The sequence below is a fragment of the Dermochelys coriacea genome, chromosome 7 (genome assembly GCF_009764565.3).
Source record: "Dermochelys coriacea isolate rDerCor1 chromosome 7, rDerCor1.pri.v4, whole genome shotgun sequence".
Lineage (NCBI taxonomy): Eukaryota > Metazoa > Chordata > Testudines > Dermochelyidae > Dermochelys > Dermochelys coriacea.
In genome coordinates, this window is record NC_050074.1 from 75,054,648 (window position 1) to 75,198,826 (window position 144,179).

Consider the following 144,179-nt stretch of genomic DNA (forward strand, 5'->3'; position numbering starts at 1 on the left):
GCGGCAGGTATAATAAGCTGGGGGAGGCTCTGTCTCCCCCGATCTGCCACGGCCGCAGCCGCCAGACCTTGGGTTGCAGGGTTTGGCAGTGAAGGTTTTGCTTTATTATGCCCCATGCAGGTTCCAGGGCAGCTGAGGAGGGACCTATGGCCTTCTCCTCTGCCCTGGAACCTGCATGGGGCATATCAAAAGCATCTTCTAACAGACACTTTTCCCCTGGGCGGGTTGGGTACGAGGAAGGGGAGGCTTGGCACACCTTTGACCTCCTCCAGGTGCAGGATGAGGGGGAGGGAGGCTCAGGGCTTCAGCCAGCCTGAGGCTCCTCCAGCCGAGGTGGGGGGTGCTCCAGGCTGCAGCTGGCCCATGGCTCCTCCAGGCAGGTGTATGTGTGTAGGGGGATGGGGGGCTCAGGCCTTGGGCCAGCCAGGGCTCCTGCAGCCAAGAGGGCTCTCTGGACATGGGGGGCAGGGGGTCTCAGGACTCCGGCTGTAGGGAGGACCTGGGCAGAAGGGGTGGAGCCAGGGGCTCCACCCGCCACCCCTGGGGGCTGGCCTGAACCGCTCACCTCCGTCCTGTCACCCCATCTCTCTGCGCATGTGGCTGGCCCATGCCCTGCCCCCTCTCCCCTCCCTATGTGGGGGGCTGTCCCAAGCCACTGGCCTGAGCCCTGCTTCTTGTCTGAGCCCTGCACAGGGCTGGGGTCGCTGCTCACCCAAATCCTGCCTGCACCTCATGTGGCTGGGGTCGCTGCTCACCCATACGCTACCTGCACCCCATGTGGCTGGCATTGCTACTCACCGGAGTTCTGTTCTTTCCCCTACCCCACCCTGCGGGGCTGGCATTTCACCCCACTATGGGTGCATGCCCCACTTTTTTGGCAAAAGTGGACATGTGTCCCGTTTGTCCCATCTGCTCTTGCCTTGGTAAGAGCAAATACCTATTTTTGCCAAAAAAAAGTCAGGAAGGCTGGGACTGGGCTTAAAAAAAAAAAGAGAGAGACTGAACCAACCAAAACGTATGGTCACTCTTTGCATTGGCATGTAAGCCAATGCCAACAAATTTCTAGTGACCTGGGGTTGGGGGGTTGGTTGCTAAATTATTTTAAACAGAACTCTGAAATCAACTGTAATCAACTCTAACTCTGCAATTATTTAACCTTTGTACAGTGCTTTGGGATCTGTCAATGAATAGCACTGTCACTCATTATTTACTGAATTTTAAACCTGTAAATTCAGATTTAGACATTATCTGTGACTCCACAACCAAAGCATTAATACCAAGAGGAAGGGCTGTTAATGAACTATTGTGGATTCCTTTCCATTCAGGGGTTGATATGCAGCAATTGGCAACACTGACAGAGATTGAGTTGTGAGCACTGGTCCTGTTGTAAAATTCATTGCTCTGGCATTCTAGTAAGAAGTCTGATTAGATTCTCAAAAAGAAAAGGAGTACTTGTGGCACCTTAGAGACTAACAAATTTATTTGAGCATAAGCTTTCATGAGCTACAGCTCACTTCATCGGATGCATTCAGTGGTAAATACAGTGAGGAGATTTATATACATAGAGAACATGAAACAATGGGTGTTACCACTGAATGCACCTGATGAAGTGAGCTGTAGCTCGCGAAAGCTTATGTCACATAAATTTGTTAGTCTCTAAGGTGCCACAAGTACTCCTTTTCTTTTTGAGAATACAGACTAATGTGGCTGCTACTCTGAAACCTGTGGTTAGGTTCTGTTATCTGATCACTAGTTCCCCTGGCAGAGAAGAATGGTCTGTGATTAGGTGATGATGTGCTTACAGGCACGAAAGGTTCTGTTTCTAACCTTCATTTGCACTTCTGTACATCTGTAAGCAGTTCTCTTCGTTTTTAACTTTCATTTATTTGGGGTGATTCTTTTCTATCACTGTAAACTTCCCTTGAATCTTCTTATCACTTATTGCAATTCAAATGTATCAATATAACTCTCTTCACCTGTGAGAAAAATACCAAAGTAGCTTCTACATTTTTAGTGGGATACCTAAAAGAACAGTATTAAAATGAAGTAAAGTTCACTGTAAAAAGATTGCCTGATATTATTTCCCATCAACCAAGAATGAGCTGTTCGTAAGTGTCTTGAAATCTAGATGTAAATTAAAAACATTTTTAAAGTGCTCTGTTTTCCCCCTTTTGTTAATCACCAATCACTCTCTCTAACTTACTGTACTTCATGGAAAGAGAAAGAGCCAGGTTATTTGGTAAATCATTATAGCTTCATTGACATTAGTGGATCGGATGAGGATTTGGCATCAGATCTAGAACAGCGTCATCTGCTGCTTCCTGGACTGAAAAACAAAACAAAACAAAACCCCAGCCCCAGGATATAATGACCAAAGATTCAGGCATTATTTTTTGAGTCGGCAACATGCAATTCAAAGAAATGCCCCATGTGTTTATTTCACACAGGTGGATACATATATCTATATACATGAATACCAGAGCTCTGCATGAATATGTTGTTAATAATATTTTTGAAAGCCATCCACTGCATATGCACAGTGTGAGGTTCTCAAACACAAACTTTGCTGTTTCGGAGACAAAGTTCTTCAAATATATCAAAGCTACTTGTCCTCTTTGAGGACCAAGTTCATGGTGAGTTTGAAGTTTTAAAAAAATCTATTTCTGAGTTATCTGAGTGCAAAATATAGTCCCTGAAGATTTTCGAAAAGGATGGAACGAATTGTAGGCTTGGGTAACTGAAAAATAGCTAAGAACAATGTTAAGAAACTTTGCAAGAAAGAAGTCTTTTGCGTTGGGAAAAAGAATGATAAAGTTCAGGTGACCAGATAAGAAAATCCATTAACTATGGTTGGTGCCATTGAGTTTAATGGGAGTTCTGCAAGATGTGTTTACAGATTGGGACCACTGTGTATTAAGTTACTATGTAACATGGGGTCACCAAAGCAATTAAAAGGAAAGAGTTCCAGATTTTTTTTTTTAAACAAAACAACATATTTTCCCCTTCCCTACTTGTCAGAAACAGCTAAGCATTTTTGGCTGATATTTTCAAATAAAACTTCCAGTTCAGGCAGAAACCCAACATGGAAGATTTCATCCCAAACAGTTAAAGTTTAGAAAAATTATAAGAAACTGAAAAAAAAGAGTCTCATAATGGGAAGTGTCTGGCAACTTTAACTATAGGTGCCAACCACACCTATAATCACGTTTAGTAACGTACTTCTGTATATATACTGTAAAATGCTTTGTACGGCCAGATTCTCATTTTCACTAAGATCCCCATACACCAGTCTGGCAGTGTAAAAGAGCCTTAACTTGGGTGTAAATATATGCCCTTAATATAAATAAGATTCAGGTTTTTAATGTTTATATTTCATTAAAAGTTTAGATGTATTCTAGAGACCACTGTATTCAGAATTATGCCAACAAGCTGTCTACCCCCCTACCTAAACTACCAAACTAGTCCCCTGTACCGTGACTGGCAACCATAACTAAAGAAAAGCATCCTACTTTCTCTTTTCTGAAATGTACTTTTCCCACTGGAGTCTCTATAGCATAATGGCACCAAATCACTCCCGCCTGACAACAAGGAAAGGTCATTCCCCAGTGGAAATAAAAGCCAGTCATTACTGTCAGATATGTACTCAAAAGTTACAAAGAATTCTCTGAAAGGGACCCAAGAGAAGGCAGTACTGTCCAAGACAGGGCAGGGGCACTACTTCCCAGTGTGTCTGCAATCCTAAATCTAGTGTGTGTCTGTTATGTTGCAGTGTAGGTGGGGTACTTGACAATAAAAGAAGACAAGGTACTATTATCTGCATGTTCAATCAGATTCACTCAGGGTTTTTGCTATCATTGAACTTTTATTGAATACACCACTTAATGTAGAGATTAATTTTTCAATAACTACATTTGGACACTGGAGGTGGGGGCTTAGAATAAAAAAGCTTGTCTATAATGTAATACTTGCACATTTTATCTTTCCCCTTAAGGGCTAGTTTGTCCTATCATAACTCAGGGTGAGAAGTGCTTTAGTCTTCAAATAGTACATATAAGTCTTTACTTACCAATTTTGTCAGTTATGCACCTTTTTACAGCACTAAATTCATGTAAGCAAATACAGTCTGCTTCTCTATGCACCGTGCCTATAAAATACACAGCTTGTCTATATTATTAAACCAAGTGATTTCATTTTCTCAAACCTCAGGAATTAAGTTTCAGTAACCCATACCAGATTTAGCTCTCTACTGGAGAGGCAGCTCAGCTGACTGTTTATTTAGTGTAGCCCTGCTACCAGGCATTATTAATTTTCCACTCTTAATAACCACTTCCCTAATATTAACATGAATTCACATTAACAGAATTAACACTACCTGTACATCTGTAATGTATTTGGCACCACTTAAGTTTTAAGTGCTGTTTGCATGTGTGGATTTAGTCTGATGGACAATATCAAAACCAAATCATGCAACAGATTAGGGATAGATCACACAGATAAGCCAGTAAGCACTGAAATCTCACTTAGCAGCTGCAGAAGTCACCCTGGACTTCGCATCTCAGTTCTGAAAGGCAAAGAAAGCTAGAAGAGAGTTTATTACACTAGCAATTTCGTGTATTTCTGCAATTCACACATGTCTTCATTCCTTACTAGAAAAAAGAAAAAGACACCTGTGAAAAATGTGGGAAATATCTGTATTATTTTTATAACAATGATGTATACCTCTGCTTAGTTGATTATTGTCAAGTGGCTGGCTCTATGGAATACTAAGGGTTAATTTCTGCTGGAGCTCTCCACACATTCATAATCAAGAACAGTAGCTCACCTGTAGTCAAACAGGCAATGCAGGTGTTAATTCCTTTGAGGTGTACCTCCACCAGGGAAGGATCAGGAGTCTCAGAGAGGGGGAGATCACAACATGTAACCCTAGGGGTGCTATAGACAGGAACTGAGAACAAAGGACTTGAGAACTGTTGGAAGGGCAGCCCTTAGACACAGAGGTAGGGTCTGCAAAAGAAGCAGACTATAACTTGGTCCCCAGAGAGTTAGGGATACCAGAGCTAAATTGGGTTTATCTAAATCTTGAAGAAAATTCTTTGGTAAGACATAATGCATCCGATGAAGTGAGCTGTAGCTCACGAAAGCTTATGCTCTAATAAATTTGTTAGTCTCTAAGGTGCCACAAGTACTCCTTTTCTTTTTGGTAAGACAATGTGTGTAGACCTAATGGGAATCTCTACACAGCCAGTGGCAACAAGCTAAAAATAGCTGTGTAGACAGTGTTTTTTAATGACAATTCAGACTGGAGTTTGGGCTCTGAAGCCCAGGAAGGGGAGTGGGAGCTCCAGTCCAAGCCACAATATCTACATAGCTAATTTTAGCTAATTTTACCTTGGGCTTGGAGACTCTCTGCCACCAGCTGTCTAGATATACCTTTTATTGTTTTTACCCTTTTCTCTCAGATTTCTATGTTCCTATGGATAGATATATGATATTTTGTTTTGAAGAGAGACTATTCTGTGTCACTGTTCACAGCTGTTCATTGTTCATTCTATTCACAGCTCCCAGAGGGAAGTCCATAGCAGAAACCAAATCCAGTTGAATCTGCTGAGGTAACATGGTTGGTAAGCGGGGTTCTGAAACAGGGAAACATGAAGGAGAAGGGCCTGTCATTTGGATGGCTGCCCATGGGGGGACTGAGAGAGAGGTCAGAAGTACCTTGGAACTGTGATAGCAATGAAGACAGTGGCATTTATTTTATAAATAGTCTCATTAGATCTAGATGAAAAACCAGTAAATATATTCTATATATAAAGGTAGAAATTTCTGTGGATAAATGTGGATATTTAATCATCAAAAAATTCAACTAGTTCTAAAGCTGGTCAAAACCCAAACACAACACAAAAAAACAAACTTAACAGAAATTTCAGAAAATGTTGACCAGATTTATTGGCTATCAGCTATGGAAATCAATTACAACAGAGAAATAGAGAGCTCAATATGTAATGACAAGCAAGTTGTTTCTCAAATATCTCCTTTCATTCAGTTGCTTAATTTGCTTCCTAGTGGTTGTTTGTGTCACGATTGCCGGCCAGACATCAGCAACAGGACATCTCACACTAAAAACATGAGCATCAACTCTTTGATCTTTATTAAGTTCATTAGATGGCATTAAGGTCATGTGGCAGACTCACGGAGGCCCCAATTCAGCAGTTAATGATAGGTTAAGAAAGTACTGAAAGTTAAGCATACGCTTAATAGCATTTTTGAATTTGGGCTTAACCTATTATATAGACCAGCCCATGGGGGGGAACAAAGACTCACATGGCGGTAATGTGGGATACATATGTTTTAACACTTGCCACATGCTATGCACTTAATCTAAGCAAGATTTCACATGGCATTTAACACAAACAATAAAAATGAATATTTAGCAAATATGAGAACTCGTTTATTCTGCGTTTGAATGAACAGGCTGAAGCATTCTTGGCTCCATTCAATTCCTCAGTAACAAAAAAAGAAACCAAACAAAAAAGGGTGTCTGAAACTATCTATGATCCTCAAACTAAGAGGATCTAAGACAGTGTAGAGTCCTTAAAACGGATCATCTGTTGTTTAAACCATTATAAAAGATGTAGAGGAAGTCTTGTCCACGGGAAGGTAGAATGGATTATTCTAGCCCATGCTCTACGAACATATGTTTTGCAATACGCCTGTTGCCCTGAGAGCATTCCATGTGAATGCTCAACCAAGTTAAATCTTCTCACATTTCTCCAAATTTATTATGGGAAATTCAGAGTATTAGCAGGATTTCTGTTTGCAGATCCTGGGAAATAGCTAAAGAACTGCATCTGTCCCATTATTGTCTTCATTGCCAACAGCTACTTTCCCCAAGATTTGTCAATAACTGTGTCCAGTGCTGTTCACCAACTGAAGACACACAAACAAAAAATAGTGTTCTTGGGATATTTCCATGAAAATACATTTCAAAAAGTCTGCTGATTTCTAATGACAGGTATGTAGACTTTAGGCCAGAAATACTATATTGTTGTACCGATGCCTTTTTTCTAATATGCAATCTACAATGAAATTTAACACACTTGTACTGCCCATGTTTTTTATGCAGAATGGAGGAGAGCAGAAATACATGCACCCCCAAAGCCCCAATAATGAAACATTAAATAATTCTCATCCTTAAATACTCAAAAACTAGGAAAAAATAAAAATTTAAGTTCCCACAGCAATGTTAATTTATCCACATCAAAACGTTTAAACTATCTGGAATACTCAAAAAGAAAAGGAGTACTTGTGGCACCTTAGAGACTAACAAATTTATTTGAGCATAAGCTTTTGTGAGCTACAGCTCACTTCATCGGATGCATTCAATGGAAAGTACAGTGGGGAGATTTATATACACAGAGAACATGAAACAATGTATGTTATCATACACGCTGTAAGGAGAGTGATCGCTTAAGATGAGCTATTACCAGCAGGGAGGGGGGAGGGAGAGGAAGAAAACCTTTTGTAGTGATAATCAAGGTGGGCCATTTCCAGCAGTTGACAAGAACATTTGAGGAACAGTGGGGGGGTGGGAAATAACATGGGGAAATAGTTTTACTTTGTGTAATGACCTATCCACTCCCAGTGTCTATTCAAGCCTAAGTTAATTGTATCCAGTTTGCAAATTAATTCCAATTCAGCAGTCTCTCATTGGAGTCTGTTTTTGGAGTTTTTTTTTGTTGAAGAATAGCCACTCTGAGGTCTATAATCGAGTGACCAAAGAGATTGAAGTGTTCTCCGACTGGTTTTTGAATGTTATAATTTTTGACGTCTGATTTGTGTCCATTCATTCTTTTATGTAGAGACTGTCCAGTTTGACCAATGTACATGGCAGAGGGGCATTGCTGTCACATGATGGCATATATCACATTGGTAGATGCACAGGTGAACGAGCCTCTGATAGTGTGGCTGATGTGATTAGGCCCTATGATGATGTCCCCTGAATAGATATGTGGGTAGAGTTGGCAACGGGCTTTGTTCAAGGATAGGTTCCTGGGTTAGTCGTTCTGTTGTGTGGTGCGTGGTTGCTGATAAGTATTTGCTTCAGGTTGGGGGGCTGTCTGTAAGCAAGGACTGGCCTGTCTCCCAAGATCTGTGAGTGATGGGTCGTCCTTCAGGATAGCTTGTAGATCCTTGATGATGCATTGGAGAGGTTTTAGTTGGGGGCTGAAGGTGATGGCTAGTGGCATTCTGTTATTTTCTTTGTTGGGCCTGTCCTGTAGTAGGTGACTTCTGAGTACTCTTCTGGCTCTGTCAGATTGGCTCATGTGGTTATTTGAATAATGGTTATGAGTGCATAATCAAATAAAAGACCCTTGGAATGTGAGATCAAGAGTGGGATTTTCAAAAGTGCTCTGTGTTGACCTAAGTCTACTCCTATAGCAGTCAATATTTTAACCAGAGCAGAGTTAGGTCAACATAGAATGCTTTTTAAATCTCACCCATAACGTTCACACATACTTAAAAGTTCCTTGTCGCTTCCAGAAGGCCCTAACTGTGCTAGTGATAGATCCTATATACAGATAAATGCTGTTCTTTGGAGCAAGGAACTTGTGTTATCTACATTCTGGAAAGCATGCAAATTTATGACACTATATATAACTTGTTCACTGACACATGAAAATGGGTAGCCACAATTACCCAGCCACCCAGGCCATATTTATCACTGGGTACATACACAAAAAGGTGTAGTAAGAGCCAATGTACAGCACTGGGTTAAAGACCAAACTGTATCTGATTTGAAATTGTGTAGACAAAGCCTATCCTGAGCAGTGTTCATTACATATATTTGAAATATCCCACTCAGCTTATTTCATTAAAAATTTAAGCTTCACAATGAATACATTCTTCATTGAGCACTATCTGCATGAATCAGAAGAGGAAGAACAATGTGGAGAACGAGACAGAAGATTCAGTCAGGTGAGCAGAGATGGCAGTCAAGTTGTTAATTAATTATTTTATTATTATTATTTATAATGTTTATAGTGTCTAGGGATCAGCTGAATATGGAACCCCAATGTGCTAGGCACTAAAAAGCAAGGAGTAAGAGACAGAGCCTCCCCTGATGAGCTTACAATCTAAATAGACAAAAGAAACAAAGAGCAGGGGAAAAGCACAGAACACACATGCAGAGTGGTGGTGCCAAATGTCATCCTAAAGCCATTTTTAAATAGATTTGTTGGCTTGCTTTTTGTTTAATATTTTGGGTGAGGTTCTGTTGGGAGAGGATTAGCTAAATGGAAAGACCAAGGATAGGAGAGGATATAGAAGGGAGGAGGGGGTGGGGAGGACAAGGCAAGGGAGGAAGGAGAAGGGTATGAAGGGCAAATTGAGTAAGGATGTGCTGAAGATAATGTGAATGAGGGGGTTGGAGCAAATAGCCAATCAGGATTGGTGAGAGAACTCCCAGTGTGAAAACTATGGTAAGCATCTGATGACGTCCTGCTGAGGTGGTTTCTGTGACTGGTCTGCTGGCTTGAGAGTTTCTCTGGCTTGGCAGGCAGGCCTCTTTCTCCCAAGTCATGGGGGAACATTTCTTTTACCCCCTGAGTGGGGCACCATCTGCACAGTTCTGGGTCCATGAGGCCTGGTTGGAATGACTGGTTCTAGCTGAACCCAATCTTCACCCTTCCCCACTGAATGCTGCATTACCTTCTGAAGAGTTTTCTGTGCATGAGGGAAGGTATTGCAGGAAAGGAGCACTAAGATATAGACAAGGTGGCCCTGCACAAACCCTTGAAAGGGAGGGCATGGAGTATGAACTGGATACAGAAACAAACAGGAAGATATTTGCCAGAATATTCACAGAAAATATGAGAAAAGGGGATACAAAGCTACTGAAAGTGTCTTGTGCATAACCACTAAAATGCTTATACAAGACATTTTCTACTACATTCTCCCAGTTTTTATACTAACCAACCCCACTGCTGAGCTTTCCTCTTCACTCCTATGTATTTTTCCTACATCATTAATTCACCTAGAAAATCCTTACAAAAATGTGAGAGTATTCTACTGTCATGGTCCCAAAAATATCAGCTGAGGGAGACATACTGCAGTGTTACAGACTATTGTTGTAAGATCCCTTATAAAACAGACACTAGGGTAACTGACCAGGGCTTGGTTTTGAGCTCTGAGGTATTCCTTTCACTAAGGTGCTCTGTAACACACAGAAACTAGAGTTATAAACCATTTAGATATTTCATGGTAAATATTACTGAAAACCAGTTAACTAACGCTGTGCATTCTCGATAACCCCTGTCAAACTGATATAATTAAGGCACTGGGATGGATCCCAAGCCCTTGACAGATCAGTATGAGCTGCATCAGTGAAAAACTTCTGGTCCATGCCCAAAGCTAAGTCATTATGTGCTAAAGAAGAAGCTGCTGCAATACCAGGGTTTTTTTTTTCAATGCCAAACTGTAGTGGGGATATTATACCATGAATGTTTCAATGGTTTAGGAGCTGTCTCTCAACTGTACATGGCAATAAACCTGAAACAATGGGCAATAAAGTGAAAGGCATATAATTGCTCGGGTTTTAGGGGGAAGTGGAATTAGTTTTGCACATGTCCAAATTGCTCATATTTTGCCAAGTCTCAAAGACAACCTGGAAAACAAACAAGTTGCTTGTTTATGCCAAAGAAAAAGAAGAGAAAGAAAAGAGAGAGAATCAGCTTCACCACAAATACCGTCACTCCCCAAAGTATCAAAATCAAAGTAGAGAATCATGTTGTTTTTGTTACATTGAAGACATGGCCATACATGCCATCATCAAGGTGACAAGATGCAGACTTAAATATCCTCTCGCCTGGCTTGAGAACATTTGCTTGTACTACCCCAAAATCAGGGCCTGATCCTTGTATGATGCTTAGAACTCGCTTTTCCTATGTATTCCCATATACAAAGAACAGCCATGTAACGTACTTTCAATCTAAATGCCCGCTACTACTAGGTGAAAGAAACCAACAGGAAAGAACAAATATTGGGTCTGATTTTCCACTGCCCTGCAGTGTATTCATTTACACTTGTGTAAAGTAGGCGTAAAATGCTATCATTTTTTATTCAAAAGAGTTTTAGGTCCAGAAGTACAATGCAGGTCCAAAGTCTCCAGGAGAACAAAATGTATTATTTCCTCTATACAAGCTGCAGCAATTCTGAGAACAAAATGGCTGCTGTATTTACACATGAGAAGAGTTCTGGAAAAGGTAACAATTCAGTAAAGAGAAAAAAAAAAGACAATGGAAGCTGTACGAGAAATGTATATTTGTTCCCGTCTCAAAAAAAAAATGAAAATGGAAAATTTTGTTTTCATCAACATTTTTCTTCAAAAGTATTCAGGTTGAAAAGAAAACAAAATAAAAAATACTGGAATTTTTTGGTTTAAAGTTTTTGGGGGTTTTGCCAACTGAAAATACAAAACAATAACAGTTTCAGATGAGGACAGGGGGTCAAGCCCCCGACTCCAATACAGTTTTATGGAAATTTTGATTTTGACAAATGTAATTTGTAGTTGAAAAAATATTACAGAATTTTCTTTGACCAGCTCTACACTCACTACAGCAAGGAAGTCAACAGAAGTTAAGGTCACTCCGCACTTCATAGAAGGTGTTCAGCACATATGGTAATCTGGCCCTTGGCTATTGCTTTTTTGAACCATTAATTTCAACATCAGAGCAACTGGAGCTTGCATCATTCTTTATTCTCCAGAAAAACCTAAATTAGCTTTAAAAAGAGTTTGCTTGTAAAAATATTAGCTTTTGTATCCCAATTAAAATGGCAAAAAATACACAACAATTTCAGAAGAAAATATTTCCCAAAAGATTGTGATATATCTTTAAAATGATATTTATACAGTACAGGGGGATTAAATTACTATTCAGGAGACTGATGGAGGTGATTGTCTAATAAAGGTGGAGCAGAACTGTACTCATTAGTGTACATATGGGGATATATTGGGCAAGTTATGATACAACATCAGGTTGCCTGTAATTATGGCCTCATACAGGTTTCACTATTTATACACACTAAAAAAACAAAACAAAAAACTTGATCCTAAAGCAGCAGGAAGCACTAAACTATTTGTGGAGGGTGTTACCAATAAAAGACTTTGGTATCTTAGGTACAGGCCCATATTTTACATCCAGTTAAAACTGTAAGTGAATTAAGCAAAATGGCAACAGTTTTCTTTTTTCATATGGGGCCATATTGAAATCACCATAGTCTTGCTGATGGTCCTATTGAAATTCTTCAAATCAGCTGGAGATCGACAACTATGATTAGACCCTTGTTTTGTGCATATTTTTTTCTCTCATAGACTAGGGGCTTGAGCCTATGCCGATTGAAGTGAATGGAAAAATACTAGCTGTGGGCATTGGGTCTGGCCTTATGTGAAGAGTGATCCTAGAGCAGGCTGAAGAGTGCAAATAGTGAAAAGAAATGTTCATGAACATGCAGTCCAATTTTAAGGCAAACTCAGCTCAACATGATTGCAAACGTTTGTATTCATTTTTCTGAGCATCTGTGTGAACAAGGGCTTTGCCTGCTTGTGTGGCTATCCCAGCTTCTCACTAGGGGCTTGGGAGGAAGGATGGCAGCAGGTAGGGAGAGAGTGAGGGAAGAAAAGGAAGTGATTTTCCAAAAGAGAAAAACAAAATCAAAGATAAAATTGTTTGATTGGGAGCAGCATCGAGGAGGAGAGGAGGCCAGGGTTCTGCACCACTAGCAGAACGTTCTCTTGCTCAGAGATGTTTTGGTATGTCCAAAGAGCATGGAGCAAAGTGACTGCATGGGGCCCAGATAATAGGTTGCAGCAATTATTGCCCAGAGACACACTCCCTGTCTTTCTACAGCGCAGGGTCACATGACCCTATGGTCAGATGGTTGCTTTTTGTGTGTGTGTTCATGTGGAAAGGCTGAGAATAATTAGCCCTTCGGGCAACTGGTACTTCGACAGGTGGAAAGCACCAATGAGTGAGGAACGGAGTGTCACAAGAGTAGGTGGTAGAAGAGTCCTTGATGCATTTGATTGCCAAATGGAAGATGCTATGCACAGTTGGGAGCTGCTGTTGCCAAGTAGGGTTGCACACTGGGCTGCAGAGAGCAAGCATCTGATGGGAAAGAATTGGGAAGAGCTGCAGGAGGAACAGCAGGAAGGAGGGGGAGAAGGGGAGCTTCTTGCAGATTCTGGAGGAGGGCTAGAAGCTTTTGTGTCAGCAGCAGCAAGAGATCACTATGCATCCTAAATTTGATGGCATATCTGGACATCTTGGGAGCTAGGCTTGCTTCTTCTACTGTCCTGACTGCTCCACCTACTGCTGGGGTGGATCATTTTTCTTTTAGTGTCTTCGTGTGGTATGACTTCAGACCTGACATAAGCTGAAAGTCCTGCTGAAGTGAACTCCAGTGTGTTTTGGATAAGAACATTTCAGTTTCACAGGGGCTAGATTAGGAAGGTGCATTTTGTATGTTATCTCATAATAGTGTGGGTCTAGAAGCATGAATCCATGTAGAGATTATCTTATTCCAATGAACCTACCCACTTCCAGGTCTGCTATTTAGAAAGAATGTTAATTATTAATGCCTTGTTTTCAAGTCCAGGTCTGATGCATGAATGTAGGTAGGTAGTTATTATAATCACTCAGAAGATAGTTGTGATTCAAGACACAGCTCTGCAAACCAACACACCATAGCCTCAATTGTCTCTCTTTTAATATATTTCTTTGAGGTTATAATATGTCCAATTTAACTTCCCCAAAGTTGCACAGATAAGAAATAGCACTCCTCTCCTAACTGCATTTAGTAACCATGGTAACTAAATCCAATGTGCAATGAACTCAAGTTCTGTTCTAAAAGGAGGAGAGTATCAATGAAGTTAAGAATCAAGATGTAAATAATTATAAGGTTAAAAACAAAACAAAAAGCTGAACCAAGACAGAGCATTTCCAGGATTTAATATATAATACAAGGCAATACATTATGTATTTATCTGTTATGCTTGTATGCAATATCTCCCACTATAGTCTCAGAACACTTTACAGTTTTAAATGCTAAATAAAATAAGCAGCAAGCAAATATTTCTTGAAACAAAAAGACCAGAATAGATTTATTGTTTCCCCTCACCAGCCCCCATGGTATATAATTACAAGAAGTTCCAGATCCAATAATTTCTAAATGACATTTAGAGAAACAAGATAATAAACAGATGCAAGCCTGGAGGACTTCATAAATCTGATGTTCAAAAGTTATGTGCTCAGTTCCCTGATTTGCAATTGCCAAGTTCTGCTGGGAAGTAAGACAAGATCTGCATAATGGACAAGCTGCAATCCAGCATCCTGCCCTAATAAACCTTTTAGTTATTTCCTATATGCCGAGCACTTCTGCCATCACATCAAAGTTTCCTTATTGAGTGGAAGCAATGATTCTTGACAGAGACATAGAATCATAGAATATCAGGGTTGGAAGGGACCTCAGGAGATCATCTAGTCCAACCCCCTGCTCAAAGCAGGACCAATCCCCAATTTTTGCCCCAGATCCCTAAATGGCCCCCTCAAGGATTGAACTCACAACCCTGGGTTTAGCAAGCCATTGCTCAAACCACTGAGCTATCCCTCCCCCCATGTTTAGGGGGTCAGCACATTACTATGTTCCCTTTGTACTACAGACTGGAAGTAATGCTCTCGAACACACCTAGTTGACAATTATATTGGTTCTGACAGGCTGGTCACTGTTTCTGCCTTCTTCAGTCCAAACGTACTAGTCCATTACTGTCAAGGCTGAATCCCCACTCTGGCACTTCGAGTGCAGAAGGTGAAGGCCCACAAGGATTTTAAAAATTAATACTTGCCACTCCAGGCTTGTATTACGCTCCCAAGGTTACAGCTTTTCTCTGACCTTGGCTTGGTAAACGCTGCCAGCACCCAAATGCAAAAAAAACCCTTTGAACCCAGGAAGGAGCACTTGGGAATTCCTCCCTGTGGGGTACACTCAAGCCCTTTCACCCCCCTCCAGGAAAGAGCTGAGAAAAGAAAATAAAGGAAATTAGCTGTTGCCACCAGCTAATTAAACAACATATACACAAACCTCTTAGGGACACAAAAATCCAATCCTGTTCTTGCCAAAGGTAAAATTTATTAAAAACAAAAAGAAAGGAAATACATTTGGAGCTCAGGCTTTTTGCTAGATCTTAAAAGAAGCAATTACAAATATTAAGCATCAAGATAGTTTTCTTAATTTTCAGTTTAAAGGTTACAAGCAAAACAAAAGCATCTGGGGTTAGCACAGAGGAGATCCACAAGCCAAAATAAAAAAAAAAACCTAATTGCATCTATTTAAACATGCCCTGTCCAATAATTTCCTCTAGATGTGGAAAACGAATTTTTATACCTGGTTCAAGCCTTACACAGCATTCCTGCTTATAGCATTGCTTCTCCTTCTCCAGAGAACAACAGACAAAGGGAAAGTTTCTTTCCCATTTTAAAAAGTTCTAGCCTTCCCATTGACTCTTTTGGTCAGGTGCCCACTCCTTTTCTTTCACCTGTGGGCTTGTTAACCCTTTACAGGTAAAGCAAGTAGAGAACAGCTACAAAGAGGGATTTTACAGCTAACTGGCTGGCTTAGTGTCCATCCAAGGGACAGTCCCCTCTCTCCCCCCCCACCCCACATACTCCCACACTTCATTTATCACAATTACCGAGTCCAGAATTCTATCTCCAAATAACCCTTGGCATGAAAAGGCAAGACAGGACCAAGAGATTTCCCCAAGTCCCCACAATAAAGGAGTGGCTCAGACTGAATTAGAAGCCAAGACCTTCCTGTTTTCTAGTAATGTGATGTAACCAATAAGACACCATACATAACCCTAAAGCTTTTAACATGTTGCATGCATTAATTAGCAGTAATACTCTGAATATTACTCTTATTGTCCCATTGGTGTTTATGATGCTTTAAAACCATATAAGAAGACAAAGTGTTTGTCCTGTGGAGCTTACACAATAAATTACATTACGTTTATCTTTCCATTTATCTTTTTAAAACAGGTTTCTTTTTATTGTCAGTATGATTGAAAAAAGTTCTGTACTGAAGCTAAGAATCAGTTAACGTAGTATGGCTGCATTCCAGCCACAAATTAATACCCCCCCCCCATATTTTAGATTGCTTACAGTGATGTTTTAAAGAAATAACCAGCAAGCTACCTTCATTCCTTCAATGGTATGTACCAATGTAAGTGTTGGAGGGATATAAAGGGTTGAAGAACAACAAATACATTATCTTCATTTACATTAATACCTGTTTGCCTCAGAGTCACAGGGGGCTGTCAAGAAATAGCTTGCTTTGGTATGCAAACTGAACAAATATTGGTCTCTAAGTGACGTTTCCCCCACTATACACCCCTCAGGGCTGCATTCAATGCACTGAAAATATCATTCAAACCTCAGGTTTGGAGAATCTGGGTGATACATGCAGAGCTAGTAAAAAGCAAAGCCTGGAGCATATTTCATGTTTTTCTCCATGATCTTTCTAAACTTCTCCATCAGAAAAATAAAAAACAAAATCCAGCTCTATTTCAGCAGCCCTAGTACCTCTGATTACTGCCAAAAACTTTTCCTGTCTGCGGTTAAAAATATAAATGACCTTTCCCTTCCTTTCTTTTCCTCTCCCTACAAGCTACAATCAGAACCAAAACCTGCTCTTAGTGAAAGCCAAATAACGTCTCGTTGTCTGTTCCTTCCAAAACTTCAGAAAACAAGAACGTTTGTTATTTTTAGTTCCTTCAACCCCACTTTCCTGTTTGAGTCAATGCAGGCAATATTTTCCCTTTGAAAAATGAGGACTTTAAAATATATATTTTAAAGGGTATTTATTTACACAAAACAGTTAGCTGTTCATCCATGGAGAACTGAGTTCAAACATAGTTAATGGATGGAATTGAAAACGTTTGGAAGTTTTTGTATGGTTAAGCACCCAAAGTTGAGATGTGTATCTGAGCCTCTCATCTCTGCATGTTCTATTTCATCTTTGCTTCTTTCTGTGACCTCTGGCAGGCCTCTCCAAGCCCCCACCTCTCCACATCTGCAGAGGTGGCCAACAGTAGGTGGTGTAGACAAGAACCTCTTGTGTACCCTGACACAAGGAGGTCTTATAGGAGGTGAGAACACTACCTTACAGAAGCAACGCACTACGCAATACAGTCTAAGAGAAAATGAATGAAAAGTAATCCTAAGAGTACATATAAAATGAAATGTGTTGCAAATCTGATGTCTAGGTATATGATGAGGATCAAGGAGAAAAAGGAGAGAATTGGGAGTCCTGGACAAGGAGAAGAGTCCTGTGGGAGAGCACATCAACCTACTGGAGCTCTAAGGGGAAGAGGAAGCTGCAGGAGAGCATGGTGGCCTTAACTGAAGGGAGGATCACATCACATTGGAGCTGAGTATGGAGGATATCCCTTTGTATCTGGGTCTCCCCTTCCCAATTGGAAAACATTCAGCTTCCTCCATATCCCACTGTTCCTATATCCAAAGGCAGGCCTTTTGCAGAGAATGGAATTTGTATAGGGGAATGATGTGAACTGGGAACAGGTCAGGGAGACTGTTTTGCTTTTCACATGAGATCCAGTCCAGTATAGCCTTTAAGCCTGTGCTTAACTTTAAGCACATGAGTAGTCCCACTAAAGTCAATGGGATTACTCAGGTGATTTAAGTTATGCACATCCATAAGTGTCTTGCCAGATAAGGACTACAGTCTCTGCAGTTTGCTAAAGATGATTGTATGTTGAATATCAGCATAAAGCTCATTCCTTCTAAAAAGTGTTGTACTGCCAGCATTATTGCTATGTACTGCATGAAGTTATCCAGAGAAGGGTTAGTACTTACAAAATAAACCAGTCATACAATGAAAATTATATAACTGGATCCAAACAAACTAGTATTACAATTAAGACACACATTTTCCTAAATGCTTACCCACTGTGCTAAATAACTGCAAAACATACATCCTAGAAAGGGCTGCATTGTGCTAACAAGTTCAACTTTCATCTCACTTCTTTGTTAGTTAAAAGATTAACCAATAGCTATAAAAACTGTAATACTTTGGAAAACCACTCACAAACTAGTCCTAGGGTCCAGGGTTCTCTAAACCCACTTTTACCCTCCTAACAGCATAGTCTTATCATTAAAAATAAACTGATTAATTATAAAAGACTCTCCTCTTCCTTTGCCCTCCCACTTTCTATTTGCAGAATCACACAGTGATCCTTGGTTAATCAATTGATACATTAAGTAGCTATAGAAATTTGCAGAGTTTTCAATATTTTCTGCTTCCTGATGGACCAGAAATGCAACAAAATAAGCATCTCATGCTGTATTTCAGCATTTGGTCTAGATATTACTTAGTCCTGCTGTGAGTGCAGGGTACTGGAATAGATGACCTCTTGACGTCCCTTCCAGTCATATGAGTCTATGATTTTCTTGTTGTAAGAGACTGAGGAAATGGAGACATAGGAAAAACAAGTTCTGGTTGAGTTATGAGCAAAGACTAGAGGTGTTTAATGGCTTATTCACTCCAAATAATGGCCTGATTTTTTTCTCACTTGCTTTGGGTGTAATACTGGTGAAGTGTGAGAACAGAAACCAGCCCAATATTATGGAAGAATTCTTCATTTTAGTAGAGTGATAATTTGAAGAGGAGTGAGGAAAAAGCACTAATCATGTTTAGAAATCCCACATGGCATTGGCAATACATTGCTGCCATCCAGCTAAATTGGGTGACCCAGAACGGAATAATAAAATTTGAGACTCCTATGCAACTCTTTGGGGATACTTAAGGTAACAGAACTCAACATTCAGTATATCCCAGATTGACTTGACGTGTTGTCACAGCAATTTGAATTGATAATAGGTATGAAGTCCAAACAAAACTTGGTATCTTGGGACTACCAGGAAAGTGGTGATGCAGTCAGAACAGCTTCATTCAACACTCCCTACACCTCACATTAAATTAGTTCCCATCCATTACCTTTTGTTTTGTAGGTCTAATAGTTTGTAAGAAAGTTCAGCAAAGAGGAGGGGAGTTCCTTAAAGGTAACCAGTGCGCTGGAACAGTTCTAAAATAGTACTGTCAGAAGAGCGTTAGCTGTTCTAATGCAGATTCACAGCATACTTGTGCTTCAGTCTCCCCTTATGGCTAGCATCCTGTGCCCCTGTAAATCTCAACATCTTGCTTATCCATTTATTACTTTCCTTCTCTTTTTGTTTTGTTTTGTTTCATGGGTACAATACAGAGCTCAGGGGAAAAAAGAAGATGTAAGATGTGAAACCATTGTCCTTGAGACCTCAATGAAAAGCAAAACTAAAGTAAACTGAACACTCCTTTATGGCCTAAATCTGCCATCTCTTGTTGAGTGGTACTTTCTCCCATGCATGAAGGTGGCAGAATTAGGCCTTCTAATGAACAAATATTTCAAAGTTCATGAGCAGACTGTTCTTCTCTCATTCTTCATCACAGGTCTTAATATGCCCATTTTTCTTGTGAGTACAAGCAAGGATAGAAAGAATTAAAAGTCAAGCCACCTATAGTAGCTAATGGGAGAATAATTACTGTAAGTCAGAAAACCCACGAAGCTAAAGAATTGTAATGAAGCAATCTTTGGGTAATTCTAAGGACAAGGAAGCACTCCCCCAATGGGACCTGAATTAAAGTTGCTCAAAATCAGAGTTAATAACTGTCACTGGAGAGAGAAGAGAATTGCTATTGGCTCTTTTCACTGAATGTTTCTCAAGTTTCCAGACACAGTGGCTGCTAAATGCTTACCGTGCCTGCAGCTGCACTTATCCTTTTCTCTCTTCCACTTCTTGCTCCAAGCCCTGCTCCAGCCCCAGCCTTCCCCTCCATTCTGATTGCTGACTCCTTGCTCTGACTCTTGGCTACCTCCTTGACTCCAGCTTATCCTTCAGCTTAGACTTTGATTTCTGACTCTGATTCTGACCTTTGGCATGGCCCTGTTGATTCTGATTTTGGCTTCTCCCTTGTACTGGTGCCTGATCCCTGGATCTCTGCTTCTCATTACCTGAATTGTCACCACAACCATCAGGCAAGGTCCCACTCCACTCACTAGATAGACCACGAATGCCTCAACAGCTTACATATCCCAAGGGTCTTTTGTAAGATTTTTCTCCTAAGTGTCTGAAATCGTGAGAGTTTTTATCCCTTTAAATTGTGTTTCCTTATGCCAATCTTTATACGAGTCAGTGATAAGAGTTCTATAAGCCTAACACAGCAGTAAAATAAGCGATTTGAAATTCCTGTTCTCAGTGGAAATTTTTATTTCTTTTTATTATATCTGAAAACAGAGAAAGTGCACAGAAGAAAAGTGTTGGGCTGTGTGTGACGGGTTTGGTCACAGAGACCCCCCTGGGACTGTCACCTGATGTGCTGAAACTACCTCTGAGTCCGTTTTCCCTGCCAGCCTGGGACTCCAAAACCCTGTCTTGTTGAGCCAGACACCGTAGTCTGCTGCGAGACAGATCCAGGGTCAGAATCACACCCCCAAAGCTGCAGACTTAACTGAAAACAGCTTAGCAAGTACTCTTGTCTCCAGCACCGAGACATGCAGTTTCCAATGGGATCCAAACCCCAAATAAATCTGTTTTACTCTGTATAAATCTGTATAAATTGTCCCCCCTCTATAACACTGATAGAGAGATATGCATAGCTGTTTGCTCCCCCAGGTATTAATCACTTACTCTGGGTTCATTAAGATTTGATTAAGTATAAAAAATAGGATTTAAGTGGTTTCAAGTAATAACAGAGAGAACAAAGTAAGTTACCAAGCAAAATAAAACAAAACACGCAAGGCTAAGCCTAATACATTAAGAAACTGATTCAGGTAATATCTCACCCTCAGAGATGTTCCAATAAGCTTCTTTCACAGACTAGACTCCTTCCTAATCTGGGCCCAATCCTTTCCCCGGTACAGTCCTTGTTAGTTCCACCTCAGGTGGTAACTCAGGGATTTCTCATGACTGGCAGCCCCCTTTGTTCTGTTCCACCCCCTTTTATAGGTTTGTCACAAGACGGGAATGTTGTATCTTTCTGGGTCCCCACCCCTCCTTCTAAATGGAAAAGCATCAGGTTTAAGATGGATTCCAGTACCAGGTGGCATGGTCCCACGTCCTGTGAGACCCCAAGCCTCCATTCTTCCCAGCCTGACTCACAAGACCACAGGAAGGCTTGCAAGTAAACAGAGCCTGACTAGGCTGTTTATTTGGAAGGAAAACTGGGGAAGTGTCAGAGAGACAAAGATCCACTGAGAAAGAGGATGGACCTAAAGCTTTGGATAAGTGGGTCTATATCAGGGGTGGGCAAACTTTTTGGCCTGAGGGCCACATATGGGTTCCAAAATTGTATGGAGGGCTGGTTAGGGGAGGCTGTGTCTCCCCAAACAGCCAGGCATGGCATGGCCTCTGCCTCCTATCTGACAACCCCCCCCACCCACTTCTTGCCCCCTGACAGCTCCCCTGGGACTCCTGCCCCTCCAACCCTCCTGCCCATCCCCTGACAGCTCCCCCAGGACTCCTACCCCATCCACCCCCCACCGCTCCCGTCTCCTGACCACCCCCGGATCCCCCACCCTGACTTCTCTCTGCCACCCCATCCACCCCCCCCATTCTTGACTTGTTACCCGGGACCTCTGCCCATCCAACCTCCCCTTCTCCCTGTCCCCTGATCGCCCCTGGAACCTCTGTCCCTGACTGCCCCCACCACCCCATCCAACCCCGCCCTCTTTCCTGATTGCCCCCCCAGGACCCCTGCCCCATCCAACCCCCATTCCCTGCCCTCTGTCTGCCCGACCCCTATCCACACCCCCGCACCCTGACCACCACCCCCAACTCCCCTGCATTCTATCAACCCCCCCGCCCATCTCCCTGACCGCGCTGCCTGGAGCACCAGTGACTGCCACAGCACCAGGTCAGGCCACAGCTCTGCAACTGCGCTGCCTGGCCCCCCAGAGCATTGCGCCGGTGGCACGGTGCGCTGAGGCTGCGAGGGAGGAGGGACAGTGGGGAAGGGGCCAGGGTGAGCCTCCCGGGACAGGAGCTCAGGGATCGGACAGGAGGGTCCCGCAGGCTGGATATGGCCCACGGGCCATAGTTTGTCCATCTCTGGTCTATATCCATAATCCCTGGCAATAGGGTTTCAAAACATCTGAAAGATTATTGGCATATGATAATACAAACAGACAAAAAAATCAAAGTCTGATGCATTAGAGTTTCTTTTTTGTCTAAGGCTACTTGGGATGACATGGTGAGAACTCTGACATAACCACTCTCAGATGCTGTCTAGCAGCATTATACTCATGGATGCCATACATTTCAAACACTATTAAAGAAATGGCCAGTGTTCCTTGTTTTAATTTTACTGGCCAAACCATTGTGTTAAATGAATAAGATTAAGGGCACAGGTGAAGAGTCAACAGAATGTGCAGAACTTGCAGCAGGTGGTATCAGACAGAACAGTCTAATTTCAACTATTATCACTGGTAATGTCCTAGTAAAGCTACAGCAGCACAGCTATGGAGCCAAAGATGTGCCACTTTAACATCCATAGAGTAGACAAGGCCTTACACACATACATAACTTCACTAACATGAGTAGTCTTATTGAGGTCAATGGTATTACTTGTTTGAGTAAAGGTAAACATCTGTGTAAGTCTTTGAAGGATATGGATTTCAGTGAACAAGTTCATGGGGTGGATATAATACAGGGCTATAAAATCACTAATGATGTGGAGAAAGTGAATAAGGAAGTGTTATTTATCCCTTCACATAACGTAAGAATTAGGGCTCACCCAAAGAAACTAACAGGCTGCAGATTTGAAACAAACATAAGAAAGTACTTTTTCACATAACGCACAGTCAACCTGTGGAACTCATTGCCATGGGATCTTGTGAGGCCAAAACTATAACTGGGATTAAGAAAGAATTAGATACATTCATGAAAGATAGATCCATGAGTGGCTATTAGCCAAGATGGTCAGGGATTCAACTCCATGCTCTGTATATCCCTAAACCTCTGACCGCCAGAAGCTGGGACTGAATGACAGGGGATGGATTACTAGGTAATTGCCCTATTCTGTTCATTTCCTCTGAAGCATCTGGCACTGAAATACAAGGTACTGGGCTAGATGGAGCTTTGGTTGGACCCAGTAGAGCCATTGTTATGCATATAAATGATATATATTTTTATGTATTTTCTTGTTATCCTCATTTTCTTCCACTTCCGTGCTGTTACTGCATTTAATTACATTTGCCCTATAGGTTCACAAGCCTGGCAAATTTAAAAGTTCATGCAACTACTTGAGCTGTTCCCAAGCTCATCCAACAAGAATGAGGAGCTAGCGTATTAGTTGATTGCACTAGTGCCAAATATGCCAGATATCAGACATCAGTGAGAACCTACATAACAGAAGCAGATACTTTAATGTTATGCAGTTAATCTGCTCTTATTTTATGTCTTATTTCCTTTTAATTAAAGTTGAGATGTGTGTGAGGTGCCATTCCTCAGGAATCACTCAGCAATCTCTTAGCTGAGCACTTCAGATGTTTTAAATACAGCCATTAATTTAGTAGATAAATAAAATAAGAAGGACATGGCAAAATGCGGGAATTGGCAGCATTGTGTCAGTTCCATTGCTTAGTTGAAGTATCCAGTTACTCTGCTGAGCACGGAACAGAAATTTTGCATCCTAAACCCTGCAGGTTTAATTTGTAGCCGCTCCCACTGTGCTGGGACTCAGATCTCAAGCTGCCAACAACACTTACAATACAACAAATTCAGGAACAGCAGCAGTCTGAATTGGTTTTCTTTCCCTCGCTACTGACTTTCCAGGGTATTTCTAAAGATTATGTCTTGAATTAAACCGATAGACTCGCATTTTATTAACATTATTCTTGTTTAAAATTCTGTCTTGTGGTTTACACAGCAATTACACAAAAGCAAAGCCCTGTAACACAAGCTAAACAAGTTCTTTTGTTCCATTATGCCTGGCTCCTGAATATTGGTTTCCAGGAACATGCTAAGGATTTCTGATATTTTATTTTCCTTGTTAACAGGACACTAACTTATTTTGTTCCTTTAGTTTCTTTTCTCTTCATTACTTGCAAGCTTCTATTAGAAGCGGAGACATTTTATTTTATTTTGATTTGATTGTATCTTTTTGGCAAACATTGATTTCTTCCCCCACACCCTCTTCTTTGTTTTCCAAAGGAGCTGAAATTAACCTTGCTTCTTTGGTCTAACAACAGGTTCGCTTTATATATAGTATCTTCTCATGCCAAGACCTGTTTATTTGTGCACAAGAATAACTGATGCTGGCAGCAATGCTCTAAGAATTTTGTTACCATAGCTTACAGTTGGAGAATCCTCAGAGACTACAAACCATTTGGTAGATCCCACAAAAATAGGAATTTGGGTTAATATCTATCTATCTATCTATCTATCTATCTATCTATCTATCTATCTATCTATCTATCTATCTATATTTTTTTCCTGGCAAAAATAAGTGGTGATTGCAAATCCTTTGTTAGGAGGGAAAACAATCTGGGAAAACATCTCCTTTAACATTGTAACATTTTAAAATAACACATTTTCTTTATGTAATGAAGATACAATTACACCTCGATGAGCACAACATACAGCAGAAATCACAAACCCAAAGCACTAATTTAAAGCATAAGAGGGTTGCTGTAACAGATTAATGAACAAATCATGTAACAGGAAGTTCAATCATTTTTTTTCCATCCTCAAAAGGATTTTGGAAGAAGGAATATATTCAAGTTGTATCTCAAACATGGTTTGCACTAATGACTGGAACACATTGTGAATTACTGAATTCTGCAAATTAGCAAGTAAGTGAAGATATACAATCATTATTTTTAAAGGCTAATTGATCCCCAAATGTACTTTGTTCATAGCTTTTGAAACTGATGTGTAGTTTTAATGATTCATAATCATGATATATTGGCAAATGTACCAAGGTGCATTTTGTAGAAATATCAAGTCACATGGTCTCACTAGAGCATTGTCTGTCCTAGTGATCCTTTGCTTAACAAAGTGTGGTTGAGGGAGCTCCTTCTGTAGTGTCACTGGTCTTCTGAGTGAGTGTCAGAAAATGAAGCTTTCCATTTTCAAAGTGAGGGTGGTAAAATGTGACTGGGGGAAGCTCACACAACTTCTGCCTGAGGAATGCCTGTGGTGTAGATGAATACATGACTGCAGCGTCAAGTTCCTTTCACTATCATTAAAATTGACTTAGGCCAATATGTTCCCCTTTGTAATAAAAATGTATGGGTAGGGCCATGACCCACATAAGCCTACTACCAAAGGACTTAACCATGTCTTAGAAGCCTGGGCTTGCACTGGAGCAGAGTGGAGAGCCAAGGGAGGCAGAATCCTGCCAAGGTGGGTGTGTCCCCTTTTCTACCCCTTCAAGGGCTGCAGTTTATTCCCTGTGTGTCTAGCTATCTCTACTGTGCACAGAGGAGGAGGAAGGTGGGGCATGGCATTGCCTTCTCTCTCCTGCCTTTTGTGAGTGCTCAGAGGGCACAGTTACTGCACTACAGGAAGAACAGGGACTGAACCTGAGCCAGCTGCTAAACAGTGGCAAGGAAGGCTTGATTAGAACACACAAGTGGATGAAAGACAAATGCAGGGATGTATTTAAGCAATTTCGCCCACTGGTAAAAACTTGCTTCATGATCCCAAAAATTGGTCAGACCTACAGCATCCTGAAAACACAGATTGATGCACATCAACTAGATGGAGGGAGGGTGAGGCAACAATAGTAGCAAGATGGCTGCCAGGTGCTTGGGGAGGCTTTAAGCTGAGATGACGGAGGTGTGGGAGCCAATCAGCTGCCCTATTTCCCCTTTGGCTGTTCAGTGGCAGACAGATAAGCTGTCCTCTCGGGCACACTCCCACATGCCCTTTGAGGCAGTAGGAGGGGCTGGGTTCTAGTAAGTCTGAGCACAAGCTCTCTATTCTCCTCCCAAGAATTGGCTATCCTCCAGTCAAACCTTCCCCCTCCTTCATCCCCACCAGTGAGATGGGAAAGGACTTTCTTATGCCTTCTTTTTCTCCTCCTGCCCGTTTGTGGAGCAGTGGAGTAAAATCTGACCCACAATGAGCTGTTCAGTGTAACACATATATCAATCACCATCCAGCCATAAGGAAAATGTGAATCATAAGTGACAATGAAGATGGCTAGAAAAAACCCGTTGAAGAAATGAGATGTTGCGCTGGGGAAGAGGTGGTGCTCAGCACTAATGTATACATAGCAGCACCATTAGTGAGGGGGAAATGGAATATGGAAACGTGCAACCAATTACTCCAAGACCTGTGTAGTACAAGATACAGGTGTCCGCTCTATTTAGACATCCACTGAAACAATTCAGTTTTGCAATATTGATGTGTGGATTTATGCCCCTAACAAGTTAGTGCTGCACAGAGCACTTTCACTAAAGTCCAGAACTAGCAAGCTTAATCCATTTCCCACTGAATTACTAAAAATAGTGTATTCTCCAAATTACTCATGTTTAGGTCAGAATTGTCACTTTTTCCTTAACAGCAAGTTTTGATTTTGAAAATGACTATTTTTACTAGCGAAGAAAAAAGCCCAACATTATTGGATCCAGTCATCAGAAGCAATTTTAAGCCCATTTCATCGGCCATGACTATCTCCAATACTTGAAGGAGCAGCAGCATTTGTCTCACTTATAGCATGTAAGTATTTAACTGCAATCTCCGTAAGGACTCACAAACTGGCTTTAGAGTTCTTAACAGCATAGAGACTGTACTACCTAAGATTTTTAAATGACTTTCCTAATGCTAGATTTGATCTCTGCCTTGAACACAAATTGGATCACATTGTGCTTAAGTGATTTAGAAATTGGGTTGGTCTGGCTGAGAGTGCTACAATGTATTGAACTAGTTTTGTCCTTGCTTAACTCCTTAAAAGCTCGATCCCACTCCCAAGTGCTGCTAGATTAAATCAACATTAAGATGTACTAGGGATATTTGGGGGGCTATCCCATACCCGAGAAAATTTCAGCGCCCAGGATCCTGTTCAAGACATTCACCATCATTTTTCCCAGACAGAAATTCTTACTGTTAATTCTAGTGACACTGCCGGTACCACACTTACATATTCCTCTCTTTCTTTTACAGCCTTTTAACTATTTGTAATCTAGTATTACTTCCCCTCTTTAGGGCCTGATCCAGAAAGTTTCTTAACACTCTGGCAAGGCATTTAAGCACATATGGCTAGTCCCATTGATTGGTGCGAGGGGCATAAAATTCAATGGAATTTCTCACATGCTTAAATTTAGGCAACCATTGAAGTGCTTTTCTGCATCAGTGCCAGAATGCTTAGTGCCTTGTAGGAGAGAACTTAAGTCAATTTTTAATCAAGTTATATATATGCTAAACTCTTCTAATCTTCCCTCATCAGTCAGTCCTTCAAATCCCTTGATCATATTTTGTCTTCTCCCTCTAGTTTGTTAATATCTTTCTGGTAGCAGCTGAATGTAATATTCCAGGACACTTCTACCTTCCCTTGTGTGAGAGTGTTTTCATTAGGTGGCCCCAAAGTTCATTGTTTTTTGTGGCTGTCCGGAAATCTCAAAATGAGACTTAACTTGGAAGCATGCCAGCTGGCACTTCTGGGGGAAAATAATCTGAATGGGGAAGAAACCTGGGAAGCTATAATACTGAAAGAGATGAAGAGGTGATAGAAGGCAGTAAACTAGATATCAGTTTGCAATTTGATATCACAGCAGAAAAAAAAAAAGACCAATGTAGTTTGGAGCTAGCATAGGCTGAGATGTCTCTTCATATGTATGTCATGTATCTGTCTGAAAGGGGCAATTCATTTTAGAAAGGGAGCAGAAATACCATGCCTATAGGAGGCTCAGGGAGACAAAGATATTGCTTAGTTTATTCTCAGATTATGTAGCCACTAATTATCAATGCTGCTTTATTTCTGTTGAGCTACTTATGCTTTACCACTTTTTGTGTCCCCTCACCACCTCCTTGTTAACATTTCCTCTTTTACAGAATCCTTTAGGAGTATATATGTTCCCAATTAAAGTTTTAATAAAACCAATTCAGTTGAGGAAACTGGGGCATGGAAAGAAGTACAAGAGATCTGGTAGAATTCTTCACTTCAAATAGGGAGGTTAACCCTTTCTACTGTTCAAGAATCACTTCCCAACTGACTGAGTTCTACAGACATAATCCCTGTTCATAACCATTTGACAGATAGTACAGACAAACAATTTTAAACCATATGCCATCATGTGCCAGCAATGCCCCTCTGCCATGTACATTGGTCAAACTGGACAGTCTCTACGTAAAAGAATAAATGGACACAAATCAGACGTCAAGAATTATAACATTCAAAAACCAGTCGGAGAACACTTCAATCTCTCTGGTCAGTCGATTACAGACCTAAGAGTGGCTATTCTTCAACAAAAAAACTTCAAAAACAGACTCCAATGAGAGACTGCTGAATTGGAATTAATTTGCAAACTGGATACAATTAACTTAGGCTTGAATAGACACTGGGAGTGGATAGGTCATTACACAAAGTAAAACTATTTCCCCATGTTATCCCCCCCCTATACACACACTGTTCCTCAAACGTTCTTGTCAACTGCTGGAAATAGCCTACCTTGCTTGTCACCATGAAAGGTTTTCCTTCTTCCCCCCCCCCCCCCCCCCCCCCCGCTGCTGGTGGTGATGGCTCATCTTAAGTGATCACTCTCCTTACAGTGTGTATGATAAAACCCATTGTTTCATGTTCTCTGTGTGTGTATATAAATCTCCCCACTGTATTTTCCACTGAATGCATCTGATGAAGTGAGTTGTAGCTCACAAAAGCTTATGCTCAAATAAATTTGTTAGACTCTAAGGTGCCACAAGTACTCCTTTTCTTTTTGTGAATACAGACTAACACGGCTGCTACTTTGAAATTTTAAACCTGTGGATTATTCAGAAGCTGTTCATTTTGCCTAACTATTCTTTATTCATGTCGTGTGATTGGTCCTCTAGATCACATAGCATTGTTTGTGCTCTCTGACTGTACAACTGAAACTTTCTAAATGAGAGACTGATTGACTGAGTCATGAGTAACATAACTAAAAGTCTTGTTCAGGCACAAATAAACTTTGTTCACCTGTTACTAGAGGGATTAATACGAACAGCCATTCCCCCAATATTTATGCAAATAAAAATCTGCTCACATGAATGTTCATAAACAACAAACATGGTTAAATTGAACTGTATTTGAAATTTGAACTCATGTTCATGAATGTATAAGGAATACTTGATCAGGCTTCCAGATCGCACAGATTAAGTTATAAAATATCAGAATGTGCAAAAGTTAAGGTTTAGAAAATAAATAGCATGCTACTTTGTTTTTCTGGCTACCTTCATTATATTGCTGATTTTCTAATAGTTTATTAAATTTAGTTAATTTTGTTCAAGCACTGTGAATTCTTTCTTTTTTAAATAATCAAGCCTGCTGGTTTTTCCAAGCTCTTCCAGCATGAGTCAGAAGCTAGTGTGTGCTGCTAACCTACTGTCCCATCACAGTCTCCAATACACTGGTTTTAAACATCAGTGACAAGAGTCATAACAGAAAGGGATACTTTGATGTAGTGTAGTTAATCTCTTGCTATTTTATGTCTTATTTTTCTTTTAATTATTGTTGCAGTGTGTGCAAGACACCACACCCCAGGATTCACTCAGCAATCTCCAAGTTGCAATAAACTCAAATGTGCAATAAACTCAACATTTCAGAAAGATCAAAACATCTTTTGCTAAAATTGCTATTTCAACTTTTTGTCTGAAAGTATGACAAAAACAAATTTCAAAATTGCTTAATTTTGAGTGGGACAGGGCATTCACACACACACACACACACACACACACAGAGATCACTTCATCCACTATCAAAATGGAGTCCTACTAGGAAGAAATATGGCAACAGTTCGGTGCAATAGTTTAGGACAGAAAATGAATACCATATTTCATGGCAATTGTTAAGGCTATATAACATAACTACCCATACTGGCTTTTCACCAAGATGTTGGGTCTTGCAAAAAGTATCAAGGTATGTTTGATTATCACAATTGAACAGGACCTCAATTTTACTTCTTATTTAAAAGATGGCACCTCCAGCAACAGCTGGGTTTGCTAACATGTGTTGGGGTATTAATAAAATACTGACACCTAAAGGATAAAGTCTTCTAGAGGAAGGATGGTCCAGTGCTTAGGGAACTAACCTAGGACTTGGGAGACCTGCGTTCAGTTCCCTGCACTGTCACATGCTTTGTGTGACCTTGGCCAAGCCACTTAGCCTCTGTATGCCTCAGTCCCCCACACTGTAAAATGAAAATAATAGCACTTCTGTACCTCACAGAAAGCAGTTGTGAGAATAATTACATTAAAGATTATGAAGTGCTTTGAGATCTACTGAGGAAAAGCAGTATATAAGAGTCTATCCTTGAAGTTTCACTCATTGACTGGTCATCTTTATTTAAGGACTCAGGGTATGTCTACAAAGGGATAAAAAAACCATTACAAAGACTAGCTGACATGATTCTAAATATAACTTGTCTTTATGTACACTGACCTTAGAATCCTGGTCAGCAACATATTAATTGAGTCCTTCAAGGCCATTTTAAAACATGATACCATTTACGTCAGGGACACCAGGCAAAAGATGAGCCATTTTTGCTTTGAAAATATTCACTCATGAAGATTGATTTTTTTTTCATTTGCAGATTTGATAAAGAGCAGTGCTTTGCCATTCCAACCAGCAACTAATGGTTCACAGTGAAATGTTCTCTAAATGGTCAACTGTGAATTACCCTGCCTCGTTTGAATTGTCATTGCTGCAGAGAACCTTCACCAAATTTTCAATGAAAAATACTTTTTGAGACAAAATGACAGCTTTCTGCCTGCTCAAACTCCTTTGTGTCCTGAGAAATTTTCTTGGTGAGACTTAAAAATATTCTCTCCCACGCATACAAGTCTGGCTCCCTGATGGATTTGCTGGAGGTGAGAGTTTGTTATAAAATCAGTCTTTCACAGAGATCGACAGGCCTAAAACTGACCCATTCATGACAGCTGTCCCAATGCTGAAAGACTAAAACACATTCAGAATTCCAGATATGCACTTTATTTATTTATGACAACTGGTCCATGCTGTGGTTGGGGGGGAAAAACAAAACTTTCAAAACTTCATCATATGCATGACTTCCTGTTAGATTCATGGTAAACAAGCAGTGTTGCCTGTCATGGATAGAAAAACAATATACCCCATGATACATCTATGCTAAGGCAGACAGAAAAGGAGTTTTAGTTCCATGTTAAAATAATCCATTATTATTTGTGGGTTAATTTTAAGATGGAAAATAGCTTTTTATGTTTGTATACTGTGGCCAGATATTCTGCTGAAGGAGTGAATAAAAGAAAAGCAAGTGGTGGTATCCGATATTGGCTGAGATCTCCGTCTTTGCTAATCTGTGACACCAGGCACCCCTTCCATCACTATACAGAGCAGTTGTGCTCAAAAGCCTGGTGTCTGGGATCTGTCAATTATAATATCATTAAATAACAATACCTCGATGTTTACAGTATTATTTACTGAGGAAAAGTTGTCTAAGACAACACTGGAAAGTAACTATATGTATGATGTACGTTTCATAAAGGACATAAGGACTACACCTCTACTCAAGGTCTCCAGACTGTGCGCATTTATCCTCAAAATTACAGTGCTTTTTTGGATCACTGAGCTCAGCATCTGATAACATGTTAGTTCTGGGCTGTTGGAGTGCCCTTCCCAGCTGCTGCTGAGTGGCTCCCTTCCACTTGCACCAACTGCTGAGCCGGTGTCAATGCTGCATAAACCTGTTTCAAACACAGTGGAAGCAGAGCAGTTTCAACAGCTGGTGGAAATGTGAGTAAATGGCACTAGTAGCAGCAATGAAGTCTCCTACAGGGCTGATTTGCTAATAAGTCATTTAAAGAGAACTTTCCTACCATGAAGAAAATGTGCATAATAATAAATATGATCATTACCTCATCATTAGCCAACCAGCATCTGGTGTTTCCCAACATTCTAAAGCACTTGTGTTTGGTTGATCTCATGCTGCTCTCCAAGGACCTGATCCAAACCCAGTGTAGTCAGTAGGATGACTCTCAGTATCTTGAATTAGACCCACAGTGGTGGGAATGATTGCTGAGGAGTCTCTTTCAATGTAAGTGGAACCTCTGGAAGTGATCCATAGGGGAAATTGTGACAGTCAGTGTCCAGACACCCCCAGGGGAGAAAAGGGGGGTTGAACCCCAAATGATCGCTTGAATCAGATTGAAAACAAATTTATTGTAGTATAAAAATGTCAAGTAAGGTCTTTTATGAAAGCTTATGTTCTAAATTTGATAGCCTCTGTGAGACCTGTATACAGACTGTAAATATATGTGTGTGTGTGTGTGTGTGTATACATACACACACATATTTACAGTCTGTATGTATATATATATATATGAACTGTGCTCATATTTTGTGCTGCTGAACTCCAAGAAAAGCCAAGGAAATGTAGTATATTCTCTGGAATGATATATACGGTCCATGCTGCAATGGCTGACAAGAGACAATGTCTTCTACTTTGCTTTGTTTGGAGGGTCATTTATATATATATTCCTTATACGAGCCAGTTCTTTTATGAAAGGAGATATTTTTCAGATAGATTAGAGACTGGTTCTGGGGCTAAGGAAAGCACATATCCACTCTAGGGATACAGTCAAGAATTCTCAGTCCATACATATCTGGACTACAAGATCTTTAAAATTACTATGGGCCTTGAGAACAAATCACAACTCCTAAGCAGCCCCTCACCTCATTTTCCCCCTCCAAGGGATACCTTAACTTCACACAGGCTTTTTTGTCCAATAATGCCTCTTCTCCCAGTGTCTAATTTGCTGACAGAAAACAGGAGACAAAATGAAGTCCTGGAGCTTCTATTCTCCCCGAAGTCTGCTTTCTGCAGCTCTTACCTGCCTTAGCAGGCTGTTCTAAGCACTACTTGGCTGGAGTCATTTCTTACACCTGTTAAGTCTGCTCTCTTTCCATCCAAACCAATTTAAATAAAGTCTTATTAGCCCACAGTTACCCTCTTATCAAGGCTCCTGCAAGTCCTTTCCCAGCTATAGTCTTACTCCCAGAACTCTCTGTTAAAATCAACTCACTCATAGCAGCCTCAGCTTCTGCTACATATCCCTTCCCCCACTGCACCATCCTAAATAAATAATCAGTTGGTAACTGAGGATTTTTTCTTTAAATAACTGGTTTTGGACATCCTCTGTCTGCTCAGTTCAAAACAGACACAGAGTACTTTGTAATGGACACCAATGAATGATGCTGTAGGTGCACAAACAGGGAAGTAAGCTAAAAGGAGCTAGTTAGGCTTCTGTTCCACTCCAGGAGTGGGGGAAGAGAGGGGAGAGGAAACAGGGTATGACAAATGCCAGTACAAAATCAGCAGGGAGGAGGAGCGGATAGTTTCTAGCATCTAGCAACATAAATAAATACAATGGAGAATATGGAAAGACCCTATTTAAAAGAAGAAAAGGAGTACTTGTGGCACCTTAGAGACTAACACATTTATTTAAGCATAAGCTTTCGTGAGCTACAGCTCACTTCATCAGATGCATTTAGTGGAAAATACAGTGGGGAGATTTATATACACACACAGAGAACATGAAACAATGGATTTTATCATACACACTGTAAGGAGAGTGATCACTTAAGATGAGCTATTACCAGTAAGGGGCCGGGGGGGGGGGAGGAAGAAAGTGATCACTCTCCTTACAGTATGTATGATAAAACCCACTGTTTCATGTTCTCAGAGACAGTTTCATTTGAATCCAGATTTATCAGCACTTTCCTATTGCAAACTTCTATAATCCTGGACAGTTTAGGCTGGTAAAGAAACTGAAACACCAAAAATTTCATGTTGTTTGGGATTTCATTAGGAAAGGCTTGCCCAACTCAAATTCTTATTGCCTCTTCATTATATGAGTTCTTTTATTTGGTTTCTTTCTGTTTGGGGACCTGATTGCATACTTAATTACATAGAATTTCCAGCAATGGAAATCTGACCCATAGGGTGACCAGACGTCACATTTTTAAGGGACCGTCCCGTATTTAAGCCCACCTGCAGGTGTTCCAACTTTTTCTTAAAAACGGGCAAATTGTCCCATATTTTCTGTCTCCTTCACATCATTACTGACGGGTCCTGCTGCTGATCGGATCCCTGCTCACCAGTCGCCCGCCCACCAGAAAGTGAGTGGGGAGTCCAGTGGCCATTGATGGGTATGAGTGTGTAAGGCTAGTGGCGGGGCAAAGATGCAGCGCGTGGGGCCCACCGTGCCCCCTGCTGGTCCATCAGCACAGCCTCCGCTGCATGCCAGCTCTCAGCCAGCAGAGCCCCATCCTGTTTCCAGCCGGCACTGGCTGCGCGCTGTGAGCTGAGGTGATTGGTAAGTGCAGTCAGGCGCCAGGCGACAGACAGTTATGTGTCGCCTCTGCTGCCCACCCATCCACCCTTTACATACTCCCTCTCTGGGCGTCCTCTCCCTGCTTTGCTCCTTCACTCCCCAGCCATGCTGCTCCTCCATATCCCCCTTGATAGGGCGCGTCCCACTCCAAGCACTGTGTGGAGAACTAGCCCCTGGTTAGAGCGCTCAGCTCACCAACAGCCTGGCAGGCAGGCTCCTTCCTTCCCCCACTGGCACTGTCTCTAGCTGGGCCGACACCCCGGGAAAACCCAAGACCCTCTGGCCTGGGACACTGCCCAGAAGGAGCTGAGCCCTGTATGTGCCAAAGCCCCTCAGAGCACTGGCATGGGGAAACCTCTCTGCCCCTCAGCTAAGCTTTGGAGTGGCAGGTGGGGGGAGTGATTTCCAGCCTGTTCATGCCCCAAACCTGCAGGCTCCACAGCAGTCCCTGGGGCAGGGGCTCAGCACCCTCTTCATCTGCCCCTTACCCCACCCTGGGTCCTGCCCCCAGGAAGTGCAGGGCTGCTCCATCCCCTAGGCACCCACCCTGCTGAGCCACCTCTCTAGCTGGGTTTGCTGAAGCCCCTGCAGTCTTGTTCCCTGGACCCTGGTGCACAATGCATCCTTAGGGCTTAACCCCTTCCTGTCCGTGCTGTAGCCGGAGGCAGCTGGGTTATGTTGGTGGCCAGCAGCAGCCTGGAGGTGTTAGCTGCCTTTCAACACTCTGTGGGCAGGAAGAGACAAACTGCTTCCAGCCACATGGGTGGTGATGGGGGGGGAAGAAGAGATGAGGTCTGCAAAGACACGGGCTAGGTCATCCCTACCCCACCTCCTTCTCCCTTGTGGCTGGAAGCAGCTCCCATCCCTTCCCTCCCGCACAGTGCCGAAAGGCTGCTGCTGGCCACATTCTGGTATGAACCCTGGCAGAAATCTGGGGAGAGGGGGCACGTGACCCTGCATCCTCCCTCCTCCCCCCAAAAGTTGCCTCAGGTAGACCCATCGCCAGGTATCAGGAGAGACGGATCCATCCCAGGGGCCCAGCCAGGTATGGAAGGTGGAGAGCGCCATGCAGGGAGGGTCCGGTCAGTTGGTCACCCCTCCAGTATGAGAGACGTGTATGGGAGTGTGTCTCTGCCACCTCTCCCCATGTGTGTGTCACCCCTCCCCATGTCAACCATAAAGCCTTAAAGATAAGAAGGTAAATAAAAAGAATCCAACCACGCAGTATTTCTTTTTAACAGGGGTTCAGTCAACTATGTTAATTTGAATGTCTGTACTGCATAGTTCTGGTTCATTGCCATTGAACTCGCTTGAATATGAGTAATTTTTCTAGGTGTCCTGTATTCAGCCTAGGGAAATATGGTCACATACTGACCCACAACTATTGAATCTGGAAAAAATATTTGGAGAAGGGTGAAGTTGTGGAGCATTCAGGCTTAGGAAAGAAATTCCAGGACAAGGAAGAGACATGAGAAAAGATGTGGACTCATTTGTTCTGGGAAGAGGGGGAGATGAACAAAGCTTGCTGAGTTAGCAGAAACTAAGGTATTAGTGTGGGACAACAGGGTATGAGAGCTGAGAGATAGGAGCAAAGCTGTACAGAACTCTGAAGGAGCAGAAAGAGATCTGAAGCCAGTACAAGGATGGGGATTACATAGATGGAGTGGTGAGCAAGGAAGATGGTTTTGGCTGTGGGACAGTAGAAAAATTTTAGGGGACTGACGTGAGAACCAAGGAAGTCAGAGAGGAGGAGGTTATAGTCATCAAGGCAAATAATGCAAGCAATTTTGTCTGAGCAGAAAAGAGACAAATTCTGCTCTCAGTTATGCTGGTGTAAATCTGAAGTAACCTGAGTGAAGTCAATTGAGTGAAGCCAGCACTAAACCAAGGGCATAATTTGGCTCAAATACTATAACACTAATATTTAAAAGGACAGATAACTTTGTGTAAATTGGATAGCCAGCATCCAAGAACACCCAAAGCTGGGTACTCAGTCTGAATTTGTTACAGAGAATAGCAGCTCCTCAAATATAACAGCTTCCAAATATACTCAAAGCCCCCAAAAAACCTAATTCTGCAAGGTTTCTAAACAGTTCATTGTTTTGGGAAAGTATGCTCTGTGCAATAGTGAATGAGGCCACAATTACACACACATTCACAAGCATGAAGATTCATTTTTAGAGGAAAGGAAAAAACCCTAAGCTTCTGTGAGTCAGCTGCACGTCAAAGAGAACAGAATTGCACATTCAGCGATGCCATTGGAAATAACCAATGTATTCAACAGTTTTGTTTTTGTTGCTATCCTTGAAGTTACTTAAATGTCAGAAAATTGTGGAAAAAAACCCAGCATTTCAGCACTCTGATTCAGGCTACAGAACTAAGAGCATTAGTAGATTGATAAAAAATACTGGCAGTATTCCAAGAAGCAAAACATTTCCCATGACCAGACCTTATAAACGACATTTGCACAGAGCTGAAATATAAATTCTATACTTGTGTTCCCTCACAGGATTTGAAGTAGAAGGAAAGAGGGGTCATTATGGCTTGAATTAACCCCACAAAAACATATAAAGATTTGGGTCTTATGCTCCCTTGCACAGTCAACTTGATGGTATATAGTTTCCTTGAAAGCAAATCCAACTGGTCAGCATGTTAGATACCGCACACAGGGTTTGCACTCTGCTTCCACTTGTGCTACTCTGCAAAGAGCTTTAACAACGCTTCCCTGGATCCAGAACGGTAAAGGTCACTGCACCTGCTAATCCATGATTCACATACTCTACTGCAGCCTCACCACAGTTATCCATGTCTTGTCACCTGAAGGTTAGAATACTGAAATGCTCTCTAGTTGGGGGTCCCCATGGGGAAGTTTCAGCCAGTGCAAAATACCTCTGCCCAATTCCTAAATGAAGCTGACCACTGCAGGCATGACAAAGTTATGCTCGTGCTCTGCACTGGCTACTCATTTGTTACTGAGATCCGTTGCTTATGTTTCACAAAGGCCAGAATGCTCTGGGATCTGATTACCTGAGCAATTGCCTTTCTCCTGTACTCCTTCACAGCAGTTAAGATTTGCTGGAGAACAGGTGGCAGGAAGAGGGGACAGGCACTTTTCAAGCAAACCCCTGGCTGTAGTACTCATTTCCTTTAGTGGTTTACCAGAGCCAGAGATTGGAGTGCTCCAGGCCACTGTGTAGAATATGTTTGTTCCAGCAGGAGTTCAGCTGAATCTTTTTGTGAAGGCTTTAAATGAAGCCTTTTATATGATAGTGGGGCATAGGAGTGTGTATGTGTAATGCAGATTTTTTTATCAGGGCTTAGTCATCCTGTGTGGACAGCATTGCTATTTTAACAGTGTCTTTTAAAAACAGAAGGCACTCAGATGCTACCTAGGGTGGTGGGTGCCATATACATGTGTACACATAAATACATATATCTGAGATGGATTCCTATGTATTTTACTATATGGCTGACTATGCCATCAAGCAAAAAGCAGTAATCATCGCATGTATGAGGCACAATGACACTGTGGAGTATATTGGTCTCCATTCTCCTCACTGTACATTTGTTGGAAACATGAATTTTCTACCCTTAAAAGTTGTTGTTGAGACAATCAGCACCCAAGAAATCAGCACCGAAATGGCATAATTTAGTCATATTATTCCCTGCACATCATCTGCTGAAAAGAAAGCTAGAGACAATAAAAGCAAAATCAGATCTTAGCTATTCCTACACTTACATTAACAACACACCAGATTGTTTGTTGAATGGTGACAAACTGTCCATTTTGGGGAAAATGGAAGATTTTTAAACCTTTGCTGTCTGGAACAGACCTCTCTCTTGTACAAGCACAGCCACACAGAGAATGTAGATTGTTGTCACTGGGTGTAGTGGAAACAGTCATGTCTGCTTGGCTGCCCTTTCCATGATATACTACTCCCCCTTGGAGCCAAAGGGAAGGTGCATCAGTAATCTCTCATTGCCTACTACCATTGACAATACAGCAGAGATGTGTCCATATATGTACAAGTGACTCTGAAGAGTGTGCTGGTGTCATCTGGAAATGACGTAATGGGGAAAGCTCTCCATTTAGGTTCCAGAGCAAGCGGTCCACACTTGCTCTCTCCTGCTTTGTCTGCCCCTCCACTTCCTCCTCCCACCTATACTGACATATACCATGCCTATTACTAGGATGGGGCTTATGCCACCTCGAGACTGAAATAAGTTACACCTGCAGCTGAAGCATTATTTCTGTGATGGGGGAAGGTTGAAGTTCAGCATGCATGGAGGACAGCTATATGTGAATACATGACTACGTCCTCTGACACTTCCTCTCCTCTAGAGCTGAGATTCCCCAATGGAACTCACAACTCTTCCTTTCTTCCAGGATCCATGTTGTGATCCATACCATTTCAGGCAAATTTAGGCATTTGCTGCCTTGTGCAGGAGCAATAAATTTGCAGTCTTATGGACAAGTGGCTCTCCCAGGAAGAGAATCGGATGAACATCAGATAGAACAAATATACTTACTCCAAAAATCTGGCTGATTGCCTTATTTCATGCAAACCAATTCCTCTAAAGGCTGGATTTTAAAAGAGCTCAGTACCCAAAGTACTGATCTTTTGTGCAAATCTGGCCACTTATTTTGGTTTTTAAGTGGCAACTGGGATCTTATGAAAATCTGGCTCTAAGTTTCTAATTAAAGTATGTTGTGGTAAAGCTATCAGTTGTTAATATTGAGGATTTGTAGTAGATCTAGAACTCTGTTCTATTAGTATAATGTGACTTGCTACCAGGGCCAGATTAATGCAGGGGCTTTAGGAGCTGCAGACCATGGCCTCGGGCTAACAGAGGCCCCCCAGGCCCGTGGGCTGGATGAGGCCCACTGCTTCGTTCAAAGAGCTTATCTCACTATTACCTTTAGCACAGCGGAAACTTAGACTATTTTCTCTTATAATTGTCTTTTTTTTCCTGTCAAATACAGTCCTCATTTTTTCTGCATAATTGACCCCCTGACCTTTTTATCACTTGTAATGCACATTTTCCATTACAAATGTTTCCTATTTTCCTTAACAATAACACAGAGCCGAGGAGTTTCCCAGATGTGTATTGTATTCAGTGCATTAATATTATTATTGAATGCAAACATTTCTAAATGCTACACTGAGGTGAAAGATAAAATCAGTGTGTGGATTACAGCACTTGGAACACTGATTATGTAGTTCATTGTAAGCTATTCAAAGAACAACTTCCAGCTGAGAACAGTTTACCACAGTTCTTCCCCCTACCTCACTCTCTCTCTCTTTCTTTCTATCTCCTTAGTCCTTTTTCTCCTCCTTATTTCTTGGGTTCCCCATGTCCTACCAGCCATAGGTGTCTTTATCTCACTTACTCTTCATATCCTTCTTTTTCTTTCCATCTTTTTCTACCATCTTGCTTCCTACCATCTCCCTTTCCCCCAGAAACACACGTATGTTCCTCCGTTCCTCCCCACCATCCAGCAAAGTCCACCCTGCTTGTCCCTCCACCATATGACAGCTATCTTCACAGCTGCAGTGCCTCTCTAAACTCCACACTCCACTTTCCACCCAGCCCAATAAAAAATGTCACTGTCGACTTGCCCCATTTTTCATCAAAACATCATTTTGACCGAAAATCTCTGAGCATTTCAAGTCAGAGGCCTTGGAGAGATTTTGAACCAACCATATTTTTGTTCTCATTTGCTCACTGCCACTACATATGAAGAGGCAGCCAGCAAAGGGGAAGGGAAAGTGGTCTTGCTAATAAGTGCATGAGTAAAATTACATTGTTCCAAAGGTCAACATTGTAAACTTGTGTTGAAAGTAAGGCAGGAAAAAAGGGCCACAAAAAAGAATTATGTTTTTGAAAGTAAAAGTTTTTCTTGAAGATAGTCTGCCTATCTATATTTATCTATCTATCTTTCCTGTTTGGCTTAAGGTGTGCATACTTGTTACAACATATGGAATCACCCACCTTCTTCAACTTTTTGTTAAAGGAAACAGCTACAACTACAGACAAATAAATAGGCTTCCACACAGATTGAACTCCAGCGTTGTCTCCTTTGTTTATGAGGGACCAGGTATGGATTCAGAACTCTACACAGCACACAGAGACAATTAGTGGCTGAATAACACAGTGTAAGTAAATATATCATCATAATACCACCCATATGTATTTTCTCCTCAAGTTATATGATGAGACACTGGTTTGGTCTATGTATAACTGTTCAGATATTGTGGAGAACAGTGAAAAACCTGTATGGGAGGACTTGGACTTGATAACCATGGGACTAGCTTGAAGTAAACATTCTTTTTATTTCAATTTTGATTCTGACCTAGAACAATGGGACCTTTGATCTGACTGTCCTGTAGGTGCTCCTGCAGTCTAAATGTTAAATAGAAATAATAATAATAATACTAAAAAATGACCATTTCAAGGTTTCTCATTGTTGTTTTGTTGGGATCAGTACAAATTGTTCTCTATTTTTCCTGGAGTATGGTAAAGTTAATGAGCACTGCCAAATGTCGATAAAGCCTTTCTAAATATTCTCCCTAAATCCTTCATCACCGTTTCTTGGATTTGAGAGTGTGGCTCCTACAAGAGCCCATCATCTTTTAGACTTCATCCAGCTGTGACCCTGGTGTGTCTTGCACTTATAATAAGCTTCATGTCTTCTTGTGAGCCCTGGTGCCCTCCAAATGATTGAAATTAAATTCCTCTTTACCTCTTTCTCATTTAGATCTCTTCAGGAGGTGTGTATGGGCAAGGAAGCCTTCACACCTGTAGCTTCCTATCTTTAATCCAGTTCACTCTCGAGCCAGTCAGGAAATGAGGGGAATCTGCATGTACTGGGCTATAGTGCTAGCAGATTATTGAAGTACTCCCAGGCAGTGCAGTGGCTGGATCTCCTGCAAATATGTAGAGTACTTAAAATTCCAAGTGCTTTATCATCAACAAGAGATTTTTTTCTTTTTCCTTTTTTTTTCTCCCTGGACAGTTTGCCTGGCAGTTCTAGTCTCACGTACACACCACAGTCACTCCTGTGAGAGCTAGTGAGAAACACACAGCTGTGTGGAAAGCAGCTCAGCACAGATTTATATTTTACATCACATCAGGAGAAAAAGAAAAAAAGCAGACTCCAGTTAGATCCATTAATGTTTCATGAAACCTCTCACATCTTCCCTACAACAGACAAGATAAAAAAGAGGCAATCATTAAAATTCAGATAACAGGATGCCACCTTGGCATTCTCTGTGTTAAAATTCAGAGCAAAACTACTGCTTTGTGGGAATACGAGGACTTCTATACTTTTTCACAGCAGTATCTCAGGAAAGACTTAAAACTCCAGTTACCTCAGAATCACTAATAATTGACTTGTTGCTCACATTGTACTGTTTGTTGTCATTTGGGGTGAGTTTTTGCATGTCACTGCCACAGGCTCTTGTTGCTTAAAAGAGACAGTATGTGAATAAGGTAATTTTCATACATTTCAAAATCTTTTTATTTTTTCTTCTCTTACTGTTGTTTATATAATGATCCCTTGGAGGCTTGAATGAAAATGAAATAACATTATTTGCCAAGTCTTAGAAGCTATTTGGAAATAATGCATTCTAGATCTGAGGGTCCTGATCCTCATTTACACTGCCACAGCAGCGTAACAGGGTGGGGTAAAGTGTAAATAAGAATCAGACCCTTAGAACAAGACTTGAGACTTTTGATGTTCCAATTCCATTTGGACCAGTGAAAGGAGAAGTTTCATAGCATTATCTCTTTGGTAGACCTAGAAGCAAACAAACAGGCATTCAATGCCTATTTTACTTCAGTCTTCACTAAAAAAGTTAATTGTGACCAGATGCGTAACAACACTCATATTAATATTAATGAATTTAATTAATACAATTAATATTAACAACAGGGAAGGAACACAAGTCAGAATAGGGAAAGAACAGGCTAAAGAATATTTTGAAAAGTTAGATGTATTCAAGTGGCCTGATGAACAATTTCAGAACAAATAGTGATTATCTTGGAGAAATCATGGAGGATGATTGACATGTCAGAAGACTGGAGAAGGACAAACATAGTACTGATCTTTAAAAAGGGGAACAAAGAGGAAATTATACATCAGTCATCCTAACTTTGATACCTGGAAAGATACTGGAACAAAATCTTAAACAATCCGTTTTTAAAACCCTATTATTGAGGATAATAAAGTGATAAGTCATAGCTAACATGGATTTGTCAAGAACAAATCATGTCAAATCAATTTAATTTTCTTCTTTGAGAGGTTTACTGGCCTAGTGGAGGAGGGGAAGAAGTAGGAGAGGTTTGTCTTGATTTCAGTAAGACTTCTGACACTATCCCACCTGACAGTCTCATAAACAAATTAGAGAAATGTGATGTAGGTGAAATTATTATAAAGTGGGAGCACAACTGGTGAAAAACTGTTCCCAAAGAGTGTTAATCAATGGTTCACTGCCAAACTGGGAGGGGATATCTAGTTGGGGTGCCACAGAAATCTGTCTGAGTCCGATTCTAGTCAATATTTTTATGACTTGGATAATGGAGCAAAGAGTATGCTTATAACATTTGCAAATGATACAAACTGGGATGAGCTGCAAGTACTTTGGAGGGCAGAATTAGAATTCAAAAGGACATTGGAAAATTGGTCTGAAATCAACAACATGAAATTCAATAAAGTCAATTGCAAAGTACTCCATTTAGGAAGGCAAAAATCAAAAGCAAAATGGAGAATCACTGGTTAGTCCGTAGCACAGAAGAAAAGGATCTGGTGGTTATAGTCAATTAGAAATTGAATATGAGTCAGCTGGGATGCAGTTGCAAAAAGGGCTGAAATCAGTCTCGGTGTATTAAAGGGAGTATGGTATGTAAGACACAGAAGGTAATTTATAGAATCATAGAACTGAAAAGGAACTTGAGAGGTCAACTAGTCCAGTCCCCTGCACTTTTGGCAATACTAATTATCTAGACCATTCCTGACAGGTGTTTGTCTAACCTCTTAAAAATCTCCAATGATGGCGTTTCCACAACCTCCCTAGGCAATTTATTCCGGTGCTTAACCACTCTGATAGTTAGGAAGTCATTCCTAATGTCCAATCTAAACCTCCCTTGCTGCAATTTAAGTCTATTGCTTCTTGTCCTATCCTCAGAGATTAAGAAGTACAATTTTTCTTCCTCCTCCTTGTAACAACCTTTTACATACTTGAAAACTGTTATGTCCCCTCTCAGTCTTCTCTTTTCCTGACTAAACAAACCCATTTTTTTCAATTTTCCCTCACAGGTCATGTTTTCTAGACCTTTAATCATTTTTGTTGATCTTCTCTGGACTCTCTCCAATTTGTCCACATCCTTCCTGAAATGTGACACCCAGAACTGGACACAATATTCTAGTTGAGGCCTAATCAGTGCAGAAGAATTACTTCTCGTATCTTGCTTACAGCACTCCCACAAATACATCCCAGAATGATGTTCCCTTTTTTTGCAACAGTGTTACACTGTTGACTCATATTTAGCTTGTGGTCCACTATGACCCTCAAATCCCTTTCCGCAGTACTCCTTCCTAGGTAGTCATTTCCCATTTTGTATGTTTGCAACTGATTGTGCCTTCCTAAAAGGAGTACTTTGCATTTGTCCTTATTGAATTTCATCCTATTTACTGCAGACCATTTCTCCAGTTTTCCCAGATCATTTTGAATTTTAATCCTATCCTTCAAGGCACTTGCAAACCCTCCCAGCTTGGTATTGTCTGTAAACTTTATAAGTGTACTCTGTATGCCATTTGTGACAGACCCATACCAGTGCGGTACAGGAGTCTGGTAGAAGGCAAATATACTGGCCACTGGATGAATAGTTTTCTGTTCCCTGAGTGACCAGAGCAGGGGCTGCCCTAGAGCAATCAGGCAACTGCTAGAACCAATTAAGACAGGCAAGCTAATTAAGACACCTGGAGCCAGTTAAGAACTTACTAGAATCAATTATGGCAGGCAGGCTAATCAGGACACCGGGGGAGGGGGGCATGCAAGGAGCAGGGAGTGAGATGGTGTGCTGCTGGAGGACTGAAGAATACAAGCATGGTCCGGCTTCATGAGGAAGATCCTGCTGTGAGGATAAAGAAGGTGCTGGGGGAAGACCATGGGGAAGTAGCCTAGGGAGTTGTAGCTGTCACACAGCTGATACAGGGGACATTGTAGACAGCTGCTATCCACGGGGCTTTGGGCTGGAACCTGGTGCAGAGAATGGGCCTGGGTTCCCCACATCCCCCCAACTTCTGATCGGACACAGGAGGAGTTGACCTGGTCTGTGAGAAACACCAGAAGGGAAAGTCTAATTTGGAAAAGGGATCTGGCCTGTCCCCGACCAACTAGGTGGGACATAGAGACTGCAGGGATTGTTCTCTGTTTCCCCCATGCTGACCAGTGATGAGGAAATCTGAGTGAAAGGCAGGTTTGACCCTTTAGCAAAAGCGGCCAAACTGAGGGCTGCTGTGAACCTCTGAGGTGAGCAAATCTGCCAAAAAGTGCAGGACCCACCAAGGCAGAGGAAGAACTTTATCACACATTATCTAAATCATTGATAAAGATATTGAACAGAACTGGACCCAGAACCGATCCCTGCAGGACCCCACTCGTTATGCCCTTCTAGCATGACTGTGAACCACTGATAACTACACTCTGGGAACAGTTTTCCAACCAGTTTTGCACCCACCTTATAGTAGCTTCATCTAGGTTTAATTTCCCTATTTTATTTATGAGAAAGTCATGCGAGACAGTATCAAAAGCTTTATTAAAGTCAAGATATACCATGTCTACCACTCCCACCCCACCCCCATCCACAAGTTGTGTTACCCGGTCAAAAAAAGCTATCAGGTTGGTTTAACATGATTTGTTTTTGACAAATCCATGCTGTTACTTATCACCTTATTATCTTCTAGATGTTTGCAAATGGATTGCTTAATTATTGGCTCCATTATCTTTCTGGGTACAGAAGTTAAGCTGACTCGTCTGTAATTCCCTGGATTGTCCTTATTTTCTTTTTTTAAAGATGGGCATTATATTTTCCCTTTTCAGTCTTCTGGAATCTCTCCCATCTTCCATGACTTCTCAAAGATAATCGCTAATGTTCAGATATATCCTCAATCAGCTCCTGGAGTATTCTAGGATGCATTTTATCAGGCCCTGGTGACTTGAAGACAACTAATTTGTCTAAGTAATTTTTAACTTGTTCTTTTCCTATTTTAGCCTCTGATCCTACCTCATTTTCACTGGCATTCACTACATTAGATGTCCAATCACCACCAATCTTCTTGGTGAAAACCGAAACAAAGAAGTCATTAAGCAACTCTGCCATTTCCACATTTTCTGTTATTATTTTTCCCACCTCATTAAGTAATGGGTCTACCCTGCCCTTGTTCCAGTCTATTCAGCACTGACAAGAGCTCAGCTGGAATACTGTTTCCAGTTTTGGGTACCACAACTTGAGAAAGATGTAGACACATTGGAGAGAATCCAGATGAGATCAACAAAAACGATCAGAGGTTTAGAAAACCTGATCTATGAGCAAAAATGTGACAGCATGGATGAGGCTCTGAGGCCACACCCCACTGCAGAAAAAATAACAGTAGAGAGGTCCTCCAAGTTGCCTAGAGCGGCTGTGTGGAAAGCAGCCAAGCAGGTCAGTATAAGAAGAGCAAGTTCAGATCCTTGTTGGAGTTGCAGGAGTGTGGATGGCTGATGGAGCTACAGAACCCTGGACAGGGCAGCACTGCCAGAAGCTGGGAAGAGCAAGCAGCCCTGAGCTGGTTCCTGGGACTCCATTAAGACAAGGCCCTGAGGTAAGGGTGAAGATGGCATGGGGCTGCGGGGAAGTGGCCCAGGGAATTAGAGAAGCTGTGCAATATAGTTAAAGGGACAAACTGAGAGAGACATCACAGAGGGCCCTGAGAGAGGGCCCTGTTGGACTTGTACCCCGAAAGGGGTTTGCATTGTTTTTATCTCTCAGACTGTGTATGACTTGGCCAGAGGGCTGGGTCACTGAAGACCCACCACAAACAGAGAGAGAGTGCAGGCGTATGCACTCGGGAAGCAGGTGCTCATGAAAGGTCAGTGCAACCCTGTTACAAAAGATTAAAAAACTGGCCATATTTAATCTTGAGAAAAGAAGACCGAGGAGGGACTTGATAAGTCTCCAAATATATTAAGGGCTGTCATAAAGAGGATAGTGATCCATTGTTCACCATGGTTAGGGCAAGAAGTAATCTGTTTAAGCTGCAGCAAAGGAGATTTAGGTAAGATATTAGGAAAAACTTTCTAGCTACAAGGATAATTAAATACTGGGCTAATTTGCCAAAGGAGGTTTAGAATCCTTATCATTGGAGGTTTTTTAAGAACAGCTTAGACAAATACCTGTCAAGGCTGGTCTATGTATATCAGTTTTGCCTTTGTGTGGTGACTGGGGAGTGGGAGAAGAGAGTGATGGACTAGATGACCTCTACAAATTTCTTCCAGCCCTACATTTATATGATTCTATGATTTTTTGTATAGCACATGCTTTAATTTAGTTATCAGTGTTCTATGTTTCATTTCTTCTGGGGCAAAAAAGGAATGTACATTAAGAGGGGGGAAAAACTAAGCAGTGATTTGCAAAACTGAACCTAATTAAACCATTCTGCAGGTTTCATGGAATCCAAACCATCACTGAGCTCTCCTATCCCTGTTCTTTGTCTTCTATGCAGACATTCTGGTTTCTTATGGTATTTTGAGTTTGCTGTAAAATATCATGCTACTAATTTTTTTTCCTCCAGAATCAAATTTTTCATACACCCAGCAAAATATATTGTGGGCTAAGTGCTACAGAAGCTGGACTCTGCAATCCTACACTGGATAACTGCATGTGCATACCACAAGTTACATGTACAATTACCAGTCTTCCTTAGGCAAATTTGTGTTTTGTGTGTACACAGAGGAAAAATATCCACGAATAATCAGGTGGACTTTGCAAATGGGGGTGGGAGGGAGAAGGGGCGGGGAAAGGTAAAATCTGTCTTCAAAATTTTAATATCCTCTTTTATACTCCCGTATTAGCCGAGTGAGTGTACCCATACTTTGGTATCTACTATTCCTTAAATATACATACCTAATTCCTCTGGGGAATTATGAACGTGTATAGAGAGACAAATAGCCCCCTTGTTTAAATAACTTGTGCAAATGGTTAGCTTATGCTATTCTATGTACTGTAAATATGGGAGTCATTCATTTGCAATACATAAAATAAGAATATCCAGCACAGATCATGCAGGGGAAATAATATGTTCAAATTATAGGCAAGTAACTGCTGGGCAGCCTTAACTTCAGCATATTTGTGCATTTTTTTAATTTTTATTTTTAGTATGTGAGATGAGGAGAAAGTTCTTTTCTATCCACAGCAATTCTCCTAATGGCTGAGAAATCCATAGCGGTGGATGAATATCCCGGAGATTCCTAGGTTTCTCACTGTTTTAGCCCCATGCCTTTACTTCCACTGCAAGCCATATGCTGCATATTTATAACATGAAGCAGAGCTGTCCAAACAGAGTAAGATCCCAAAAAGCCTTTCCACAATTTATGCTTGATTTTTAATAATGAGCACAGAGTCTGCCAGTGGTTCATGGAGCTGATCAGAATAGATGACAGCCTCCTGCTGCATTAGGTTCAGCTGAGAGTTATTGGATAAATATCTCTGTTCAAACTATTTATCACCGTTGGAAAACATTATGGAGCCTTCCTAACAAACCCTTTCTATGACCCAGCACTCATTAAACTGAATGGGAAGCTTTTTTGTTCTTGCTGCCTATCCAGAGCCCAACTATTACAAATTTATTTACCACTTTTATGAATTGTGCAATCTAGTGCTAGGACAGTGCTAGCAGAGGTGGGATTATAAATAGGGCCTGACAGAGACCAGTATATTACTATCCAAACACTTTATCTCTGATTTAAGGTTCATTGAAGGCTGAAATGTTTTCTTTGTACACTCTCCCTCTCTTCAAATATTTAGCAGCATTTTCAATAGCAATCAGGGAAATTTATATTATGTGAAATTCATTTTTCCCCCAAACTGCACTTGAAAACATTTTCCATTGTCACTGTAAATGTGTGTCTCTGAATATACAAGAGTAATTCCCAACAAGAAAAAATAATGTTTTTTCTTTAATGTTATTTGTGGTATGTACTGTGTACCATTAAAAATATACTTCTATGTAAAATATAGCTTGATAGGATATTAAATACATTTAAAATACATACATACTGTATGATCTTTAATCTATACAGAAGGCCACTCTTTTAAACCCTAATTATGTCAGATATCTAACTATATACAAGGAAAACAGACCTCTATTTTTTTTTTCATAGAACTAACGTTTCTAGGTAATAATCCTTTATTGCTGTTGTTTAAATGTAGAGGCTATTTGAAAATACAAACTGTACACTATTAACGTGTGACTGTTAAAGTCAGTATTTGCCAACAGACACATAATGATGTCTTAGATTACCAAACTTCATCCCTTTATGTAGAAGATAACTGTATTAAGTGGGTGGTGTGGTTGACAAGCATTGATTGTTTGTGGCCTTCTACTGCATATATGTACACACTCTCACTCTGCAGGTCCCAGTTTTCCTCCAGATCTCTACTCAGACTCTGTTTTTGTTGGGGCAAATTGTTGAGCTTGTAGTTGTGAACCTACAGCAGAGATGTTAGTCGTTAGTGCCCAGCTAGTGGAAAATCAGGTCCAAAATGTCACGTGAAATTATAAACTAGATGTCCGCAGACAACAAGCAGGGCTGGTTAGAAAATGGGGTCCAGAAGTAGGCCATTTCTGAAGAACAATTTACTAAGCAGGCAGTTTTATTCAGCATCCACTTCAGTTTCCAAGTGGTCTAAAAGTGAAGTCCTTTAACGAGTGCATCACAGTAGTTTAATCCCATACAGTATGTTGGTCAAGACTGTAGTACCTCATGCTTCAGATGTGTGATAGGTAGCCAGAATATCTGAGCTACCTGGCAGCGTAAGCGCACCCCTTAAGGCACCCAAAGTTTGATATACCCCCATCTTTATTGAGATCAATACCTGATAAGAGCCAACAGATCTTCTGCATTCTTTTTTTGGGGGTGGCTGTCATGAAAATAAACTTATTTTTTTCTCCCAGTATGTATCATTTCAACAGGAACTCAGGGTTTTTTGATAAACAGATGGAAAGGATTTGTGTGTTTATACTGTTGCTCCTTTAAATGCCTTTGAGTGTAAGCTGTTTTGAAACCTCTAACAGTAATACTTCTGATTTAATCACAACAGGGCTCCCTGTTCCCCCTATCACAACTGTGCAAATGGAGGGGTTACATCCCCTTTACATACAGTAGCATTGCGAGATGACAGTTGTCACAGTGTTGTGCTCAATCAGATCACAGGCTCTTTTTACACTAATATATTGACATCTCTCTGTATTAGATAATAAGTTTTTCAGAGCACAGACCATTGCATGGAATCCTTGTCTCATTCAAGGCAATGCCAAAACTCCAGTGATCTCAATAGAGCCAGGATTTCACCTCATGTTTTTGCTTATGCGCTAGGCATTACTGACAGAATTTAACAAATATCTATATTAATTATGAGGCTTATTAGAAATGGCCCAAAGAGTCTATTTTTGTTTTTCACCACCTAACTGAAAACTGGGTAGTTTGGTTCTGAACACCATGATAGCTGGATGACTTCCACTTTGACCCTATTTTATGTTCCTCATCTATATTATGTAGTTCAATAGACAGATAGTATCTTTGTCTGTTAGCTTTGCATTTGGCCTACATCCTGTCTATGACAGTGTAGCACACAGTTCATCTCATGAGGACATGGTACAGAGCAGAGCTAGTAGGAAAATGGGGTCTTCTCTTCCATGGAAAACTTTGACTTTTGTCATACAAATAAATATAAATTATTCAAATTTTCAACCAAACAAAATACTTTTGGCTGAAAATTAGTTTTCAATCAAAAAGTTTTTGATGTTTGGTCAAAAACCAAAAACTTTTTGGTTTTCAGGATTTGAGTTTTCAAAAAAGAGTCCCAGTTTTCTGTGGATAGCAGGCATTTTCTGCAGAAGTTTTAATTTAGTCAAAAACACAATTTTCTATCACAACAGTTTTGATGGAATTTTTCAACCAGCCCTAGCACAAAGATTTTATGTGTTCCCACAGTTCCCATAGGCCAGCTGTGTGTCAGGCCATGCCCGCAACACAATTTAGAGGAACCTTCAGATGCCTGTAAATTATGCCAACTGCCAACCATCCCAGTGCAGATCAACAGAGCTGTGCCCTCTTTCCCTCATCAGTACCCTCTATGTCAGAACAGAATAGGGGAGGAATGATGTATGAGTCTCCGTGTCAACGGTATGCCACCAGAGAATCCTCCCCCTGCTCCCCAGTCCTCATAGTGATCCTCTTGTGGTCAAGCTTGAATGCCAAAATCCACTGGTGTTGCTGAACAAAGCAGACTTACCAGACTGCAGGATCTGGCCTATGTTTTCTAATGCCAAGAGCGGAATGGTTGTGATTAAAAGTCACCACATATAGATTTACCTCCAAACTGGGTATCAGGGTGAGTTAAATATTTCAACCGTGGTCCAGCTCTTCTTCTGGGTTCAGTTCCTGTTCCACGTTGTCTGTCTTTATTCATTTAAGGATTTCCTGTTACCAAAAAAACAAAAAATCCACCAAACCTCTTTATGAAAGAAGTGCTTATTGTGGAATCAAAACAGTAACATCCCCATGCAGCCTCAATAATGTGACCAGTCAATTTATTTAGAAAAACATTTTTCTCTCTTCTCAGTGCCTCCAGAAATCTAAAATGTCTCTTTCTTTTTCTGGATACATCACGGCTGACAGGCAGATGCCATAAGGGTTCAGTCCTAGGAAATATTCATTGGTGCTCATGTTGATGTGAGAAGCGGAAAGCAGTGAACTTGATTTCCGTGAGCTAGGTCAAGCTGGTAGCGAGAAGAACTTTTTTGGTTGGGAAAATGAAAATAAAAAAACCTCCAGAAATGTAGACGAAGTAATATACACACAAGTATTCACACGTATACGGAGAGGACTCAGTGTGCTCCAAAGAGTTATAAAAAGATGCCTTACATCAAATTAAGAAAAATATTTTTATGCTGAATATCTAGAAAAAAACCACCATCCTTTCATGACAATTAGCTCAATTTGATTGTGAAACAAGTTCCCAATGGAAGATTTATTGCTTGAGCCTTTTCAAATTACAGTGGACAAAAACTGAAAAATACTCTGGATTCACAGATATTAATTAAAATGTCTAAGGGACCAGTATGATCATCCTGTAAGGGACAGTCCTCCATTGGCAGGAGAATGAGCTCAATGACTGAATAGGCATTTTCTGTCTTGGACTTCTATTATTCCGTGACAGAAGAGAGAAAGGTCTATTAAAAATGTTCTCAAGACCACAGTGCCCATTCATTTTTTCAAGAGCACTGCCAATTCTAGCTCCCCCTTTTTAATTTGTATCATCCATTCCTATCCCTCTGAATGCCTACAAGAGGAGTTTGTAGTGCAGGATCAGAGCACAAAACATTTTTAATGCAATGGACACCTGGGGTGTATGTTACTCTCCTGAAAGTAGTTATTTATAAAAGGCAGCATTGGGAAGCTGGTAGACAACAATGCCATGTCCTGCATATGCTCAGTTTGCTGTGACAGTATGTTTTCATCTTGATGTGCTGCTGTAAAGGTTGGTGGTTGAAGACTTTTTTTAACACCAGATTGAGCCTGTCTCGCTATCTTGGAGAGTCTTACTTGTGTTGTTTCAATAAACCATCCCTGAATTATGTTTCTTAATAAAGCAGTTAATCAATCTCTGGTTTCTTAAATATTGTGGGCCAGATCCTCACCATGTCATTAAAAGGGCTGCTGAGAATTTACCTGGGTCCAGGGGTGAAAGTAACTTAAAGGACTTACCGGTACTCTGGAGTCCTTAGGAGGGGGAGGGGCCTCAACCGGAAGAGGCAGTTCCTTTACATTCCCGGGGCTGGAACTGTGGTAGCAGAAGCTGGGAGCCCTGGGTCCTTTAAATCACCCCGGAGCTACCAGCTGCAGAGGCGGCTGGGAGCTCCAGGGCTCAGGGTGATTTAAAGGGTCAGGGGCTCCTGCTGCTGCTACCGTGTAGCAGAGCCCCAGGCCTTTTAGGTAACCATCAGAGCCCCAGGGGCTCCCGGCTGCCACTGCTACCCTGGGGCTCCGGGCTCTGGCAGAGCTTTAAAGGGCCCGGGGCTCCGCTGCAGTAGTGGCAGCCGGAGCCCCTGGCCCTTTAAATCACTGCCGCTACCCCAGGGCTCCAGCAGCGGGGCTCGGGTGGTGATTTAAAGGGCTCCGGAGGCTAGCCACAGTGGGGGCCCCAGACCCTTTAAATCGCCATCCAAGCCCCACTGCCGCTTCCCCAGGGATCTGGCAGCAGGGCTCTAGAGGCAATTTAAAGGGCCCCAGGCCCTTTAAATTGCAGTCTGGGGAAGCCGATCAGCTCCCGACGCATGGGCTTTTACCGATATGCCGTACCGGGGCGTATTGGCTTACTTTCACCTCTGCCTGGCTACATAACAAAAGGGCCATGTCCCGACCAGCTGCGAGTAGGAGGGCATGGAACCAAAGCACAATAGGCTCCTCTGATCCCTGGCAAGGAAGCTAGGGGATTTCTAGCTGTTGTAAGTTAGACCATCCCTAAAGCTTGCAATGAGGGATGTAGAAATGTTGGTTTGACCCCCCTGACTGGTCTCTGAATCAGATAAGGTGTGAGGTAGCTTAGAGTCAACTTTGCCTTCCTCCATCTGCACCTTCAGTGTGGCCTGATACTACTGAGGATGTGCCCTTTGACTCCAAACACAGCAGCATGCTTGTTGGCAACTTTAGCTGAGAAGCAAGGGACTGAATGGGCATGGGGACTGAACTGTCCTCTCACATCTAGAAGTGGTTCCTTCTATGTTGCTGCTAGCAGGCTGGCTTACAGGACAACTGACACAGTTGCTGGTAAAAAGCACTTTATTTCCCTTCCCACAGCCATATATATACAGCACTTGTTTATTCCTTTTCTGTTGTTTATCACCCAATGTTCTCATCATTCTTATCTTTGGGTTCCATTATCTTGTGGTGGTAAAGACTCTCAGGTGCTGCTTATCTCATTAGTCCTTAGTTCAGCCAAAGTTTAGTCCTCAGTCCAGCCAAAATCTTCTGGCCTTGTCCTTCAACTTGCCACCCGCAGCCCTGCCTCTTGTACTGTTATTTTCCATTACTTGGCACACATTTCTAAAACATCTGATACTCAGCATTTCCCACATCTCCCCCTTTTTGTTTAAAAGTAGCTTGAATCATCTGTGACATTCCCCAATGCATACATTGAACTATATATGGACCACACAAACAAATTATACCAATACAGATACCAATTAATAAAAGAGTGTGCTATAATGATGTTATTCATATTTTGTTCTAATTTTGCAAGTAACTCATGAACAGAGTGAGAATGATGTGATAAATTAACACAACACATACCCTCAAAATCTTCACATCCGTGTCCATGTGCTAATAACAAAAATTCACTCGCAGCACTATTATATAAAACTGCATGGCAAATGCTATCTACATCGATTAATAACTCAGTTAATATTTCAAAAATTAGATTAAACTGTTTAATACTCCAACACACTAATTTCTCTAAATTAAAAGCATTTTCCATAATAGCAACACCAGGGATGCTTAAGCAATAGAAAATCAATCGCAGCTCGATTATCTAAAATGGCATCTCTTAATTCCTGTTGTTCCATACTTAAAAGAGCAATTGCCTGTAATATAGCATTAAGCGCTTTAACAGCAAAACAAGCTAATGCATTCAAAGTTTGCACCGTGTAATAAGTTGCAAAGCCAGGAATGCCTGCAACAGCATTCAGCAAAGCCAAATATTCTGAGTGACTATATAAGGTAACATCGGCGGAACACGTATTTTGCAGGGCCGTGCTTCGCCGATTTCGCTGCTGATTCTTTCCGGGCAACAAAAGGGTCATTCGGCTAAGACAGCACAAGGTATTATGACTTAGATTGGCAGGAATATAACTAAAGGTTCGTTCACCGCAGGTAAAAAACCAACCAGATGGCAAAATAATATGTCCATAATTAAAAGAAACATTAACCGCATTAGTACAATTCAAAAGGGGGGCACTTACGGTTTGGCAGCCCATGGGTACCTTTGCACGTGTGCAATTAACCACTCGCGCACACGTTACATTATCTGCCCCGGCTGGGTACGGGGTATGTAAAGATAGGGCCCCAGGGGGCAAGGAGTAATTGGCGGGGCCCCAATTTGCCATATTCTAATACTGTGAAGACAAATTGGCATAAGCTGCAAGCATGGTATGACTGCCAATTTCTTCGGGATGATGACATATGGGCACAAGACAAGTGCCCAGTAGTTCCCTGGCTGCCACAGAATCAGACAAACAAAAGTGTGTGACATTGGCTATCAATGCTAGACGTTCCCATAGGTTATACGTCATTCGCATGCGTAGGGGTACAAGGAGTCCCCCCTGTAACCCAAGCAATACCACTATAACAATATCGATAACCCACATCCTCATTCTGGAAATAAACAGGATATGGCCACAAGCACAACCTCCTCTGATGCTTCCCCTCCAAGCGCGGGATCTTGTTCTCCAGGCACCGGGTGCAAGGGCGAGCGAGGTTGCTGTAGCCACGGCCGCACCCACTTAGCAGGTATCCACCGAGGACCTTCATCAAGGGAGACACAAGCATAATCCCGTCCCCAGGTTAGCAATTGTGCTGGCCCCTTCCATTGTTGAGAGGCATAATCAAACCATTTCACCTTAGGTTTCTTCTGCTCATGTTCTATCCCAATACTTCCTAGATGTCTTTGCATTGGAACATGATTGTTATCAGCACTACTAGGTTGCAACCAATTAAGGACATATACCGCTTTAGCTAATCGCCCAGCTGGTGTCTGAACTACTGCATCCTGTCCAATTTGTGCCTGCTTATCCAACATTCCTTTCAAAGTACCACGAGATCGTTCAATAATGGCCTGGCCTGTCGAATTGCCTGGCACTCCTGTTTTGTGTATTATCCCCCACATTTGCAAAAAGGTTGCGGTGCGCCTGGCCACATACCCAGCTCCATTGTCTGTTTTTATCGATCGGGGCACCCCTAATGCAGCAAAACATGCCTGCCAATGTTTTATCACATCCTTACTGCCCGTGGACACGTGGGGTGTAGCCCAGATAACTCCAGAGAAGGTGTCTACTGACACATGGATGTATTTCTGCTTTCCGAATTGGTTATATTGGGTGACATCTGACTGCCATAATGTTAAAGCCTCTAGACCTCGGGGATTAACCCCGGCGGGAAAGGTGGGTGTCAACCTATTACATTCTGAGCAAGAGGCTACAATACTTCGGGTTTGAGATATAGGTAGAGAGAATTGTCGCGCTAGGGCTTTCGCTGATTGATGGAAAAATCCATGAGACAGGCGAGCTTGCTCAAACCGATTGGGTACTACCACGGATCCCACCAGTGCATCCGCCTGATCGTTGCCCGTGCTTAAGTATCCAGGCAGGCCAGTATGGCTCCTTATATGGCCTACAAAGTATGGATACTTTCTTTCATTGAGTCGATGCCAAAGGCGCAAGAGTATCTGTTGCAATGCTGGATTATGAACCTTTCCCAGCATAGCTCTCTCCAACCTGTTTACTAATCCCACGGCATATTTAGAATCGCTCATCACGTTGAGCGATTCTTGGTTCCAGTGATCAAATGCCAAAAGTATAGCTAGGAGTTCTAATATCTGTACCGACCCCTCACTAATAACCTTCTTATGGGCCCAAGTATGTCCATCCCATCAGACTACCCCTGCTCTCCCTGTTCGACCAGCCGCATCAGTAAATACTGTTATTCCTGTCACTGGATTCTCCTGTCTCATAAGGTGTTTTTCCAACTGCAACGGGGAAGAAAACAGGCGGTTGGGAGGGTAATGACAACTCAATTGTCCCTGATAATTTGCTAGGGCAACAGCAAACACGGTGTCATACATCAACAGATGTGTAATCATCGTTTTTGAAAATGGCAACAAAATCTGATGCGGATCAATTCCTGTCATTACGGTTACTCTTTTCCGCGTTTGCACTATTAGCATGGCTATTGCTTCAATTCTGGAAGTTACCGTACGCACATTTTTACACGGTGGAATAATCCATTCCAAACCGACTAGGGGGTCTTTATCCCTAGTATCCCACTGAAATAATAGCGCTTCCAATACTGCATCTAGGCTAAAGACTGCTACCACGAAGGGTAAGTTTTCCCGATATCTCCCGGAATAACCCTCCCCCACCTTCTGTCCTATTCGTTGTAATGCTTGCTTCTGTAGTACCGACAATTGTCGTTTATCTCCAGGGGCTCTCCCCCCTTCTAATAAGGGAAGAAGAGGAATTATATCCTGATTTGTGATGCCACAAAGGGGGTGAAGCCATTGCAGTTCACCTAGCAGTTTCTGTGCATCATACAGTGTGCGCACATGAGGAGAGATTTTCAACTGCTGGGGGCGTACGGTGCAGTCAGTGATCCGAAGTCCCAAATACAAAAAAGGGGCTTTAGTCTGAACCTTTTCTGGGGCCACAAACAGACCAGCTTCTGCTAACGTGGAGGTGATCTGTGTTATAATCATAGGTTCAAAGGCTACTGGTGCCACAAATAAAAGATCATCCATGTAATGATATATTTTCCATTGGGGATATTTCACTCGGATTGGGCGTATTGCCCATGCAATGAAGAGCTGGCAGATGGTAGGGGAATTTTTCATTCCTTGGGGCAAAACCTTCCACTGATACCGTACGGAAGGTGCTTCACGATTTACCATCGGAATAGAGAAAGCAAAGCGCTCTCTGTCTCTTGGGTGTAATGGAATAGTAAAATAACAATCCTTCAGGTCAATGATTAGTAATGGCCACCCCAATGGGAGCATGGATGGGGCAGGTAAACCGGGCTGTAAAGCACCCATGTCGACCATAATAACATTAATGGCACGCAGATCTTGGAGCAAACGCCATTTTCCTGATTTCTTTAGGATAGTAAATACAGGTGTATTCCATGGACTAACTGAGGGTTCTAGATGGTCAAGACGTACTTGTTCCTCTACTAGTTTTGTTAATGCGGCAAGTTTTTCTGTTGGCAGCGGCCACTGAGCAACCCAAATCAGCTCATCGGATTTCCATTCCAATGCCAGGGTTGGCCGCTCTTCAGTGGCCGCTACTAGAAAGGGGGGGAGCTGATCACCACCCCCCATTGACTTAAGCAATCCCTCCCCAACAGCCAAATAGTTGTATCGACAAGGTAAGGGCGGACTGACCCCCTTAATGTATTATCGATTACATCAGTAATGTCAATAAAAAATTCACTCGGCATGGGCTCACGCTGTCCGCCAATGCCCTGAAGAGGTGTGGTTACCGGTCGAAGTGGCCATGTCACCGGCCAACCCTGCAGGGACAACACCGTCACATCTGCCCCAGTATCGATAAGGACCTGATGCTCGAAAGAATCACCATCTGGGCCCTTAAATTGAACTAATCTAGTGGGACGATCTTGTCCCACTGACAAAACAAATGCCGTTGTTAGTGGTGTGGGGTCTACCTGACTGGACGACCCGAAGCCCCCAGTTCCTCTTATCTGGGATGACTTCACAGGAACATTCGCACGAAAGGGTATTAATTGTGCAATTTTGGTTCCGGCCATTATTGTAATAAGCGGGCATATAGCTCGTACCATAATCCCAATGTTCCCTCTATAATCAGCATCAATTAGCCCTGGAAGCACAAAAAGCCCCTGTAACGAGGCGGATGATCTACCTATTAACAATGCGCTTAATCCATGCCCCAACGGTCCAGATGCCACCGATGGAACGAGCGTCACCCTATCATTCTCTAGGGAGATGTCGGCGGCGGTGGCCAAATCAACTCCAGCACTGCCGGAAGTTGCCCCGCGGAGGCCGTCCAAGCAGCCGGCGTATTGTTTGTCCTCACGCCCTGCCGGCTGGCGCTCCGCAAGGCGTTTCCCGACCCCGACAAAGGGGTCCCATCTTTTTTAAACCGGGAGTGACACTCAGTAGCTTTATGACCGAATTTTTCACATCGATTACATGTCCCGGGAAATGGGGAGGGAAGTGCATTGTTTTGTGGCTGACCTCTTTTCTTGGGGCAATCCCATTTTAAATGACCCATCTTTCCACACTGATAACACGCCCCCTCCCTTCCTCTACGCCAATTCGACTTGGAGGTATTCAAGGCTACCGCCAAGGCGCATGCATGAATCTTTGCCTTATCCTCCTCCTCCACCAAAGGAGCACGAGTGCAGGCTTCAATCATGTCGACTAGGGAGGCCGATTTTGGTAAGATTTTGGTAACCAAAATCTTCTTAAACATGGGGTTAGCATTTTGAAGGGCTAAATCTACCCCTAATGCCGATCTGGCGTCTGGTGTTAAATTAGGGGCCCTATCCAATGCCGTCCTTAGGCGGTCCAAAAAGAGGGCAAAAGATTCGCCCACTCCCTGCGTGACTTTTAAATAGGGAGGTGAAGGGGTGCCCAAATCAGGTAGCTCTTTGAATGCCTCCAATGCTAGAAGCTGAGACTGTTGTAATATTTGGGGTACCAATCGCGCCTGTAGCTGAGGCTCTTCAAATCGCCCCTGTCCCAACAACATGTCTATTGATGCTACCTGGAGAGGGTCGTCCCGGGGTCTATCTAAATTAAGCACTGCCGTATGCTCAGCCTTTTTTCTCCATGAATCCTTCCATAATAATCTCTGTGTGGGTGTTAACAACATGTCTGCAAATTTCTGGGCGTCAAAGGGACACATCGCTTGCCCCGAGAATATTTGTTCTAATAACGCTTGTACATACGGATTTTTCAAGCCATACACCACAATAGCTTTCTGAGCCTCCCTCATCAATTTCCAGTCTAATGGCACCCAAGATTTAACCCCCTCCCTTGATACCGATACCGGGAAAGTAGCCGGCATGGCATCCAAAAATTCCCCTTCAATTATAGCATCCTTTATCAATCCATGCCAGCGCTTAATTGGGTCAGGAGATCCCACTCCTCCCCCCCCCATCCCTCCAAATCACTCCCGTCCCCCGTTCTTCTTGCCCTCGTCCAATTGAAGAACACGTAGGTGGCGGAGGTTTCACTTTTGGTTGAACCAGTTGCGTAGCGGGGGCATAAATTTTGCGATATTCTTCCTCTGCTGTCGGTCACAACTCTCCCTCGGGAGTGAGGTGCTCCGTACAACCATAATACCCACACAACCTACAAATATGGGGCAAACGTGAGGGGTCAGGTATGCCGTGCTCTTGAAGCTGTTGTAGCAGATGCGATCGTGACGATCCTTGTGGTCTGTTTTCCTTTCTATCCAGCTCATCCATCATCTGTTGAGCTGCAATACCTTCCTTATATAACCACCGAATTATCTGGTCCTGCGTCAAGTTATCAAACTCTCCAGTTTTAGGCAAGTCAGTAATCCGAACGGGTCGGGGAGGGGCTGGTGGCACAACCGCGGGCAGCAATCCTGACCCCCCTCGTAACGGGTTCTCTGGATTGCCCGATGACAATTCCCCCGACACAGGCTGATCCACGGCCATCGATTCACCCCGATCTGAGTCGTCATCCTTCAAGGGCAACGGTACCTCACTGGGGTCCAACGGCGCCAAAGGAATCATAGGCATTGTTTTACCAAAAAAGTCGTTCGCTCCTACCGTGAAGGCCCCTTTCGCTGATGATTCTAATGCCTCGCGTAATGCAATACGTGCCCCTGCCTGAGCCGCTGCGGTGGTAACGGCTCGATGAACAGTCCGCCAGATAGGGCTCAAGGCAGCAGCTTCTTTATTTCCGACCCCCACAAAGTCCCACAGGTCTTCCCCCACTGTTTTCCACACCGAGGAGTCAAACACATTCTTTGCATTAACCAGGAAACCCCGTCGCTTTCCCCACCGAAGCAATTTTTGTAGAGCTTCTGGGGAAAATTTTTCTCCCTGGTTATTAAGCAGATTGCTTAAGACCTTAAACACGGCCTGCTCATCTGCTGATGCTGCCGCTCCCATTATGAGAGATATTCCCCGCCGCTCACCTTTCAGTGGGAGCTCCCCCGCCTCTTGGGCGTCCCGGTCCCTCACCTGAACGGAGGACACCGGCAGCGGTGGTCCCTGCTATTTCTTCCTCTGTCCGTGGTATCAAATTCACAGAATTCTATCACGTAGGGGTCACCATTTGTTGCTGCTAGCAGGCTGGCTTACAGGACAACTGACACAGTTGCTGGTAAAAAGCACTTTATTTCCCTTCCCACAGCCATATATATACAGCACTTGTTTATTCCTTTTCTGTTGTTTATCACCCAATGTTCTCATCATTCTTATCTTTGGGTTCCATTATCTTGTGGTGGTAAAGACTCTCAGGTGCTGCTTATCTCATTAGTCCTTAGTTCAGCCAAAGTTTAGTCCTCAGTCCAGCCAAAATCTTCTGGCCTTGTCCTTCAACTTGCCACCCGCAGCCCCGCCTCTTGTACTGTTATTTTCCATTACTTGGCACACATTTCTAAAACATCTGATACTCAGCATTTCCCACACTTCTAGTCAGGATTTAGGGTGGCATGTTACCCAGGTGGGGTGGGGAAATCTTGCATCACCACTGTCCATGATGTCTCTGAGCTGTGAATAGACATTGGATTTCTTCCCCTAGGCCTGCTAATCTGGCACCTTTCACCAGGGACTTCAAGAGGACAAAAAAGAAGACTCAACCCTGACATTTAAATGCAGAAACTGTCTGTTTACAGTATCTCTGCCATCTGTGCAGAAGGCTAGAATAAAATTTAGCTAGACAGGTATCAGCACAATGTGTTTGAAAATAAGGTCTCTAACCTCCTATATTTTTAATACATCTATGCATACATTTCCAAATACTGTATATATTTTACTTCCTATGAGATGAGTTAAACTGCCTCCTGCTCCTCTCCCAGCACCACCCACAGTGTCCACACCATACAAAATCTGCTGGTGTTGAAGAAATATGCAAGCAGTTCAGTGAAACTCTCAATTTAGCTAAAAGCTGCATTTGACCTCTTATGGCTGTGTAACAATATGTGTTTACTTCAGAAGCCCCCTTAATGAACTCTCACAGGTAACCCAGCCATTTGAAAGAGATTATCTCTTTTTCTCCAGCCTCCAGATCTATCAATTCAGAAGTACAGCCTGTCCATACGTGACTGTCAGTATAGCTCATTCAGACATCTGCATGCTTGGAAAAAGCTACATCGAGACACCATCACAGCACGAATGAACACAACTTGAAAAATGCTTACGTGACTGGGGTCAGCAGTAGTGCAAGTGAAAGCACAGCTGCCTCAGAAGCAAAGCATTCGGGCCTGCAAGACCCGCAAAGGAAAGAAAGAAAACAGGAGGGAAAGTGTAGTGTCTTCACTGTTTTTATGTAAACAGAGTTCAGGTTTTACATGCATATCCATCATTTTTATTGTACTCCTATTGTCTTTACCAAGAGGAACGATAAAACAAAATGTAGTCTTGTAATCGTTCATGAGCCAAAATTAAATGTGCAATGGCTACGCCATCTATCTTTTCTAATGAGTTCATTTTAACATTGATGCTATTTTGTTGTATAAGGGTCCATCTGCCTTGTTGAATGTGTCTGTCCATAGAGAAGAGGAGCAGGCACTTGGAAGTGATTAACAAAGCTTTCATCATTTCTTCCTGTTGTCTAGAAAGTGATCAGAAAAGCTGATCAACTGTAAGTTGTCCCATGATGGTGTGGATATGGCCAGCGTTAGAGATGCCCCAAATCGGGCTGGCCTTTGTCTCATTAAAAGTTCCAGTTATTAACTAGGAGCTGAGTGGATTAGCAAGAAGACGTCTGTACATGTTCATGAAACATAAGTAACAGTCTCTGAAGCACATGCTAATGTTCCATGTCCCGATTCTCGGGCACCACTTCTCCAATCATCTAGGAGATTCTTTTACATCATACCTCATAACAGCCCCTTAAAATCATTTTTTTCTGAAAACTGTATAGCCACCTAATTAGTTTTCTATTCCTCGTATCTTATTATGCATGAATAAGGTCTTTTCAGAATCTTTCTGGTAGCACTTTCCTTTAATGAAAATTGTGTACTGTCCTTACAATCTACATGAAGGGGAGGAAGGAATGAAAACACCTGACAGCACTTAAACTTTATTATCATCCTTGAGGAGCTATTGGACAGCAGTTAAATAGAGTCTTTACTATAGACAGGACCTTGTGTAGGCTGCAGCATTATGGGCCAAGATGCTTGATTCTCTCCACAGGTACCATTGCGGAGAGTGGACCAGATGATATGTCTGGGGGGAGAAAGCAGAAGGAGACTCCGCTGGTTGGGAGGCATGAGATGCGATGTCCTGAGGTTGGGGGTTCCACGACCACCACTCCCAAGAGGAGAAGGCGGGTGGTGGTGGTCGGGGACTCTCTCCTCCGGGGGACTGAGTCATCTATCTGCCGCCCTGACCGGGAAAACCGAGAAGTCTGCTGCTTGCCAGGGGCTAAGATTCGTGATGTGACGGAGAGACTGCCGAGACTCATCAAGCCCTCGGATCGCTACCCCTTCCTGCTTCTCCACGTGGGCACCAATGATACTGCCAAGAATGACCTTGAGCGGATCACTGCGGACTACGTGGCTCTGGGAAGAAGGATAAAGGAGTTGGAGGCGCAAGTGGTGTTCTCGTCCATCCTCCCCGTGGAAGGAAAAGGCCTGGGTAGGGACCGTCGAATCGTGGAGGTCAACGAATGGCTACGCAGGTGGTGTCGGAGAGAAGGCTTTGGATTCTTTGACCATGGGATGGTGTTCCATGAAGGAGGAGTGCTGGGCAGAGACGGGCTCCATCTTACGAAGAGAGGGAAGAACATCTTTGCCAGCAGGCTGGCTAACCTAGTGAGGAGGGCTTTAAACTAGGTTCACCGGGGGAAGGAGACCATAGCCCTGAGGTAAGTGGGAAAGCGGGATACCGGGAGGAAGCACAGGCAGGAATGTCTGTGAGGGGAGGGCTCCTGCCTCATACTGGGAATGAGGGGTGATCAACAGGTTATCTCAAGTGCTTATATACAAATGCACAAAGCCTTGGAAACAAGCAGGGAGAACTGGAGGTCCTGGTGATGTCAAGGAATTATGACGTGATTGGAATAACAGAGACTTGGTGGGATAACTCACATGACTGGAGTACAGTCATGGGTGGTTATAAACTGTTCAGGAAGGACAGGCAGGGCAGAAAAGGTGGGGGAGTAGCACTGTATGTAAGGGAGCAGTATGACTGCTCAGAGCTCCGGTACGAAACTGTGGAAAAACCTGAGTGTCTCTGGATTAAGTTTAGAAGTGTGTGCAACAAGAGTGATGTCATGGTGGGAGTCTGCTATAGACCACCGGACCAGGGGGATGAGGTGGATGAGGCTTTCTTCCGGCAACTCACGGAAGCTACTAGATCGCATGCCCTGATTCTCATGGGTGACTTTAATTTTCCTGATATCTGCTGGGAGACCAATACAGCGGTGCATAGACAATCCAGGAAGTTTTTGGAAAGCGTAGGGGACAATTTCCTGGTGCAAGTGCTAGGGGAGCCAACTAGGGGGAGCGCTTTTCTTGACCTGCTGCTCACAAACCGGGTAGAATTAGTGGGGGAAGCAAAAGTGGATGGGAATCTGGGAGGCAGTGACCATGAGTTGGTTGAGTTCAGGATCCTGACGCAGGGAAGAAAGGTAAGCAGCAGGATACGGACCCTGGACTTCAGGAAAGCAGACTTTGACTCCCTCAGGGAACAGATGGCCAGGATCCCCTGGGGGACTAACATGAAAGGGAAGGGAGTCCAGGAGAGCTGGCTGTATTTCAAGGAATCCCTGTTGAGGTTACAGGGACAAACCATCCCGATGAGTCGAAAGAATAGTAAATATGGCAGGCGACCAGCTTGGCTTAATGGTGAAATCCTAGCGGATCTTAAACATAAAAAAGAAGCTTACAAGAAGTGGAAGGTTGGACATATGACCAGGGAAGAGTATAAAAATATTGCTCGGGCATGTAGGAAAGATATCAGGAGGGCCAAATCGCACCTGGAGCTGCAGCTAGCAAGAGATGTCAAGAGTAACAAGAAGGGTTTCTTCAGGTATGTTGGCAACAAGAAGAAAGCCAAGGAAAGTGTGGGCCCCTTACTGAATGAGGGAGGCAAGCTAGTGACAGAGGATGTGGAAAAAGCTAATGTACTCAATGCTTTTTTTGCCTCTGTTTTCACTAACAAGGTCAGCTCCCAGACTGCTGTGCTGGGCATCACAAAATGGGGAAGAGATGGCCAGCCCTCTGTAGAGATAGAGGTGGTTAGGGACTATTTAGAAAAGCTGGACGTGCACAAGTCCATGGGGCCGGACGAATTGCATCCGAGAGTGCTGAGGGAATTGGCGGCTGTGATTGCAGAGCCCTTGGCCATTATCTTTGAAAACTCGTGGCGAACGGGGGAAGTCCCGGATGACTGGAAAAAGGCTAATGTAGTGCCCATCTTTAAAAAAGGGAAGAAGGAGGATCCTGGGAACTACAGGCCGGTCAGCCTCACCTCAGTCCCTGGAAAAATCATGGAGCAGGTCCTCAAAGAATCAATCCTGAAGCACATAGAGGAGAGGAAAGTGATCAGGAACAGTCAGCATGGATTCACCAAGGGAAGGTCATGCCTGACTAATCTAATCGCCTTTTATGATGAGATTACTGGTTCTGTGGATGAAGGGAAAGCAGTGGATGTATTGTTTCTTGACTTTAGCAAAGCTTTTGACACGGTCTCCCACAGCATTCTTGTCAGCAAGTTAAGGAAGTATGGGCTGGATGAATGCACTATAAGGTGGGTAGAAAGCTGGCTAGATTGTCGGGCTCAACGGGTAGTGATCAATGGCTCCATGTCTAGTTGGCAGCCGGTGTCAAGTGGAGGGCCCCAGGGGTCGGTCCTGGGGCCCGTTTTGTTCAATATCTTCATAAATGATCTGGAGGATGGTGTGGATTGCACTCTCAGCAAATTTGCGGATGATACTAAACTGGGAGGAGTGGTAGATACGCTGGAGGGGAGGGATAGGATACAGAAGGACCTAGACAAATTGGAAGATTGGGCCAAAAGAAATCTAATGAGGTTCAATAAGGATAAGTGCAGGGTCCTGCACTTAGGATGGAAGAATCCAATGCACCGCTACAGACTAGGGACCGAATGGCTCGGCAGCAGTTCTGCGGAAAAGGACCTAGGGGTGACAGTGGACGAGAAGCTGGATATGAGTCAGCAGTGTGCCCTTGTTGCCAAGAAGGCCAATGGCATTTTGGGATGTATAAGTAGGGGCATAGCGAGCAGATCGAGGGACGTGATCGTTCCCCTCTATTCGACACTGGTGAGGCCTCATCTGGAGTACTGTGTCCAGTTTTGGGCCCCACACTACAAGAAGGATGTGGATAAATTGGAAAGAGTACAGCGAAGGGCAACAAAAATGATTAGGGGTCTAGAGCACATGACTTATGAGGAGAGGCTGAGGGAGCTGGGATTGTTTAGTCTGCAGAAGAGAAGAATGAGGGGGGATTTGATAGCTGCTTTCAACTACCTGAAAGGGGGTTTCAAAGAGGATGGCTCTAGACTGTTCTCAATGGTAGCAGATGACAGAACGAGGAGTAATGGTCTCAAGTTGCAATGGGGGAGGTTTAGATTGGATATTAGGAAAAACTTTTTCACTAAGAGGGTGGTGAAACACTGGAATGCGTTACCTAGGGAGGTGGTAGAATCTCCTTCCTTAGAGGTTTTTAAGGTCAGGCTTGACAAAGCCCTGGCTAGGATGATTTAACTGGGACTTGGTCCTGCTTTGAGCAGGGGGTTGGACTAGATGACCTTCTGGGGTCCCTTCCAACCCTGATATTCTATGATTCTATGATTCTATGATTTCTGTGCCATTGTAATCATAAATTCTGCTACATGTTGAAATTTCTGCATTGGCTTCAGATAACTTTGAGAAAGTGTGGTTTTTACTGATTTAACTATGAGAATTAAATCATGCAATCAGTACTTTATTCCATATTTGATTAAATATGATATTCAGTTCAGCAAAAAAATCTTGATTTTGAAATGATTTTTTTTAATTTACACTGCCCCTGAATTTTCAGATTTCAAATGCCATAGTATTTTGGACTGATAACTGCAGAAGTTGCTGGAAGGATGCTGGCATTTTTTGGTATCCATGAAGGGCTCAGGATGGAGTTTTGAGTTCTATCAAGTAGATCCAGTTGAGGCTTTTGGTCCTGTGGTGAGGACTTATCCCCTCTTTCCCTCCCCCTTCTGAGCTGGGGCGCTTGATTTTTGGGGGGAAATAGGGACCAAAACATGAACAGCAACTTGCCACTCCACCCTATTATCTGCCACTGCATCCAAGACAGGTTCACTTTGAATTTTGAAGGAAGTTTCAGGTCCATTCTTAATCTACCTTTCATTTCTAATAAGGACATCTAGGAGGAACTCTGACATTGATTTCAATGGGAGAAGAAATGTACCCATGATCCCATCTCCCTAATTTAAAGCATCTTGTACATAGGTTTATGAGCTCGCTGTGGGGCTCCACATCAGTTCTAATGACCCTTTTAAATGACAGACAATTTTCTTATATTACTGTACTCATTAAACTTCAGGCCTGACTGAGAGGGACCCAAGGAATTGGAAGCTGACATTTGGTGGTGGAAACCGTTTTTGCTTCATGATTAACTTGCTTTAAAACAGGAGATTAAACACGAGGTAGTAGTTTAGGAGGTAATTAGAATCAAGCATGTATGCAAGTGGGTGGTAGATTCCCTTTTTCAAAACAGGGTTGACCATCAGGATCAACTGAGTTCTCAAAACTTTCTTGAATAATAACAACTAGCCCTTATAGAGCACTTTTCATTAATAGATCTCAAAGGACTGTACAAAGGAGGTCAGTATCATTATCCCCAATACACATATGGGGAAACTGAAATACTGAGAGGTGAAATGACCTGCCCCAGGTCACCCAGCAAACAAGTGGGAAGAATAGAAAACCAGTCTTCTGATCCCTGTCTATTCTGTTCACAGCATACAAACAAAGAAGTTAGATCTTCTTCTTCCTTCAGTTAATCACATCAAATGGGGTCTGCTCTAGGAGTCATCTCCCTCCAAATGCTCTGTTCAATGTCATATCCTCTATCTCACCACATGCTAATGTGTCTTCCTTCATGACATCTCACAATTTCTTTGGTCAACTTCTCTGTCTTACTCCTTCAGTCTGTTGGACGCTCTTACCCACATAGTTGTCACGATTGCGTTTTACATGAACAAACCATTTCAGCCTGCACTCTCTCATTTTTTTAAACAGATGAAAACATGCAATATTTTTTGGAAGGTTGCAGTGTAACACTGCTTTATTTCTTAAAATCCAGAACTTTAACATACAAGAACCAAGAACAAGAACAGGCTGCTTCATACAGGAGAGAGGCACAAATCACCCTACATTACTACAGGCTGGCTCTTAGTAGATTGACTGCTGCTAGCTCCAAATCACATGCTTCTCTTCAAAGCCCCCTACACTGCAAGCAAAACTATGAAACTCCCCCAAAATTTAAAATGATAGCTTACAATTTCAACACTGTTTTCAACACTACACAATCTAGTGCTCAGTCCACTAGGCCACACTGCCTGACCATCTTTGCCATCCAGAAAAAGCAGAGGTAAGTCATATAGATAGCTCTGAATGCCATCAATATTCCCTTATATGAGTGCCACAAGTTCTTGGGAAAAGAGTATTCTCTCAGTTTCCCAGGTGCCATCCTATTAATCTCACAGGTTAACAAATGGAAGAATTTGACCCAGAGATTGGTTGTATATGTGATAATGCTGTTACATCTTTGCCCTCCTAAACTGTTTTGTTCCAGGGGAAGAAACTGACTTTGCTCAGTCATACACAGTTCAGAGACTCTGCAAATGGAAATGGTTTCATGCCAACAAAGAGTGTTCATGTGTTCATTTATTAATAACAAAAAGAAACTTGGAAAATTGTTCAAACGCTTTGCTTCCACCCATGCTCTAGTACTTTAGTAATTAGGATATTTACCATGGCAACCGATAGCAAGCCAGCAAGTTTCAATATACATAGTATATTCATTGTTCTCAGACACACTCTTACACAGAGAATGTAAACACTGGTCTTTTCTGTATTGATTTAAGGACAACAAGTATTTCTTTTTGTCCCTATACAAATAACTCTTTTTACTCTATTTGAGCTCTATGTATTTGCTTACTTTAAAGGAAATTATTTGTTTTTATATAACAGTTTTTCACAACAGTTAAACACATTTTTGCAATGAGCAACCTGTATGTTATGTTACATTGGTTCTGCTGTGTCATAGTAAAGAATGTGGAACAGATTCAGATTAAGGGCTAGACTGTGATTTAACAATCTTTTCAGTGCAAGGGCAGTGTATGGCTGTGATGCACCCAGAAGAAAAGAAACAGGGAATGAATCATTATTTGGAGAATCACAATTCATTTTTGGGTTCCCTCTTGCTCCAGGAGCAAATGATCTAGTACTGGTCTACCTCAGCCAAGCAACAGAAGTGGGTTCTGGAGGAGAAAATTCCAAAATGTCCTGTCAAAAAATATGTACTGTCTTGACAAACTGGTGTGAGTCTAACCTGTTTAACCCCTAATTGCCTTTATCTTTCAGAGGCATGAGATGGCCACACAGAGTCCCCTTGTTTCCACAGTGCTTCCAACCTTTTTGTCTCCCTTTGGCCTCTTGCCAGCATGGCTTCTACAGGAACCCAGCTGCTTGGGGTTCCAACATAGAGGTATTTGTGTCACTTTTTGGAGGTGGAAGATGAGTATATACATTTCTTGAAAAAGGTCAGTTATGCTGAACTCTTTTAGGCAGAATAATTCCAAGAACAGGTGTGCTAATGGAATCCCAAAATATTGCTGAATGCTTCAAGTATATGTTTGTAATACAGGTTGATAGGAAGTGGAGCAGAGTTTTATTTTTTTTTCATTGAAGACATTTATGCTGGATGTTATGCTGAGCTTCCAGTTTTAGGTGTTTGTTTACCCCTCCACACATACAAATTAGAGATATCAAAATCAAAAGCCCAGATCCAAACAATCCCAAACTCTGAAAGTTCATATCACCCTGTATGAATCTTAGCTATGCACCTCAGCCTACCTTTAAAAAAGTGTGTGTGTGTGTGTGTGTGTGTGTGTGTGAGAGAGAGAGAGAGAGAGAGCAAGTGAGCGAGCTCTGGTCCTCCCCATCACTTCATATCTTAAAAAGCAGTCTTGATCTGCCATAGAGAACGTTAAGTATATTTCATTTAGAAATAACTCTGTTATGCATCATGTATTTTGTGTTTCTCTTCTCTTTTCTCTTTAATATTAGAGATATTTGCATGAAAATGGGCTATTTGTTTCTTATGAATGCATCTGTTCTTGTCTATCTCTTACCTAAAATCATAACTAGAGCTGTCAAATAATTTATTCGATCAATTTAGCCCTTTTTCCTGATCATACATCTTTCATTGGCAGTCAACCATTTTTCAAATGTGTTTGTAATTTGAAAGTATTTGCCAAATTTCTGTCAATAATGCTTTGTCTGTGAAAAAACAGCTCATTACAATTTTTCAGTATTTCAAATTTGAGCTATGTTTATTGGTTTTGATAAGAGACATAAGTCATATGATACTTTGTCTGGATGAAAGTAACTCCTAGAATTAAGTTTTCTGGTGCAAATGCTTGTTCTTGCATATTCAAAATTGTGATTTCTGGTCTGGAAATTGGCGATGAATTCTAGATGAACATTCTAGAAAAAATATCCTGTAATTAAAAGAATAAAAGACGAGAAAAAACAAATGCAACATGATGTTTCAGGAGAATGGCTTACAAGTAGAAGCTTATTTCACATTTCTCTAGGGACCTGATCTAGACCTCCATTGACTTCAGTGTGTTTTGGACCAGGTTCTAGATGCTCTTTAACAGTTTAAAAAATATCTCCAATTATTGCCTTTCCTACTCAACTTACAAGGTCTATTTGGCCTTTTCACTGTAGCTCAGCTTAGTATTAGCTCATTGCTCCAACATCAATGTCACGAGCCAGTTTTACTGAGAGAGGAGAAGGAAACTGGACTGCTGGAAGCAGAGAGGAAGACATTTCAGACAAAAAACAGATAGACAAATATTCTTTCCAAGTTCTGATCCATCATGTTCTGTTTTGTTTTTATTTCCAAACAAAGGTAGAAAAATGATGTGTTTATGAAAAGGCATGATAAAAACATCACTACAAATCAAAACTGCTTTCTACAGCTTTGTCACAACAATGCTTTTAAGTAACTAAATTTATTTTATTTATTTATTTATTTATTTATTTTTTAATTTTTAATCTTTTTCAGGTGCTGTTTTTACAAAGCCAGGCTTATTGAAACCTCCTGAAAGTTTGCATCCTTTTAGCTTCATCATACCAAATTATGTGGCAATAAAAAAAATAGTTTTCCACTGCATGCAGGTGAATATAAATAAGTTGTTGCAGTTTTAGCTCAGAGACTTTGGCTTTTTGATTTTTTTTTTCCTTTTTCATAGTGAAATAGAAAAGGGAACATATTCCCCAAGTTCCATAGACCTAGAATGGTAATAAAGGACTGAGTGGTAACAACAATCCATAACTAAACTAATAAAGGTAGAACCAAATCATTCAAGAGATAAGGAGGTGTTAGTACCATTACACAAGGCACTGGTGAGACCTCATCTGGAATACTGTGTGCAGTTCTGGTCTCCCATGTTTAAGAAAGATGAATGCAAACTGGAACAGGTACAGAGAAGGGCTACTAGGACGATCGGAGGAATGGAAAACCTGTCTTCTGAAAGGAGGGATAACATGATTTTGGCAATTAACTGATGTTTAACTAGTCATGGTAAATAGGTCCAATGGCCTGTGATGGAATGTTAGATGTGATGGGATCTGAATTACTACAGAGAATTATTTCCTGGTGAATCTTGCCCACATGCTCAGGGTTCAGCTGATCGCCATATTTGGAGTTGGGAAGGAATTTTCCTCCAGGGCAGATTGGAAGATGCCCTGGGGGTTTTTCGCCATCCTCTGCAGCATGGGGCACGGATCACTTGCTGGAGCATTCTCTGCACCTTGAAGTCTTTAAACAATGATTTGAGGACTTCAATAGCTCAGACATAGGTGAGAGGTTTATTGCAGGAGTGGGTGGGTGAGATTCGGTGGCCTGCATTGTGCAGGAGGTCAGACTAGATGATCATAATTGTCCCTTCTGACCTTAATAGCTATGAATCTAAGAGGAACTTGCACTCTGAGAAGAACAATTTAAAAGATATTATAATAATATGGCAGACCCAGCCCTCCCCTCATCCCATTTGTAATACTTAATGCTCATGAAAGGTGCCGGTTTGATTATAATAGACTGAAGTCTTGAAGTTCCCTACAGAGAACAAACACAGCAAATTTCCCTATACTACTATAGAGGGATAACCTATAGATGTGAAAGGGCAGTTTATTCTTCATGCCCATTTAATCCTTAACCTCACTGTTGGGACTACCAACAAGTTCTGCCCATAATGGTAGTTTTTATGATTGTCTTTTGTGAACTGGATCAAGGCCATTAAACAGCTACCGGTAACGGCTATTAGTCACTACTGATGAGAACGCATCAAAATTTTTTGAAAAAAAAATTCCCATGGGAAAATATGGTTTGTCAAAATCAAAATTTTCTCATGAGAAAATATCTGTTTTCCAATTGGGAGAATTTAAATTAAAATGTTGAAATATTTTGAAATAATTTTTGTTCTGAAATGTTGATCTAAAAGATATTTTCTGTTTTATAATATCAATTCCAAAGGGGAAAAAACCTGAAATGTTTATTTAAATCAAAAGATGATCATTTCAACATGTCAAATTGTTTCATTTTGGTCACAAATATTGATGTTTTCTGTTCTGACATTTCCAATTGAAAATTTTCTTTTTGGTGAAAATTTTCCATATTGGATTTTTCATTCCTATTTGTTATGGAAAATAAATTTCAAATGTTGAAATTTCCGGTGAAAGGAAAATTCTTTTTTTTAACAATTTTACAGCTCACCTTGGCTAGGCTTCAACCAATGAACAGCTCTATACCCCGTTACTGATCTCCTTAGACAATCAGGCCCAGCAGATTCAGGTTTTATTGTATGTTTTTCATAATTTCCTTGGTAATCAAACATTTTTTGTGTACAGATGAATGTTCTCTCTCTCTTAGCCTATTATCCTGAGCCTTATGAAAGAAGAATATTTGTTTTACTCATTCTCACAAATAATTATTGCATTAATTTCTTGACTGGAATGTTTTGATAAGAAAAGCTGGGTTAGCCACAGGGAAGGAACTGTGCATTCCATGACAGTTGATTTTGATGTAGAATTTTTCCTTTGCCACAAACTTGAAGTCTAAAATCTGCAGGGATTTTTTTTTAATTTCTAAGAAAAAAATCACTTCTAGATCTTGTGTTTGTGAAGAAAATCTTACAGGTCAGAAGCCAAGTATAAACTGATGTTGTCTGGTCTTCAGATAGTATGAAAGAATAACTCTGGAAGGTGTGAACAGGCCACACATTTTAGTAAATCAAGAGCCATAAAAGTGACATTTAAATAGTACATCTGTTAATTACTGTATTTCAATGCTTATCTTTTAAAAAGAAACATCCAGAGGCTGCACTTATTCCATATAGTCTAATCAAATATTGTTGCCATTGAAATAAATGCCAAAATTCCCATTGTCTTCAGCAGGGCCAGGATTTTACCACAATAGTCCAAATCTCCCCTTCTCAGCTCCCCAAATCTTCATCTTCCCTCCCTGACAACTTCTGCAATGCAGTTCAGCACTATCAATATAAAAGCTGTGGCACAGTGCCAAATGAAAATACAGGTGCAGTGTAAAAAAATTGCATTTCATATCATATGAAATAACTTACGACACTTTAAGAGTTGTACTTTTTTATATTTAATTCGGTATATGCAACCGTAGATTTTTGCATACACATGGGACCACAGAAATTAGAGGCAGTATTTAGGTCCAGTTTGCGGAGGAGTACACCTGGCTTTGCCCCTAGTTTTCACAAAATTCAAACCATGTATCCTCTCTGGGTTGAAATCAGGAGGCGAAGAAAATACCAACGTGTGTGTGTGTGTGTGTGTAAAATTCTTACTGAAGTAAATGGAAACCTCACACATAGAATCATAGAATCATAGAATCATAGAATATCAGGGTTGGAAGGGACCCCAGAAGGTCATCTAGTCCAACCCCCTGCTCAAAGCAGGACCAAGTCCCAGTTAAATCATCCTAGCCAGGGCTTTGTCAAGCCTGACCTTAAAAACCTCTAAGGAAGGAGATTCTACCACCTCCCTAGGTAACGCATTCCAGTGTTTCACCACCCTCTTAGTGAAAAAGTTTTTCCTAATATCCAATCTAAACCTCCCCCATTGCAACTTGAGACCATTACTCCTCGTTCTGTCATCTGCTACCATTGAGAACAGTCTAGAGCCATCCTCTTTGAAACCCCCTTTCAGGTAGTTGAAAGCAGCTATCAAATCCCCCCTCATTCTTCTCTTCTGCAGACTAAACAATCCCAGCTCCCTCAGCCTCTCCTCGTAAGTCATGTAGTCACATCTATCTGAGGGCAGAATTTAGCCCACAGTATTCAATGTGTGACAGCTCTGTTATTCTCAGGGCAATGGACTAATGGAGAAAGGTTCTTACTGTGACACATGGAGCCTAAATAACAGAAATGGGAATTCAGAAAGTTACTCACAAAGTCAATTGCTTTTGTTTAAATGGTATTGTCTTTTAGCCCAGTGTGATAGTCTCAGTTTCATCATCTCCCAGGAAGGGTGGATTTGTTGTTCAGTTATAGTCACACATGTTATATGAGCTGTAGTTATGTTATCAAATAGTTAAATAGTTCTAGGTACAGGCAGTCTACTCAGAGCAGTTCAGACAGGAAACAGGAAAAAAATCAGACTACAGCAGACCCCTACAGGTCAAACATGGAAAGAAGTAAAGAAGACAGTGCAATTTTCAATTCCCAAAACCAATAAAGTGGGAAGTTGTAGCACGACTGTTCGCAAATCCAGTTTCTGACAGAGTAACACAGTAGTAAATTATTTATCTTTATTGTTTTAAATCTATGTCAATCCTGAATCATAGATTATAAAATCTCATTCTCTTCAAAATTATGTTTAGTGCTTGGAAAAAGTGCCAGACTAACAATTTGGAGATGGAAGTCCTCTGCTTTTCCATAGAACATTATCTTAAAGTTTTTAGGTTTTATGCCAATAGCAGTCACACACACAAAAAATCCCCTGCCTCCTATTTAATGTCCTATTTCTCCCTGTTCCTTCACACACACACACACACATGAGATGCTATAACATTAATTGTTTTTTTGTCTGTAAATCCAGATCCTAAACGTCAAATAGAAAACATTAAGTGGGAAGTGGATGTATCAGGAGATGGGACCTACTTCAGTAATGTCCTACATGGGTAGAGAATGCAAATTATCACCATAGTACAGCTTTTTGGTAGCCTCTGAAAAATAATTCAGTGTTTTTTTGTCTTTTTCCCAGTAGGAATACTTCACAAATCTTGTTATGCATATTCTGTTTGAGTACATTTACGCAATGTTATTTGAAAATGAAATTAACAGATTTTTCAAAATACTATAATATGTGGGAACAAGGAAAGTGGATAACCATAAAGTGTGGTGCATTTGAAGTTAGGATGACTCAGGGATGTAGAAAATGTCTATTTATTTTATAACAACATCCTTCTGTTGGTTGCTGCAAGGTTGAGCCATGAGTTAAATAGTTAGTGAGTGGGCAGTACACTGGCATTGCCTGAAAAGCATGATGCAATGCTTTAAAACTCTCTCTCATCCTTAACACCTGTGGCTACAGACTCTCACATTTATTTTCTCCCAGTAGCTGCTCAGCACCAATGTCCCAGCAGGTAGGTAATCTAAGAATACTAACTAGAGGCCAGGTGTTATCTACATACTATTGACGTCATTGGTAAAATTTTCTTTGCTTACAACAATAATAACACCTTTTATCTCTTTTACATAGCACTTTTATCACTAGAACTCAACATACTTCATAATATTTAATGTATTTAACCTCACAACACCCCAGTGAGGAAAGGAAATATAACGTATTGTTATCCCCATTTCATAGATGGTGAATTGAGGATATGTCTACGCTGCAATTAAACATCCATGGCTGTCCCCCATCAGCTGACTCAGGCTCTCAGGGCCGTTTAATTGCAGCATAGATGTTTGGGCTTCAGCTGGAGCCCAGGATCTGGGACCCCATGAGGCCCAAGTGTGAATGTTTACACTGTAATTATACAGCCCCAGAGCCAAGACCTGCAAGCCCTAGTCAGTTGAGTTGGTCCAGTCACAAGTGTTTAATTGCAGTGTAGACATTCCCTGAGGCACAGACAGTATGTTTACACTGTAATGTAAGCCCAGAACTCAAGTTAGCAGACCATAGGTTTGTTACCCTAGGGCAGGGGCAGGCAATTTTTTTGGCCTAAGGGCCACAACGGGTTTCCAAAATTGGATGGAGGGCTGGTTAGGAGAGGCTGTGCCTCCTCAAACAGCCAGGCATGGCCTGGCCCCTGCCCCATCCGACCCCTCCTCTCATTCCTGACTGCCCCCCCAGGACCCGTGCCCCATCCAACCACCCCTTCTCCTGTCCCCTGACTGCCCCAGATCCTCTGCCCCTGCCCCATCCAACCCCCCCTCCTTCCTGACTGCCCCCTCCAGGACCCGTGCCTGCATTAACCCTCATGTTCCCCACCTTCTGATTGCCCCAACCCCTATGCACACCCCCACGCCCTGACCACCACCCCAAACTCCCTTGCCCTCTATCCAACCCCCCCTTCTCCCTGCTCCCTTACCACACTGCCTGGGGCACTGGTGGCTGGCAACGCTACAGCCATGCCACCGAGAGCACCAGGATAGGCAGCCGCACTGCCCAGCTGGAGCCAGCCACACCACCACTCAGCACAGTGCACCAAGTTAGGCCGCCGTTCTGCCACCCAGAGCATTGTGACAGTGGCACAGTGAGCTGAGGCTGCGGGGGAGGGGAAACAGCAGGGGAGGGTCCTGGGGCTAGCCTCCCGGGCCAGGAGCTCAGGGGCTTGACAGGAGGGTCCCATGGGCTGGATGTGGCCCACGGGGCGTAGTTTGCCCACCTCTGCCCTAGGGCTTGAGTGTCTACACTCATTTGTAACCCCAGGTTAGGAACTTTTGAACCCTAGATCTCAACCTGGGGCTCCCAGCATCTATACTGCATTATGCAGGCCCAAGTGCAACCACCCATATCCCAGTCTTCCTAAAGCCCTCCCAAAGTGTGGCCGCTCTAGTCCTTTGTTCATAGTGCTGCATGAGCAAACTTGACTGTTCACCAAACTTCACTGTACAGAGGACAAAGAATTTTGGCTCATGGGATTATGCTTTTGGCAGACTCCCAGAGTATGAACACAGTGGGGCTCTATATACACTGCAAATTAATAAGGCTTTAACCCTGGGTCCTGGTTTGACTCAGGCTTGGACCCTCCATCTCCTTGGGGTCCTGGGACACCAGGTCTGAGCCCTGTGTTCGTGCAATTTGTGTGTAGATACCAACAGAAGGTAGAGTTAGGCTTGAGCCTAAGTTTGAACTCTGAGCTTACACTGCAGTATGGACTTACCCAGAGAAACTAAATACCAAGGCCACAATGGAATTCTATGGTGAAGCAGGAATTGCACTTTGGTCTGCCAAGTCTTAGGCTAGTGCCCTAACCCTCGATCATCCTTTGAGAAGAAACAAACATAATTATTCTAGCTAACATAACTCCTCCCTAAGATATTTTTCTCCTACAAACACCCTAAAAATGAAAATAGTAGTGGTAAATTCAGGTCCCTATCTTTCTTTCCCTTTCTCTGAGAAGCTGTTCATTATAACCCAGTATTAGCTTTACTGAGCGCTGTTTGGCATGGGTAGTCTCTTCATCTCAACATAATTTACAGCTGCTCACTTAGGTGTTTCAAGGGTAATATATTTCATTTGAATGTCCAAGTTATTCAGGTCCTAGAACAGAATTCTGATAGCTACAGTATTCATTACTGTACATTTATCTATCTAATCTACTTATATAGGTTCTTATATTGGAACCCATCACTGTTATATTTGAGAAAAATGACAACAGCAATATCTCTCCTTTCCTAGACTCCTTGCAAGAAATGGGCTTGGTAATGTGGGGGGGTGAAACTCGGGGATGATATAGTGTTCTTTTTTTTTTTATTGAGCTGGTTAGAATATTTTTTCCCCACGGAAAATCTTAACAAAACAAAATTATGAAATGTTTGCAGATATCTCATCCAAAAACTTTTAAAATATGAAACCCCAAAATGTTTTAACAGTCAGATTTTTAGTTTTCTGATGAAAAACTGGATTTTTTTTGAGTAAATCAGACACTCTAAAATATTTTTAGTGGAAATTCCAATTTTTCATCAGAACAAATGTCCTGATGACAAATGTTTGACCAGATGTAGTTGTCTGACACACTTAAGTGTATGAGAGAGGTTTCTACCATAGGAAAGCTTGGGTGCAGGAGTAGGTTTTCCAGTGGGACAGGTATCTGCATCTCAAAACATATCAAAGTGCAAGCTGGTCTCCATATCAAAGTGCAAGCTGGTCTCCATATTGGAAGAGAAGGTTCAAGGTCTGGAAAAACAAGTATCGACCCTGCGTTGCATAAGAGAAACTGAAGATTTCCTTGACAGATGTCAGGATATGCTTCTATGGGCACAATGTTCTGAAGATTCAGAGCAGGCTGCACAGCGGGGACAGGAGGACAGTGAAGAAATTTGGCAGAATGTGACCTCCAGAAGAAGAAAGGGGAGCATCCATGTACCAGCAGTGCAGATACAGGTAAGCAACTGGTTTCATGTTCTCTCCACAGGTACTACTGCGGAGAGTGGACTAGACGATACATCTGAGGGAAGGGAACAGAAGGAGACTCCGCCAATTGGAAGGCATGAGATGAACGGTCCTAGGGATGGGGGTTCCATGACCACCGCTCCCAAGAGGAGGAGGCAGGTGGTGGTGGTCGGGGACTCTCTCCTCAGGGGCACTTAGTCATCTATCTGCCGCCCCAACTGGGAAAACCAAGAAGTCTGCTGCTTGCCAGGAGCTAGGATTCATGATGTGATGGAGAGACTGCTGAGACTCATCAAGCCCTTGGATCGCTACCCCTTCCTGCTTCTCCACGTGGGCACCAATGATACTGCCAAGAATGACCTTGAGCGGATCACTGTGGACTATGTGACCCTGAGAAGAAAGATAAAGGAGTTTGAAGAACAAGTGGTGTTTTCGTCCATCCTCCCTGTGGAAGGAAAAGGCCTGGGTAGAGACCGTCAAATCGTGGAAGTCAAGGAATGGCTATACAGGTGGTGTTGGAGAGAAGGCTTTGGATTCTTTGACCATGGGATAGTGTTCCAAGAAGGAGGAGTGCTAGGCAGAGATGGGCTCCACCTAACGAAGAGAGGGAAGAGCATCTTTGCAAGCAGGCTGGCTAACCTCGTGAGGAGGGCTTTAAACTAGGTTCACCGGGGGAAGGAAACCAAAACCCTGAGGTAAGTGGGGATGTGGGATACCGGGAGGAAGCATGAGCAGGAAAGCACGAGAGGGGAGGGCTCCTGCCTCATACTAAGAAAGAGGGACGATCAGCGAGTTATCTCAAGTGCCTATAAACAAATGCAAGAAGCCTGGGAAACAATCAGGGAGAACTGGAAGTCCTGGCACGGTCAAGGAATTATGATGTGATTGGAATAACAGAGACTTGGTGGGATAACTCACATGACTGGAGTACTGTCATAGGATGGATATAAACTGTTCAGGAAGGACAGGCAGGGCAGAAAAGTGGGGGAGTTGCATTGTATGTAAGAGAGCAGTATGACTGCTCAGAGCTCTGGTATGAAACTGCAGAGAAACCTGAGTGTCTCTGGATTAAGTTTAGAAGTATGAGTAACAAGGGTGATGTCGTGGCGGGAGTCTGCTATAGACCACTGGATCAGGGGGATGAGGTGGACGAGGCTTTCTTCCAGCAACTAATGGAAGTTACTAGATCGCAGGCCCTGGTTCTCATCGGAGATTTCAATCACCCTGATATCTTCTGGGAGAGCAATACAGAGGTGTACAGACGATCCAGGAAGTTTTTGGAAAGTGTAGGGGACAACTTCCTGGTGCAAGTGCTGGAGAAACCAACTAGGGGCAGAACTCTTCTTGACCTTCTACTCACAAACCGGGAAGAATTAGTAGGGGAAACAAAAGTGGATGGGAACCAGGGAGGCAGTGACCATGAGATGGTCAAGTTCAGGATCCTGACACAGGGAAGAAGAAGAGCAGCAAAATACAGACCCTGGACTTCAGAAAAGCAGATTTTGACAACCTCAGGGAATTGATGGGCAGGATCCCCTGGGAGAATAACATGAGGGAAAAAGGAGTCCAGAGAGCTGGCTGTATTTTAAAGAATCCTTATTGAGGTTAAAGGGACAAACCATCCTGATGTGTAGAAAGAACAGTAAATATGGCAGGCGACCAGCTTGGCTTAACAGTGAAATCCTTGCTGATCTTAAACACAAAAAAGAAGCTTACAAGAAGTGGAAGATTGGACAAATGACCAGGGAAGAGTATAAAAATATTGCTCGGGCATGCAGGAGTGAAATCAGGAAGGCCAAATCACTCCTGGAGGTGCAGCTAGCAAGAGATGTTAAGAGTAACAAGAAGGGTTTCTTCAGGTATGTTAGCAACAAGAAGGAAGTCAAGGAAAGTGTAGACCCCTTACTGAATGAGGGAGGCAACCTAGTGACAGAGGATGTGGAAAAAGCTAAAGTACTCAGTGCTTTTTTTTGCCTGTCTTCATGAACAAGGTCAGCTCCCAGACCTGGACAGCACAGCATGGGGAGGAGGTGACCAGCCATCTGTGAAGAAATAAGTGGTTCGGGACTATTTAGAAAAGCTGGACGAGCACAAGTCCATGGGGCCAGATGCGCTGCATCCGAGAGTGCTAAAGGAGTTGGTGGATGTGATTGCAGAGCCATTGGCCATTATCTTTGAAAACTCATGGCGATCGGGGGAGGTCCCAGACAACCGGAAAAAGGCTAATGTAGTGCCCATCTTTAAAAAAGGGAAGAAGGAGGATCCTGGGAACTACAAGCCAGTCAGCCTCACCTCAGTCCCTGGAAAAATCATGGAGCAGGTTCTCAAGGAATCAATTCTGAAGCACTTAGAGGAGAGGAAAGTGATCAAGAACAGTCAGCATGGATTCACCAAGGGCAAGTCATGCCTGACTAATCTAATTGCCTTCTATGATGAGATAACTGGCTCTGTGGATGAGGGGAAAGCAGTGGACTGTTGTTCCTTGACTTTAGCAAAGCTTTTGACACGGTCTCCCACAGTATTCTTGCCAGAAAGTTAAAGAAGTATGGGCTGAATGAATTTGATAAGGTGGATAGAAAGCTGGCTACATTGTCGGTCTCAACGGGTAGTGATTAATGGCTCCGTGTCTAGCTGGCAGCCAGTATCAAATGGAGTGCCCCAAGGGTCAGTCCTGGGGCCGGTTGTGTTCAATATCTTCATTAATGATCTGGAGGATGGTGTGGATTGCACCCTCAGCAAGTTTGCAGATGACACTAAACTGGGAGGAGAGGTAGATACGCTGGAGAGTAGGGATAGGATACAGAGGGACCTAGACAAATTAGAGGATTGGGCCAAAACAATTCTGAGCTTCAAGAAGGAGAAGTGCAGAGTCCTGCACTTAGGATGGAAGAATCCCATGCACTGCTACAGACTAGGGACTGAATGGCTAGGCAGCAGTTCTGCAGAAAAGGACCTAGGGGTTACAGTGGACGAGAAGCTGGATATGAGTCAACAGTGTGCTGTTGTTCCCAAGAAGGCCAATGGCATTTTGGGATGTATAAGCAGGGGCATTTCCAGCAGATCAAGGGACGTGATCGTTCCCCTCTATTCAACATTGGTGAAGCCTCATCTGGAGTACTGTGTCCAGTTTTAGACTCCACACTACAAGAAGGATGTGGAAAAATTGGAAAACATCCAGCGGAGGGCAACAAAAATGATTAGGGGACTGGAACACATGACTTATGAGGAGAAGCTGAGGGAACTGGGATTGTTTAGTCTGCGGAAGAGAAGAATGAGGGGGGATTTGATAGCTGCTTTCAACTACCTGAAAGGGGGTTCCAAAGAGGATGGATCTAGACTGTTCTCAGTGGTAGCAGATGATAGAACAAGGAGTAATGGTCTCAAATTGCAGTGGGATAGGTTTAGGTTGGATATTAGGAAAAACTTTTTCACTAGGAGGGTGGTGAAACACTGGAATGAGTTACCTAGGGAGGTGGTGGAATCTCCTTCCTTAGACGTTTTTAAGGTCAGGCTTGACAATGGCTGGGATGATTTAGTTGGGGATTGGTCCTGCTTTGAGCAGGGGGTTGGACTAGATGCCCTTCTGAGGTCCCTTCCAACCCTGATATTCTATGATTACAGTTGAGGAAAATATATTGACAACCTCACTGGAGAGCCAGGACTGAGTGTGCCTAGCAAATGGACTACATTCTCATCTTTTAAAGCAGTCTCTTCAGATAAAGGACAAGCGCGAATGCTGAATCAATGTGAAGAAACTTTTACTGCCACTACTCATGCTTTACCTGTTGTTCTGTGGATAACTAGGGGATTTCAGTCTCTGTTGTTCTCAGCCCAGCATTTTTCTAAAGCACAAAATTCACTGAGGAGGAAAAAAGAAAAGGAGAGACTGAGGGCAATAAAATCAATCCACTCTATAGATGAAAAGATGGTTAAAGCATTTCACCTGTACCTAAGCATCGGTTTGATGTGTTCAGCCTAAAGAGAAGTATGGTATATATAAAATTTTTGTTTGCTAGCTGACCTCTAGGGATGAACCAAAGGCTAATCAACAATAAATACACCTCAGGAGCACATTTCATGGGAGTCACATGCAAAGGAAAAGGAAAGAATATATTATGCTAGGCCTCAAAACTGTCAGTGAAGTCTCCAGAAAAGGGATGTGGCAAATATCATCAATGGGGAGTGGGGGCAGGGGAAGGGGGGAGAAGAGGATGTGCCAAAGCTAGGAGTGAAGGCAATAAACTAGAGAGCATCAAAGCTGAGACAAAATCACGAGCTGTCAGGATGGTACTGGCAGCCAAAGAGAAATATTCAAACTGTGTCAGTCTCCTCACGATGCAGGGAGTTTTCAAGGGGATATTATTAAAGCAATCAACATCTTCTGTGTGCAAGTGCTGGGGAGATATTTCAGATTAACTCTAGCTCCACTAGCAGAACTATAAACACCCTCTGCTGAAGGAATTTCAACAAAGCAGGGAAGAGTGGACATAATGAAGCAGGGGAGGGACAGTCCAATGAGAAATAAAAGGAAAAATGATGAAGGAAGCAAAGTAATCTGAATAAGTATTTAGATTTTATTTTGCTAACAACCTCTGGGAAATCCATAATCTGGCTGCTGGTCAGATTCACATAGTAGTCTGAGTGGTATAAACGGCATGGCTACATTCCATGTCTGTCTCTCTTTCTCTTTCTCTCTCCTTCCCCCCTCAGAAAGATTCTTAATAAAAATAGACTGGGAAACCAAATCTCCCCTTTTTCTGTTTTATTGCTGTCTTTCTCCTCACCATCTTCATCAATAGGAGCTAGACAAGGGATTGTGATGTGGACAGATTTGCCTTTCATGTGGATGTTTTCTGTCCTATGAACATTGAAGCTTACTTCCTCCACCAGCACTGAGCAATCCATGTCTTTATTTCATTCATCATGTAAATAAAGGATAAGAATTCTAACTCCTGCCCAGCAGTAACAGTGTAGTAAATATTATGGTGGCTCTCCCGTGTTAAAGGAATCCTACATGCTGTTCTCTACTGGCAGTGGAGCTTTCCAACTGAAGTAGGGAAGAACCCTAGTTCCCAGCCTTCATATATTGCTCTGGGATAGCTGGATTGTGAAAGTTTCTATGCAATGCCAAATTCCACTCTATACCAGGAAATTCAGGTTAGTTGCTTAAATTAATTTCATATGCCATAACTGTTTCCATAAGCTTATGTTAACTAACGCTGTGCCTTTTCCATCTGTTCACCCATCCTTTTTATGCCGAATCTCTTGCACTATTTTGGAATTCCCTTCTTACAGCCAGCTATTTGGTCCAGGAATAAAAGAGAAAACATGAAATAAAAAGCAGATGCCCAGCATAAGTGTCCTATTCATCAATAAGACTTTTCCATCAGCATTCATTCCACTGTATATATGAAGTTTTTTTGTTTGCTTTTTCTTCCAACAACCCATGTCCAACCTGAGGTGTCTCAAACACCAGTTGGCTTTTCTTCAGAGCAATCACAGAAAGCTTGAGGTCTATTTTTGAAAGAGCTGGGCTTTAAATCTCAAGATGTATAAGAGACTCTTAATTTCAGCTCCCCACCTTCACTCTTCACCCATTGTCTCACCTGATAAATTTATAGTCATCTGGCCTTCCAGCAAAAGCATTCATGGATTCTGCCAATACCTACATGCATGTAGGAAAGGACCATATGATTCTCATGGTTCTTTGCTATGCTGAAGGCACAGGCAAGTCTCCAGTTGGAGCTTTATCTCTGTTTTTCAAATCAACCAAGGGCGCCTGCACCCTGCTAGCACAGTGTCACAAAGTGCAAGAAGCTGTGGCCATTACCTCAGCAACACGCCTAAACCTTGGCAGCCCAAGAGTAAAAGGGTTGAGGCACTGTCTTAAAATCTAAACTTCTGCACAGCAGCTTCGCATGCTATCGCTGAACCACTAGACTAGCCCACTTCAAATACTATCAGCTGCTGCAGATACTCAGCCCTGGTCCACACTAGGCATTGAGGTCGAATTTAGCAGTGTTAAATCGATGTAACCCTGCACCTGTCCACATGACGAAGCCCTTTTTTTCGACTTAAAGGGCTCTTAAAATCGATTTCATTACTGCACCCCCGACAAGGGGATTAGCGCTGAAATCGGTTTTGCTGGGTCGAATTTGGGGTACTGTGGACACAATTAGATGGTATTGACCTCTGGGAGCTATCCCAAAGTGCTCCATTGTGACCGCTCTGAATAGCACTCTCAACTCAGATGCACTGACAAGGTAGACAGGAAAAGGCCTGCGAACTTTTGAATTTCAATTTCCTGTTTGGCCATTGTGGCAAGCTGCATGCAAGACCATGCAGAGCTCATCAGCAAAGGTGACCATGATGGAGTCCCAGAATCGCAAAAGAGCTCCAGCATGGACCGAACGGGAGGTGCGGGATCTGATCTCTGTATGGGGAGAGGAATCCGTGCTATCAGAACTACGTTCCAGTTTTCGAAATGCCAAAACATTTGTGAAAATCTCCCAGGGCATGAAGGACAGAGGCCATAACAGGGACCCAAAGCAGTGCCGCGTGAAACTTAAGGAGCTGAGGCAAGTCTCCCAGAAAACCAGAGAGGCAAACAGCTGCTCCGGGTCAGCGCCCCAAACATGCCGCTTCTATGATGAGCTGCATGCCATTTTAGGGTGTTCAGCCACCACTACCCCAGCCGTGTTGTTTGACTCCTTCAATGGAGATGGAGGCAACATGGAAGCAGGTTTTGGGGATGAGGAAGACAATGATGAGGAGGCTGTAGATAGCTCACAGCAAACAAGCGGAGAAACTGGTTTACCTGACAGCCAGGAACTGTTTCTCACCCTGGACCTGGAGCCAGTACCCCCCGAACCCACCCAAGGCTGCCTCCCGGATCCACCAGGTAGAGAAGGGACCTCTGGTGAGTGTACCTTTTAAAATACTGTAAAAGGTTTAAAAGCCAGCACGTTTAATGATTAATTTGCCCTGGCATTTGTGGCTCTCCTGGATGTACTCCCAAAGCCTTTGCAAAAGGTTTCTGGGGAGGGCAGCCTTATTCCATCCACCATGGTAGGACACTTTACCACTCCAGGCCAGTTGCACATACTCGGGAATCATTGTAGAACAAAGCATTGCAGTGTATGTTTGCTGGCGTTCAAACAACATCCGTTCTTTATCTCTCTGTGTTATCCTCAGGAGAGTGATATCATTCATGGTCACCTGATTGAAATAGGGTGCTTTTCTTAAGGGGACATTCAGAGGTGCCCATTCCTGCTGGGCTGTTATTCATAGAATCATAGAATATCAGAGTTGGAAGGGACCTCAGGAGATCATCTAGTCCAACCCCCTACTCAAAGCAGGACCAATCCCCAATTTTTGCCCCAGATCCCTAAATGGCCCCCTCAAGGATTGAACTCACAACCCTGGGTTTAGCAGACCAGTGCTCAAACCACTGAACTATCCCTTCCCCTTGCCTATGGCTGAACAGAAATGTTCCCCGCTGTTAGCCACGCAGGGGTGGGGGAGGCAAAATGCGACCTTGTAACAAAAGCACATGTGCTATGTATGTAATGTTAACAGCAAGGTTTACCGTGAAACAGAGTGTACCCATTGTTCTATAAAAATGTGTCTTTTTAAATACCACTGTCCCTTTTCTTTTCTTTACCAGCTGCATGCGTTTCAAGGATCACAGGATCTTCTCCTTCCCAGAGGCTAGCGAAGATCAGAAGGCGAAAAAAACGCACTCATGATGAAATGTTCTCTGAGCTCATGCTGTCCTCCCACACTGACAGAGCACAGACGAATGCATGGAGGCAGACAATGTCAGAGTGCAGGAAAGTACAAAATGACCAGGAGGAGAGGTGGCGGGCTGAAGAGAGTAAGTGGTGGGCTGAAGAGAGGACTGAAGCTGAAAGGTGGCAGCAGCGTGATGAGAGGAGGCAGGATTCAATGCTGATGCTGCTGGAGGATCAAACTAATATGCTCCAGCGTATGGTTGAGCTGCAGGAAAGGCAGCAGGAGCACAGACCGCCGCTACATCCTCTGTGTAACCAACCTCCCTCCTCCCCAAGTTCCATAGCCTCCTCACCCAGATGCCCAAGAACGTGGTGGGGGGGCCTCCGGCCACCCAGCCACTCCACCCCAGAGGATTGCCCAAGTAACGGAAGGCTGGCATTCAATAAGTTTTAAACTTTTAAAGTGCTGTGTGGCCTTGTCCTTCCCTCCTCCACCACCCCTCCTGGGCTATCTTGGTAATTATCCCCCTATTTGTGTGATGATTTAATAAAGAATGCAGGAATGTGAAGCAACAAGGACTTTATTGCCTCTGCAAGCAGAGATCGAAGGGAGGTGGGGAGGGTGGTTAGCTTACAGGGAAGTAGAGTGAACCAAGGGGCAGGGAATTTCATCAAGGAGAAACAAACAGAACTTTCACACCGTAGCCTGGCCAGTCATGAAACTGTTTTTCAAAGCTTCTGTGATGCGCACCGCACCCTCCTGTGTTCTTCTAACCGCCCTGGTGTCTGGCTGTGCGTAACCAGAAGCCAGGCGATTTGCCTCAACCTCCCACCCTGCCATAAACGTCTCCCCCTTACTCTCATAGATATTGTGGAGCGCACAGCAAGCAGTGGGAATATTGGTTTCGCTGAGGTCTAATCGAGTCAGTAAACTGTGCCAGCGTGCTTTTAAACATCCAAATGCACATTCTACCACCATTCTGCACTTGCTCAGCCTGTAGTTGAACAGCTCCTGACTACTCTCCAGGCTGCCTATGTATGGCTTCATAAGCCATGGCATTAAGGGGTAGGCTGGGTCCCCAAGGATAACTATAGGCATTTCAACATCCCCAGCGGTTATTTTCTGGTCTGGGAAGAAAGTCCCTTCCTGCAGCTTTTGAAACAGACCAGTGTTCTTGAAGATGCGAGCGTCATGTACCTTTCTCGGCCATCCCATGTTGAGGTTGGTGAAACGTCCCTTGTGATCCACCAGTGCTTGCAGCATTATTGAAAAGTACCCCTTGTGGTTTATGTACTCGCCGGCTTGGTGCTCCGGTGCCAAGATAGGGATATGGGTTCCGTCTATGGCCCCACCACAGTTAGGGAATCCCATTGCAGCAAAGCCATCCACTATGACCTGCACATTTCCCAGGGTCACTACCCTTGATATCAGCAGATCTTTGATTGTGTTGGCTACTTGCATCACAGCAGCCCCCACAGTAGATTTGCCCACTCCAAATTGATTCCCGACTGACCGGTAGCTGTCTGGCGTTGCAAGCTTCCACAGGGCTATTGCCACTTACTTCTCAACTGTGAGGGCTGCTCTCATCTTGGTATTCTTGCGCCTCAGGGCAGGGGAAAGCAAGTCACAAAGTTCCGTGAAAGTGCCCTTACGCATGCAAAAGTTTCGTAGCCACTGAGAATCGTCCCAGACCTGCAACACTATGCGGTCCCACCAGTCTGTGCTTGTTTCCCGAGCCCAGAATTGGCGTTCCACCACATGAACCTGCCCCATTAGCACCATGATGCCCACATTGCCAGGGCCCGTGCTTTGGAGAGAAGTCTGTGTCCATGTCCTCATCACTCTCATCACCGCGCTGATGTCGCCTACTAGCCCGGTTTGCCAGGTTTGCTTTGCCAGGTTCTGGTGCTGCATATACTGCTGGATAATGCATGTGGTGTTTAATGTGCTCCTAATTGCCAAAGTGATCTGAGCGGGCTCCATGCTTGCCGTGGTATGGCATCTGCACAGAAAAAAGGCACGGAACGATTGTCTGCTGTTGCCCTGATGGAGGGAGGGGTGACTGATGACATGGCTTACAGGGTTGGCTTACAGGGAATTAAAATCAACAAAGGGGGTGGCTTTGCAAGAAACTGAATGGCCGCCTCAAGGATAGAACTCAAAACCTCAAGGAAAGAACTCAAAACTGGGTTTAGCAGGCCAGGCTGGGTTTAGAGGGAGGGAGCAGAAAATGAATACAAAACAAATCTGGTCTATTTCTTGTTTTGAGCCACTTCATCTATCTTTATACATCATGCTGGCAGCAGACTGTGCAGTACGACCTCAAGCCATCGTCACTTCCTGGGTGCTCGGCAGAAGATGGTGCAGTATGACTACTGGCCATCGTCTTCTGCTGGCTGCAAATTAAAAGACAGTGCACTGCCGGTAGGACTCAATCACCATGAGACGAAACAAGGGAAATGACCTGGCTGAGTCACTCCCATGTTTGCCCAGGAGCCCGGTTAAAAGAGCACCCAGGACTACGTCGACGACGGGTACCAGTCATACTGTACCGTCTGCTGCCAAAAGGCAATAAACTGCTGCTGTGTAGCAATGCAGTACCATGTCCACCAGCACCCAGGAGATATACGGTGACAGTTAGCTGAGCGGGCTCCATGCTTGCTGTGGTATGGCGTCTGCACAGGTAACTCAAGAAAAAAGGTGCAAAACGATTGTCTGCCCTTGCTTTTACGGAGGGAGGGAGGGAACGGGGGCCTGACGATATGTACCCAGAACCACCCGTGACAATGTTTTAGCCTCATCAGGCACTGGGATTTCTACCCAGAATTCAAATGGGCGGTGGAGACTGCGGGAATTGTGGGATAGCTACCCACACTGCAAAGCTCCGGAAGTCGACTGTTGCCTCGGTACTGTGGACACAGTGAGGTTTTTCATAGGAGTGGTGGGTGACATTCTGTGGCCTGCGCTGTGCAGGAGGTCGGACTAGATGATCAGAGTGGTCCCTTCTGACCTTAGTATCTATGAATCTATGAATCTATAAACTACATGCACTTAGAGCATTTGTGTGGGGACATACACACTCGACTGTATAAAAACGCTTTCTACAAAACCGACTTCTATAAATTCGACCTAATTTCATAGTGTAGACATACCCTCAGACGTGTCTGAAATTCAGCTAGAAGCAATAGGATAAGAAAATGTATCCTTTCTCATGCCACCCCACACCCATTTTTAGCAAGTCTAGAAGGAATACCTCATGTACAGTTAACTATATCATCAGTTAAGGAATAAGTATCAGATAGGTGTCAGCACAGAATAGGATAGGCAATTCTCTATTGACCTAGTCCTGAGTCATTTTTCCTTGGATTTCAACTAACAGTAACTTGACACGTCTTACTCATCTGAGCAAGCAACCAATGCCCAATCTAACTAATCCTAGCTATTACACAGTAGGGAAATCCTGGGAAGAAGGGTGGAATGAATGTACAGTGAGCTGTAGCTAAAAGCTGTTCCATATTAGAGTGGAGTTAAGCCACTCTTTGAACACATGGCTGATTTCACTGCTTTTTTTTATCGGTGGGGGTGTTAAGTATATAATTTAACACCAATTAATGAATGGGTTGCTTGAAATTATCACTTTTGCATCCCCCTTCTTCCTCCTGAAAGACCCAGTGCTGTGATATCTCTTCCCTTAATTAAGGATTTGATCTTATTAATGCCAATTTTTGGTTCCCCTCACTATAGAGCCCTAACAACACTATCATCAGACCTTCCAAGCCTTCTATTCAATTGGTAATAACTGGGCAGGAGAGCTGTGTTTAATTTTAGGTTTGCCAACTTTGAGAATCATAGAATCATAGGACTGGAAGGGACCTTGAGAGGTCATCTAGTCCAGTCACCTTCACTCATGGCAGTATCTAAGTAGTATCTAAACCATTCCTGACAGGTGTTTGTCTAACCTGCTCTTAAAAATCTTCAGTGACAGAGATTCCACAACCTCCCTAGGCAATTAATTCCAGTGCTTAACTACCCTGACAGGAAGTTTTTCCTAATGTCCACCCTAAATTGCCCTTGCTGCAATTTAAACACATTGCTTCTTGTACTATCCTCAAAAGAAGTTAACAAGAATAATTTTTCTCCCTCATCTTGGTAACAGCCTATTATGTACTTCAAAACTGTTATTGTGTCCATCCCCTCCCACCCCCAAGTCTTCTCTTCTCTACACTAAACAAACCCAATTTTTTTTTCAGTCTTCCCTCAAAGGTCATGTTTTCTAGACCTTTAAATCATTTTTGTTGCTCTTCTCTGGACTTTCTCCAATTTGTCTACATCTTTCCTGAAATACAGTGCCCAGAACTGGATACAATACTCCACTTGAGGCCTAATCAGCACAGAGTTGAGCAGAAGACTTAGTTCATGGTTTTGCTTATAACACTCCAAAACATCCCAGAATCAGGTTTGCTTGATTTCCAAAAGTGTTACATTGTTGACTTATATTTAGCTTGTGGTCCACTATGATCCCTGGAACCTTTTCTACAGTATTCCTTCTTAGACAGTCATTTCACATTTTGTATCTGTGCAACTAATTGGTCCTTCCTAAATTGAATACTTTGCATTTGTCCTTATTGAATTCCAACCTATTTACTTCAGACCAGTTCTCCAATTTGTCTAGATCATTTTGAATTGTAATTCTCCAAAGCACTTGCATTCCCTCCCAGCTTGGTTATTGATATTGAACAGAACTGGACCCAGGCCTGATCCTTGTGAGACCCCACTGAATATGCCTTTCCAGTTTGACTATGGACTACTGATAACTACTTTCTGGGAACACTTTTCCAACCAGTTATGCACCCACCTTATCATAGTTCCATCTAGGTTGCATTTCCATAGAATATTCCTTTCAAAGTTACCAAGTCTCAGTTGCAATCTTCTTCTGAAGAAGAGAGTGACCCAGACATTTAAGTTCCATCTGGAGTGTTATTACTATATGGGCCATAAAGTTATAAGAACATATAATTGGGCAGACACTTGTACTTCTACCAGATGTGTGGGTCCATTTCTAGGTTTGATTACATATGGGTATCTCAACTGTAAAATTCAAAAGCAAATGTTATGAAAGAAGCTACACAACCAAAACAGACTAATGTATCTGTGTTAATACCTAACAGAAAAAAAAATGTTCCGTTCCCATCCCATCATATGAATATTTAAAAGCATCTGACCTTGATAATTGGCATCAGGCTCTGATATATAACCTTGCTAGGAGTGCGTACTGAGCAGAGCACATGTTATAGGGAACTGGATTAGGGCTAGTGAGAACTGGGTGGAAGTAGTCTAGTGGCAGCTTCATCAGATCCATGTGCTCCTAGCTGTGTATCTCCTTTGTCTTAGGTAACTCTATTTAAGTTCTAATAAACTCTTATTTCTAAGAGTCCAGACTGTGCCTCCTTCTTATGAATACACAAGACAACACAAAGATGTCATTGCTGAGAATTTGTCTGAAAAAATCCAGAAAGTGATTTACAGTGATTATTCTTCTATTCTTAGCTTTTTTGTTTATTTATTCTTATAAGTACAATGATATCTAAAAGACTGACTCCTGTGAAGCAGAGTTGTATCTACAGCATATTTGTAATACTGACTTCAGAGTGAATTTTTAATCCTGTTTCTTTTTTAGGTTGAGAATAAAATGGATGAAACACAGAATATGTTATAATTTCTTCAGTTCGTTTTTGCAGGATTTTTTTTTACTTTGAAGGTAAAGAAAAAAGATATTTTTCAATCTTCTGTTTTTCTTCTTCAGAAAACAGTTCTAGTTTAAAAAAAAATCTTTGCCATAAACACTATAAAGTATATTACTTTTTCTCTCAGCAAATATGATGCACTCTTTACGTTGTTATTTCTCTTCAAAAGCATGCTACAGGTTGCTAAAAGATATTTTGTTAATTTAGATTCTCCTTTGTTTGCAGACATGGGAGGAGACATCCCATCTTCTTCCCTCGGATTTGGTCTATTCATTTCTTTTGGAGGCGAAAGGGGTGCTGACCATTGTAAATTCTATCCTGCATTCTTGGTACTCCCAAGACTTCCATCAAAGTCAAAGCATGAACAAGGAATGCAGTCCTGAGACCCATATCTCTACACTAGCTGGATTCACTGCTGTTACGTCTCTTAGGGTCACAGTGGGTGGTTCAGAAATCACAGGGAATCAGACTATGCTTAGTCAGATGGTGCTTTAAGAAAGTATTACATGGAAGTGCCCTACAAGTAGCTGACAGAAATCAGAGTACATGGCTAAAATTTATCTTATACTTTCCGAAGTGCTCAGTATGGGCTTAACTCTGGTCCCAAACAAATCAATGGTAAAATAACCTACCCACTCGATATAGAGTTCTGAAGATGTTTCAGACTACATAGAAATGTACCAGAGACTCTTACAGCTGTAATTCATACAGTTGTAATACAAACTAATATTACAAAAAACAAAGAAAAACACATAGGGGGCACTTATGTGAATAGTGTGAATTGTATTTAGTTGATCCCTAATATTTTATAACATCGCTAATTCTCCTTATAATTGTAAAATAGTTCAAGTTACTTTAGAATAATTTTGTCGGATTATACAAATAATATTTTCTTCTTTTTTCTTCATCTTCAGAAATGCATCATGTGTCAAAGAGTTCTCTCTTTTATGTCTTCTAAGTGTTGATCAGTCATATATGTTTAAGCAGGACATTATCTTGATAGCTTGGTTTTTACTAAAATATTAATATGTTACGTGTATGCATTGCAACTCATAAAAAAAAGAATTAAAAGTAGATCTTGCAAAATACAGCAAAACAAAGTCTAAACAATGCTCATTTCAAAGATAATTTTAATAGCATTCTTACAAGCTAAGCAAGTTGACCTGTTTAAGTAAAACTGATTAACACTCCCCAGTTATTTAAGTTAGCAGGTACACAACATACATCATTAAATAATCAACAGTCGACTTAATCTTGTTTCAAAGTGTGTTTTGCCTCCTAAAGGAAAAGGAAATACATGGGAAATCTCAATTGTTTTTACCTGCCTGGGACTTTTTGATGGGTTATTTCGTGTATTTTTCCCTTTAACAAATAAATAGAAATCCATAATAACATTCTAGAGCAGGGGTTCTCAAACTGGAGGTCGGGACCACTCAGGGGGTCGTGAGGTTATTACATGGGGGTTGCAAGCTACCAGCCTCCACCCCAAACCCTGCTTTGCCTCCAGCATTTATAATGGTGTTAAATATATTAAAAAGTGTTTTTAATTTATAAGGGAGGTCACACTCAGAGACTTGCTGTCATAAATATAAAGGGAAGGGTAACCACCTTTTTGCATACAGAACTATAAAATCCCTCCTGGCCAGAGGCAAAATCCCTTCACCTGTAAAGGGTTAAGAAGCTAAGATAACCTTGTGGCACCTGACCAAAATGACCAATGAGGAGACAAGATACTTTCAAAGCTGGAGGGGCGGGGGAAACAAAGGGTCTTTCTGTCTGTGTGATGCTTTTGCCGGGACCAGGTCAGGAATGCTCTTCAGAACTTCTGTTAAGTTAGTAAGTAATCTAGCTAGAAATGTATTAGATTTCCTTTTGTTAAATGGCTGGTAAAATAGGTTGTGCTTAATGGAATGCATATTCCTGTTTTTGGGTCTTTTTGTAACTTAAGGTTTTGCCTAGAGGGATTCTCTATGTTTTGAATCTGATTACCCTGTAAGGTATTTACCATCCTGATTTTACAGAGGTGATTCTTTTACTTTTTCTATAATTAAAATTCTTCTTTTAAGAACCTGATTGCTTTTTCATTGTTCTTAAGATCCAAGGGTTTGGGTCTGTGTTCACCTATGCAAATTGGTGAGGATTTTTATGAAGTCTTCCCCAGGAAAGGGGGTGTATGACTTGGGGGGATATTTTGTGGGAAAGACGTTCTCAAGTGGGCTCTTTCCCTGTTCTTTGTTTAACACGCTTGTTGGTGGCAGCATAGGGTTCAAGGACAAGGCAAAGTTTGTACCTTAAGGAAGTTTTTAACCTAAGCTCATAAGAATAAGCTTTGAGGGTCTTTCATGCAGGTCCCCACATCTGTACCCTAGAATTCAGAGTGGGGAAGGAACCTTGACACTTATTATGTGAAAGGGGTTACCAGTACAAAAGTTTGAGAACAACTGTTCTAGAGAGAATGATTGATTGAAATGGCCATCCATTGCAGGCAAAAATGAAACTAGCAACAACAAAATCAGTGAATTTGAAAATAAGGATTATGAAGATAATAATTAGATTCTCAGGTAAAAGCAGCCAGCAGTTTGGAGTGCCTTAGAATCTGGGAACATGTGAATAAGATAGTATATATACAAACTTGTCTCCATGTGAAGTAAGACTGCTAGTGTGACAATTCATTAGACAATTTTACATAGGTCTGAAAGTACTCTGGTAGAAGTTGTATACAACTAAAGGTAAGAAAACAGAGATGCTCTTAAAAGCCTTCATAAAGGAAGCTTCAACAGAGTCCCTTAGAAAAACAAAACAGAGCAGGGTGGGAGCCAAAAGACTGGATCTCACTGTGGAGTAGCATGTCTCAAATAGAATATATTTCAGATCCACTTAACCAGCTGCAAATCTTCTACGAATGTTCACTCCACACTTCCCTAGTGTATAAGCCTTGGCAAATCTTTCATTCATTAATTAGATCAACTAATTCTATCTGGAAAATAAACAGTTCAGGAACATGATATAGCAGACTCTCAAGGACAGGATTTTCTACAGGGGAAATAAACGGAGGGAAAAGAAAAATAGCAATGTCTATGTTTATTTAGTTCTTTACATTTTCAAAGCCCTTTATAAATGTTAGTTGATCCTCACAGCACCGCGCGGAGAAAGGTAAATATTATTCTCATTTAACAGATCGGGAAACTGAGGCACAGAAAGTTTTTTAGGACCAGAATTAGGAATCAAAATTTTTTGGTTCCCAGCCCTCAATTCAGTATACTTACATAAGAATTGCCATACTGGATTAGACTAATGGTCCATCTAGCTCAGTATCCTGTCTCAGACAGTGGCCAGTGCCAGATGCTTTTGTTTCACCTTTTCCAATTCTAATAGCTCTTTTTTGCAATTAAGACAAGAACTATACACAGGATTCAAGGTGTGGGTGCACCATGGATTTATATAGCAGCATTACAATATTTTCTGTTTTATTATCTATCCTTTTCCTAAAGATTCCCAACATTCTGTTAGCTTTTTTGTCTACCACTGCACAGTGAGTGAATATTTTCAGAGACCTGTCCACAATGACCCCATGATCTTTTTTTTTAGTGGTAACTGCTAATTTAGATCCCATCATTTTGTATGTATAGTTGGGATTATTTTTTTCCAGTATGCATTACTTTACACTTAATCAGCACTGAATATCATCTGACATTTTGGCACCCAGTCACATGAGATCCCATTGTAACTTGTCACAGTTTGCTTTGGAGTAAACTATCTTGGGTAACTTTGTATTGTCTGGCAATGTTGCCACCTCTCTATTCACCTCCTTTTGCAGAACATTTAGGAATATGTTAAACAGCACAGGTCCCAGTATAGATCCTTGGAGGACCCTGCAATTTACCTCTCTCCATTGTGAAAACTGACCATTTATTCCTACCCTTTGTTTCCTATTTGTGAATCAGTTACTGATCCATGAGAGGACCTTCCTTCTTATTCTATGACTCCTCATTCTTAACAGCCCTTGGTGATGGACCATCTCAAAGCTTGCAGATGAAATGAGCTCACTGTCTCAAAAATGTAAAAAAATGTGGGCCAGATCCTTGGCCCTGCTCCAGCCTCTTTGGGCCAACCCTTTCTTTTGGGTCAGGAGAGACGGTGGGACAAGAGTCAATATTTATTTTTATTTTATGGGGAGGTAGTCAGTAATGGGTTGGTGGCAAAATATTTCACAGCTGTGACAAACAATGCTAAGACTAACTGTGCTTATGTTCCCTCAGTGAAAAGTGTGGCCTTATGTCTGGTCCCCGCACAGTGGTGCAAGGGGGTGTGTTGTAGACTCTCATTCTGACCCTCTCTCCCCCATCATCACTCATTCATCTTCAATGGGTCAGACACAATATGGCCCTTAAATCATGGGAGTTTTACTTTTATTTCCTAATATATACATTCAATTCATTTATTTATTACAACAGGTGGAACTCATGACTCCCTCAATTTGAAGAGGAACAACTGAACTTCTTGAGCCATGAGACTAGCTTTCTAAAGCTTATAAGAAAGATTTGTGGGAACTTTTGAGGATGCTTAAATTTAACACAATCTTGTGGCAATGTTCTGAAGAATTTCCTGGGATATGACATGGAACACTGAAGCTGTCACCATCATGGCAGAGACCTGTAGTAAATCATCTTTTTTTTTCCGTTACTGACACTCAGCATAAATTCTAGGAAATGTATCATTTTGGCAATCAAAGACCGAAACCCTGGAACATGGGCAGCACTATCGGTTCCCTGCTGCAGTGACTCCAATCAATAGAAACAGAATAATCAGAAGGAAAGCAAAAGTCACTGTTAGATTGGAGTAAGGAGAACAACCAAACTCCATGCTTTCGTAGTTGACTAGCTGGAGACAAATAATTTTGTCTTCCTTTTATATCGTATCTGGCTGCAAAGAAATCCATAATGGGAAGACTCCAGAGAATAGCTGAATGTCAATACTGAATCATATGTTCAGTAGACATGCCTTTTCCAATAGAGCTGAGCTTCTGAGCTGGGCATATGTTATAGAATTTTCCTTTCCCGGAGTGTGAACTGCTGACAGAAACTAGTGATTATAAGATGATAACAGTCAGATTTGAATTGATAGATATGGAAAAAATAGATTTTTGTCCTTCTTTCTTGTTCAGATAAGATATTATGTTTCTGTCATCTGACAGAACCTGTATATGTCACCTCTGCAATGGCCAAAGGGAGTTGAGGTAGTTGAATGAAAACCCCTCTGCGTAGCTGATAATTCTAGGACCGTGTTCTCCCAGGCTTTGTATGGGTTTTAATCCTGGCTAACATCCCCCGGTGGTGGATAAGCACCGCCACTCATGGATAAGGCTGCAGCAGGAGAAAGTGGTCAAATCTCATTTATCTCAAATCTCGCAGTGTAGCTGTTATTACCCAGCACAGCCTGAAAAGCAGGCAGCACAGCTGGAAAGGGGACATAGCTAGGGTGATGGGGAAGTACAATTCTCCATCCTCAATAGCCCTTGCAGGCAGAGATCCTATGGAGCTGTGGTTAGAGTTAAAGCTTCCCTCACCAAACAGAGTTAACCTGGGGGGGGTGGGGGGGCAGTGTGAATTCCTTTCTTGGACAGGAAGTTCAGAGAGATGTTGTTTACATTTTCCTTTTCCAGACCTGGCCCCTGTTCTGTTTAAGATCTAGCCCATTTGAGTCCTAGCCAGAGGGTCCATAATAATCTTGGCTGTGATGAGAAACATTGTATTCTTTTTTTCCCTGGAATCTGTCTTTAAAGAGGAGGAGGAGAAAAGAAAAAGAAAAAAAAGGAGCTGAATTAACATACTGTGTAAGATCTAGCACTCTGACTCTAAGTTGATCTCTCTAGTAGAAGGTAATGCATCAAACATGGCCAATTTGTATTTATTTTTCGTTGTCTCAGTATTAAATGCTGAAAACTCTTGTAAAGTGTGTACATCTAGTCATTCAGGCTAGCAAGAAAACCCTAAAGATTCCAGCCCACTGACTAGGTACCACTAAGATAAACTGCCCTAGGCCATTAATACTCAGACTGAGATTTGTGAGCTGCAAGTGGCTCTTTAATGAGCCTCCTGTGGCTCGTTGCAGCACATGATATTAAACCGCTTTTTGATTTAATGATTAACCAATCTAAGTGATTAACCAATCAGGATGCTTTTACTATATTATTAAACAATTGTAGCTGATAAAATAATAATACTTGGTCAGTCATTTTGCTATGAGAATTATATATATATAGCAAATGAAACAATGAATTCACACTACTCTGGTAATAATGATTGCTAATTTGGCTCCTGAACCACTGAGGTCTGAGTATCACTGACCTAGGCTTTACCTTGCCTTCTTCACTTTTTGCAAAAGTAAGTATCTGTCTTTATGAGTAGGAAACAAAGTCTGATTTTCCGAGTCTATAGTGAATCCTGTAAATGATAATGATTTCAGTGGAATCAGGATTGATTTTCTTTTGGTTTACTCCAAACCCCAAAGACTTTAAAGAGGTGGATTGTCGGATACAGTCACTTTGTGAGAAGGAGCTGCAGGAATATCTTCTGTGTAGATTAACATTCTGACCTCTAGATTTCTGCTGAAAGTATAAACAGAGTGAATGTCCTTGGTGATATAGCAAACCCAAAGATCATCACCTTCCACTGATACAAATTCCTTATTCATTTGAACTGGAATAATTTCTTGTATTCCATGTGAATTTAATTGCTTAGGAGAATCATTGCTCAAGTCTATTTTTAATGATGGTTCTTTGTAAAAGATTACATTTAAATCTGTTAATGAATCCATCCTAAAATATTTTACTTAAAGGCCCGCACTACTTAATCTTTTTAATGCAGATTGTTGTGCACCCTGATGCATAGCCCTCAATAGCTAGACCTTATCACTCATGGAAGGTCATCTTTGTCACAGGAAAATAGAGTGCACACTGTCTCTTGTCTCAGGGCTGGTTGGGGAAAATGTTTATGGAGGAGTTCCCTGCCCTTGTGGGAAGCTAGAGAAGGAGGTCCTGCCCCCGCCTCTAAAGAAATGGAGCTTGGGAAATGAGGAGATCCATTCTTTGGCCTATTAGGCACTGGCTTTAACCTCATGGCCTGGAAGAGGGGTAAAAGATCCACAATCCTTCCCTGAATATGTGATGTGCAGGAGGAATGTTCAGGCTGTTCCATCCTTTATCCTGCTCCTCACAGTGCAGCTGATCTGCACCATTGAATTCGTATGGAGTGCTTGTGAGGGCATAGCCCTGCCTCTTCCCCAATCATTTTGGGCAACTGTGACAGGCTTTTGTAGGAGACTTACATGGGATTCACTCACCTCCTGCTGGGTGTCACACACTAGGGTGTATGCAGAGTGACCAACTGGTCAGAACAAGAGTTTGGCCTAGTAGTTGGAGCAGAATCAGAGGGCAGAATGAGAGGTGTGGTCAAGAGACAAGCCAATGGAGTTGGGAGTTCAGAGGAAGCAGGAACTAGAGCTGGAGTGGGAGCAGGCATGGAGTGGAGCAAATGCTGGTACAGGAAGCAGGTCTGACGCAGCTTCAGGTGTGGAACAGGTTGAGCAGCCACTGTGCTCTGTCTTATACTTTTTGTCACAGCAGCCTCAACATACAAAGCTATGACATCCTCTTTCTTCATTCATTTTTAGCCAAGTCTTTTATATATATCTCCTTTCACTATTATCCTTAAGAACATTCAGAAAGGCTGTATTTTTTATTATTATTTGGCACTATTCCATTTCCCTGACTTCCCTTTCAGGACAAATCTTTGATTCCAAGACAACTCAATTTTTCATAAAGAAACTTTCTTTCCATAGAATATTGCCCAAAATGCCCCAGAACATGATCAACAGTTTCTTTGGTTTTGCACACTTTACACAGCCTGTCTTTGTCTTATTAATAAGTTTTACTTATCACTTAAGGAACAATGACCTGTTAACATTCTAAAAAGGATTACTTCTCTTTTTCCATCATGACTGTGGAGTTTAGTATTATCTTTGGTTTTTGAGCATAAATCATAGAACCTCTGTTCTTTTGTTTCCTTAGTCCATAGTTCTTGCCATTCCTTTGCAAGTTCCTTTGTGATGACTTTTTAATGATTGTCGACTTAAGTCTATCTTAATATCCACCTTCTCATTTTGTAGAACATGTTTTGCTGCTTTGTCAGCCATCTCATTTCCAGATATTCCGATATGCACCGGAATCCATGATATTGTTACACAGATACCTGCTTTCATTATTTCCATAGTTAGGAACATTGTTTCATTTATTACATCATTTCTGCTTTCCAAAGTCACTATTCTGATTGTCACTATGCCTGACAAGGAATCAGATGAAATTATAGCAGCACCCAGTCACACATCTCTTTTCCAGGTTAGTGCCAACATTATTCCCATTAGTTCAGCTATCAGAATGGTCACATAATTTGATAGCCTTTTTAGATTTCTGGATTCCAAGACAGAGAAGGCTGTTCCCCTTCTACCCATGCTGTCATCTTTTGATTCATCTGTATAGATGTGGAAAAGCTGGCCCCATTTTTCATACATAAATTCAAAAATTTCATTTGTCATAATATGTGGTGCTTTCCTTCCCACATTTTTTTCATACAGTTCCAAATTCACAAATGGGGAAAATACCTGCCCAGCTGTAATCTGATTTCCCAAGACTAAAAATGTTTAGTTCTCTCAAATTTTCTGTTTTACATAACTCCTTTACTCAGTTTTTGAGCCTGCTACTATGAGGAAGTCTGTGGCAAGCCATATAATTTTGTCTACTCCCCTCCCAGCAATACTGTAAATCTGTTGTGTACTCCTGTTTCCATCATTCCCTTTTACCTTTGCCCAAAAGTTTCATCATTAGATTGACAGGTGCTTCTCCATGGGCTATTTGCAGCATACACACTGGTTTTATCATCTTTGCACCATATGCCAATCACAAAGCCTGTTTCTAAGAATAGTTTTTAAGGCTGAACCAAAAGCTTGGCATCCATAATCTAAAACTAGACTATATATGTTCTATGCATTATCATCAAAACCTTCTTATCTGTACCCCTCTTGTTTACAGCTACACTTTTGAGTAAGTTCATTCTGCTTTTACAGCTTTGTATGATATCATCTCTGTGACCTTTCCAAGTTAATTTATTATCAAACACTACTCCTAGGAACATAAACTTTTGAAATATCTGAATTCTTTCACCATAAAGAAATTAGTCCATTCGTCCCTAATTTTCTTCCTGGTTAAAAGCATTCCCTTTGTTTTTGCAAGTGAGAATTTCCCCACTTAGAAATTCTCTGGAGTGTCTCATTTGTCTTTTCTAAGACTACTTTAAGTCTTTTGAAAAAAAGAAAATACCTATTCCCATCTGCACACTTTCTGGGAAGTCATTTATCAAAATGGGAAACAAAGTAGGGATGATAATACTCCCTTGTGTATTTCCATTTGTAAACTGGTAGATTTTTTGATAGAACTTTTCCCACTTTGACTAGTATAGTTTTGTCACTTAATAAGTATCTTATCCACCAAAACATTCTCCCTTTTATTCCAGTTTTGGCTACTTAATACTAGAGGTATTCTCTCTATAGCATGTCAGATGCTTTTTCAATGTCCAGAAAGACTGTTATAAAGTTTTTAGTCCTTTTTCTTTTTTGTACCTCCATTTCTTCTCTCGCTATATGGTCTACTATGCATCTTCCTTTTCTGAAACCACTTTGTGCCTCAAGTTATAATAACATTTTTCTCCTAGTCTTACATTTATCATTTTTTCCATGAATATCCCCACACATTATTTGAGGGCAATACGCCTAGACCACTGGCTCCCAAACTTGTTCCACCACTTGTGCAGGAAAAACCCCTGGCGGGCCGGGCCAGTTTGTTTACCTGCCGCGTCTGCAGATTTGGCCGATCGTGGCTCCCACTGGCCGCAGTTCACCGCTCCAGGCCAATGGGGGCTGTGGGAAGCGGCACGGGCCAAGGGACATACTGTATATACCTTGCCTAGTTTTCTAATTGGTAGCACCAATGCTTGTTTCTATTCTATTGGCAGCAGTCCTTTTTTCCCATATATCATTATATAACCGCAATAGAATCTTTAGACTTCCTTCCGACACGTGTTGAAGCATTTCATTACTTACATTATCTTTACCTGGAGCTGTATTTTTCCTTTTTCTAATAGCTGCAATAAGCTCCTGCATACTAAATTTTTTGTTTCACACATCACCAGTATATTCTCTCCTGTCATTTAATAGTCACAGTTATCCTCAATAAACCTCCTTTTTTTCTCCCATGAAACTCATAGTTTTGATTCATATTACTACTGACCTTTTAGAATTCTTTTGCTAAAATGTCTGCCTTTCCTAAATTGAAGACTTCAGTTTCATTATTTACAATAAGACCAAGTATACATTTACTTTTACTTCAAATTCCATTCATGCTATGAAGTTGCTTATACATTTCTGAAAACTTTAAATCTTTGCTGAATTTCTCACAGACATTTCTCCAACTGTCATTTTTGTCTTTTCGATAATCTTTTGTGCCTTACATTTTTTATAACTCATTAGGTCTTTACTATTCATTGTGTGTTTTGCTTGCTTGTATGCCTTATTTCTTTCTTTGCTTGTAAATTTGCAATTTTAATTCCACCAGGGAACCAGACTTCTAAATTGGGGGGTGACTGGGTGTGTGTGTGTGGGGGGGGGAGAACACAACACTAACGTCCTGAGTGCCTCCTAGCAGCTGGGTGTGGTACTGCAATCTTTTTTTCACTCCTGGAGTCCCCTGTGGTTTGACAACCTTGCTAGGCCTGTGATCAGGGCTCAGCGCACTGGCCAAGTCACACAGTTAAAAATAAATCCCTTCTGGGGTAGAAAAGAGTTCACCAAACTTTCTGCACTCACTGGAGTCTTCAGCCCCATCTCTGGGCCCTTTAAATCCAGCCCTTTGTTCAGGCTTCTAAAGGAGCCTTGTCCTCTTCTTAGGGCTCAGGCCACTTCACCAGTGGCCGATGGGAGAACTTGGCCCCACCTACTATTTTGGATTCCAACCCAGGGACCCTATAAACAGCAACCATGTAGTACTTCTTTTAATTAGTTGCTGCTGCCTTCTCTGGGCCTTTACCTAGGGTTAAAGTTCTCAGGTCCTCTCTCTCCCAGGTCCAGTAAATGTAGTCAGTCAACCTCCTTTGGCCAGAGAGGAGCACCCTTCCTAAAGCCTGCGTGACCTGCTTAGGCCTGCAGCTCCTTTCATATGATTGGCTGCTTCCATAGGGCTTTGGCAGACCTTTGATTCTCCTTTCCCGTGGTGGGATGTAGTAGGACCCCAGGGCCTCCAAAAAGGCAGTCATGAAAGACTAGGTACACCAAATCACATGGGAGCAATTTGATGTTTTGTATATGGCCAGAGCAGCTGTTGCTGCAATTCTTTTTATTGCATTGTTGTCACTTATACAGTTTCTGCATATACAGTCATCACATTTAATCTTAAAAAGGTCCCAATTAGCTTTTGGAAGTTCTAGTTAGGAACTCTTTTTGTGTTTTTGACATTTCTTCTGCCTTGGTACTCAATAAATGTAGAGAAGTGATCACTTCCCAGTCCATCTTCTTTATGAATTTCCTGGATGCAATTCCCAGATCCAAAACAGAAAATAATCCATCCACTAAATTAAATCTAGTAGGTTCTCCTGTATTCAATAATACCAGATTATGCATATTAATAAATTTTTCTAAGCATTTACTATTTAGGTCAGTTTTCTTATTTTCCCATAGCTCATTATGACTATTAAAGTCTCCACAAATTCTGAATGACATTATTAACCAATTGTTCTAGTTCTAAAATAACTATTTTTATATGGAGCATATTCATTATACATCCATATATAAGTGTTTTTGTTCTGCATGGGAATCTCAATAGCATTATATTAAAAACTTAATTTCTGCACATTCATTTCAATGTAGGTAAGTTCCTCTTTTGTAAATGTACAGACCCCGCAATTCCTCTGGTAGCCTCTTGATCCCTCCAGAGTATATCATAGCCTGGTACACTGAACACAAGTTTACTTATTAGCCATGTTTCTTGCACACATATTACATCAGGCTTTTTCATCAGATCAAAAAGGGCTTTCTTAAATTCTTGTCCATGCATTATTAAACTATGCACATTCCAGCTAAGGATCATTAAGACCATGTTATTTAAGCAGTATTATTGCCTTAATTTAAAATCACATGAATGCAATCTATTGAGAGATTGCCTCTCTTTAGATATTTTTCTGCTGCTTGCTCTGACTTTTAATCCTTTTGGTTTTTTTCCCCATCTTTGAGGTGAAGTTAATTACTTCTATAATGAACACTATAAACTTCTCTGTAGCTCACAAAAGCTTATGCTCAAATAAATTTGTTAGTCTCTAAGGTGCCACAAGTACTCCTTTTCTTCTCTTTCACTACAAGCAATACACCACCTCCTATTCCTCTCATATTCTCCTCCCTGTCCAGAGATACATTCTGCAGTCCCTGTACATCTTTTCTCTTCTGTATTTTTCGTTTTCAATTTTTTTTTGCAGAGAGTACCTTTTGGTAACCTCTGCATATGATACTGTTTGAATTATTTTTGGGAGTATTTCTCTAGCTTGTCTTACAACTGCACACCCTTTATATGCTGCACTGTGCTTTCCCACACAATTGCTACATTTAGGTTCTGTTCCTTCTATGCAGTTCTCATATGAATGATTTCCTCCACAGTTACTGCACCTCATTGTTCCCTTACAAATGGCTGCCACATGTCCAAACCTATGACAGTTATAGCACCTCACAGGGGGAAGAGGAGGAATATATGGTTTTAAATCAAAAAGATTGAGACCCCATTTGGATCCTATCCAGAAGGGTCCCACCTTTAAGTGTTATGCATACAGCCAGAGATGGGTGGTTTATTCCCTCTCTCCTACTAAGTAGCCATTTAACAAACAATATTTTATCTTCTTTTGACATCATCCTCAGACAATCCTAGCTGCACTCCATACACTATCTCTCTTTCTTCTATCAGAAATTTAGTCAGTTGACAAGTAACTTTCATTTTCCCCTAAGGTTACAGTTTCAAGCAGTTTTTCAACTTGCTCTTTATGTGTACATTTTCTCCACCCTGCATTCTTTTAGCTTTTTGTATTCCAACACTTCACACTATCCATTCCATCTTTTGGGGGGGGGGGTGTTAACATCTCCTGTTTTCACACCTTCTGTAACTGATTTGACAATTGTGAAATGCAGATTTTTTTATCCTGTTTTTGTTTTTGATTTCTATGCATTCCTTCTTCTTTTTTGATAGATTTAGTCTTTTTTTCTTTTCTTTTTCCTGATCTGAGACCATTTCTCATCCCTGGCTTCTTCACCTTCATAGTCTAAGGCAACTTTCTATCCCCCGCCCCATCACCACCACCACTTTGTCAGTTCCACTGTTCTACCTCATTTCAACTGGGGGCCAGCTGCAACTCTCCATCCAGCCTGCTCCTACAGGCCAAGTCTCTGTCTTCAGCCAGACACTAGCACTCAGTCTTGGCCCCAGCCCAACCTTCAACCTGCAGCCCAGCCTGCCAGCCTACCAGCCCACCTCCAGCTGCCTCAACCCCAGCCTTCATGGCCTCCAAACTCCAACCCAACCACTGTGCTGTTCTTGCTGCAAGGCATAAATAGTGATCTGTTGGCCCTTCTGTCCAGTAAAGGAGAATAGTCAGTTAGTGAGGGCTTATTGGGCCCAGCATAGTTCACTGGGTTACTTAGTGACCGACCCTAAAGTCAGCTAAGTTCCTGACACTGGAGACCCACAAAGGGCCTGTCACAAACCAGCCATTAGTATTATGGGAAAACAGTTTACTGCAAGGAACAAGACTCTGAACGTTTTTTCTTAAGTGATAACTAGCCAAGTGAAGTAAACTTTCCTGGCACACCTTAGTCAATTGCAGACTATTCATGAGGTCAAAGCATTCACAACAAAGATATTTTAAACATCGGATTACTTCAGAAAGCTTAGCCTTATCTAAATGAGTTCTGGCCAGTCTCTCAGCCAATATATTTCCTCACCTGTTCGCATATTGATTTTTTCCCATCTTTTATTTATTTCAGCTTCCTCAGGGGTGAAAAGAAACAGTCTATTAAGCAGCTAATGGGAAGTTAGGGTCTTGAAAGTGGTTTTACTCTTAAATGGTTATTGTCTCTCTGACTGAATCATTTTACAAATGCAAATTAAGAGGCTTAGAATGTAGTGACTTGGCTAGCATTCTAATTTGGTTAGGGCATTCCATTTTCATATGCTTAAATCCCAGCACATATTTAAGCATATGCACATACTGCTGGTGACTGCAAGAGAATATGTTATGTGAGACTACATGTAGGTAATTGGACTATTCACAAGGTCTTTTTTTGCCCCTGAATGTGTTTATATTTCTCAATATCCTACTGAAGTCTGGGAGTGTGCATGTCACTTTTGACACCACTACCAAATCATTCCCAGATGGGTGGCTGGTAGCAGTGGCCTGTGAGGGTATGTCTACATTGCAATTAAAAACCCGCAGCTGGTTCCTGTGAGGTGGGAGGGTCTCAGAGTCCAGGCTTTAGCCCAAGCCCGAACAGCTACACTGCAATTAAACAGCATCTTAGCCTGAACCCTGCAAGCCGAAATCAGCAGGTATGGGCCAGCCGCAGATGTCTAGTTGCAGTGTAGACATATCTATAATCACACTTGCTCTCTCCTGTGCCTGTATTACCTCTAATTTCCCCTTTACACCACTGCAGATTCATGTTCACAGTATTTATTTGTCATTTGAATTTTTCTCTCTCTCTCCCTTTGTATTTGTTTTCCTTTCAATCAATTCTCTGCCCCATTTTCCAACATTTTCTTTCTTTGTTTCAAACCTCCCTCCTTTCTGCGTATTTTTCACCTTCTCCTATACTGTAAGTGGAACAGGAATACAAGTTCAAATTTAAGCAAATAGAACTTGCCAGTCCCCCATCTTAACATTATTTCTGGCCTTAGTGGAAGCAACAGATATTCGCAGTCTCCCAATAAAGCCTATTCTGGGGAGATTTCCAGCCCCAGCTTTGAAAAATCAATAGCTGTTGATGGTTTGTAAAAGGCTAGACTAAGTACACAAATTTGCAGATTTACACATTCAACCTGCATCTCTGGACCTTATCAATTTTGTGCATCTTTACATTCCATACATGTTTCTCTCCTTGGATTTCAGATGGTGGTTTTTTTCCTCCTTCATATTTAGACAGAGACTTACAAACCAACAAAAAGAGAGACTTATAGTAATACGATATTTACTGCAGATAGAGCAATTTCCTCTATCACTTTTGGTCATGAGAATCATTCTATTATTGTTATTAACCCACTTGGTGGCATCTCAGGCTTTCCTGCTTGGGTTGCTTGGTTTTACTAAATTGCAATTTTGGTTAGAGTTTAGATGGGAATATGTTGGTGATTAGAGAAAGGAGTGATGCTAAGGATATAATTAGAGCAGAACTATCCAGCTATGCCTCTCTGCATCTCACATGCTCACTACCGGTTGTCACACTTGTAGTAGATGTATAGTTTCCTGCCTGAGTTAATAATTACCAGCGACTTGCCTGGGGTGTTTAACTCCTCACCAGCATCTTTCTTACAAAGTAGCACTTTGTTTCAATATTTTTCCCCCTTCTAAATAAGAATTAAGGTTCTGGGTAACACTGGTAGGTAATTTTCTTAGCTTTTCCCTTTGGGAGACCTGGATCTGAATTCACGCCATAGCATTTTGTTTAGATCACAATTTTAAAAGGGTTAAATGAACCCTCACCATATCCTAGAACATTTCTCGGCAATATCATTGCATTTCCAGAGTCCTGCCATTGCCACGCCATTGTTTTTACTAGTGTGAGACCTATATGGCAAGCACAAGAAATATTTTCTAAATCCATTGTGGTATCATGTGTGCAATGACTGTAAGAAGCAAGATAAGTGTTACCATTGTACTTAGCGACAGGTTTCAGAGTAGCAGCCGTGTTAGTCTGTATTCACAAAAAGAAAAGGAGTACTTGTGGCACCTTAGAGACTAACAAATTTATTAGAGCATAAGCTTTCGTGAGCTACAGCTCACTTCATCGATGCATCCGATGAAGTGAGCTGTAGCTCACGAAAGCTTATGCTCTAATAAATTTGTTAGTCTCTAAGGTGCCACAAGTACTCCTTTTCTTATTGTACTTAGCGACTTGCCAAGGAGTGTGGAAATTTCCTGAAATGGATTTAACATCATGTAACTATTGTCTTACCACTGTTAACAAAAATTTGCCACAGCCTTAATTCAATGACCTCGCAAAGCTCATCGATTTTCACAGGTCTTTAAAGTGGTGATTTGTATTCTGTTTTTGGGTGGCTGTGTCATTTTGGTCAGGAAAGACTTATGGATCCAGAAGTTTAGTCTAAAGCATTGGAAATATGTAGAAAATTGTATAAAAATGTAAAAATCAGAAGGGGTGCAATTTAAGCCCACTTTGCTTAGGTATAAATGACTCCACAGTGTGCAGGGCCTGGGAATCAGGCCCAATAACCTTAGAAAATGTGTATAGCATTGCATATGCGGTCTCTAAACTAATGTTCTACTCACTAGGCTAAATATGAGCTTGAACTTTTTTTGTTATAATAATACTAATATGTGATGCATTCAGAAGGCTTTTTCAAATGGATTATAGTAATTTCTACAAAGCTCTATGATTATTTTAGATTCCCCTTCTCCCTAATACAATAGACCTTTTTAATTTGAGCACATTGTGAGTCCTTTTTTATATAACAATGTGCATTTTTGGCAAGGAAAGATTAAAACTACCTGTTTTCTTATTTCAGTGACTGATATTAATCATACATTTAACAGCCATTGGCAGGACTGATGTTAATTGTATCTACAGTATAGCACCATTTTGTGTTGTTTAAAGTAGTGAAAGTGGTTAAGAAGGCTGGGTTGGGGGTCTTTTGTTTATTTTTTACTTTTCTTCCCACTTCAAGAGTACTTAATAAGCTCATCTTAAAGGGACCTTAAACTACTGTGTGGGAATATATGTTCTGTCTTCTTGGAAGGAAAGGAAATTAAGTAATCTCTTTCCTGTTACCTCTTCCAGAACCAGATACATGCAGGTAACTGTGTTCTATTTTCAGACCTCAAAATGGAAACTGTGGTACATGTTCCATCGTTAGCATTTATTTTATTTTACTTTATTTTATTTTTCAAAACTACATCTAAAACATGGGTTCCATGTATGGGAAAAAGATGAACCAACATCTAGTTGGAACACAAAAACTGTGTGTTGGGACTAAATGATCCAGATGATTTGTGGTGGGATGTAGAGGCTTTCACTTTTAGGTCATCAGTTCAAATCTTAACAAAGTCAGTATCGAGCAAAAGCTATTTACAGCATGTAGCAAACATAGCTATTTTCAAGTTACTTGGCTGTCTAACTAAAATGAGTTGCGCTGCAGAATGAAATGCAAAACTATTCTAAAAGTATGAGGTGTTTTTGCTAGGAACTAGAAAATGTCCCATTAGTATGGAAATGGAAGGGCTGTGATCATGTGAAACTGTAATGAAAAAGATCTGAGAGATGGAATCTTCAGTCTAACTTGGTAGTCAAGTCTATGGTACTCAAATGGCCTGTCTGATTTTGGTGCTATGGAGCTGGAGGAAAAGCAGTGGACGCAGACAACTCTTCAACTCCTGACCTATGCTGATTTTGAGACTTATGGATATCCATGCTGTGCACAGACTTGCTGACTATCCCATTTGTAGGTAACATGTAGAGCTGGTCAAAATGTTTCAAAGTTTTTACATTTCAATGGAATTTTTCTCATAAAAAAATTCCCCACATTATTGACCAGCAGTGCCCACGTAGGTCTCATTAACCTACCGAATGCATCCAATACAGTATATGGAGTTGATGATTTGCCTTGCATGAGTACACACTGCTTTGGCTGCCACAGTGAGATAAATGCAGCATTTCTACAGTTTTTGGTCCTAATGTATCAGTGTCAACTGGCTAATGATTTATTCACATTTGTCCAGAGTTTGAAGTTAACTCGCATTATTCTTAGAAATTTACAGACTAATACCAGGGGCCACAGCAGCCTTTTCTTAGAACCCTTCTTGGTGATGATCTAAATAGTAACAGACATTTGCCTTCCTTTGATATGTGATAATGCTGGTCAAAATTTTCTATCTAAACTGTCTTTCAATGGAAAATTAGTTCTTTGACTAAAATTTTCTTTAGCAAAAAGCAGTTTACTTTCCACGGAAATGTCTATGTTTTGTCAAAAGATGGAATGACCAAACCCAAAAATTTTCTAGTTTTTAGCCAAAACCCAAAATATTTTAATTTTTGATATTTCATCAAAAAGTCAATGTTTTCCACAGAAAAATCCCCCCTATTTTCCAACCAGCTCTAATGCCTGCACAATTCTTCATAATATAAAGATCTCATTGTCAGCCCGTATAAGACAACGTAAATCCACTGAAATGAATTGAGCTGTGCTGATTTACACCACTAGATGATCTGGCCTGATCTCTTTCTCAGTCTTAAAGTTATAGCCCAAATGGGATTTTACTATAAAGAAGATTAAATGTAGTATGTCAACTGAAAATTTCTTGGGCCTGATATTAATAAAACTGGGGAGTCTATATTCTATGCAAAATATACTAGGCTAATACTAGAAATATTGCACACTACAGCATATCAAACACCAGAGTAGGAATTTAGTTATAACAATGGCAATATACGTTTAATTTTGAGGACCTCATTTTCAAACTTGCCTCAATCAAATCCCTAAATGTTATGCTCTGAAGAGTTCAGATTTGTATGTCAGTACTTGTTTATTTAATAAACCAGCTTTCTGCTCTGTGGTAAGACACCATGACTTTTATTATTATTTACTATTTTTATTACCGTAGGACTTAGGTGTTCTCGTCATGGACCTGGACTCCATTTTGCTAAGTGCTGTACAAACACAGAACAAAAAGACCAGTCCCTGCCCCAAGAGATTTACAATCTAATGGCATTGTTGTTTTGTTTTTTTCAAATACCACACAAGAAAAAATATTTTAGAAAAGAACCATACTCAGCACCCTCTCTTGCAAGTAACAAGTTTATTCAGACAGATTCCTTAACTCTTTCTATTGAGATTAGTTAAAAAATCAAAATATCTTTTTAACAGTTAGTGTGCACTGGTAAAACCTTTTCTGAAGCCCTCATGATGCTGCTGTGGGGCTTGTTGAATTTCCCTGTTTCATTGTGATTTTGAGGACTGAATCCCAAAGATGTAATATTCAAAGATAAGGATTTAAGTTGACAAAGACTACTGAAATGCATCCTTTGAGTCAAGGTTTTATTTAATTTAAAATAAAGCTTATCAAATGAACACAGACATGCATATAACATAATAAAAGCTGGCACCACTTAGAAAGTTTTTTTTAAAAATTCTATTTATAAGAGAGATACTTTTTTTTCTAAATTGATTTTCCATCATTCTTTCTAAAGCAGGGACAGTAGTCCCTGTCCCATGGTATTTTGCAAAACACCAAAACCAACAACAGAACTTGCTAGTGTACATACCAAATTCAATGTAGTTAATTACATTCTGCTTCCCTGGATTTCTCTTGTAGTTTTGTGTATAACCTTCATTCTAGCTCCAAAACTGTGTAGTGCTGCTATGTGCTGTTAAATGACAGCTGTGTTCCATGCGAGATGGTTGTACTTTAGTCATGGGCAAAGTGATTCCTTTATAAACTGTAGGCAATGTTTTTCAGGTCTTCTGAAATGTTTATCTATGTTGATGTATTATCTCCGTATAGTGATATATGATCTCTATACGGTGTCAATCACTGTAGCATCTAAATCCAAGATATTTTAATATGCCATACAAAAAGCTAGGTTAATATAATGTTACAGTTGCAAAGTGAAACACTCAGAATTGTGAAATGTTAAAGTTAAATTTGCCAGAATAAGATTAACTCTGCCCCTTTGAATATATTACAACTGAGTCTTTAATTAACATAATCATGTATTCATCCCACAGGACTCCATGACGTTCAGTACATAGGTTAGAGCACCCTCAGTGAAGAAGGCAGCAATTTGATATATTTTTATCCTCAGCTAGTGTTCAGTAAGTGGAACTCTATCTCATTTGCTGCACCTTTCCTTCACTGCTATGACCAAATGTACACCATAGAATATGATCAAAACTGAGCCACAGATCCACAGGTCTCTTCGCTCATTCACTATGTTTTGTTGTCTCAGTCACTGAGCACTTCCCAAACAGCATATTGAACAAGGCAGGGTCTTGCCGAAAAAAGAGTAAGTCATCTTGTATATGAAGATCATATCATTATACAGACACACAAAAGTCAGATTTGAAGTTCTGTGGGAAACCATAATGTTGACATTTATTGACTTTGGGGTGCTTTATTTTGTGACCTTGATGTTTTATTCATTTAGGGTTTTTTAAATGGAATTTCTTAATTTAAAAAAGAAAAGTGACAAACCACAGAAATTCCACTGGAAATATTTGCTACAAAGCATTAGAACACTGTGCCCAGAAAAAGCTGTGTACTCAGGGTGTGAGCCAAAGCCCCACGGAAGCCAGTGGAAAGATTCTCAGTGATTTCAATGGAGATCAATGCCTTGCTGAAGTGGAAGTTGAAGAGAGTAATAAGCAACTTTAAAAGAGCCTTTAAAATGGAAACACTTATGCAACCTTCACTCTAACTGTCACCATGCATTCTGGTATAGGTATGTTTTTAAAAATAAAAATAAAAATAGGCTCTTTTTCTTTGATGTTCTAATACCTCTTGTTCATTCCCTAGAAGAAGTCATACAAATCCGCTTGAAACATTACAAGTATTTTGACAACAATGAAGTAAATGGATGTCACAGCTAGACTATTATGGCTTTAGGAGGAGGATAAGCAACAGAAGTATGTGACATTTGAAAAAAAAAACAATTCTGTTTTCATGCAAATGACTGTGCTAATAAAGAATAATAGGGATAGCAAATAAGAGGAAATAGACTACATAGGCAGAAGTGTTTCTAAATATACAGTAATATATTTGAAAAAGTTCCAAGAGATGCCAGCAGCTCTTTAGGCAGTGCAAATCTATTTGCATTTTTCTAATGCATACACACTATTGCTTCACCACAGATGTTTGTCAGTTACACCTTACATGCTCCAAAACAGATACCGTATATACTCATTCATAAACCGAATATTTTTGGTAAAAAAGTGATCAAAAAGCATCAAAGAGCGGGGGTCGGCTTATAAAGGAATCTACACCAAAATTTGATGATTTTAAACTGTACGGAATCATTGAATTGAATATCTAATACATTGTCATTTTGTTTACCTGGAGCATCTGCAGGCATAGAGCCCCTCAGCTCCCTGTGGCCGCGGTTTGCCATTCCCAGCCAATGGGAGATGCGGGAAGTGAGTACATTTAAAAATATTTTTCATCACTACATTTCATGAAGCTAAAAGTAGTAAAATATTTAGTTGGTCAAATTCCAATCAGCCACTGCAATTACAGTGGGAGCTGATAATAACTGCTCTAGTTAAAGATGCAGAACACATTCCTTTATTTATAGAATGCCCTGTGTACACTGCACCCATTGCCTGAGTCAAGGGCCCTTGATTTCTGCACCACCCTGGTGTTGATTTCTGCAGGAGATTGGAAAAGAAGGGTTTGGGGCTTCTGATATTTCTACGTTGACTTTTCAGTTTGCTGCAGAATTAAAGACTGGTGTGCAGCCAAAATCAGGGGACTTGATGCAGAATTTAAGATCAGTGCACTGCAAAGTACATGGCATTACACCATCCTCCTCCCTACAAATGTTGGGAGGGAATGGATTTGGGGCCTCTTCCTCTCCTTGGGCTCCTGGCCTCTTGAAGGCAAACAAGAGTGGTTGGGGAGCTTTAAATCCCCGCTACATCACAGCTGTATTCTCTCTTAGAGGAGGGAAAGGGGTACCTGGATGAAGCCTAACCTTTCCATTTCACTTAGGCTGGGGGTAAGATAACTGCAAAGCTCCTTTTCCTTCTAAGACCAATCCTGGTGGTGTTTCATCCTGTGCTATATTTTGCAGTTTAAACCTAAGGCATTAAACCGCCATGAATTAAAAAGCCTTGGATATGGTGAGGCCTAAGACTTGCAAAAAGTGCAAAAAAACTATTCCATAAAACATAATTTTATGGGACTAGATGTTTGGCTTGCTGGTCAAAGTGTACAAGGGGTTTATGCTGCTGTAAGGATTGCTCCAACTAGTATATGTATTCAGATATCGAAATCCATATTTACCCTGCAGTAGTAACAGATACTCGTAGCTACAAATGACTTTAAAATGAGCAGTTTTATAAGGGTGATAAACACAATGTAGGCTTGTCTGATTGGTACTTGTTAATGACAGAACTGTGGCCACTTATTTTCACCTTTAAAAAGTTTAGGAAATTAAGTGCAAAATCTAAATAAATGAAAAGTTAAGGCTGTAGTTAAGCATTTAATGCAGGCAGTACAGAAAGTATTGAACATGCAACTTTCACCACTCAGTAGCTCGTTGGCCTAAAACTAATAGTTTTTGTTCTCTCCATAACAAGATCATACAAGTCAGTTCTTCTCAGAAAAGCCCAAGAAGGAACAATTTTCTTCTCTCTAATTCTTCTTTCAACTTCCTTCTCCTTCCTACACTCATCTCACCAGTGTTGTCTCCACAGGATAATAGGTGTAGAAATCTTTGTCCTGTGGTTTGCCTTTTTCTGTTCTGCTACAAGCTCTGTATGGAAGGGAAATCTTATTTGTTCACCAAAGGAAGGAGTACCATGTTGTCATTATGTAAATAAAATCCATACATCCTAAATACACAAATAAAATAGAAGGGATTAGAAAATAAAAGTAAAAAGGCAGATACAAACAAGATATGAGACCACAGTATTAGTGCAGTTGGGCAAAATTTGTGCTTTGTACTTCCTTCAGAATAACTCTGAAAGGACAACACAGAGAGTTTCCATTAAGTGTGATAATATTTATCAAATCAATTTTAAATATTGGTTCAGTCAACACAGTGATGAGATATATGTAATTAAGCTCTGTATAGATTTCATTTTCATGGGAGACTAAGAACAGCAGGGCAGAAATGATTTTATTGTATCTGTTTGTAGAGCTCATTAGAATCTTTAATGATTTCAAAAGCCCACGACTCATCAACTGCAAATAAACAACAATAGGAATGACAACAACCCCACTGAAAAAAGTTTGGTGTACAAAGAGCAAATTAGTGGGTTTCAGAAAATCAAAGCTGATAGTAAGGAGCAAGTCAGGTTAGGAGATGCAGAACAGGTAATAAAGAGGATTCATACTGCAGGGAAACCTAAAGAAAGATAACAAGCCAGCTCCTCAGCTGGAAAAATCAGCGTAACTTCATGGAGAGATATAGTTAGGGCAGGCTGAAAAACAATTCATGAAAAATTTCCAGGTTTTGATTGTTTCTTGTGCCATATCAGAACAAAATCAAACTTTTAAAAGTTTCTGTGAAATAAGAGAAATTCTCTGTAACCCAGAGGTCGAGGCACTGGTCTGTGCTGTGGTAGACCCAGGTTTGATACTATGCGCTGTCTCATTTGGGGGGGATCTGGCATGAAAAATTCTGCTCTGCCTTGAACTTGGCTCTCCCACAGGCCAGTGCTGCAATGACCAGATTATAGAGTCTCTCTCATATATTGTGGACCTGGGGACATTTTTTATTGAAAATGATATAGTTTTTATAAAATATTTTGGTTTTGACAAAATGGCATTTTTCAATGGAAAAAAAATCAGCTGAAATTCTTCACCCAGCTCTACATAAAATATCCTGCTATCCTCAATAGTTGTGGGGATTACATTTCTATTACAATAATAAGAGAGGATCAGAATTCTGATTTTGTTTAATGGGTGTAAATCTTCAGGAACTAAATTTATGTATGATTTTTAAACCAGCGTAGATGAGACTGGAATTTGACACAAAGAAAATACTTCTTTAACCTTTCTGACCACTTTTCTCAGCAAAACCTCCTCTCCCGTTTCCTCTCCGGATTGCTTCTCTTTGAACAATCTGAGTCTCTTGAGGTGATTATAGACCCATGATACACTGAAACTCTCTATGTGATTCTCCCTAGGTGGATATTGACCCATTTCTTGCCTTTCATGTCTCTTACAGAAGCCCCAGTATACTAGACACTGTGCTTATACACATAGAAAGACATGGGCCCTTCCTCAAACAGCAATGGCTCTATTCAACTTGAGACATTAATTATGCACAAATGTCACTCAGCTCTATATTTCTGAATGCTAACTCTCTCTGATCCCTTGTCCTCCCATCTAGCTGCCAGTCTCAAACCTGACTGCATTTGAACTCCCTATTACCAAATGCTCTGAAAATAATACTACTCTTGGGTACAAAGGCCTCTCACACCATGTCTCTGACTTTATTAACTAGTGGCCTCATTTTCAGAATTGAGCAGTCACAATACTCAATTACATCAGTAGGAACTGGAGGTGCTAAGAACAGCTACAAAATCTGATAAAGCCTTAATTTTCCTTCCACGGTAAAATACTCTTTCCTTTTCTATTTTTTTATTATTATCCTCCCATATTTGATTTAATAATACTTGCCTTTCTAATTTAGCCTGCAAAACCTATATTACTAGTGGAAAGAACTAAGCTCAACTCTAAGATCCCAGGCTGAGTTTCCTGGGCTGGTACACATTACAAGTAAAGGATTTTTCTTTATTTAAATTGAACACATTTGAGGTGGAAATCATTGAGTGAAAAATATGGAGCCCCACACAAAGTCATTTTTAAAGTCACATTTGACTATAGAACCAGACTGTAACCACAGAGAAAACAGAGGGCTTCATTGAAACTAAATCTATTAAATATGAAGGATTTTTATCAGCCGCCTCTCTCACTGCTTCTACCGAATGTTTGAAAGTTGATCTCAACTCATCTCTGACTTCCTGTTGACACTGCACCAAGAGCCTCCCAATGAATGAATCATATTACTGACCAATGCATACTTCCCCACAGGAATGTTTGCTTTGACCCAAATACAGGAGCTTCAAAACCAAATTTAAAACTGGATCTGTTACTATGTGTGTCAAAATGACACTTCTTTAATTGGCTTACTCTCTAATATCAAGAATCTCAAACTAGAGGAACATTATTTAAAGTTTCTTCTTGTGCTGAAGAGATTACATTTTTCATCTTTTCTGCATTGTCTATCAAAGGTCTACAAATAATAAAGAACCAACCAACCAAGCTACTCTCGGCATAGCCTTCTATAACCTGAAAAGGGAAAAGAGCCAAGAACACATGGGTTTTGGTTAGGATTTTGCTATTACCAATGTATTTTATGGAGAAGGCGCTTGATATTGTGGTGATGGGTGGCAGTACAAAACTCTAAAATAGATAGAAGCCAGGCATTGTATTCTATCTCACAGAAAACTATCCTCAGATAGTCCCAGAGTTCCTACACAAACAGGAGACAGCAAGGAAAAGCATCAGCTAATAACAACCCTGATTAATAAGTCTTTGTTTCTAGGTTGGGGAGTTGCAGTCTACCCACAATAAGGCAACCACACATTTTACAAACCCAGGATGGCATCATATTCATTAGGGTGCAACAGAGCACATTTTTAATTGTTTCTTTCCATTAATGTTTTCCTTTACTGGCCCAACTCCCCATTGGTGATAGTTGCTCACAATCCCAGCCAGACGGCCAGTGCTGTGAAGACCGCTGAGAGAGAGGGATAAAGAAGGGGGAGAAATTAAAAAAAGAAGACCAGGACTGTAATTATGTCCATCTTCTGCCAGATGCTCTGCCGAGTAATAGAAACAAAGCCAGAAGTTAGCACCAGGGTATTCAAGCTTAAATCTCTGTGTCTCTCTCTCAATCTCCCTCTCTCTCTTTAATGATGCAACCTGGATGTTCTGCACATGAAGCAGGGAAAAATTCTGTTAACGCCTAATAGATACAAGGGGGGAGTGAGGAAAAGTGTAATATACACTGAAGATGAAAAGCAATAAGTACACAGATTAATCTTTCAACCATTATTTGATTAACCAAAACACATCAGCATCTTTGCACCTGACCATTTTGTCCGCTTTTAGAGAGGCTATAGCCACATGATACCACATTCATATTACAAATGACTATAGTATATTTGGTATATACTGAAGTTATTTGTATAATTATTTCATTAAAATATTATAGTTATTTTATAATGAAAAGGGTTGGTTTAAAGACCAGATAAGATGAATACAACATCTTTAAGTACAACAGTAGCAAAAAAGGTTGTATTGCTGATTGTGAATTTCTATACAGCTTAAAACACAAAGGCATGAAAGGCAGAGGGGAAATTAAAGAAGTTAAGTGATTATTTTCCTATCCATCTTTATACTGATAATCATGAGGATCTTTTCCCAGGGTGCTTTTCAGTAGAAATCTAATTTCAGGGTTAAGATTCATCAAAGTACCAAAGGAGGAAATTTTTGAGCAACTTGCAATAAGAGCTTGATTCAAATTACATTTAGTCAATGAAAATATGCCTTTGATTTCAGTGAGTTTTGGATCAGGCCCTTAAAATCTAGGATTTGTGGGTATGCATGTGAGATTTCTGCCTGAAAATAATTTTGGAATAGTAGAGAAATTGGCTAGACTATGCAATAGACATCTTTGAAACTATTCCAAAATTCTGGGAAAAGCCTATAAATTGATGACTCTTTTATAAACAAAGGAGATCTGGCAATTACAAGACAATAAGCTCCTCCTTACCTTCCAGTAAGCAAATAATGCTAGCTAGCATTTAAAGAGTTAATGTTGTAGCTCTTACTACACCTGGAAATAGTGTAGACTCTTTTGTGTCACTGACAGGGCATTGCTAATAAACAGAGCTTTTCAAAAAATGTCAGTTTTTAGTGCGATTTTTTAAAATTCAAAATTCAATGTGGATTTTAATTTTTTAAATTTTTCTATTAAAAACAATATTCAGGTTTTGGTACAATTTCTAAAAACAAATATTTTTTACTGAATTAGGGTCGGCATTCTTATGTTGATGAACTGGAAAATTTTGATCAAAATTAAAATTTTCCACAAAAATGTTGCTGAAAATTTTGTTTTATGTCAAAAACGGTATTTCAATGAAAAAAATTCTACCAGCTCTGCTAATAAAACACGACTGTTGCAATCACATATGCTTCTCTGGACTGCTTCCTCCTCCTTGCACCACAAAAAGACCTAAAAAGTAAACAAAGATTAAATTGATACAAAATCTAAATAGGCATTTGCAATTGGATACATCATCCCTGTTCACTTCCTGTCCCAAAATAGTGTGCTGTGTGTTAAAACAGTCCCTGTACTTCCATAAGACAAGGCTAATTTGGACATTTAACTTCCCCACATACATACACATTCATATACTCTCCATATCACACATAAAATTTAAGTGGTTCTTTATGTGAGGAACCCTAAACTTTAAGAAGCACAGAGAAGAGACTCAAATGAGAATAGTGCAGTCATACGAGGATTCATCGATTCTGAAAAGTAATTTTGCGATTCATCAAATTGAAAAGTAAAATCTACAAGATGGTAATTAGGCCTGTATCATTCTAAATGCTGGGCACTGAGGAAGACTAGAGCAGATCTTTAGTATAGCGGAGATTAAAATATTATGATGGATGGTTGGAGTCACGAGGATAAACCATCTTCAGAACAAATGAATTAAGGAAGTTTGAAGGTGGTACCAATTTTAGAAAATCTGAGGGAATCCAGGCTTATGTGGCTGGGGTGTGTGAAAAGATTTATCAGAAAAATATATAGGAAACTGCATGTTAAATTTAGAAGTGGAGGATAAGAGAAGGGTTGGAAGACACAAAACTAATGAGTGCATGTCATACAAAAGGATTTGATTAGCTGAGGAGTTTCTGAGGAACGGCTTCAAGACAGACTGGAATAGAGAAGGGCTAGAAAAGACAACCCCATGTAGATGGGAACCAAGGCTAGAAGAAGAAGATAAAAGGATTCATCAGATTACAGGAACCTATATTTTGAAAAAAAAAATATGTCCGACAGATACATTAGATTGTTGTTTTTTCTGTTTGGTGACCCCTGCTTCTATATCCACTAATAAAGGGGTAATGCACGTGTACATTACAGACTCTTTAGACTTGTCATTGTGGACTACATCATTATATTTTATTTATCTAAGTACTTATATGGCCCTCATCACCAAAGCATCTGTGACTGTCAATCATTAATGGATTTGTTTCCTTCCAACAACCCTGTGAAGAGTTATCCTTCTTGTACAGAGGAGGAAATGAGGCACAGGGTAGCTAGATTAAGAAAATTGTCCAAGGTCACACAAGAAGCCTGTGGCTGAACTAAGAACTGAACTTAAGTCTCCTGAGTCCCAATCCAGTGTTTTATATCCACTAGGCTATCTGTCTTAATTGGCTGGTGTAATGATTCAGTGCAATACAAGCAATATCACCCTTTCCACCACAAATTGCAAGCATTTTTTCTGTTTTTATTACACATACACCAAAGTCTGGAAGTGTTCAAATTACCTGGAGCTAGTCAGACACATCTTAAGAAAAAAATAGTGTTTAAAATTCATCACATTTTGTTCCCTTCTGGAAGAACTTCAGAGTTGAACTATCGAGGTTCCTATGTTGAAAAAGTACATGCACGCCACAAAGTATTTTTAAAAAAAGAAAAGAGGAGGGGAAAAGAAAAAAATATCCTTTGCATACACAGGGTGGAAAGCAGGTGAAAAGGAGGAATGTTAAAACATGGGAACAGCACCAAAATATTAAAACACGAGAAAAGCACAAACCCAGTGCACTTGCTCTTAAGAAATAGTGGGTACATGATTCTTGCAGCTTTCCCAAGTTATCCCCAAAAAGATGAGATGGAATACTGGGTTTTCTTTGTGATTACAGAGGCCAAGCCTATAGACTTTCAGAACATAACAGGTGAACTACAGTGCCATATAAAACTATTGCGAAAATACATTTTAAAAATTGTTCAAGGTCAATTAAGTAATATTTGTATAAAAACAATTGAAGAGAACAATTTTTTTCCATTTCCCTGCTCTGTTTAATGTGATTGTGCTGTCAAAAACAGTTAGGGGGAAGCATGGAGAAGCAGATTCTTGACCTGACTATGCTGCTGACTCTTCATGCCACCATGGCAATAAAAAGAGGCTGTGAAATTAGCTCCAGTTATTGCTTGCTGTGGAGCAGCCCCCAAGGCTGTTGCATCTGGGCATAATATAGAACAGCTCTAAGGTGGCTTTAAGATCAGAATTCAGCAAAACACTTAAACATTTGCCTGATTTTAAACACATAAATAGTCCCATGGACATCAATGTCACCTTGGCCCACCACCGTCTACTCAGCTGCACCCACAGAGTTCTGCTGAAGATCGGGGCTTGAATCTTGTGCTCACGGCTAGAAGCCCAATCTGCCATTGTGTGTGTATTGTGTGCACTCCCACTGAAGTCAGTGGGATTTTTAAAGGTAGATTGATGATGCAATTGGGCTTTTATCAAGTAGTAAAAAGTGACAATTAATATTGTATTTTAAAATACAGACAGTTATCTATTGTTGTTAACTCTGTTCTTTCTGTGCATCTTGCATTATGGAGTTAGAATCTTAAAAAAGTTTCAATTATTACTATTTTGAGTTTTATAGCATCTATAGCATCACAAACATTACCTCATTAATCCAGACAATTCCTGCTTTAGATACATAATGATTATTCTTCCCATTTTCTACGCCAAGAAATTGAGACCCAGAGAGGTTAACTAAATGATTTGCTCCAGACCACACAGCGATTCAGCAGTTCCCAGCTCCCAGAGCAGTGCTCATACCTCTAGACGACATAAGTTAGCTTGATCTCACACCAACTCTGACACTTTTGAGATCAGATCCTCAGCTAGTGTAAGTCAATGTTGTTCCACTGAAGCTCATGGAGTAATGCCAATGTATGTACTTCTGTTGTCTCACTGAACTCACAAAAGTGTTTGCAAGATTGGAACCCAAGCTCTCTTTGAGGCATAAGTAGATATGCAATTTTCACCAGCCTATAGTTCCCAAAATGATGAATTTGCATTATACCTTAAAAAAAAAAGCCACCCAGCCTTCTAGCTCATTCTAAAAGCATGGTTATTTTCAGAACACAACAAATTATTTGAGAACATTTGAAAGGATTACAAAATGGGGCATAGAATGGATTAGGTGCTGAAGCCTGAACTGTAGGCCAGACTATGGTTCCATCATTTTACCTTCCTATTTTACACAGAATTCCAATTGACTTGGCATTAACGACATTCCCACTGATTAAATGAACACAGAATATGCAGTCAGGATCCATACTTAGAATAAAAGCTCTGCCGTGTTGTTGAAACACGACAACTTCCCCAGAATATTTTTTTTCATATTTAACATTTGTTTTTATATTTTCCTCTTATTTTAATGGCTTTTGATCTGAGCTGATGTTACATGTAACTGGAAAAGAATATTATAAGTGAGTTTCATTCTCTTATTTCTTCAAATTCTTATAGGGGTTTTAAGTTCAAGTTCCAGCTACTTTTGGCAAAAGATCAAAACAAAACCATTGCAATGGTTTCCTGGACAGATAATATTTAGTGTTTCAGATGGCAAAGCTATTTCTTGCTGTTGGTGAGTCAGATAGGAGGAAAAATGTTACGAAATTATGAATGTTAGAAGAGAAGTATGAAAAGCATGTTTGTTTTGCCTAGAAGCTGAGAATATAAATATTTTGTATGAATTTAAAAAGTTGCCAAACTCAAATTTAAAAAAAAAGTTAATGAAACCTTATAAAACTGTCACATACTTTTTTTATATTTTGTCTGCATTTTGCCAAACTATCTCTGAGCAAACACATGCTTCCCCATATACTGACTGAGACATTCAAGGAACAGTAGCTCAAAGCCAGTGCTTTTGAGATCACAGTTGTTTCTGTGATAAGGATTGATGATGCAGCTGCAAAACTCAATATTGAAAATGCAAAACAAAGCTGGGGTAGAGACTAGGCAGGCTGGTTATATAGATGGGAGATACTTAAAAGGGATGGATGAACCAAATCAAAGAAAGTAAGAACCAGCCCAAATCTGACTCTTGAACTGAATTTTCAAACAAACCCCCTTGTACCTTTTCAGGTTTGGGAAACATGGGTCATTTCCCTTGAACAGCAGCAAAATGCCATTCAGTAGTCCCAGCAGTCTTGTAAACCACAGCTGGCCTGGTGGCAGTCTTTAAATCTCTTGGGTAAAATCCTGCTGCCATTGCGGTCCAAGGCATCAGGAATTCCCCCTTCCCCCCTCCCCTCAAATCTCTTTGCTTCTCTTGTGTCAGCACTAACTCGAAAGGGTCTCAGATTCCTCAGAGTCCCCAAACTGGAGATAACACAGCAGATAATTAAATATCTGAACCTACCTAAATATTATCAGTGGTAAAGGAACTCCCCTTGGGCGAAGAGAAAACATCGGAAACAGGAAGGTGCTGAGAATCAGGAAGAAAAGATTGCATGCGCAAGATGGATGGGAAACAAAGGACTAAAAGCTAATTGTAGTGTGGGGAGGAAAGAATATATGGACTTTCCAAATGTTCAAATTAGTTAGGCTAAGTGTCTGTGCTTTGGGGCCTGTCTGCTCTAAATCTTTTGATATTTGCCAGTCACAAATATGTGCAATAATAATATTAATACTTAGCTCTTTATAGCACTTTTCATCTGTAGATGATAAAGCAATTGAGGCTAGAACTGGGCAAACACTGCAACAAAAAGTAATATTAATATGCAGAAAACCAGTTATTTTGATTCAAAGGTATTCGTGATCCAGTTTTATTTGCACTTTTTATTTTGTTTACATGTACACAGTTTGTTCATGTGCAACATGTGCATACACATATAACAGTTATGATCATCCAGTCAGGAAACAAAGCAATATCCTAGGATCTTAGTGACCAGTCACACAGCTCGAATAAAGCTAGCACATAGTGAATGTAGAACAATAAAATAAAGATTTCATGAACAATTCAAAGGCTGAAATTTGATCACACAAACTGCTCTGCAAACAATGGAAAAACATATCATTAAAATTCATTCTAACTTATTCTAGTACTAGTAATTTCACAGGTTCAGTCTCTACATGTGAGCCAATATATTAGCCTTTCAACTCAAAAGATGGGGTTCAAATTCCAGTTTATATTATAAGCATAAAATAATTAGATAATCTCATTCCAAACCTACACAACTTGGCAGCATCTGATCAAAGAGGCCCTCAGATGATGTAGGGCAGCAGTAAAATGCCCTGCCCAAAGTGGGTGAAAAAAGAAATTTGCAGAATGTCTACCTACACTGTACCTGGCTCAGGAAACCTTTCTAAGTCACTCACTTTTATGCATACAAAAAAAATTTAAAATCTTTAAATCAACTTCATTTATCATACTTTTTAACACCTATTTTATTATTGAGCCATTTAGTGAGAGAGGTGGTTTTATTCCCTCACACTCCCTCACATCCCCGGCTGCAATTCCTATAAAAGAAACCTGCAGTAATAAAGAGTTAAACACTTTGTCCTTTTGGTCCATTTGCCATAATAGGTCTGACTCCTGAAATGAGTGCTAAGCAAGAGCCATGGAATGAATGTGGAATGTTGACTCATTACCCATGCATGAGTTCGGCTAACTGACTGAATAATATGGTTTATGGGTTACTCTCGATAAGAGCACAAGGGCCATTGCTAAAGGGATGGGCTTAGAAACAGAATCTTCTCTGCTCTGGATTTTACTCAGCACACCTGTCAGCTGCACTATACATGGACAGTGTTTTAATATATTTCAAAGTGAGAGCTGGGGAAAAATTAAAATTAAAAGAGTGAGAAAAACTTTACCTTCATCTCTACGGCTTTGTGACAAAATTACTTCCTGAGAGCATGAAGCAGAACAGGGCCTTTTTGTTGTTATTGTTGTAGGTCTGTGTTTTCTTAACTAAACTGCAAAAGGCTGATGGGAAGGTGCTAGAGTGAACTTTAGCTTTGAAAATGTACTTTACCTTATCTTCCCTCAACAGCCATATCCTTCAGAAAAATGAGGTCTCTCTCTCCTCAACACCGACAAGTGAGCTTCCTTAATTCATTTTCCACATGATTACACGCTTTCCACTCCAAAAAGAAATTAAATGTTTAAAAATGACTAATAATCAAAACAAACAAACCCAGAGTTGACACACCCTCTCTTTTCTCCTTCAGTCCCACTAATTTGCATGATGGTGTTTTGCATTGTCACCTCTATGTAGTCTTTTTATGGAGTGGTCTCCAGTGTTACCAGCAGAAGCAGATTTGACAACAACAGGGCTGTGAGTTTGGAAAGCTGCTATGCAATTGGCGTACCAGTAAATGCCATGATAGTAACTTCAGTAAAACATTGTGGATGTGCCATGTTTTCTCAGTCTCTCTCAAGCTTGGTTTTGGAGCAGCAAGGCATGGGAGGATGAACTAGGTGTGGTCCAATATGTTAATCCATTTAGAATCCATAAACATCATCTACCATATGTATGCTAAATGCTGCATTCTAATGGGATTATCACTTCCCATTCCTTTTCTTTTCCGGTTGATCAGAGGGGTAGGGGGACAAGAAAACTGCGTTCTCATTAGTCCATGGGTGGAGAAATAAAGCAGAGGCTATGTCTTCACTGCAAAAATAAGATGTGTTTTAACATCAAAATAGCGATCTCAGTTTAGAAACCTAATGGAATCAAGATACAGGTATTTTTCTCCTAGCGAATCAAGTCCAACGCTCTACCACCCCCTCACTCCCACCCCCACCCCTCTGAGTCCTGGCCTGGCAGCTCCCAGGAAGGTTGAAGAGGATCTATTTTTTTGCTACATTTGCAGCATGCTAGAAGTGAAGGCCCCTCACAAACTTTTGCAATCTGCCCTGCAACAGCAGACAGTAAAGATAGGCTTTGTCACTACTTGTGGGATACAGAGGGATGATCTTTTTCCAGGCACTATCTGAGCTCACCTGATATAGTGAAATTTTGCTTACAGCAAGGCTTTCCTGTGAAACTGATGCTGCCACATTGCCTCCCATCTAATGGTGAGCAGGAATAGGCCACACAGCCAACCTTAGAGACTCAGAGCTAGAGGGGAGAAGTTAGCCATCTTTCCTGGGTGTTCTGTCTCCCAGAAGGATAGAACTAAAAGTAGATGGGGAAATAAGATGCTCTCCCTCACCCCCAAACATATACTACACCACCCATTAGCATAGATGTGGGGAAATGGAATCTTTTTTTGTGAGGGGGTAGGGGGTATCAGTGCTATAAGAAAAGGAGAAGAGCTGGTTGAAAAATGCCTGTCAAATTTTCTTTTGACAAAAAATGAGGGAAGTTTTCATTTTGTTCAAAATTTTCTTTTTCTGTTTTTTTCAACAAAACATTTTTGTGAAAGAATGTTTAGTTTGGTTTCAAAAACTAAAATTCTGTGAAAAAATATGAAAAAAGGACTTTTATGACTTTCATTTTTTTCTTATCACATGTGCTATTTTCTGATCAACATTTATGCTGGTCTCCGAAGAATGACAGTATTTAAACAGAACCTGAGAATCTTTTGAGGTCTGCCACATCTAACTTTTATCCGCTGTGTATGGAGGATGGGTGTGCGATGCAGGAATGCTCTCCCTTTTCCCTAACAAAATAACCTTGCAGAAAAATACTCCCAAGAAAACACCTGGAAACTATCGCCACTCAGGATAAGTCCACAAGTATAAACCTTAGCGTTAGCTAGTTACATACTTTAGTTAGATTATAAACTCCTTGGGTTATGGACTGTCTTTCTGTTATGTGTTTATATAATGCTTAGTACAATGGAGTCGTGGTCTTTGATTAGGGTCCTTAGGCACTCCCATAATACAAATAGTACACTAGCATAATCATAATATACTTGCAGTGGTATATAATCATTGATGGGTGAAATGGTGGTGTGGATGCTGGGTAATTCCCACGAACATAAGGAAAGTTATATTAGTGCAACTTTTCTGTAGAGACAAGTCTTCGCTCTCCGTTATGAATAGCAAATTAAAAGATTCTTTCAATACTAATGCCATTGATTTCAACTTGCATTGGATCAGGCCCTTATTGAATACACAAAGGCACCAGTTTAATGTCTATACCACTAATATCTTCTATCAGTAACTCTGCTCCTAAATACCATATTACTTCCATTACATTAAAAGAATGTTAAAGGTGCAAAGGTAAGCATTCAGAAAGATAGGAGGGAACCTTAATTCAATCTCCTTGCACGTATGCATTATGATCAGTCTTTAATTACATGATCACAGACTATTTTTTCCACATGACCCCTGCCTCATTCTGAGCTGAGATGGATGATACTCGGAATGATTCAAATTTATATAGTTAATGAAGCTGTTGTTTGTAGGAGCCCTGCCTCATTTGCTGGAGCAATTGGAAGGTATGTGGTGAATGAAGCAGGGGACTTCAGGATGAAAAAGAATGGTCTTGTGATTAAAATAGTTTTATGTGGACTCTAGAGAATTCTCTTGTATCTGTGCCTCTGCCATAAAGCATATGATGCTGGGCAAGTCACTTAAACCCAAGTGTTCAGTTAGCCACTATTTGTGTGTTCCTCATTTTTGGGTGCCTAATGTGAGACATCAGGGCCAGATTTGTAGCAGTGCTGAGTGCTCACAGCTACAACTGAAGTTGACTGTGGGTTGTTCTTCGAACATATAAAATTCTGTAAACATGCTAAGTATTCTGAAAAAAATCAGACTCTATTCTTTATAGATTCTAATATCACCCTCATCACTGTAGTGTCTGAGTACTAGAGCAGTAAGAGATGTGATTAACATTTGTCACATATGCTTTGGTCTCTCTCTCATCCTCTCCGAAGATGCAGAATTGTGTTTGCAATGAAACATTTTGTTTTGGTGGGGTTTTGTATTTAAATATACATGTCATTATGAAATTATGCCAGAGAAGGCAAGATCCAAAAAGTGTGCCTTGTACTTGGAGTGGAAGGTGGTGAGGTTAGTTAGTTAGAGGTCATTAGTTCCCAAGGGAATGTGTTTCATAGGCAGGATTGGCACCTGAGAAAATTCTGTCTTCTGCACCCTGTATTATAATGCATTTGAACCAGGCAGGTATTATAATGGTAATACAATATAATGGTATTATAGAGTAACAACCTTATTCTGTTTCTGTCACATCAATGCGAACTTTTTACTCTGACCTAACCTTCTCATTTCCCATGCATTCCTATCAAATATTCACTATTTCAGGAAATCAGGATAAAAAAGTGTGGGTGACTTAATATGGAGATTTCTAAAACCACCAATGGGTTTTACACATTGACTTTCAGTGGGAGTTGGGAACCTAACTGCCCTTTGTTCCTTTGAAAATCTCAACCTAAAATGCTTAGCATTTTCCATTGAAGTAAATCCCCATAGCAAAGTCCCATAGATACAGGCATTTGAGCTAATTGGAAATCCCCTACCAGCTTTCCAGCTAGCTCACCCAGCCACCTACCTGCCTTCAGGGTCTTCAGCAGCCTAGGCTCCCAGGCTCCAATCTCCTTGGAAGCTCACCCAATGGGCTGGCATGGATCTGGGAATCAGGAAGTCCTGGGAGCTCCCAGGGTCCATGGGAGCCTTGCAACCTGGGGAACATATTTTGTTTCAGAAACACTGAAACAGTTCCACGGGAGAAACATGTTGGTGTTTCCAAAATTACATATTATAGAAGGTTTGGGGGTTTTGTCACAATTCAAGAAGCATTTTTTCCCTCAAAGCCTCAGATTTTTTTTTGGCAGTGAAATTTACTTTCCCAACCAGCTCTGACAGGTATGTTTGTTAACCAGCCAGTCCAGTCACTCCTTTTCAGTCCATATAGTTTTAAATACAGAGTGCAGGCTGACACTGATCTGTAGGATTCCTTCTGCATCAGCAACTAAGTTCACCAGAGAGAAACCATCTCCTTCTTCACCTCCTTTGTTCTGATCAGATAGAGGTGAGCGTCACCTACATTATTTCACCATTAAATCCTCCCACCAAAAATGGGATGGTCCTGGAGGGCATTTAGATGTGGGAAATGAAATAAAATAAAGATTTAGATCATGACTGGATGATTCTGTTACAATGTTATACTACCTTAGAGCTAGTAAAAATGGAACCATGTTGTTGTGTAAAGCATAGTGCTAGTGTAACTCCATGACATTGGTCTGAGAAAATGTTTCGGTGCTAGTATAGTTTGATTCACTAGTCGTTTCAGAAAAAAAGTTTATATAACCCATCCAGTTGGCAGTCTCAAGTGCAAGGGTTGCTGCTTTAGTGTGATGTTGATACTCGGTTGAGCTTTAAAGCTTCAAGCTTTTCACTACAACCCTGAAACTAGCTTTGACACAGTATTGAAGCATAAACCTTGACGTTTTGCGACTGCTGACCAGCTGCAGTAATTTTTTTTGGAAGTTTATCAGCACAGAAAGTGTTCGCTCTGTGTTATATCAGTGGGTGACTTTCCTTTCTTTCAGATTTCTTTTTTGGTATTAAACCAATCTAACCTTTACAATTAATTTTCAAGAGTAACTATATATCTAATGGGAGGCTGAGCAGCATTGGCAGGCCAAGAGATATTATAGAGGGTGAAGGAGGAGGCCAATATGGAAAAGGTCAGAAAACCTGGACCTGTCTAGTGTTACTTGCAAGCACTACACGGTGAAGGGTTCGTTCCATACATGTTGGTGATCCCCATGTACTCTTCGCAACTCACAGCCTAGTCCATGGCCCTCTCATAACTGGGGCAGAAGGAGGTACAACAAAGCCAAGAGACCCTGAAAATCATAAGACCAGCTCTACTTCATTAATTTGGATGTGGTCCAATTCAAAATTAACAACTCTATCCCTTCTCTCTCTATGCTATCACTCTTTAAGTTCTTTCTCTCTCCACTTCCCTGCCTTCTGGCACATTTTTAAACTGTAACTGTGACAGATAGGGCAATTTCCTGCAATATCTTGGGGAGTCCATGTTGTATTAAGTGTATGAATGGTTAATGTGGGCCAGGGACTGTATGCACTCCACATGGGGAGTGTTAACACAGCTCTTCCAGGAAGTGAAAATAGTAAGGAGTGAATAAGGCAAATCACCCAGTTTATAGCACCTCCAGAGAGGTACCACTTCCTGGAGACGCTCAAATACTCTGGTTCAAATAGGATTCTCCAGAGAACAACAGACAAAGACAGGACTTTTGGATAACTAGCCAAAGCTTAAACTACATCGGACCTTCATTTTTGCCCCTGATCTAAAGATTGATATGAACTTGTAATCAAAGGGAAAACCCAGTTGTGAGGTTTGAAGGACTGACACTTACTAGAGCCTTATATTGGACTTAGGGATGACCTCTGATAAGCTTTTTAGCATGTAGGTTCTTCTATTGTTTTATATGCTTTCTCAGTAATGCTTTCACCTTAAGAACAAAGCTGCTTGCTTAGAAAGACCTGTGTGGTAACTTGTAACTGCTGGCAATAAACTGGTCTTAGCCCTCGGAGAAAAAGCGAAGCATAGACGCTGGCCTTTTCAGGCAGACTGGCTTGCTCGAAATACCACAGTGTAGGCAGGGAGCTGTGCAGTCTTAAAAACCCTGTTCAGAAGGGAGTTAGACTTGGTTCTCTATGCAGAAGAGATGATGGCTGGGAGCTGGAAAGCTTGAAGTAAATGCCCTCCAGGGACCATGAAAGGGAAAATACAGGTGTAGCTACTCTGAAACTTTTTTCAGAGTAGCAGCCGTGTTAGTCTGTAATGCATCCGATGAAGTGAGCTGTAGCTCACGAAAGCTTATGCTCTAATAAATTTGTTAGTCTCTAAGGTGCCACAAGTACTCCTTTTCTTTTTACTCTGAAACTGTAATAGTAAACTTTTCTGCTTCTAAGCTTTGCCCCTTTGCCATCATCTCTCTAGTTTCCTTTGCCCAATTCTATTCTCCAGTAAGTCATAACTCACTTGAGGAACCCCCTGACTTCACTCACAACCTTCAGATTGGCTGACTGGAGTCTCAGATTCCACCTTTCCCCTCTCAAGCTATTCTCTGTTTGCTGAATATTCTGCACCCCAATGGCTCATTACTATAAAGTAGTGATGAATGCTGCTAGAATCCTTCCACAAAGGGGTGGCTTTAGCTTTTGAAACAGAGGTGGAAGTTGCATGGGGAAACCTAAAACATCCTAATAGGCACTGTAATGAATCCTCCTCCCTATCGTCAGAGTATCGTTATTGTAACTTTTAGATGCTAACTAAAGGCAATTCTCTAGATAGCCATGCATTCTTCTTCTTGGCATTGCACAACATGCCTCAGGCAGCACATGGCCAGGATTAATCACTAAATTGGGTCCTCTGGTTGGCTCATTCGCTCTCCCGGGCTGACAGGGAATGTGATGTAAATGCTGATCCATGCTCCCCAGACACACGTTGTAGGGATATCAAGGATGCCTCTCTCATAGGCAATTGACTACTATGGGAATGTTAGTCTTCTCCAGTTTGTCACTCAGCCTATTCCAATTGTGTTGTCATTCCTAATCACATGCACTATTTTAAATTTAATCAAACTTATTAGTAAAGCTCTGGATGAGGAGAAGTCTGACGTCACACTAGCAATTATGAGATTTCACTGAAACAGGTGTAAAGTCTCATCGTTTATAGCTAAAAGCTAAAACCTCTATGCCTTGTCCTGGAATTTCATATTTTTAGCTGTAAGCAAGCAGTCATCACATTTATCATGTGAATAATTATTCTGAATCCCATTCTCTGCTTCATCCCATACTAGTGCTACAGATTACAGGTAATAGCTTGCTTCAGGTAGCAGTCTTCAGACTTTTATTTATGTATTTATTCATTCATTCATTCTACTAGAGGAGCTTTCAGAGGTCTGAAACTCCAAAAAGGGAAAGGAAAAAAATGACAATTATCTGCAGAGCCTTCAGCTACCATGAAGCTGTCTGACTGCGTCAAATCTAACAAGATCTGACAACTCTAGGGTTAAGGCCCCTCAGAACCCTGTGTATCAAAAGGTACAAATATTAGCCTGACTCAAAAGGGGAGAGAGGAAAGAAAAAGAAAGTCAGGTCTTTGGAAAGTCAGGTTGTGACACATTGTCTGGAGATAACAGGTGTTCAAAGTTCTTCCACTGAACTGCTAATCAAATAAATAAATAAAACTCCAAACACAAGCTGATTCATTTAAAAACAAAAATATATATTTTTATGTCTAGCATTGAGATGTGTAAAACAAAAAGTGACTCTATGACAAAAGGCACTTGCCAGTTGTAAATGTCAGAAACAAAGTTTGCAGTGTAAGGAATGCAGTCTTAAGAACGTATGTTTGTCTTTGTCATTATTTGGGGGCATTTAATGAAAGGGACACCATCAAGGCTGGCAGGCCTAAAATTAGATGCACAAGCTTGCTTATGGTTTGCAGGCACCTGTGTGCATGTCATGTCATGCCATCTCTCTGCTCTCTCCCTGCCCATTATTGTGACCAAGTGGGCAGATTGAAATATACCAGACGCCTGGTATATTTCATTCAGCCTGCCTTATCACTAACACAGAGCAAGAAGAGACAGACAGCACTGAGGAATGATGGTGACATGTTTCTAACTGTGCCCCCACTGCTGAAACAACCCCAGATGACCCTGATTTCACTCTGGTGAATCACCCACCAGGGAAGCTGCTAGCGTAATAAAGTTGTTGCACTCATTTTCATTGTAACTATTCTGGGAATTATATAAAGAAAGGGAGAGAGAGAAAGAGAGAAAACCCATCTCACCTACAGTTTGGGTGATCATCCCAAATATTCTGAAAGTGCTGTCTGCAGGACTATTTTCCTCTCTCCATAATAATTGTGGCAAAACATCAGGCCATGATGATTTACGTTAATACCATTTTTGTCTGGCAAATTAGATTATCCTACAGGACAAATTTCAGAGGTGGAGACCAACCCTAAGTCTGGTAGGTATCATCTGAAACCTCTCAACTTTGAAGTGTTCCTTGGGGGGGAAGAGGTATTTAAAACATTAAAATATGGTACAGTGGGATTGCTTGAAGATAGATGTAAGGCAATGAATGAGTTATTAAGGAATTTATTGCAACACTTCTGCATGCCTCCAGGATGAACAAACCTAGTATCATCACAGCCTTAATAAATCCCCTTTCTTGGTTCTCATCCCCCACAATGAAATAATGTGGCACCATATTCCTTTTAGAATCTTGGGATACCCAGCAGTTCAATTTTCTGATATTTGTATAGACCTCTTGGGTTTTGGTCCAAGAGGATCTTTATCCCTCTCTTCCTGTTTCACCTTAAGCTTCAGGCCCACCAAAACCCCAAGTAAAGTTCATCTGAAATCATTCAATTTTACCTTGTTTTACGATAAAACATAAATCCACAAAGTTTTATTCAAACTAGGCTCAGCTGTGCTACTTTTTCTGATCTCTTTTGCAAGTTTGGGGTGAGTTTCAGTGTGTTGCAGGATGTGAAACAAAGCAAGTTTTTGGGAAGTTTTGATTTACTTATACCCACACGCCAGGAAAATATGGAAACTTAGTTGCCAACATTGAAACACCACAAGTAAATTACCCAAATTTCACTTAAAATGGTAAATTCAATCACTTTTACAGCAGCCATATTTTTGGACTCCTGAAATTCCTTCAGGGAATCTTGGAAAGGTGGCTATGAGATTAACACAGTTAAATGATATTTAAAAGTTTCTCAACAAATTTTATTGAGAGACAAATTCTGCCGGCCTTACACTGAATTGTGCTTTACTCATCAAGAAGTGCCACTGATTTCATTGGGGCTATCAATAAGATCCTACTATATGTAAGCAATGGTGACAATATCTGGCCCTAAATTGTCTGGGAAATTAAAATGGGGAGCTCTTCAACAAAGTCATTTGATTTTGTTCATAAACTCTGTCTGGGTATTATTAACCTTTATCTTTTATCAGGAATTGGTTTTCAGTGTTTCATTTTATATGCTGTATTTATATTTACACAGATACTGCAAAATCCAACTGACAACTAGAAACAAAAGAGTTACAATTCTTGCCCATTACATGTATCACCTATTAATTATTTTCTATCATAGGACATTCTAATCCCAAAATATGCCTTTTCAGTAGACAAGAAATTTTAAACAACTTTAATAGCATTTGAACCAGTGAGACTGCAGTATGCAAATGAATTAAAGTCCATTGTATTCAAACTGCGTTTGCATAGCGATGAATTTTACCATAATTAATCAATTGGGCTCTCAGCTAGCCAGTTATGTTCACAGCCACAAATGTTCGAGACACAATTAGTTGCACATGCTAAAGTGGGTGCACAGGGCTCTCTTGAAAATGGTTGAATATTTGCCTGTCATTTAAAAAACACATTTGCTATTAGGATAGCAAATCTAGTAAATATTTTTTTAACCACAAACTAGAGCTAAGGGGAATTGTATATGTAATGTTAACTACTTTTTCAAAGTTTACCTTTTATTAGAATTGTGATTACTCATTAACTATACAGATCATATATCCATAAATGATAACTCAGGAAAATTGTGATTACAGCTATGTACATATTTCATATAACAATATAATCAGAGAGGTTTAATCTCATCCTGTTTTTTTCCTGCATCAGCTTTGAATTTCCCAAATTTTGATATCTTGGCTGACTGTGGTAAAAAAAGAAGCTGATGTTGATTTTATTTCTTTCCCTGACTGTTTTATCAGACTACTAGATATTCTCTGGCAATTTCCTTTCCACTTTGCATAATTCCAAGTATAGTAAATTTATACTTTAGCAGGTTTATTTCTTTGCCAGATAATCCTGTCTTTTAAATTGACTTGCTATTGGAGCCTATAAAAACTGTAATATCCACTGTTGCTGCTGGGTTAGATGTTGACAGCAACATCCAAGGTATGCAAAAAAGGGGAGGACATTTTTCAGACAAATTGCTTTAGCTCTACCTTGGAAATTCACAGTGTAATGAGAGAAAAATAAAACAAACGTTCATGCCTCAGTTGTGTTACTCCAGGAGTTTCACTGGAATTTGTATAAACAGGGAAGTTTTTGTAAATGAAAGAGATTTTGTTTGTTTCTTTTTGGAAGACTAGAGACTTGAGGAGAGGAGCAGGTAGTGTTGGGGGAGCTGATGACATATGCTAAATGCCAGTGGTTTACTCTGCAGTCAAACCAGTCCTGAAACCTTTCTGGTCTGAGGAAGCATCAGTTACCTGCACCCTGTGCAGTAGAATGCCTCATTTATGACAACAGCATTCTGCACTTCCCACTGTTTATAATGTATGTAGGACCAAAATGAATAAAAATAGAATTTTAGTGGCTGTTGCCAAATCTGCAGTCCTTAGCGATCCCGTGTCCTTGAATAAAGATATAATATGATGGTAATTAGAACAGCAATGTAGTAATTACATTCATTCTTACTAAAAGATGTTTGAATGGGCCGAAGTGAACTAAAGAGTATTAACACAGAAGGAAGAGATGCAGAGATCCATTCATCTCTCTGTCAGGTAAATGCTCCACATAAAGTTATTTTTATGTAATTTGGATGTGTCCTCATGAGTGCATTAGTGCTTCTCAGCATTTCATGATGGGATTTTATAGCTGGATCTTAATGACAAAGCACTGGATGCATGCTTTAATGTAGGATTTTCCAAATGAGGCTTTCTAAGGTAATACATTTCTCTTTGCTTTGATAATACTAAAGGATCCATTATATTTTCCTTCAGAGACACGCTTAAAGAAAGTTAATTACTCACAGACATAGGGTAAAAGAGCAAAGCTTAGTGTGTGCAGCTCACATGTCCTGCATCCTGATAACATTGTACAGTAGTGCTGAAGGCAACTGTGTTTCCTCAAGGATAATGCTATCCAGTTTACTATCTCTGTCCTCAGTCCTCTCTTCCAGCTTGTACAGTGACACCACCTGTGACTCTGAGTTGGCCTTAATTACCCTGTACATAAAAGGTAGACTTGAAATATTGTCATGAATATTTGCCTGCCCAGGTTCAAAGTCTACCTATCCATCTTTACCATCACAGTGATGACAACGAGGGAAAGTAATGATATCTACAATCATTACACTCAGGATGCAGGGACAAGTAACATTTTACAAGGCTGCAATAAGAATTAATGTATCTATTCACACACACATTACAGGAACCCCCTATAGTAAGGATTTAGTAAGCCTCACACTTCCCATTATAAAAAAAGGCTCCAACTATTTTTTGAAGACCTGCATCATTTGCAGCAGGTATTTGAAATTTGGCAGTGATTAGGGAGGTTCCCTTTGCTGTTCCCCTGAGGTTGGAATCCTATGCACAACAGCCACATGCAAAACACAACCCTGATGCATTCACTGAATCCTTTGTACTGAATGAAGCAGGGGCCTTGTGGGAAAAAAAAGAGTATGGGACCCTGTAATTAAACTGTATCTTAATGGAGATCCACAAGGGGGCTGAATTAAGATTACATGGGCAGCCTTTCTTCTGACATTTCTTCACTTTTGAGCATTTGACCTTCAACTTTTATTACATTGTTTGAAAGTAGCTGTTTGTAAAGATATGTAGAGAGAGAAAGGAAACCCTTGTTAATCTAATATTATAGTTGTGCAATTTCATTTACTAAATTTTTGCAGACATATAATCAATCTTTGATCTTGAGAGATCTTGAAGAGAGTTTGGCCAAATGCCTTATTAGGTGTTAGGTCTGAGAACAGAATTGTTTGGTTTTGTTTCAGCACTGGTTGAAAATAAATTGATAAAAATAATATGGCTATATCTCCTGTTTCACCACACAGTTTGTTCAACATTGTGATTGGTATTTTCTGCTGACTATGAACAAGAGTCACAAAGGTATTTAGATGCCTAGGCAGGCACCTAGTGGGATTAAAAAATTTGCTACTATTGATTGCGTCAAACCACTTTGAAACTGGGGGTTGTATCTGCCACTTCATTTAACTGTAACCCTTCTGCTAGTCAAAGCTGGCAGCAACAAGGGCCTGGTTCAGTATCTAGGGGTTCCTTTTCAACAATACAACATAAAACCAGCTCAAGCTCCCACCCAGTGACCTGGGACAATTACACACCACCCCTGGGTGCCTCTAAGAGGCAATACTTCCCCTCTCGCAAAAAACACAGAGTCTGAGTGTAGCAAAACTTTTAATAAAAGGAGGGAAGGAACTCAGCATTAATTTGGGAAAACACTGCAACTGGGGTTCATAAACATAAACCATGAGCAAAAGACCCATCCCCAAGTAAATTGGGCAGTGTCCTTTTCCCCTCAGGTTCTTAAATCCAGCACCCAAAAGTCCTTTAAACATGCCAATCCCTTCTCTGCACCCACTCACAGTTGCTTTCCTTGGCCAGTGCAGCCCCAAAGTTCAGAGGTTTATCAGCAGAGATCATCTCCCATCCTACTCAGGCACTTGCTCATTGCCCCAGTGGCCAATTGCCACATCTCTCCGCAGAGCTTTGCTATGGCCCTTTCCACCAGCCACCCTGCTGGCCACTTGCTGCGCCTCTCCACTAGCTGCCCTGCTGGCCATGCCTCTCCGCCAGCTGCAATGGTCAAGCAGCCTCCCTGCTGGCCACTCACCATACCTCTCCACCCACCTCCCAGCAGGCCACTCACCAACATGTTTTCAGGGCCTGCCACTAATAGCTGTCAGTGATTTCAGCTCTCAGTAATTTCAGCTGTTGGTGAGGAGGAGCCTCACCGCTCGTGCACGCTGGGTAGTCTCTTGTAATAGAGACACTGTCCCAAAGCAGATCTAATACTCAGTAATTTCAGCTCTGCAGGGTGTAACAAGACTCTTAATTGAGTCTAAATTAGAGGAAAGGTCAAATGATGTTTAGGACCCTCAAACAGAACCCACCTTCTCCCAACTCACTGTGCTCTGGAACTCATATCCCCTACCTAGCGAGTGCCATTCAGTTGAAGGTGAATACCTCCATCAGGATATGTCAGGTACAGTTCTGTTGCCCTCGGCTCACACAACAAGGATAACAACGCTTTATTACTCCTGCCCCAATAACAAGGAGACTGGGGATCCAACATCAGCCACAAGTGATCATTTGGGCAAGCAATCCCATCATGCCGAGCACCTATGCAGGGTGGGTGTGTCCATGCAAACGAGATCAGCTCCTGAAGTCCTTTTCCACAGCTCATCACTAGATGTCAGGGAAGACCTCATTCAGACTCTGCTTACATCACATAGCTGTAATAAACCAGTAAGCTCCTTTATTCAACCAGATAGCTAAATAGTGGCCTCAATGGCAAACACAAGCATATGTCACTGCCCAAAACAACGGCCCGTGAGTGGATGGGTTTCAGGGGCTATTGTTCTGTGAAGGTTTGCGAGTTTCTCAGAGAAACAGAAGAAAGACCAGGGAGGCCGAGAAAGCTGCAAGGAAGTACAAGACCCAGCCTGAACAAGCACTGAGAGTGAGGTCCTGAGAAAAGCTTGGTCTAGATAATACTTAATGGTCGAGATAATACTTTGTCCTGCCATGAGTGCAGGGGACTGGACTAGATGACCTCTACGAAAACCCCAAAGAAAACATTTTGGGCTGTGAGCAGGTTGACGGGCTTGGAGCTATGAGCAAAGAAACTGTCTCCTGCTATTTTATTCCTCCCATGTTGAGGGAAACAGGACTTTTCTTTGCAAAAAAAACAAGATTGCATCAAAGATTTCTGACTCGGTCGTCAAATTCTCTTCCTAATAAAAGCAATCCATGGGACCCCAAACTTTGGCTAACCACTCAGGTCAGTGAAAGAGTAACAGTACCAAGGCAGGGAATTAGGTACCTATCCTGGTTAGGCACTTTTGTAAATCTCACTAAGGGCCTATCTGCATTGTTAGGGGCCTAGATACATTTGAAAATGTGGCCTTAGGAGAAAAAAACACCTCATCACTGTCTGGAGAACCAACGCTCAGCTTGAGGTGGTGGGGGGACAGTGCTTCCAAGATCAACCCAAATGAGACACCACTAAAAGTAGATTTTACAGCTATTCAAAATGTGATCATACATCCTCTTTGACTCGGCGTGTGCGCCTTAATTGGCTTTCATGGGATGGGGGGATGTTTAGATGCCTTGCTGGGCTCTGTCACTCACAGAAGTACATGTGGATCTTCATAATATGACACTCCCCATCCTTTCTTATCTACTTTGAGTTTTCTTATCTACTTTCTTATCTGCTTTAAATGTCTATGTTGGCATCGTTGGGTATCACCTCATTGAAATGAATGGTCAGTTGACACCTCTTAGAGTTATTGGTTCAGAGTCTGCACAGGCAGGCAGACACCATTGTTTCAGTTACACTTGGGGAGGGGGTTGTCCACATGTTGCCACAATCTGGTCTATAGGGAGTGATTTGTAGAGCACTCTGAAGAGCTGTGCTCTGACTGCCTCATCTAGACCTTGCTGGCACAAACTAAAAGGACTATGTTCTGGACTACATTAATGTGAAGTATATACCTTTTAGTTTGTGCCAGACATTTAGACAAGACCTTGGTTCACATTTTCAGGGCTATCTAAGCCAAATTAATGGCCAGAGTCTTTTTTTTTCTTTTGAGATGATGCTTAGATTTCAGAGAATAAGAGGGCATCATGAAGAAGGTACCAGTACACTGAGCTGGTGTGAACCAGCTTAATCTGTGCCCAGGTGGGAACAGACCAGTTGATGACTGGCAGATCAGTTCCCACTGGTGACTCTAGTTCCTCAGAACAGCTCCTGATTCCTCTTTCTCCACAGCATTGGCCCATAATGAAAAACAACCAGGCTGGGTCCTCCCTCTTTCTCACTGCTTTGATGGGCATCTTGGGTCATTCCTGTAAGGGTAGCTGAAAAGAAAGGAGGAGAACCCTGTGTCATGTGATATACCAGTTCGCCATGGAGCACAGGCTGGGAACCATCAATGTAAAGAATTCTTGTTGAAAAGATTAAAAACAAAAATGGGCCCACACTGCAAAATTCAGGCCTAGCTGTGGATTTCAGGCACCCCAAGTGTTGGGAGTTTCTTTCAGCTTATTAAACAGATAGGGGCCATTTATGAAACTTGGGCTTAGAGTAAGCCTCAGATTACAAATATATCCCAAATTTCTGGGTGTTTGGATTTCAGGGTTGGATCAGACCTAGCTCCAGATCAAAGACACAACTGTGCTAAAAAAAATTGTAAAAAAAATCATTAAAAAAGATTTGACAAGCATTTTAGCACCACATTTGGCCTCCTTTAATGTTTTTAGAATATATTTTATAATTGACATTAGGATTTGAAATCTCTCTCTTTAAAAACCTAACCTCTCTCTGAATAATGAAAAATAAAATAAAAATATTCACTTCTCACATGTAATCTACTGCACAGCAAGCAGAAGGAACATGGAATACAGAGCTACTGCTAACAGAGTTAATGGTGCTGGTGCATGAGGAAGGACTAAACCAAACCCATATGCTACCATATTTAAAACATGCTTACCAAATGGGCTAAATTTGTAGGGAAATATTATTGGATCTGATTTTCAGAACAGGTCCAGGCATATCTGTGCAATGTGCATCTGTTTTGCATGCACTTATGTCCACGTGCCTGCGTATCAGACACACTGGCAAGTATATGGCAAGTGTTCCCATGCCTTCCCAATTTGCTTTACATGTACAAAAATGTTCACCCCATGAGAGGCACAATTGCATGTGCACTGTGGCCAGATCTTCTGCATGGAGGGTAGCCTGATTTTTAAATATCTGACCCTCTGTCGTCAAGCTTCTCAAATGATTCTATAATGGAATGTAAAAAAGAAATACCACTATGTGAACAGGATTTGAATATGTCTCTTTAACCATTTTCAAGATTATCAAATTGATATCGTGTCCCTTTGTAAACCATTTGACTCATTTTCTTTAGCAAGAATTCTGAACTCTGTACAGGAAATTGCATTTCAGCCTGTAGTTTTCTTTTCATTTTTCCTTTTTTTCTTCTCCTTCGGTGTCAACTTCATCTTGCCATTGCAGTAGGATAAGGCAGAATGCAGTGCGCTAGAGTAGGAGAAGTAATATGAAAAGCTCTCCTTCATATTGCTTATTTCTCTGCTGCTCTCAGATGTTGCATATTCAGAGCAGTTTAATGGTCACTCATGAGGATCATCTCATTGCTTATTTTGAGTGTTTTGCTTTGAATTCAGAGACAAAGCTGTATTGCCTGGTTAGCAATGTCGATGGTTATGGAAACGTCGCTCACCATTGCTCCATGCTTGGTACTACACTGACATCTTGTGGCCCTTAACCTTGCTGAGTTGGTAAACAATGCCAGAAAATGTTAAGCAAAGATGCAGTAAAATTAAGATTATGAAAGCAGCATTGGTTTTCCTCTAGGTGGAGTTCCTTGTATCTTCCCAAATTCATGCTTTATGTGCCCCTCACTGCTAACAAACTTCTGTGCTTAGTTACAGACATTTAACAATCATCAAGACAAAAGCAGCAATGAATAAATTGTGAGGATAACCCAGCTCTGTAGCTATTAAGTTCTTGGAACAGGAATTAGATATTCCTCAGTGGAAGAAGAAAGCAAATACCAGAAACACCCAGTGCTTTCACATTCCATTAGCAGGCTATGCTTTTGATTTTATAAGGCTCAGGGTCAGCCATGCTGTGAAAGTGTCTCTGAGTTACTTATGCTGCTAGCTGATAAATGCACCTTAGCTAAGAGAAAACACAGGCCCAGTGTTACTAAGTTTAAATGCTGAGATCTGGGAATTGCAAATTAGAATAGTAGTAAGAACAGTTAATTAAAATCTATTTAATGAACATATCATTAGTGTTCGCAGAACCTGGTAGCCCACAGAGCTGTCTCTTTCACAATGGTGACACATGGACAGCTGAAATAAAAGGCACTCCCATCATCTTACAACGTTTCAGTTGCACATATATCAGATTCAAAGCACAGCTACTTTATATGCCTGCCAGAACTCCCTCGTATTTCTGCCAGAACTCCCTATTATGCTTATGCCTATTTGGGTTGCTGTACAGAAATTAAAATCTGTTAAAGAGTCTAGTTATTTGCCAGGTGTTTTGCTGGTGTAAGTTTAACTGTAAGCAAATGTTCCGACAATGCTAAAGTGAACAGAGTAGCAAAAGCATGGGAGGTAAGAATCAGATAGCAAGGTGATGGGCATGGTATATGAACCTAAATAAGTAGGCAGATAGATACAAACCAAATTGTAAAATGGCCTTGAGCTATCAAAGTAGTGGGAGCTGGGGAGTGGGCAGGTATATTTAAGTAGCTGCACTTACTGTGTTAAAACAAATTTGCTTTTAATCTTCATAAAATTAGGTAAAATAAAAACCAATAAAGAACTGGTTTGTATAATCAAATATGTTAATTGTCATGGGGAAGGTACAGCCTCAGGATTGTGAGGTAGGAAGTGCAAGTGTCCATAGGGTCATTGCTGTCAGAAATAAACAGAAGAAGAGTAGAGCAATGCTCCCGGAAGCTGCTACTATGTTTTACCAGTGCAAACAACATGGCCCTTAACATAATCCATTAATAACAAAACACTCATTGTTCTTAAGGAAATTTTCAATTGAGATAAAAATAGCTAATATTGCTTTTAACTGTGCTGATATGCAAAGTTCCAAGGCACTTTTTGTAAAGGCAACCATCTATTTATGATTGTATATAATTTATGATTGTGTAATTATAAAATGTATTATTATACTTATTATTATTAATAGCAGTATTCCAAACCCTGAAGTCAGTGAAAGCTTTGGTTAGGTAAAAACAAAGAGACTGTCAGACTTTCTTCTCATTTCAAAATCTCAGATAGATTAATATTTCTGAAATACAGGAAGCTGATTCAGTTGTGGTGGGACATATTACAGAGACTAACATTTCCACCCTTATATTTTTGAATTGTATTTAGGAAAGAAAAATCATGGAACTAAAAAAAAATACTGTTTGTAAGATTACATTTCAGGTTAATGCTGTTTGCCAGTACTGTCTCCTGGGAAAGTCTCAACCACTGGTAGAAGATGGTAGTAGCTTCCATGTGCCCTGAGTTGGGAAGTGCATTGCAAATGACTGGAATCTTACACCCAGAGAAAACAACTAAACAGCATAGTTATGAAATGGGGAGAACTGAACATGAACTTGCCACTATTGCACTAAAGCAAAAGCATTTTCATTGTGTCTCCTTAGTATTTTCTAAATATTGCTTTGGACATGAGCTTATAGTTGCCACTGAGAAGGTGTGGACTAAGGATTGGCAAGTGAGGGTTAGGGTTAGGGTTAGGGAACAGAAATGTCCCTGAAAAGATCTTAAGAAACAGCCCCCCATTATGAAATAGTTTGACAGCTACTGCTATAGGCAGTGGACAGTTTAGCTTGGGGCAAAAGCTTCAATATTACGTAGCTCTCATATAGCACTTTTTAACACTTTAGATCTCAAAGCACTTTACCAAAGAGGTAAGCATCATTTCTATTTAGGGTAATGAGACTGTTTTAAAGCGAAAATCAATATTCCCTGAGATGAACCATGTAATGATTTATTCTGGAGTATTTTATCATTAATCAAACATTGTCTTGGAGGTGTGCTAATAATCAGAAATAAAATTGGTGGTGAATGTGCATATGGTAGGAGAGTTGATTATCCTCAGTGCACTTC